The sequence below is a fragment of the Sphaerodactylus townsendi genome, linkage group LG12 (assembly GCF_021028975.2).
Source record: "Sphaerodactylus townsendi isolate TG3544 linkage group LG12, MPM_Stown_v2.3, whole genome shotgun sequence".
In the NCBI taxonomy this organism is placed as follows: domain Eukaryota; kingdom Metazoa; phylum Chordata; class Lepidosauria; order Squamata; family Sphaerodactylidae; genus Sphaerodactylus; species Sphaerodactylus townsendi.
In genome coordinates this window covers 49,071,644-49,214,749 of record NC_059436.1, presented here as the reverse complement: position 1 = coordinate 49,214,749, position 143,106 = coordinate 49,071,644, and the positions used below count along the sequence as shown (strand labels likewise).

General features: G+C 49.9%; 1 protein-coding gene and 1 non-coding gene across 2 annotated transcripts; both read left to right on the top strand.

The window, feature by feature from the left end:
- Positions 1 to 22,829: 22,829 nt before the first annotated feature.
- LOC125441552 (adenylate kinase 8-like) lies at positions 22,830 to 139,981 on the top strand. Its single transcript, XM_048512160.1, has 13 exons — positions 22,830 to 22,936; positions 28,999 to 29,083; positions 52,493 to 52,542; positions 56,421 to 56,534; positions 69,544 to 69,612; positions 100,011 to 100,092; positions 101,506 to 101,577; positions 106,227 to 106,427; positions 111,172 to 111,303; positions 115,263 to 115,352; positions 128,760 to 128,838; positions 129,005 to 129,119; positions 139,832 to 139,981. Exons 1-13 carry the CDS (start codon positions 22,853 to 22,855, stop codon positions 139,979 to 139,981), a joined length of 1,323 nt encoding a protein of 440 aa, XP_048368117.1. The 5' UTR covers positions 22,830 to 22,852.
- Positions 98,734 to 98,840, top strand: LOC125442319. The gene has a single exon (XR_007245974.1). It is a non-coding gene; the product is annotated as a U6 spliceosomal RNA (small nuclear RNA).
- Positions 139,982 to 143,106: the final 3,125 nt, after the last annotated feature.

Sequence of the window (143,106 nt, the reverse complement as noted above, 5' to 3'; positions counted from 1 at the left end):
GGGGGTGGGGGGGGGGGGGGGTGGGGGGGGGGGGGGGTGGGGGGGGGGGGGGGTGGGGGGGGGGGGGGGTGGGGGGGGGGGGGGGTGGGGGGGGGGGGGGGTGGGGGGGGGGGGGGGTGGGGGGGGGGGGGGGTGGGGGGGGGGGGGGGTGGGGGGGGGGGGGGGTGGGGGGGGGGGGGGGTGGGGGGGGGGGGGGGTGGGGGGGGGGGGGGGTGGGGGGGGGGGGGGGTGGGGGGGGGGGGGGGTGGGGGGGGGGGGGGGTGGGGGGGGGGGGGGGTGGGGGGGGGGGGGGGTGGGGGGGGGGGGGGGTGGGGGGGGGGGGGGGTGGGGGGGGGGGGGGGTGGGGGGGGGGGGGGGTGGGGGGGGGGGGGGGTGGGGGGGGGGGGGGGTGGGGGGGGGGGGGGGTGGGGGGGGGGGGGGGTGGGGGGGGGGGGGGGTGGGGGGGGGGGGGGGTGGGGGGGGGGGGGGGTGGGGGGGGGGGGGGGTGGGGGGGGGGGGGGGTGGGGGGGGGGGGGGGTGGGGGGGGGGGGGGGTGGGGGGGGGGGGGGGTGGGGGGGGGGGGGGGTGGGGGGGGGGGGGGGTGGGGGGGGGGGGGGGTGGGGGGGGGGGGGGGTGGGGGGGGGGGGGGGTGGGGGGGGGGGGGGGTGGGGGGGGGGGGGGGTGGGGGGGGGGGGGGGTGGGGGGGGGGGGGGGTGGGGGGGGGGGGGGGTGGGGGGGGGGGGGGGTGGGGGGGGGGGGGGGTGGGGGGGGGGGGGGGTGGGGGGGGGGGGGGGTGGGGGGGGGGGGGGGTGGGGGGGGGGGGGGGTGGGGGGGGGGGGGGGTGGGGGGGGGGGGGGGTGGGGGGGGGGGGGGGTGGGGGGGGGGGGGGGTGGGGGGGGGGGGGGGTGGGGGGGGGGGGGGGTGGGGGGGGGGGGGGGTGGGGGGGGGGGGGGGTGGGGGGGGGGGGGGGTGGGGGGGGGGGGGGGTGGGGGGGGGGGGGGGTGGGGGGGGGGGGGGGTGGGGGGGGGGGGGGGTGGGGGGGGGGGGGGGTGGGGGGGGGGGGGGGTGGGGGGGGGGGGGGGTGGGGGGGGGGGGGGGTGGGGGGGGGGGGGGGTGGGGGGGGGGGGGGGTGGGGGGGGGGGGGGGTGGGGGGGGGGGGGGGTGGGGGGGGGGGGGGGTGGGGGGGGGGGGGGGTGGGGGGGGGGGGGGGTGGGGGGGGGGGGGGGTGGGGGGGGGGGGGGGTGGGGGGGGGGGGGGGTGGGGGGGGGGGGGGGTGGGGGGGGGGGGGGGTGGGGGGGGGGGGGGGTGGGGGGGGGGGGGGGTGGGGGGGGGGGGGGGTGGGGGGGGGGGGGGGTGGGGGGGGGGGGGGGTGGGGGGGGGGGGGGGTGGGGGGGGGGGGGGGTGGGGGGGGGGGGGGGTGGGGGGGGGGGGGGGTGGGGGGGGGGGGGGGTGGGGGGGGGGGGGGGTGGGGGGGGGGGGGGGTGGGGGGGGGGGGGGGTGGGGGGGGGGGGGGGTGGGGGGGGGGGGGGGTGGGGGGGGGGGGGGGTGGGGGGGGGGGGGGGTGGGGGGGGGGGGGGGTGGGGGGGGGGGGGGGTGGGGGGGGGGGGGGGTGGGGGGGGGGGGGGGTGGGGGGGGGGGGGGGTGGGGGGGGGGGGGGGTGGGGGGGGGGGGGGGTGGGGGGGGGGGGGGGTGGGGGGGGGGGGGGGTGGGGGGGGGGGGGGGTGGGGGGGGGGGGGGGTGGGGGGGGGGGGGGGTGGGGGGGGGGGGGGGTGGGGGGGGGGGGGGGTGGGGGGGGGGGGGGGTGGGGGGGGGGGGGGGTGGGGGGGGGGGGGGGTGGGGGGGGGGGGGGGTGGGGGGGGGGGGGGGTGGGGGGGGGGGGGGGTGGGGGGGGGGGGGGGTGGGGGGGGGGGGGGGTGGGGGGGGGGGGGGGTGGGGGGGGGGGGGGGTGGGGGGGGGGGGGGGTGGGGGGGGGGGGGGGTGGGGGGGGGGGGGGGTGGGGGGGGGGGGGGGTGGGGGGGGGGGGGGGTGGGGGGGGGGGGGGGTGGGGGGGGGGGGGGGTGGGGGGGGGGGGGGGTGGGGGGGGGGGGGGGTGGGGGGGGGGGGGGGTGGGGGGGGGGGGGGGTGGGGGGGGGGGGGGGTGGGGGGGGGGGGGGGTGGGGGGGGGGGGGGGTGGGGGGGGGGGGGGGTGGGGGGGGGGGGGGGTGGGGGGGGGGGGGGGTGGGGGGGGGGGGGGGTGGGGGGGGGGGGGGGTGGGGGGGGGGGGGGGTGGGGGGGGGGGGGGGTGGGGGGGGGGGGGGGTGGGGGGGGGGGGGGGTGGGGGGGGGGGGGGGTGGGGGGGGGGGGGGGTGGGGGGGGGGGGGGGTGGGGGGGGGGGGGGGTGGGGGGGGGGGGGGGTGGGGGGGGGGGGGGGTGGGGGGGGGGGGGGGTGGGGGGGGGGGGGGGTGGGGGGGGGGGGGGGTGGGGGGGGGGGGGGGTGGGGGGGGGGGGGGGTGGGGGGGGGGGGGGGTGGGGGGGGGGGGGGGTGGGGGGGGGGGGGGGTGGGGGGGGGGGGGGGTGGGGGGGGGGGGGGGTGGGGGGGGGGGGGGGTGGGGGGGGGGGGGGGTGGGGGGGGGGGGGGGTGGGGGGGGGGGGGGGTGGGGGGGGGGGGGGGTGGGGGGGGGGGGGGGTGGGGGGGGGGGGGGGTGGGGGGGGGGGGGGGTGGGGGGGGGGGGGGGTGGGGGGGGGGGGGGGTGGGGGGGGGGGGGGGTGGGGGGGGGGGGGGGTGGGGGGGGGGGGGGGTGGGGGGGGGGGGGGGTGGGGGGGGGGGGGGGTGGGGGGGGGGGGGGGTGGGGGGGGGGGGGGGTGGGGGGGGGGGGGGGTGGGGGGGGGGGGGGGTGGGGGGGGGGGGGGGTGGGGGGGGGGGGGGGTGGGGGGGGGGGGGGGTGGGGGGGGGGGGGGGTGGGGGGGGGGGGGGGTGGGGGGGGGGGGGGGTGGGGGGGGGGGGGGGTGGGGGGGGGGGGGGGTGGGGGGGGGGGGGGGTGGGGGGGGGGGGGGGTGGGGGGGGGGGGGGGTGGGGGGGGGGGGGGGTGGGGGGGGGGGGGGGTGGGGGGGGGGGGGGGTGGGGGGGGGGGGGGGTGGGGGGGGGGGGGGGTGGGGGGGGGGGGGGGTGGGGGGGGGGGGGGGTGGGGGGGGGGGGGGGTGGGGGGGGGGGGGGGTGGGGGGGGGGGGGGGTGGGGGGGGGGGGGGGTGGGGGGGGGGGGGGGTGGGGGGGGGGGGGGGTGGGGGGGGGGGGGGGTGGGGGGGGGGGGGGGTGGGGGGGGGGGGGGGTGGGGGGGGGGGGGGGTGGGGGGGGGGGGGGGTGGGGGGGGGGGGGGGTGGGGGGGGGGGGGGGTGGGGGGGGGGGGGGGTGGGGGGGGGGGGGGGTGGGGGGGGGGGGGGGTGGGGGGGGGGGGGGGTGGGGGGGGGGGGGGGTGGGGGGGGGGGGGGGTGGGGGGGGGGGGGGGTGGGGGGGGGGGGGGGTGGGGGGGGGGGGGGGTGGGGGGGGGGGGGGGTGGGGGGGGGGGGGGGTGGGGGGGGGGGGGGGTGGGGGGGGGGGGGGGTGGGGGGGGGGGGGGGTGGGGGGGGGGGGGGGTGGGGGGGGGGGGGGGTGGGGGGGGGGGGGGGTGGGGGGGGGGGGGGGTGGGGGGGGGGGGGGGTGGGGGGGGGGGGGGGTGGGGGGGGGGGGGGGTGGGGGGGGGGGGGGGTGGGGGGGGGGGGGGGTGGGGGGGGGGGGGGGTGGGGGGGGGGGGGGGTGGGGGGGGGGGGGGGTGGGGGGGGGGGGGGGTGGGGGGGGGGGGGGGTGGGGGGGGGGGGGGGTGGGGGGGGGGGGGGGTGGGGGGGGGGGGGGGTGGGGGGGGGGGGGGGTGGGGGGGGGGGGGGGTGGGGGGGGGGGGGGGTGGGGGGGGGGGGGGGTGGGGGGGGGGGGGGGTGGGGGGGGGGGGGGGTGGGGGGGGGGGGGGGTGGGGGGGGGGGGGGGTGGGGGGGGGGGGGGGTGGGGGGGGGGGGGGGTGGGGGGGGGGGGGGGTGGGGGGGGGGGGGGGTGGGGGGGGGGGGGGGTGGGGGGGGGGGGGGGTGGGGGGGGGGGGGGGTGGGGGGGGGGGGGGGTGGGGGGGGGGGGGGGTGGGGGGGGGGGGGGGTGGGGGGGGGGGGGGGTGGGGGGGGGGGGGGGTGGGGGGGGGGGGGGGTGGGGGGGGGGGGGGGTGGGGGGGGGGGGGGGTGGGGGGGGGGGGGGGTGGGGGGGGGGGGGGGTGGGGGGGGGGGGGGGTGGGGGGGGGGGGGGGTGGGGGGGGGGGGGGGTGGGGGGGGGGGGGGGTGGGGGGGGGGGGGGGTGGGGGGGGGGGGGGGTGGGGGGGGGGGGGGGTGGGGGGGGGGGGGGGTGGGGGGGGGGGGGGGTGGGGGGGGGGGGGGGTGGGGGGGGGGGGGGGTGGGGGGGGGGGGGGGTGGGGGGGGGGGGGGGTGGGGGGGGGGGGGGGTGGGGGGGGGGGGGGGTGGGGGGGGGGGGGGGTGGGGGGGGGGGGGGGTGGGGGGGGGGGGGGGTGGGGGGGGGGGGGGGTGGGGGGGGGGGGGGGTGGGGGGGGGGGGGGGTGGGGGGGGGGGGGGGTGGGGGGGGGGGGGGGTGGGGGGGGGGGGGGGTGGGGGGGGGGGGGGGTGGGGGGGGGGGGGGGTGGGGGGGGGGGGGGGTGGGGGGGGGGGGGGGTGGGGGGGGGGGGGGGTGGGGGGGGGGGGGGGTGGGGGGGGGGGGGGGTGGGGGGGGGGGGGGGTGGGGGGGGGGGGGGGTGGGGGGGGGGGGGGGTGGGGGGGGGGGGGGGTGGGGGGGGGGGGGGGTGGGGGGGGGGGGGGGTGGGGGGGGGGGGGGGTGGGGGGGGGGGGGGGTGGGGGGGGGGGGGGGTGGGGGGGGGGGGGGGTGGGGGGGGGGGGGGGTGGGGGGGGGGGGGGGTGGGGGGGGGGGGGGGTGGGGGGGGGGGGGGGTGGGGGGGGGGGGGGGTGGGGGGGGGGGGGGGTGGGGGGGGGGGGGGGTGGGGGGGGGGGGGGGTGGGGGGGGGGGGGGGTGGGGGGGGGGGGGGGTGGGGGGGGGGGGGGGTGGGGGGGGGGGGGGGTGGGGGGGGGGGGGGGTGGGGGGGGGGGGGGGTGGGGGGGGGGGGGGGTGGGGGGGGGGGGGGGTGGGGGGGGGGGGGGGTGGGGGGGGGGGGGGGTGGGGGGGGGGGGGGGTGGGGGGGGGGGGGGGTGGGGGGGGGGGGGGGTGGGGGGGGGGGGGGGTGGGGGGGGGGGGGGGTGGGGGGGGGGGGGGGTGGGGGGGGGGGGGGGTGGGGGGGGGGGGGGGTGGGGGGGGGGGGGGGTGGGGGGGGGGGGGGGTGGGGGGGGGGGGGGGTGGGGGGGGGGGGGGGTGGGGGGGGGGGGGGGTGGGGGGGGGGGGGGGTGGGGGGGGGGGGGGGTGGGGGGGGGGGGGGGTGGGGGGGGGGGGGGGTGGGGGGGGGGGGGGGTGGGGGGGGGGGGGGGTGGGGGGGGGGGGGGGTGGGGGGGGGGGGGGGTGGGGGGGGGGGGGGGTGGGGGGGGGGGGGGGTGGGGGGGGGGGGGGGTGGGGGGGGGGGGGGGTGGGGGGGGGGGGGGGTGGGGGGGGGGGGGGGTGGGGGGGGGGGGGGGTGGGGGGGGGGGGGGGTGGGGGGGGGGGGGGGTGGGGGGGGGGGGGGGTGGGGGGGGGGGGGGGTGGGGGGGGGGGGGGGTGGGGGGGGGGGGGGGTGGGGGGGGGGGGGGGTGGGGGGGGGGGGGGGTGGGGGGGGGGGGGGGTGGGGGGGGGGGGGGGTGGGGGGGGGGGGGGGTGGGGGGGGGGGGGGGTGGGGGGGGGGGGGGGTGGGGGGGGGGGGGGGTGGGGGGGGGGGGGGGTGGGGGGGGGGGGGGGGGGGGGGGGGGGGGGGTGGGGGGGGGGGGGGGTGGGGGGGGGGGGGGGTGGGAAAGGTTTCAATGGTGTTGATTCTCAGCACAGCCGCTTGGCCTTGAGTAGATTCCAGGGCTCGGGCGATGGGCCAGAATCGGCAGCGATTACTCTGGTAGAGGCCTTATCTCACAGAGAGAGATGAGAATGCCGTTCCCATGAGAATGGGACTGGGGAAACCGGGAGGGGGATGGGACGGAGAAAGTTATAACCTGTGGTTCTGGCGGGAAGACTTCATTCCTGCCACGTCGTGTACGTGAGCTTTCTAAGATGTCTGAATAAACGGTCTTTCAACCAAAAAAGCCTTTTATTTCTGCTCTATGGAATTCCTTACAACCTACAACAGCCAATATCATGAAGCAAAAATGGGGAAATATATACCATTAACTGCTTTTACACATTTAAGCAGCAACAGAATTGAGGCACGAAGTAACAGCATTCACAAGGCTGTCCTGTGCCAGTACTACTGTCACCATATTGCCCATGTCCTTTGTGCTTGGCACAGAAGCACCATTCTTGTCTTCTGTCACCTCTGCAGCCCAGCAATTCCCCTTCCCATTAACAGTTGAACTATGGTTTACACCTGAGACTTTAAAAAAACTCTCATAAAGGGCTACAGCCGGGAGCTGGAAAAGAGCATCACCATTTCAAAGGTAGCACTAAGCTCTCTATCACCACCCCCACCTCACCCGGCCACAAGACAGACCTTTCATACAGACACTGCTTCCCTTTTAAGTTGGAGCAAAGCTTACTTTTCTCTGGCTTAAAAGACCCCACCAACTTGGGATGCCATTAGCTATGCTCCAAAAGATCTCCCAGATAAAATGAGGACATGCTATGTGCCACTTGGAGAGAAATTCCCTTGTGGAAACAGCAAATGTGACATTGAACATGGGCACATTTGCTAAGAATTATAAAAGTGGAGAAGAAAATCTCGGCATAGTAACCTTGGATATATAACAATGCTTCATTCTACTCTAAGTACCAGATATACCAGTGATGGCGAACCTATGGCACGGGTGCCAGAGGTGGCACTCAGAGCCCTCTCTGTGGGCACACGTGCACAGAGTTCGTCATGTGATAATAGTGTAATTATTTCAGGGACATTATTAGCATTAAACCTAAGACCTAGTTTTGGGGAAGCAGTGTAGGTAACCCTGTTAAGCGCTGTTAAACCCTACTGATTTTCATGGGAAGAACAAAAGTGTGATCCTTTACCTGAGAGAAAGCTCGGTTGCTGGCAGTGGGGTTCGCGTCTGAGTAAACCCTCCTAGGGTCGTGATTCACCCGTTTGAAGCGTGGCACAGTTGCTTCAAAGCAAAGCCACCGACTACCACCAAGCTTACTCTCGAGTAACGCGTGCCTTTGAGCCAACTGTTTTTTCTATACTAAAACCTCAGTATTCAGGTTAAATTGCCATGTTGGCACTTTGCGATAAATAAGTGGGTTTTGGGTTGCAGTTTGGGCACTTGGTCTCAAAAAGGTTCGCCATCACTGCTCTAAATTCTGGACAGCACATAACTTCCAGCTGTCCTGGAAGGCCGGTGCAGAAAGTCGCACTCGCGTTGGTGGGTCAGACCCCCAGTTTACCCTCAACCCTGCCAGCACCTGGAATTACTAGCAGAGGTGGGATCCAGCAGGTTCTCACCAGTTCCCGAGAGTGGGTTACTAATCATTTGTGTGTGCCGAGAGGGGGTTACTAATTGGGTCCGCTTTTCCACCTCCACGCCCTCGCCTCCCCGAGAGGCATCCTGCCTTTGAACGTGAAGGTTCCATATAGCAATTGCGACTAATAACGTAACTCCCTGAACTGGGTTAATCCCTTTCAGGTACTGCAATTCATTGATTCTCAGCCTTTCCTACCTTTTATCTCACCAGTCTCTATCAAAGAACCTGTGTGTTTCACCATTGCTGTGTTCAGATTTGTGAGTTGGGGCCTTTTCTATAATGTGATGATGATTTAGAAATGACCTGGTGCAAAAAAAATTTGGGGGGTCGTGGTGGGGTGGCTGCCCACGGGGGGGCATCCAACTCAGGTTTTGCCCAGGGCTCAGGTTTGCCTAGGTACGCCTCTGCCCCCTTTGCTGAGGGGGGGCTGGTGAGGGAACCTGTTACTAAAATTTTTGGATCCCACCACTGACTTTTGGTGGGTGGCTCTTTCAGAGCACATATCACCCCCGTGTTGCGCTGTCGACACTGGCTTCCAGTGGAATTCTGGATCGTTTTCAAGGTGTTGGGGTAAACCTTTAAGGCCCTTTGCGGCTTGGGGCCCTCATACCTTCGGGACCGTCTCACCCCATGTCTCTGGTAGGCCTCTGCGTTCTGCTGAGGCCAACTTACTGACGATCCCTGGCCCCTCCGTGATGCGGCTGGCTTCTACCCAGGCCAGGGCTTTTACGGCCCTGGCCATTGCCTGGTGGAGCACACTTCCATCAGCGGTGCGGGCCCTGTGGGATCTTTGTGACTTCCGCCTGTAAGACCGAATTATTCCACTGGACTTTCGGGGAGGCTAGCCGCGGAATGGATGTCCCCGTGTCGCGTGTTGTGCCATCATTGGCATTACCGATGTGATATCTTTTCGGTACTGTCTGTCCCCTCCCGGCCTTGGGATTGGGCGCCATCATCAGTATCACCTCTACTGGGTTTTAGAATGCTGCTTTATTATATTGAGGTAAGTTATGAATTTTAATTATTTCTTAATTATTTATTGAGCACGTTGTTTTTAGTTGTTGTTTTGTCATACTTCGCCCAGAGCCCTCCAGGGGTGGGTGGTCTATCAAATTTAATAAATAATAATGATGATGATGATGATAATAATAATAACAATAATTAACATCTGTCAAATTCAGAAGGCAGCCCTGCTGGGATCCACACGAATACTACCCCGATACATTACAACTTCCTAGGCTTCTGGGTGAGGCTCGAGTTGTAATGAAGGCCACCAACCAGCTAAAGATATGGCAGCTGTGAAATCAACAACAACAACAACAATAATAGGGCAGCACTTGAAACATCTTCAAATTGACAAAATTAACATCTGTCAGATTCAGAAGGCAGCCCTGCTGGGATCCGCACGAATACTACGCCGATACATTACAACTTCCTAGGCTTCTGGGTGAGGCTCGAATTGTAATGAAGGCCAACAACCAGCTAAAGATCTGGCAACTGTGAAATCTACCATAATAATAATTGTGCCCCACCCTATCCTCTGCAGGCTCCACCCCCAAATCTCCAGAACCTGCCCCGGCCACCATACCTGCAGACAGAGGGGGGACTTGATGGCACTGTCCATCACCATGGCAGGGGAAGGATGGGGGCTCAACCCGAATCCCCCAGCCTGGCCTGTTCTGACACCAAGAGAAGCGGGCTCCTGCCCGATCCGTACCTGCCCAATGCTGGACACGGGCTTGATCTTGTCATGGGCGTTCTCTCGGGTGTGTTCCAGAGCTGCTATGAAGGTGAATTGCTGCTGCTGGAAGATCTTGTACGTCTGTTCAATGTTGCGTAGACTCTCTTTGATTTCATTCATTTTCCCCCCCACCTGGAGATTTTGTGAAGGGAGAAAGCGGAATTGTGGGGGGAGGGGGGAGAGAGAGACAGGAAGTTGGTTTTAGTACATTTTGAAATAAGCAGGGTGCTCAAAATAGGCCACAGGGCTCTGGTGTACCTGGAGGGGCAAGTTTTATTATTTTGTTTTCCTTTATGGTCTAGCACACAGGTGTCAAACTCACGGCCCTCCAGATGTTATGGACTACAGTTCCCATCATCCCCTGCCAGTCCATAACATCCGGAGGACCGTGAATTTGACACCTATGCATCTGCAACTTTGTGGTCAATGTTCCTCCCCCCTTCCCCGGCTTGGGGACACCTGCTGAGATCTGAGCTTTGCATCACTGTCTACAATAGGGGCAGAGGTGGGATCCAGCAGGTTCTCACAGGTTCCCGAGAGTAGGTTACTAATGATTGGTGTGTGCCGAGAGGGGGCTACTAATTGGTGATTTTGCCATGTGATTTTTGCCTTAGTTACGCCCCTCCTCTCAGCAGTAGCGCACAGAACTGGAAGCAGTCTAGCAGGAGGTGCACCGGCGTGCATGGCAGCCTGCGCCTGCGTGCATTCGTTTCCCGCCCAAGGACCGGCGCAGCGGCTGCGTCCTTGCCACAGCCCCGCCCCCGGAATGCCCGGCCATGCCCCCGTTGTGCCCCGCCCAGCCCCATTGGCGCTACGCCACAGTTTGAATCCCACCACCATGGGAACCTGTTACTAAAATTTTTGGATCCCACCACTGAATAGGGGGCCTCGATCTTTCTCAGCTTCTACGGCCCTTTGGGATCCAGAAGGCACATGGTGGTGCCGCCACAAAATGGATACTGCAGGAGGTGGAGCCGGCTGTAAAGCAGCTGCTACAGCTTGCGTTCAGTCACGCGCTGATTCTTGGGGGCTGTGGTGGATATGTTTTGTTTTTTAATCTGTGTGGCCAATCAGAAGTCACGCTGGGCAAAAGCACCGCCTGGTCCTGCCTGCTTTCTAAAAACTCTTGGCAGGAGCCAGGAAAGATGATGATTGACAGTGTTAGAACTAATTAGGACTAATAAAAGGAAACTTTTCTTCACGCAACACATGATTGGTTCTTTGAATATGCTGGCACAGGAGGTGGTGAGGGCCACTAACCTGGATAGCTTGGACAGATTTATGGAGGAGAAGTTGATCTACGGCTACCAATCTTGATCCTCCTTGATCTGAGATTGGAAAGGCCTTAGCAGACCAGGTGCTCAGGAGCAACAGCCGTAGAAGGCCATTGCTTTCACATCTTACATGTGAGCTCCCCAAGGCATCTGGTGGGCCACTGCGAGTAGCAGAGTGCTGGACTAGATGGACTCTGCTCTGATCCAGCAGGCTAGTTCTTACGTTCTTATTATGTGCCCACAGACTTTGCAAGGCTGCGGAGCTCTGCATTGAACCCTCTTGCAATTTTTGGTATCCGACAGTTCTTCTAACAGTTCACCACAACTGCACGGAAGTTTCCTACCAGTGAGCAGTTCTGAGCTGCCTGCAAGAGCTTCCTTCTGCCACGCAACCATCACATCTGCGCAGCACCAGTGCAGCGAATGCACGGCCGCACAGCTTACAGGGAATGTTATTGGTCTCTGACTGTCAGTAGTTGTCTGTTGGAACTGTCTGCCTGTCCCCTGGGAGAAATGCAACAGATTGTCAGAGATACCACAAGATGGTTCCCTGTGATTGTTGAGGCCACCCTCTGGGAACGGAGTCTGTTCTAACATGCATAGCTCTGCCCTGGGATCTGTCTGTTCCTCACACAAAGGTGTGATGGACTTTCATGGATCAACTTTTCTATACAGGCGGAAACATTTTCCCGGGTCCTTTCTGCGTTTGAGAATGTAACAAATAAATACAATTTGCCTAAACCTATTTGCCTAAACCCAAGGAGCAGCAGTGGCGTAGGAGGTTAAGAGCTCATGTATCTAATCTGGAGGAACCAGGTTTGATTCCCAGCTCTGCCGCCTGAGCTGTGGAGGCTTCTCTGGGGAATTCAGATTAGGCGGGCACTCCCACACACGCCAGCTGGGTGACCTTGGGCTAGTCCCAGCTTCTCGGAGCTCTCTCAGCCCCACCTACCTCACAGGGTGTTTGTTGTGAGGGGGGAAGGGCAAGGAGATTGTAAGCCCCTTTGAGTCTCCTGCAGGAGAGAAAGGGGGGATATCAATCCAAACTCTTCTTCTTCTTCTTTCTCCCACCTACCTGGGAAGCTTATCTTTTAAATCATTTTTTTTCCAAATTTTCTCAGCATACAAAAGAAAAAAAAAATAAACACTTTTACAACATCACATCAATACAGAACAAAGATATAAAATACTGAAAAGAAAAATGAACACACACAAAGGAATTAAAGTATAACTCATACAAGAACTGAACGCAACCTGTTACAACCAGTTAAACTACACACCATAACACCAATAATGCCTTCCCTCTATCTCATTGTTGAATCCAAATCCATTCTATGTTCATGCATCTATTCAAAATGGAACGATTGATCAGTTGCACGATCATTTTCTAATATTCTATTTCAATCTGCTGTTTTTATTCAAATCTCACACCCTCCAATTATTTCTCTTGTACCATATTTTTTTCCATTAAAGGTTTCCAGTTTCCATAAAAGGTTTCCAGTTTTCCGCAAACTTCTCTGTATCACTGTCCCTTAAGCCCCTTCCGCACACGCAAAATAATGCGTTTTCAAATCACTTTCACAACTGTTTGCAAGTGGATTTTTCTATTCCGCACAGCTTCAAAAAGCACTGAAAGCAGTTTGAAAGTGCATTATTCTGCATGTGCGGAATGAGCCTTAGTGAAGTTAATTTTGCTACTTTTGAATATTATGTGACTCCTGGGAAGCCTAACTTAATTGGGTATATCCCTGATTCGTGGCTCCCGCTGTCCCATTATCAGCACTTCTGTTTTGGCTCCACTAGGAAGCGTGCCTTTCTTTCTCTAGCCAGCTGCCACCAAGGGCCAAAGTTGCAAAAGAAACATTTTTTTTAAGGCAGAGCAATGGAAAAAGGGTGGAAGATATATCACCTTCCAATCGTGCGATCCCGAAGCCCCAAACAGTAAGTCAATGCAGTTGTAATGATGCTGCAGAAACAGATAGACAGCTCTGAAGGGACCGCTGACAATCAGACACCATAAACCCTAGCGAGTCTATTGTAAACATAATGTAGCCATGCATCAACAGCGACGCCGTGAAAAGACCTGGGGGACGAACATCTTCTCTCCGCTGTCGTAAAGGCAGTGGCCCGACCGGCTTAAAATGCCCTCCCTCCCCTTAAACGAAGACTCGCTTGGCGGGCGGTGGACTGAAGAGGCCCTGGGGTGGCTGTTAACCTTTGCTTGCCGGTGGCCGACTGGGAGACTTACCAGGGATAGTGGTGGCAGCGTTGGCTTTGAGCACAGCTCTGGTACAGAGGGAGCAGAGCGCTGCGATGGGTAGAGCTCTACGGGTTTGGCAGTTTTTAAAGAAGTTTGGCCACAGCACAGGTTGCCAGCTTCTTAGCAGCTTCTGCTCCTGTGCTTTGAGCAAACAAGTTTAATCAGCGATGCCTCACGGCGCTCTCAGTGCATGTTAGTCATGGCTGGCAAGTGCGTTTTGCTTTTTTCCCCCCACGCGGCAAGAGACAGTTGCATAGTGCACTGCAGGAGGACTGGAAGTATACTATTCGCAGAGGTGGGATCCAGCAGGTTCTCACAGGTTCCCGAGAGTAGGTTACTAATTATTTGTGTGTGCCGAGAGGGGGTTACCAATTGGTGATTTTGCTACGTGATTTTTGCCTTAGTTACGCCCCTCCTCTCAGCAGTAGCGCACAGAACTGGAAGCAGTCTAGCAGGAGGTGCACCGGCGTGCGTGGCAGCCTGTGCCTGCGTGCATTCGTTTCCCGCCCAAGGACCGGCGCAGCGGCTGCGTCCTTGCCACAGCCCTGCCCAGGAATGCCCCGCCCCCAGAATGCCTGGCCACGCCCCCGTCGTGCCCTGCCCAGCCCCATTGGCAGTTTGAATCCCACCACCATGGGAACCTGTTACTAAAATTTTTGGATCCCACCACTGACTATTCGCCATGTGTGAAAGTGCTTTAAGGTAAAGAAGCAGGCCAGGCTATCTATTTTCTGGAAAGTTGGCAATCCTAGCTGTCTTATGCTACTGCCTGGGTGCCAATGCTAGGGAAGAAATCTGTTTCTCCAGTGGAGGGAGTGGCGCTCAGGGGGGCACAAGCAAGGAGTCACTCGTCAACATGGCTGCTGACCACATGTCACTTGTCAAAGGCCGTAATTTAATTCCAGGCAAAATACCCCGGTGATGCAAAGATCTGGCAGTTCTAGCCTTTTTGTGAGTAGTATATGCACTACTGGAGGCTTTCACTTCTGAGTGATAACTACCTGTAGTAAAGGGACCTCAGCTGTTAGGTTTTTGGATTAATCACTATATTGCGCATGCTTCCTGACTGAATAGAGGCAAGAAGTATTGTCGAAGTAGGTTTTTGGATTAATCACTATATTGAGCATGCTTCCTGACTGAATAGAGGCAAGAAGTATTGTCGAAGGCTTTCACAGCTGGATTCAACTGATTGTTGTGGGTTTTCCGGGCTATGTGGCCGTGGTCTGGTAGATCTGGTTCTTAACGTCTGCATCTGTGGCTGGCATCTTCAGAAGTGTGTCACAGAGAGAAGTCACAGCCACAGATCTGTGACTGGCATCTTCAGGGGTGTATCACAGAGAGAAGTCACAGACTTCTCTCTGTGATACACCTCTGAAGATGCCAGCCACTAGATGCAGGCAAAACGTTAGGAACCAGATCTACCAGACCATGGTCACACAGCCCGGAAAACCCACCACAACCAGAGGCAAGAAGATTCGTGCATAAACACAACAGGCGCCCTCCTCTAAGGATTCTGCTTCATCTCTGCACCAAGGGTTAACAGCCCCATCCAAAGCCCGAGCTGGCCACGGGTGGCATCACTGCTGCCCTCCCCACTCCCTGCGGAGGGCTTTCAGGTGGCGTGAAAGAGCAGCAGTGGCATAATGGCTAAGAGCAGGTGCACTCTGATCTGGAGGAACCGGGTTTGATTCCCAGCTCTGCCGCCTGAGCTGTGGAGGCTTATCTGGGGAATTCAGATTAGCCTGTGCACTCCCACACACGCCAGCTGGGTGACCTTGGGCTAGTCACAGTTTTTCGGAGCTCTCTCAGCCTCACCCACCTGACAGGGTGTTTGTTGTGAGAGGGGGAAGGGAAAGGAGTTTGTAAGCCCCTTTGAGTCTCCTGCAGGAGAGAAAGGGGGGATATAAATCCAAACTCTTCTTCTTCTTCATGGGGAAGCAAAAAACAAAACATAAACGTCTTCTGCTGCCCAAAAGTCCTCCTTGGGGCTAAATGGACTAATGCCACCCCTTTGGGTGGTGTAAGTCCAGGGTGCTGGCGTCAGCACAAAAACCCAGCTACGGTCAGTCCCACCCTTGGGAACACCCTGACCCACCTCACCATGCTGGCATATGGTGGCCCAGACTTCCAACTTCTGCCACCGCAGAGCTAAGAGGTGGCTGGATGTCAGGACCATAACTGAATACACCCCCGACGGGATCATAACTGAATTCAAGATGCTCAAAGTGCATATGTATCAGAAGTGTCCACTGTTCGTAAAAATGGATTGAGAGGAGGGGAGGCCAGAGCAAAGACACAGAGGGTCTGCTCTTTTGTGGACAAGTACTTTGAGAAATTAAAAAGATGGCGTAGCGGTTGAGAGCAGGTGTACTCTAATCTGGAGGAACCAGGTTTGAATCCCCGCTCTGCCGCTTGAGCTGTGGAGGCTTCTCTGGGGAATTCAGATTAGCCTGCGCACTCCCACACACGCCAGCTGGGTGACCTTGGGCTAGTCACAGTTCTTCGGAGCTCTCTCAGCCCCACCTACCTCACAGGGTGTTTGTTGTGTGGGGGAGGGGAAGGGAAAGGAGTTTGTCAGTCCCATACAGGAGAGAAAAGGGAGATATAAATCCAACTCTTCTTCTTCTTCTAAAACCAATCTACTTGTTTCTCATGGCAGAATGTATACTTTTCTTACGGCTCACAGCTTGGCAAGTATTAATCTACCAAACACACTAAATTATGCAAGAAGACAAAGTGGTCTTCTAAGTCTAACTTTCTTTACATGATTTTTTGTGGCTAGGGTATTGCTTAATAAACCCGGCTCAAAGGAGAGCCATAATGCTCACCAGGTTTAATGTTATGCCTTCTGCCTTGTTACATGGCAGATTTAATAAGCAAGAAAAGGCTAAAAGATCGTGCCCATGTAACAATGGCTCAGTTGAATCTCTGGCCCACCAATTACTACACTGTCTCAGATTCAAGGAAATCAGATCCAAGTACGTGAATCTTACTCCTTTACATTTACCCCATCTCCCCGATTTAATTAGATTACACTACTTGTTGGACAATCCTGATCCTTCTCTCTGTATGATAGTGGCAGTCTTTCTCCTGGAAATTACTAAACGCCGGTAGATTTCCTTCGACCTAACGTTTATTTTCTGTATCTTACATGCTTTTTAATCCGTTTTTTATTATTGTTGTACTGTTGTCTATGCCAATAAAGGCTTGCTTAAAAAAAAGTGGTCTTCTAAGTCTAACTTTCTTTACATGATTTTTTGTGGCTAGAGTGCATGAATTTCATACAAGCACATGGAACTGTCTTATATTGAATCAGACATTCTGGTTCATCGAGATCAGTCACTTCTACTAGAACTGGCAGCAGCTGTCCAGGGTCCTGGCTGGGCAGACATTCACATCCCCTACTACAGTGGTGGCGAACCTATGGCACGGGTGCCAGAGGTGGCACTCAGAGCCCTCTCTGTGGGCATGCGTGCCCAGAGTTCATCATGTGGGCGGGGCAGAAAAACCACCCCCCCACACACACACACATCTAGGCTGGCCTGGGCACAATCCTTTACCTGGGAGTAAGCTCGGTTGCTGGCAATGGGGCTTGCTTCTGAGTAAACTCTCCTAGGGTCGTGATTCACCCATTCGAAGCTTACTCCTGAGTAACACGCACCTCGGAGCCAACCGGTTTTTCCAAACGAAAACCTCAGCATTCAGGTTAAATTGCCGTGTTGGCACTTTGCGATAAATAAGTGGGTTTGGGGTTGCAATTTGGGCACTCGGACTCGAAAAGGTTCGCCATCACTGCCCTACTACCAGGTATCTTTCACTGCGGGCATTGGGTATTGAAGCTCGGATCTTCTGCACACTGAACAGATGTTGTACCGCTGAGCCGCACAGCCCCTCTTCAAATTTTATCCTCAAATACATCCTTGATATCCTTGTTGCGCCAAGGTTTGCCTGCAAGGTACTAACAAAATGGGCTTGTGGAAAGGGGAATGATATATTCTTCCTCCGGTCAGTTATTTTCCCCATACAAACACCACACACTACTATAATAATCACACGCACGCATTGCTGCATATGCTCAAAGGAACCCTGACTGAGGAAAATTCTGAAAAAGTTCCGGAAAGTTCCTGCTCAGGTGGGGGCCACTAACAGCAAGAAGCAAGTGGGGTTATGTCCCCCCCTCCCCCCGCCGCTGCAATTGCTGGTTTTGCCATGGAACTGCTAGGCTCAGACTCCAGCTGGAGTAAAAATAGCCATGGGTGTAGCCAGTCTTGTTGGGGTCTAATTCCTAGTCAAGAAGCCTGTGGGCCACGGCCAGGGCCTACCCTGTAGGGGCTACTGGCCGCCATCTGCTTGGGGCTGGTTTTCTCTCCTGCAGGAGACTGAAAGGGGTTTACAATCTCCTTGCCCTTCCCCCCCTCACAACAAACACCCTGTGAGGTAGGTGGGGCTGAGAGAGCTCCGAGAAGCTGTGACTAGCCCAAGGTCACCCAGCTGGCGTGTGTGGGAGTGTACAGGCTAATCTGAATTCCCCAGAGAAGCCTCCACAGCTCAGGTGGCAGAGCTGGGAATCAAACCTGGTTCCTCCAGATTAGATACACGAGCTCTTAACCTCCTACGCCACTGCTGCTCCTGTTTTAACATGCTAGGCTGCCTCAGCCTGGCTGGCTGAGGAGGGAAATCACCCCAGCCTAGCATTGCCAACCTCCAGGCAGGGCCTGGAGATCCTCTGGAATTACAACAAAGATGAGTTCCCTTGTAGAAAATGACTGATTGGAGGGCTCTACAACACTGAGGTCCTGACCTACCCCAAACCCCACACTCCCCAGGTTCCACCAGCAAATTACCAGGAGTAAGCTGTATATACATAAGCTAAATAAATTACAATGGAGGGAAAGGGTCTCCCCACTTTATTGAACCTGTGGGCACTTTGGAAACTTTGAGAGGGGGTAGCGAGCCCCTCCCCAAATGGCAGCTGCAAGAGGTGGAGCCAGACGGCTACCGCAGGAGGTAAAAACACGCTCCCAGAGTGTGGGTGTGAACCCACCGTGCCCAAGTAGATGCTCTAACCATTATACCACCCTACCCACCACGTTCTTCTCTGCTAATGGTCAGCTGGTACTCGGCTGCCTGCAGTGATGAGTACAGTTTGCGTTTCTGCAGCTCATGAAAAATGCGATAGGGGTTTTGTCGATGTTGGTTTGCACGGGAAGGAGCGGGTGCTCCACGCACTTGCGCGACATTCTCGCGCCCGCCTCGACAACAGCCCTATAAGGTAGGCCCGCCCGCTCGATCCCCGCCTTTCCTCCGCCCTCGCCCTCACCTGAGTTCTCCCTGTCCCGATCCCGCATGTCCTTGGCGCCGCTAACTGCTACCGCAGCCTCCGGGCTCGCAGCTGGCCCAAGTGCGCTTTGGCCGGGCGGGCCAATTGTTACCCGGGGTCTCCCCGGGCAACGGGGGCTTGGCAGCCCGGGCGCCGCTCCTCCCCCCCTCTCCTCCCCGGGCACGTGCAGAGGAAGGGTCCGAGCCCAGCTGGCTTACTCAGGAGATGAAGCCGGCCCTGGGAGGCTCACCACCAGAGGCGATCGGGGAAGGGACGGCGGTTGCTGGAAGAGCTCGGTAGCAGGAAGGGCGATCATGTGCGGGGGCACATTCCTAGCTCAGCAGGCTAGGCGTTGCCTGGGAAACCCAACAGGGCAGGTGGAGGCTTCGCCAGCTGGCTAGAGAGAGCCCTTTGCCACCAGACTGTGCAGCCCTGGTCAGACAAAGTCATCCTAGTAATCAGTGGTGGGATCCAAAAATTTTAGTGCGGGTTCCCTCTGGCCCCCCCCTCAGCAAAAGGGGGGGCCAGGAGGCACTCCTAGGCAAACCTGAAGCCTGGGCCTAGGCCAAGAGCCTGAGTTGGATGCCCATCCCATAGACATGCCTTATGAACCCCCCCCAAAATGTTTTGCACCAGGTCATTTCTAAATCATCATCCCATTATAGAAAATGCCCCAACTCACAAATCTGAACACAGCAATGTTGAAACACACAGGTTCTTTAGTAGAAGACTGAAGGTGAGACCAAAAGGCTTGCAAGGCTGAGAATCCATGGTGCAGTACCTGGAAGGGATTAACCCAGTTCAGGGAGTGACATTATTAGTCGCAATTGCTATATGGAGCCTTCACGTTCAAAGGCAGGATGCCTCTCGGGGAGGCGAGGGTGTGGAGATGGAAAAGCGGACCCATTTAGTAACCCCCTCTCGACACACACAAATAATTAGTAACCCACTCTTGGGAACTGGTGAGAACCTGCTGGATCCCACCTCTGCTAGTAATTCCAGTTGCTGGCAGGGTTGAGGGTAAACTGGGGGTCTGACCCACCAACGTGAGTGCGACTTTCTGCATCGGTCTTCCAGGACAGCTGGAAGTTATGTGCTGTCCAGAAGTTAGAGTATGGGCTGGATGAGCTCTGTTTGGCATGGGAGCAAGGGGGAAAGCAAGGACTCCACACTTCTAGGAAATCTTCACGAGTTGGACTTCTGCCTGCCACACAGTTGTGGAAAGGCCAAAACCTCAGCCAAAAAAACAAACAAACAAACACCCTTAACATTGATATAGCTGCTTTAGAGCAGTTGGCTGATTTGTTTATTTATTTAGAATATTTATCGCCACAAGCTCCAGGAAGTTAACTAGAGAGCAGAAACTGCAGGATGCAGGCATAAGTGTGTAACAAGTTAACTGTGGATAGATGGAGCTGTCTTGCTCCAATATTGGCTAGTTGGGTTGGCTACGGGCATGGGCAAAGAAAGGTCTTTCCCTCCACCTGTTCCCCATGAAATCCTCTTAACTATAGGCATGACTGACATGGAATCAACCAGAGATCTTTCACTGGAGATCTTTCCAAATCTTGCTTGATCCTGGACTTGCCTTGGTGGATTCCACACAAATCAATTATAACGTCTTTAGGACGTTGTATACAGTGCTTTGGGGAAGAACTTCGCACAGCTCTCTTCCCCAATATGAGTTCAGCCCATCATATTTCTCTCAACCCGGGTTTTTAATAGATCACAAAAGTAGTGGTGAGGACAATTCCTGCCTCCTGAGTGAACACCAGCAAGCAGGAAATGCGTTATTTCTCCCGCCCAAACCTTACTTTAGTTTCTGCTATTGTTACCGCCAGGAAAATAAAAAAAATATTTTCCTGAAGTCAGGTTGCCTGGCTACACTGGCTCCATGCCCGGACACGGAGACTTGTGTGGTTCAGAAGCCTCCATAAGGTTCACAAAGAATGTATATGTATGTTTGTGCCAATGCTATATGGTTTCCCTTGTGTTTGTGTCATTCTAGGATGTAATAAAAACCCCTCTTATTTGAGTTTATGCCTGCAGTTTAGGATTTTAGTTTAACAAGGTTCTTCAGTTAGGTTAAGGTTCTATTAGTTTTAAGCAAGCCCTGCCAATAGGTTTAGGAAAGTCTTGCCTATAAGTATATGTGTTTATCCTTTAAGGTTTCCCTAATGTTTAAGTTAGAAATGTTATTTTTGAAATTTGTGTCTGATAGTAAAAGCAATAGCCTGTAAAGGTCTGATATTAAGGGACAAGGAAGTTGGCTCTGGAATGCTGCTTAGACCAACGCCCAGCTGACTCTTTGACAAGGACAAAGACCCTCTTTGGACTTGCAAATCGAATCTGTTGCCAGCACCCAAAGGTCCCCCAGCCATTGGAAGACGTGCAGGGACCACCATTGGACAGTTTGAACTTTCCTTTGTTGCAGCAATGCGAGGCAGGAGCCTCGGGGGGATAACAACCATCTGATAGAGAGGATTAGCGAGGTGCGGTAGCGAGCCCACCTGGATTTTGTGAATGGACTGTTATCTGCTCTCCTTCAGCACCATTGCAAGATCTCGTGGAAAGACGGCTGACAGCGGGATTTGGTAAGCCCATTCAGAAAAGTGTAACTGTATCTTGCTTTTGAACTGTCTTGTATTGCTATTGGTGTTTTGGGTGAGGGACTTGCCCCCTCACCTCACCTCACCTCCCCTTCCCTGCCCCTTTGCCCCCTTTGAAGTTTGGGAATAAAAGTTCTTGCACTGCGTTGCAAGGGGCGATTCTCTCCTGACTGAGCTGTGACCACCACTTGCAACAACATCCTTTTGCTTTGAAGAATGTCTGCTTCCTGTGCCTCATTACGTTGCTGAGCCAAAATCACTTATTGTTACCTGGTGAACAGCGGTAACCGCACCTATCATTTTGAGGACTGCAAGAGATTCTCTATGTATATTCCCTGTGGAGGTTCCCTCTGCTTGCAGGCAGCTCATCCATTTGCTATTTTCCTGTCAAAAGTAGGTGAATAAAATTTGTTTAGCCTAGCAATCTCATAAATGTGTCGTTTTTCCTTTTTGTTTTTGTTTTGAGGGGTCTGGCTGCAAAGCTTTGGTGACACAACTAGAGAAGTTGCAATATGCAAAACAAGAAAGAGAAAACGACATGCATGGGATTGCTAGGCTAAACAAACTTTTTTCATCTCTTGACAGCAAAATAGCAAACAGATGCAAGAAAAGGAAACCTCCAATGGGGAACCTCCACGGAGAATTTCCTGCACACACTAAATGGTGGGCACCAAACAAGAGCTTTGTGCAGCAGGCAAAGGAAAATATCAATTTTGGCTGACAATGCTTGTGTTCTCCCATGCTGTGGGCACACAAAATCCCAACACGGATCTTTTTATAACATCCATTATATATATGCTGTGCAGAGTCCACCCTTTAGTTGAAATTGGCACAAGAGGAATGGAAGCCAAGTATGTTTAGGGCTGCTCTTCCAAACTGAGTCAGTCCTAAAAGGTTTGTTTTAAAAATTGGAGTTCTGAAGCTTCCGTGATTCTGAGTATGCATTTCCTTGGGAGGAATGCTACTTGCTGAGCTTCCATCTTTTCTTTCCTGGTAGGTGCTTGTATGCCAGGCAGAAATTCAAGATGAAAGCCTTTCCCCATTATCACAGTTCATTTACCTTGGACCCCTGTTAACTTTTCTGTTTCGCTAAAAGGCACGAGCGCCAGTGCAAAATCACATCAGGAAGACCAAGGACATAAGTGGAGGAAGCAGCGCTGTTTTTAATTTTTGTTCTAGGCTTGTGATTATTTTTTCAAAAAGTCCAAAAGGGAGAGAGAGCTAGATAAGGAACTGTGAATCAGAGGGAGCTGAAATGTCATTTGTAAAGTTCGTGAATTAAAATCAACAATGCAGAATGTCATGAAGTTTGTAGAAAACTGGAAATCTTTTACGAAAAACCTTTTATGAAAAAATATGGTAAAGAAATAATGTAAGGATTTGCGATCTAAAGGAAAACAGAATGAATTAGAATACTAGTAATGATATAGTTGTGATTGACAAATTGTTCCATTTTAAATAGGTGCATCAATGGATTCGAATTCAACAATGAGGTAGGGGGAAGTCATTTTGTTTTGGTGCTTAATTTGGTTAGTTATATAATGTTGTGTTAAGTTATTGTAAAATGTATGTCTTAATTTGTGTGTGTGCTCTTTTTTGTATCGTTTGCTTTTATTTTGTACTGATTTGGGGGTGGATATGAAAGTGTATAGTGGGACATTTTTTTTAATGTTGAGAACATTTTCAAAAATACAAAAAAAACCCCAATGCAGAATGTCACCACTCTTTTGACCTGCAGGTAGCTGTATTGGCCCTGAGCAAAATGCAAAAGCCAAGCAACGCCGTCCCCCTAGGCCCAACCAACACTGGGCCTATTAAACTGTGTGCAAGATTTTATGCTCTCCTAAAAACGGTTCGGCCTTAATAAAAGGCATTTAATAATTTTAGTGTTATACAGGCAACCCCACAAGCGCCACAGAACTGTCGCCACTTGATGACGTACACAAGGCCTCTCGGCCTGCCAGTAGCGACAGGCTATGGGCCAGGCACGCAGGGAGCATTTTGTCTCCTACTGATGACGTTACCCTTACCGACCAGCGGTTGCTAAGGGCGCCATGGACGCCACTAAGAGGCCTCTCTCTATCCCGCCCCAGATGGGGCTGTACGCGGAAAAAAACCGCCTCTTCCAAATAATGCAGGTGAGGAGAAGCCGAGCGCGGGAGGGCCCGTCAGGCCCAGGAAAATAATGTGGGTCCGCAGGGTGGAATTGATGGTAGAACTCGTTGGGACAGGGAAAGGGGGCCGGGTGGCTCTGTTGGACGAACTCCCAGAATGCAGCGCGGTGCCCGAAAGACTGCGAGAAGACTACAGTCCCCAGCATGCTCTTGGGGAAGACAGTGAGTGATGGATGGGTCCGTTCTGGAGTTTATAGAATAGAAAATGCTGGAGAGACGGGGAGGCGTGTCGAAGTAAAGTTTGTCCTGGGCTGCATGGCCCAGACTAGCCGTATCTCGGAAGCTCGGCAGGGTTAGTCCTGGTTAGCACTTGAAAGACCAACAAGGAAGCCCAGGGTTGCAATGCAGAGGCAGGCAAATGGCAAACAATGTTTCTTGCCTTGAAAACTCCATAAGATGGCACTTTAAAGTAAACCATCAATCTGTCTGTCTGGTGTTATGCGACACTGCATAAAGCACCCTGGAATTATCTGTCTGTCTAATCTGGTGTTATGTGACATTACATACAGTAGCTTGGAATCACCACTACACACTATAGCAACATCATCCTAATTGCAACCAGCTTGGCCTTCCCCCAGCAATTTTTGAAGACAGTACTGCTCTAAAAGGAGGGTTTTTTGCTTTGCATGTGCTGGTGTACACAAATCCCCCCCCCCCCCCCCCCAGGTCTGCCATTAAAAAAAAAAGGGGGGGGTGGTTGTATAACATTTACATAAAAGCTAGTTCAAATAAACTCAAAAATACACAGGTTGCACTCGGGCTGTGTCCAATCTTATATATTGATCTTACATATAATTAAACAACTTAACACTTCTATTTGTATTTACATTTCCTTATTTCTCTGACAAAATTCTTCAAGATACAGCATAAGTCTTCCAACTCTTATAACTAAACATAAATAATCACTTAGTCCATTCAATTCTTTGTTCAGAAACAAAGCTTCAGTTCCATATAGTCCATAGTCCAATTCTGTAGGTTCTACATAAAAACGTCTCGTGCGTCTTCCTCAATATGCCAGTATGTTCAATCAACTTGTAACAGTTCTTTGAGGCTTCTAATGGGTATATCTGAAATTAAAGTTACACAGATACATATATACTGAAATCAAAATTATGCCTATTCATCTATCTTTCTTGCACCATAAAAGCTAGTTGTCATAAATTCAGGGTTTCCTTCCCTTTGCATGTGACTTTCAGACTACTTGTTGGGTGGACTGAAGAAATGATGGATATATTCTACATTTAGTTAATTGTCCATCTTGGTTAAAAGCGGTGGACTCAGATCTGGAGAATTAGGTTTGACTCCCTGTTCCTACACATGAAACCTATTGGATGACCTTGGGCCGGTCACAGAGCACTCTCACCCCCACCTGCTTTACAGGGTCTCTGTTATGGGACGGGTAGAGAATGCGACTTTGAGACTTCTTAAAAGAAGAGAAAAGTGAGATGTAAAAACCAACTCTTCTTTTTCTTGTGGTCTTCAGTGCGACACTTAAGCAGCAAGCCTAGTCTGGAAAGTCATTTGAGAACAATAAGCTAGAGTTTTAAAATATAGATATATGTGCCTTAATATTTAATCTGCTGGCATTCTGAAAGCATGCAGAAGTTCAAACAAACAGTAATCAGTCAAAAACTCTGCATGCACTCAGACATGAAATTTGTCCATTCCAAGTAATTTGTCGGCACATCATGAAGGCACATTGGAAGCCAGCTGTTTCCGTGAGCCTGAGAAGAAGACCAGAGTCCCTTTCCTGGCAGTCACTAATAGGATGTAAACAGACGTGGGATCCAGAAGGTTCTCACAGGTTCCCAAGAGTAGGTTACTAATTATTTGTGTGTGCCGAGAGGGGGTTACTAATTGGTGATTTTGCCACGTGATTTTTGCCTTAGTTATGCCCCTCCTCTCAGCAGTAGCGGGCAGAACTTGAAGCAGTCGAGCAGGAGGTGCACCGGCATGCGTGGCAGCCTGTGCCTGTGTGCATTCGTTTCCCGCCCAAGGACAGGCACAGCGGCTGCGTCCTTGCCACAGTCCCGCCCAGGAATGCCCCGCCCAGCCCCATTGGCGCTATGCCACAGTTTGAATCCCACCACCATGGGAACCTGTTAGTAAAATTTTTGGATCCCACCACTGGGTGTAAACCAGGAGAAATGCCTTGTCAAAAGACTGAAGAAATTTGCAGCTGGTTATTCTCTCAGCCTCCCCAGTAGTCGTCAAGTTACCTGGTTTGCTGTAAAGAGCAGAATTTTATATACAAGAAACTGTATCTATCAAGTGCCTTTGGTGCTTTTAGCCCAGTATCGGACTGACTGTTCTATGCAGCCTGACTGTTGTAACCTGCTGGGCTGCCTGAATGAATAGGAGATTTTTTTAAAGCAAAACATGTGTTTCACTACAGTTGAGTCCCCTGCTTCCCTCCTTTGGCCTGTTTCAAACCTCTTAGAGGTGCAATTGAGCTCTGTGGCCAACAATCCTTGGGCCCCTTCCGCACATGCAGAATAATGCACTTTCAATCCACTTTCAATACACTTTGCAGCTGGATTTGACTGTGCAGATTTTACCATGCAAAATCCACTTGAAAACCATTCTGAAAGTGGATTGAAAGTGCATTATTCTACATGTACGGAAGGGGCCTTAGTCTTCATTTCATTGTAAATCTGGCGGTTGGTTTTCTTATGCTAAAGACTCAAGCTTTTGATTTAAAATCTTCATCTTGATTGGAAAGGATACGCAACTGAGCATCCTTCAGCTGAGGGGGTAATGGGAAATCAGAAAACAAGCAGTCTGAAACCTGAGGAAATAAATTGGCTAGTTGTTTAACCAGAGGTGGGATCCAGCAGGTTCTCACAGGTTCCTGAGAGGACGTTACTAATGATTTGTGTGTGCCGAGAGGGGGTTACTAAGTGGTGATTTTGCCACGAGATTTTTGCCTTAGTTACGCCCCTCCTCTCAGCAGTAGCGTGCAGAACGTGAAGCAGTCTAGCAGGAGGTGCACCGGCGTGCGTGGCAGCCTGCGCCTGCGTGCATTCGTTTCCTGCCCAAGGAGCGGCGCAGCGGCTGCATCCTTGCCACAGCCCCGCCCAGGAATGCCCCGCCCCCAGAATGCCCAGCCACTCCCCTGTCGTGCCCCGCCCAGCCCCATTGGCGCTACGCCATAGTTTGAATCCCACCACCATGTGAACCTGTTACTAAATTTTTTGGATCCCACCACTGTTTTTAACCCTTCCTGCTCCTTCTTCTCTGAGTTAGTTTTGAATGAAGGAGACTGCCAAGTCCTTAAATGCAAATTTAGCAAAGGCCACAGTGGCCTCTAGTGGCGGATAGGCACAGCTGCAGGACAAACTCTGCAACTCCTGGAAGGACTGAGCGGGCGCTTTTCACAGGCGCTGAATAATTCACTTTCAATCCACTTTAACAATCGCTTCCAAGTAGATTTTGCTGTTTCACTTCGGCACATTCTGGAAAGTATGTTTATAACGAGTTGCAATCATTATAAATGAATTCCTTTTGCATTCATAAAAAGGGAGTTCATTTATAACGATTGCAACTCGTTATAAACATACTGCGCAGAATGAGTCCCAGTAAAATCCAGTTGTAAAGTGCATTGAAAGTGCATCATTCTGCAAATGTGACAGCAGCCAATGAGAAGCAGTTCTGGTGAATGATGAGTTCTAAGAGTTGTCTAGTATTATGCTGGGCTGCTGGTAACGTTGTAAGGGGAGGGTTGTGATAGTACAGACCTGCCATCTAGTACAGCGCTGTCTCCTAACAATGAACAGAAAATCTAGCCTGACATCTCCCATCCAAATACTGGCCAGAGAACTAATATGTGTATAAAGATCACATCTACAGTTCTTCTCATCTACAAAATATGCTGAAATGCGTACCTTATTTATGCACAGAAACATGGGGCTGAAGAGTCATTGTTCTCATTTTTCTGATGGAAAGTTGTTCCCTTCTCTAGCCAATGTAAAGGCAGGGTCTGTTTTGTTTGGAAAAGAAGCTGCTGTGGATTTATAATGTTTCTGTAATCCACGGATTCGCCTGTTGCAGGAAAAACAAGCAGGAGTCTAGTGGCACCTTCTTTATTTTATTTATCCATTTACATTATTTATAGTCTGCCTTTCTCAGTGACACTCAAGGTGGATTACACAGAGCGAGTCAGTACAATAAACAGGATGGAACATTCAATAAAGAATTGAAATGGGATTGGGATTGCAGAAGTCTGGAACCAACCAGAAAGCTTAGAAAAAGAAAAGAAACTGTTTTTATTCCAGCATAGGGTTCCTTGAGCTAGAATAAGCCTGTGAGTCGTTAGTGTTTCACAAGACCATTGCTTTCTACAATCAATCCATATCTCTTCCAATATACACATGATGGAGAGAACACTGGGGCTGTGCAGCAGGCATGCCATGCTAGTTCCCCCACAAACTGGTCTCTTAAAATGCAAGGACAGCTTCTGTCCTTGTGCTCATTGCATGATGTGCCCCCTGCCTTCATGTTTGGTACACCAGTTTCTTTTTTCTCTGCACCTTGGAAGTGGACATGTATTCTAGAAGGCCTGTCCACACACATAGTTCCCCATAAGTTCTTCATCCTACATGTGAGCTCCCAAAGGCACCTGGTGGACCACTGCGAGTAGCAGAGAGCTGGACTAGATGGACTCTGGTCTGATCCAGCTGGCTTGTTCTTATGTTCTTATGTTCTTATGTTCATATCTGAGTGGGAATACGATTGAAGTCTATAAAATTACGCATGGGGCAGAAAATGTCGACAGACAGAAATGTTTCTCTCTTTCTCACAATACTAGAACCAGGGGGCATACATTGAAAATGCTGGGGGGGAAGAATTAGGGCTAACAAAAGGAAACATTTCTTCATGCAACGTGTGATTCGTGTTTGGAATCTGCTGCCATAGGAGATGGTGATGGCCACTAACCTGGATAGCTTGAAAAGGGGCTTGGACAGATTTATGGAGAAGTTGATCTCTGGCTCTCAATCTTGATCTTCCTTGATCTGAGATTGCAAATGCCTTAGCAGACCAGGTACTTGGGAGCAGCAGCAGCAGAAGGCCATTGCTTTCACCTCCTGCATGTGAGCTCCCAAAGGCACCTGGTGGGCCACTGCGAGTAGCAGAATGCTGGACTAGATGGACTCTGGTCTGATCCAGCAGCCTCTTTCTGATGTTCTTAAGTTTCACACAGTATAAGGTATCTCTAGACATTTTTCTTTACAAGATGCAAGGTGGGGGTAGTGGAGCGATGAATGGGACACTGTGAGCAAATTCTCTCTCCCTTTGCCGTTTTTTCAGGACAGAATCTCTCCTCCCTCAACTTGAATGGCTATATTTGGGTTGAGAGGAATTAAAAACCCCTGTTCTCCAGCACCCTGGTTGCAATCCAGATCTCCCCGGCAGCTGCACTCAAAGAATGTTCACGATGTTGGGATGCTGGATCATGGATTTGTCCAATTGCCCCTTGAATCCAGCCATCTCTGTGCTTTGAAGGACTGAACAGAATAACTGAAGGGTCAGTGCTGCAGCACAGATTCGTTCCATGAGACACAACAGAATCCAATCTGGAGAAATCGGTGCCTCTATCCCCTCTCCAGAATAACTTTTCCAAGAATAACTTTACCTCTGTATTATCTAAAGCTTCCACAGCTAGCAAATACCTTAGTGCTTGGTTTCCGGTTGGGAGAGCCGAGTTAGAAGCGTAGAGATTTCTCTTCTCCCTGGATTTCGGCCTCTGCATCTGTATTGGCACCTTCTAGAGTGAAACCTGAAGCTAAGGCTTAAACGTCAGGAGAGAATGCTACTAGAACATGGCCACATAGCCCGGAAACCACACAACGCCCCAACTTTACCTCTCTTTAAAATAAGGCCCAATAAATGCTCCTGGACTTTCTCTTCCCCCAGGGAGGCTTTGTGGGTCTCTTGATATTATCGGCTGCCCTTCCTCTCACTGTTGATGGTGCAAAAAGGTGGCTGTGCTTTTTTCCTATCAGTTTCATTTTTCTGTTTATTTCTAGGCCATGCTGGAAGGTTTGCTGCTCCATAGGCCGGAACAGCCCATAGACTTCTTGATAAAGCTGTTACAGTTAGACAATGATGATGGTAAGTAAAGGGATGAGGATTGGTGGTTGGGGGAAGTTTTAAGCCTGTGCCTTGTTTGTTTATTTATTAGATTTTAAACCGCCCATCCCCGAAGGGCTCTGGGCGGCGTACAGCTGGCCTGCAACAACAATACATAATAACCTTAAACACAGCAGGCTAAAAACAACATTGTACACATAAAAACTCAGGTAATTTAAAACAATTTACAAATCTATAACCATAAAACACAGCAGCAGCAATAATAGATGGCACCCGATCCCAAGGCCAGGAGGGGACAATACTGATTAGATAGTATATCAGGCGGGCCAATGATGGCACGCAACACAAGGGCATCCTAGAGGGGGAATCCGTGGCTGGCCTCACCAAAGGCCCGGTGGAACAGAACTGTTTTACAGGCCCTGTGGAATTCACCAAGATCCCGCAGGCCCACACCTCTGATGGAAGAGTGTTCCAATAGGCAGGGGCCAGGGCCGTAAAAGCCCCGGCCCGGGCAGAGGTCAGTTGCATCATGGAGGGGCCAGGGACCACCAGTAAATTTGCCTCTACTGAGCGCAGAGGCCTACCCGGGACATATGGGGTGAGACGCCCTTGCCCTTGCTCTGGCCATCATCTGAATGACAGGGAGAGAGTGTGAAAGATATGCTTGCCAACCTCCAGGTAGTGACTGGAAATCTTCTGGGATTACAATCAATCTCCAAGCATCAAAGATCAGTTCATCTGAAAAAAAAAAGCCCACTTTGGAGGGTGGGCTCACCGTGGTGGGATTCAGCTGGTTCGCACCACTTCGGCAGAACCGGTTGTTAAAATGGTGCTTGTGAACAACCAGTTGTTAAACTATTTGAATCCCACCATTAGAACCGGTTGTTAAACTATTTGAATCCCACCACGGGTGGGATGTATGACATGATGCCCAATTTAAGCCCCTCCCCTCCTCCAACACTGCCCTTCTCAAATGTTGACAGAGATAAATCTTTCTCTCTTTCTCACAATACTAAAACTAGGGGGCATACATTGAAAATGCTGGGGGGAAGAATTAGGACTAATAAAAGGAAACACTTCTTCACGCAACATGTGATTGGTGTTTGGAATATGCTGCCATGGGAGGTGGTGACGGCCACTAACCTGGATAGCTTTCAAAGGGGCTTGGACAGATTTATGGAGAAGTCGATCTATGGCTACCAATCTTGATCCTCCTTGATCTGAGGTTGCAAATGCCTTAGCAGACCAGGTGCTCAGGAGCAGCAGCAGCAGCAGAAGGCCCTTGCTTTCACATCCTGTCTTTGAGCTCCCAAAGGCACCTGGTGGGCCACTGCGAGCAGCAGAGTGCTGGACTAGATGGACTCTGGTCTGATCCAGCAGGCTCTTTCTTATGCTCTTATGGGCCCTGCAAAACTGTAGCAAGTCATGCAGGGCTTGAGTCTCATGTGAAAGAGTGTTCAACCAGGGTGGTTCAGAGCCGAAAAGGTTCAACTATCCTACTTGGTCCAACTTTAGCAATTGATAAAAACCGAGGCATTTCCCTATCTTACAGGGTTGTTGTAAGGCTTCCCGAGATAAAGCATGGGGATCGCTTTGAAGTTCCCCTTGAATGTTAAGTGTATAAGGTTTGTATATCCTGATGCCTAACTGCTTGGGATTCAGGAAGAATTTTTTTTCTTCCCTTCTCCCCCCTGCCCCCTGCATCTGAAACTAATTTTAGGCATTCTCTGAGCAACTGTGTGCAGGTATTTTAAGAAGCCGCTAAGATAACATTAATTTTTCTTAGTGTTTGTTGTCTTTATTTTTGTGGCCTGAAAATCTCTGCATGGATCTTTTATACCACATGTGTCAAACTCATGCCCCTCCAGATGTTATACCACAGGTGTCAAACTCGTGCCCCTCCAGCATCATGCTGGCAGGGGATGATGGGAACTGTAGCCCATAACATCTGGAGGGGTGCGAGTTTGACACCTATGTTTTATACCATGAGTTCCATCTTCTTACTACACGTATCAGCACAAGAATCCTCCCAGATCTTTTTTTAAAAAAGAATTTTGAGATGGTTTAAATTTATTTTTGTCACGGAAATCTAATAGAAATGTGTGCAGTTATAGAAAACCAGACCGTTCAAGGGAACACTAAGGGCTTTGGGACACTGATTTTTGATGCTGTCTGTGCCTTTACCAGACTCTTCTGGTATACTTGCTAATCTTACTTTCCCAGACTCTTCTGGTATACTTGCTAATCATACTTGCTAATCATACTGGTATACTTGCTAATCATCTTCTGGTATACATGCTAATCATCTTTCTCACAATACTAGAACCAGGGGCATTCATTGAAAATGCTGGGGAAGCGAATTAGATCTACTGCGCAAACACTTCTTCACGCGAACGTCGTGATTGGTGTTTGGGAAGTATAAGGCCACAGGAGGTGGTGTGATGCGCTTTTCACTAACCTGGATAGCTTTAAAAAGGGCTTGGACAGATTTATGGAGGAGAAGTCGATCTATGGCTACCAATCTTGATCCTCTTTGATCTCAGATTGCAAATGCCTTAGCAGACCAGGTGATCGGGAGCAGCAGCCGCAGAAGGCCGTTGCTTTCACATCCTGCATGTGAGCTCCCAAAGGCACCTGGTGGGCCACTGCGAGTAGCAGAGAGCTGGACTAGATGGACTCTGGTCTGATCCAGCTGGCTTGTTCTTATGTTCTTATGTTCATACGTTTCATCAGGTGTAAATTTGTCTTCCTCATTCTATCTGTGGTAGTAGCTTTTGCCTGTCTTGAAAAACAAACCAACTTGGGAGCAATTCTAAGTCAGCCTACTCAGGAATAGCTTCTGTTATATTCAGTGTGGCTTACTCCCAAGAAAGGGCTCTGAGGATTGCCGCTTTAGCGACTTAGTCACTCGCTGCTGCTAGTGAACTCCGCAGTTTGACATCCTCCCCGCCAAAGACACGGCAACGCGAGCAGACTTTATCTGTGTGCGGGGGGCAGAGTCTGATGAATCGAGCAGGCAGGCTGCGTTTCTGCCACAATGAAAAGCTGTGTACTCTCAATCAACATTATTTGATTTACAAACCGTTCACCCTTAGGCGGATTAGATTTGGCTATGCACAAGTGGCACTCTGATTTTTTTGTTCTGCGTGAGCTGTCAAGAGGAGGCTGGTGTCTTGTTGCTTTGATGTTTCTTTAAAAAACCCAGAGTAAACCATTATGGAAGTTCTGTTGCAACATCAATAGAATACCTGTAACTAGAGAGAAGGGGAGCTTTTTACACATCAGGTTTGGGAGATCAGGTGATATTGATTTGAAGCTGAAGGGAGGGAGGGGGGAGGAAGAGAGCGGGGCATGTTTGCTATTTGTGTCCGGGAGTCAGTTCTGGTTTTAATTCTGATCTGTTCCTTAGAGGTTTTTTTTTTTAAATGTACAAATCAGAGATGCTTTCCTGTGGTTTTTTATTTGTGAAATTGGGGCATGACTCAGCCAAAGTTGAGCAAAATTGTGGCCATCAAAAAAGGGGGTGACCGTTTCTCTGATTTCATGGGGAGAGCTAAGAATGTAGGGTGTTGTGGGTTTTCTGGGTTTTATGGCCCTGTTCCAGCAGTATTTTCTCCTGACAGCTTGCCTACATCTGATGCCAGCCACAGATGCAGGCAAAACATCAGGAGAAAACGCTACTGGAAAACGGCCATACAACCTGGAAAACCCACAACATTCTGGCTGTGAAAGCCTTCGACAATACGGCTAAGAATGTGTTTCAGTGCAATTAAAATCTGCCATACTTTAACGTGCTTACCTTTGTGTTAGTTCTTGCGTCCCTTATGTAGCAGATTAGACACGTTTGGGAGCAGGGGACCTGGATTCTAATTCCAGCTCAACTGTCCAGTTCACTGGGTGACTACCTGGCAGGTGGTTCATGTGGGAAGCATGCATTATTCTGCATGTGCGATTGGGGCCTCTGCTTCCTCACAGCAGTCTCCAAAATAATGCACTTTCAATCCACTTCCAGTGCACTTTGCAGCTGTGCGGACTAGCAAAATCCACTTGCGAAACATTGTGAAAATGGATTGAAAGTGCATTATTCTCCGTGTGCGATTGGGGCCTCTGCTTCCTCACAGCAGTTTCCAAAATAATGCACTTTCAATCCACTTCCAGTGCACTTTGCAGCTGTGCGGACTAGCAAAATCACTTGCAAACAATTGTGAAAGTGGATTGAAAGTGCATTCTTCTGCTTGTGCAATTGGGGCCTCTGCTTCCTCATAGCAGTCTCCAAAATAACGCACTTTCAGTCCACTTACAATGCACTTTGCAGCTGTGCTGACTAGCAAAATCCACTTGCAAACAGTTGTGAAAGTGGATTGAAAGTGCATTATTCTCTGTGTGCGATTGGGGCCTCTGCTTCCTCACAGCAGTTTCCAAAATAATGCACTTTCAATCCACTTCCAGTGCACTTTGCAGCTGTGAAATGGGATCTAGCAAAATCACTCTTGCCTGAAACAATTGGGTGGTGAAAGTGGATTGAAAGTGCATTCTTCTGCTTGTGCACCAAATTGGGGCCCTCTCTGCTTCCTCATATGAGTTTCCAAAAATAATGCATCTTCAATCCACTTCCAGTGCACTTGCAGCCAAAGCTTCGGACTAGCAAAATCACTTGCAAACAATTGTGAAAGTGGATTGAAAGTGCATTCTTCTGCTTGTGCAATTGGGGCCTCTGCTTCCTCATAGCAGTCTCCAAAATAATGCACTTTCAATCCACTTCCAGTGCACTTTGCAGCTGTGCGGACTAGCAAAATCCACTTGCAAACAGTTGTGAAAGTGGATTGAAAGTGCATTATTCTCCGTGTGCGATTGGGGCCTCTGCTTCCTCACAGCAGTTTCCAAAATAATGCACTTTCAATCCACTTCCAGTGCACTTTGCAGCTGTGCGGACTAGCAAAATCACTTGCAAACAATTGTGAAAGTGGATTGAAAGTGCATTCTTCTGCTTGTGCAATTGGGGCCTCTGCTTCCTCATAGCAGTCTCCAAAATAACGCACTTTCAGTCCACTTACAATGCACTTTGCAGCTGTGCTGACTAGCAAAATCCACTTGCAAACAGTTGTGAAAGTGGATTGAAAGTGCATTATTCTCTGTGTGCGATTGGGGCCTCTGCTTCCTCACAGCAGTTTCCAAAATAATGCACTTTCAATCCACTTCCAGTGCACTTTGCAGCTGTGCGGACTAGCAAAATCACTTGCAAACAATTGTGAAAGTGGATTGAAAGTGCATTCTTCTGCTTGTGCAATTGGGGCCTCTGCTTCCTCATAGCAGTTTCCAAAATAATGCACTTTCAATCCACTTCCAGTGCACTTTGCAGCTGTGCGGACTAGCAAAATCACTTGCAAACAGTTGTGAAAGTGGATTGAAAGTGCATTATTCTCCTGTGGTAAGCCACCGTTGGGGGCCTCTGCTTCCTCACAGCAGTTTCCAAAATAATGCACTTTCAATCCACTTCCAATGCACTTTGCAGCTGAATAGCAAAATCCACTTGCAAACAATTGTGAAAGTGGATTGAAAGTGCATTATTCTGCATGTGCAGAAGGGGCCAGAGTGTGAGTTGCTTGTACCCAGCTGCCAAAGTCTTAGGTTCATGGCTGGTGGCTTATACGGATGATAGATGTTGCTCTAACAGTTTTGAGTGAAGTAGCTCCAAAAGAGCATTCGAAAAGAAGGAAGTGACTTTCGGTTCCCAGGCTCAGTTCCCAGTTGGCGTAGCACTGCTATCTGTTGTCTTCTGTTCGGAGATGGAAACAACCACAATAAAAATTAAGAGTCATTAAAAAAAGAAATCTTTCAAGAGCTGATTAAAAAACCCCCCAAACTTTTTGATCACCGGAGAAGGTGCTGACTGGAAGGAGGGGAAAAAAGCTCTACCTTATTAAAGTCATCAGTAAAGCTATGAATTTTCATGATCTCTCCTTGTAAGACAGGTTTCGCCCCAGAGAAAATTTCAAACAGAGATGTGGATGGAGAAAAAAAACGATTGTCTCTATCCCAGGTGCGAAGTCAGAAAACCTTTTAATTAATCATCAGTTCTAAAGCACTCCTTTAGAAATAAAATACACAGAAGCAGTAAAAATTTACAGCTGAACACAACCGTGGGCTTGGCAAAGCTTTCGAAAGACAATTACTGGAGTTAAAATATTAGGAACTGTACATTATTACCTGCATTGTACACTAATCAGTGGTCACAAAGTGTGGTGCAATCTTTCAAGCTATACAGAATTCTTTCTTAGGATGTAGAAGAAGAAGAGTTGGATTTATATCCCCCTTTTCTCTTCTGCAAGGAGACTCAAAGGGGCTTACAAACTCCTTTCCCTTCCCCCCTCACAACAAACACTCTGTGAGGTGGGATTCAGGAGGTTCTAGAGCAGTTGCAGAGGTGGGATTCAGGAGGTTCTAGAGCAGTTGTGGCGAACCTATGGCACTCCAGATGTTCATGAACTACAATTCCCAATTGGCCATGCTGGCAGGGGGCTGATGGGAATTGTAGTCCATGAACATCTGGAGTGCCATAGGTTCGCCACCACGGTTCTATAGGGTTCCATAGAACCCTTAATTACTCTGTCCTTAGTTTGGGGAACCCTTTGTTAATCCCACCTCTTGCACTCAACTGAAGCAAGAGCCTCACATTTTCTTCTTCTTTGAGTCGTTGGCTGTTTGTGGCTTTAGGCTACTTTGCAACAGAGAGTCTTTGGAAATGGGAGAGGGGCAGACAGCGGAACAGGAGCAGGGCGAGTGGGTCTGTGTGTGCACAAATGGGGGAAGGGAGGTGTGTTTTGCGGTGAAGTGGTCGTGCGCATGCAGGGGCTTAGGAAGAATACGTGAGTTTCAAATCGAGCGGGGGCTTATGAAGAACACACGACTTTCCCTCACCCACCGGCTGCTACGTAGGGAGATGGCAGTGGCCCCTCTCTGCTACCTGGCAGCCAAATGAAATGTCTTGATTCTAGAGTTTTTCAACACTGGCAGCCAAATGAAAAACTCTAGAATCAAGACAGTGACTAATCAGCTCCACACAAACACAGGACAACTATGGACAATAGCAACCAAGGAAACAAAGACCAGAATACTTCTATTCAGATGCATTGTCCGGGAGCGGGGCCCTCCCCCCACCCGGACTTACCGCCGGCGCTCCCCCCCCGCCCGGACTTGCCACCGCCGTCGTCTTCGGCCCGGCCGGCCGCCCCGCAAGGCTCGGGCTGGCCGGGGATGGCGCGGCCCGCGCGGCCGCGGCACCGCGGCACGAGGGACTCGCCGTGCCGCCGGACAGGGGAGGCGGGAAGCTCCTCCGCCGAGGCTGGGGAGGCTCTGCCGCCGCCGCCGCCGGGACTCCGCGGCCCCGCCCCAGGACTGGAGCCGGGGAGCGGAGAGGCGAGCCGGCCGGAGCAACGGGGGCCGCGACTCCGCCCCACGGACGCCGCGGCCGGGAGATCCGAGGCCGCCGCCGAGGGAGCCATCGGGCCCACGCGCCCCAGCTGGGAGCCGACGCGGCCGGCAGCTGCGCGGGCCGGCGTCTCTGGCGGGGGCGGAGACTTGGCCCCGCAGCTGGTGACGGGCCGGGCATGCCGGTCGGGCGGGAGACGGGCCTGGAGAGGGGAGGGGTTTTCAGGCTTGGAGCTGGGTGGGGAAGGGATAAAAGGGGAAGAAGGGAGACACCTGGGGGAGTGGTGGGAATGGAGAACGGAGAAGGAGCCAGTAGACGGGAGGCTGGAAGGGAAACAAAGAGGGGTTGAGAAGGGGAGGCAAGAGATAGTAAATGAGGAGGGCAGAAGCCAGGAGGGAGAGGCAGCTGGAGGACAGGAGAAAGGAGAAGAGGGAAGGAGAGAGAAGTGTGTGGCTGGAGGCTGGGAGAAGGGAGCCCTGTGGCGAGAACAGGCTCCCTCTTGTCCTGATTAGGCAGGGCTGGTCAGCCCGAGGGTGTACAGGGACACCCCATTAATCCACCCCACGAGACCAGGGGTGAGGCCGGGAGTTACCAACACCCGGGTAGGGATAGGTGGGACGGCAACCGGGTACCCCTTTGGGTGCCCTGGAGGGGGGCCCTGACATGCATTCACCTATTGACTTGGCTATCTTCATTGTTACTTCCAGGCTACAGACTTCTTTGTGACTCACATACCAGGCTACTCTATTCAGAGGGCCTCACCTTTTGACCACACAGTATATATACTCCACTTGCTTTCCATTCCTACTATCAGATCCTCTGAAGATGCCAGCCACAGATGCAGGCGAAACGTCAGGAGAGAATGCTGCTAGAACACGGCCATACAGCCCGGAAACCACACAGCATCCCAGAAAACATGATGTTTTCTTGACAGTCTCTTTCATTGGGTTCTAGAACTGTTTATCACAGAAACTGTCAGTGGTGTTTTACTGCTAGTCTGCCCCCCTGGCCCAGTCCAATGGAAACTCAGTGAAGCTTAAGATAACTGAAATCAGTGGTATTCCCAGAATTCTGTGATTGTTCGTGGCTGTTGGCTTCTTAATGGGACATTCAATTGAACTGGAAAGGGTCACAAATGATAAGGACGGAGGTAGCCCTGGGAATTCCCCCCATGTCATATGTTAAAAGACTGAGCGGCAGAAGATTTTTACCGGTGTGCAAATGAGTAAATTGGTGCGTTCCACTTTGCCCCATATGCTGCCAGCTCCTAAGCAGAAGGAAAACCAGATTTAGTACAAAGTGAGCGTTTACAGTAGCCCTGGGCAATATTAAAGCGTTATATGGTGTGTATAATGGTACGTTTCGTTTTTTATCAAACGTTTGTCCAAGAAAGCTGTGTATTAAAGCTTCAGTACCTCGGGGTTTCCTTGTGAATTTTAAATCGTGCTCCTACTTAAACCTCAAAAGGATCTCTGGATAGAAAAGTTCTTTTTTTTTTATTTTCGTGCTTTGAAGCGGGTTGAAGAAGTTGATTAGTGTTGGCACCAGAGCACATTTCAATGGCTCTGTTTATAAATAATTCCTCACTACCAGGCTGGAGTTTCAAGGTGTTAAGATTTATTAAAAAAAAAAAAAACAGAAGGAAAAAGGAAAAAAAAATCTTAGGTTTTAATCACGTTACATTTTGAAAGAAATTAGGCGATGAAAATAGCTTGATGTGTTCCTTTCAAAATATTATTTTTCCCAACATTGTGTACTCTTTCTGTCACCCCGGCAGAAGCCAGCAAGCGGTGGAGTTGCTTCTGTAAACCTCCCAAGGCGGATAACTTTGTAAAGATGAATTTGTAATTTCGGGTTTCATGCATGATTTAGAAATTTCAGCTGCCCAGCTCCTCGCTAAAGTGGTCAGAAAGCTTTAGAAGAGGTACCGTTCCCTCCCCTGTCAGTCTGGTGAGATCAGAGAGCTCAGCTCTCTTTTGAATAGCAACGTCCGGCGAGGGTTTGGGGTGGGGTGGGGGAGCTATGGCTGGCCAGAATCTTTTGATTCAGATTATCTCCACAGATATGTTCAGAAAGGCTGCGCAAGGTAGAAGCAGGCGCAGGTTCCAAAGAAGGGCTCCGGGAGCTATGCCCTGGCAGCGAGCTTATGACACAGCGAGAAGAAAAGCGTGCGGCCCTTTTTCTGTCTCTTTGATTCGGATGTTGTAATGGTGAGCCTCTCGGTTCCATCCGTTTGTCATTGCGCTTTGCCTCCTTGATGCAATTTGTACATTATTTTTACATTATACGCTGCTTACAAGCAGCTGACACAAAGAGAACATTGAAAAATGCATTACTTTTAATAGGGAACAAATTCAGCATAAGGTTACGGAAAGAGGGGTAAAACAGAATTGATTTGCAACGGAAAGAGCAAAATCAAGACTGGGGCTTTCTAGTTAAAATGGCAGGGATGAGAAATTTGCTACCTTTCCTATACCAAGCGGCAACATATGATATGCAGTAGTCAGTGGTGGGATCCAAAAATTTTAGTAACAGGTTCCCATGGTGGGGGGATTCAAACAGTGGCGTAGCGCCAATGGGGCTGGGCGGGGCACGACGGGGGCGTGGCCAGGCATTCCGGGGCGGAACATTAATAATTTCTCTGATACTGTAAAAAACTCTTACTGTAAAAAAAAAAAAGTTCCTAATTTCCAACTGGTATCTTTCTGTCCGTAATTTAAACTCATTATAGCAAGTCCTATCGTCTACTGCCAACAGAAACAACGACTTCTCCTCTAATTGACTGTCTGTCAAATACTTAATACTTTCAAATACTTAATTTTGTTTCTAGAAATCAAAAGAAGGAGACTTTCCTTAAACAAGGAACTTTACCATATTTCTAAAACATGTTTTTAAAACAGCCCAACAGGTAGAATTATCCCGTTTTCTACCTTCGCTAACCAGCCACATAGGAAACAACAGGACATTATGATTTTTGGACCTAATGGAATTTCTAACGGAAAAGCAGACCCAATTAGTAACCCCCTCTCGGCACACACAAATAATTAGTAACCCACTCTCGGGAACTGGTGAGAACCTGCTGGATCCCACCTCTGGCAGTAGTACAATTTCTGATTTTGGAAGGGGCTTGCTTTTATACCATGTTCTAACCCAGGGGTCTGCAACCCCCATCAGTTGGCCAACTGCTATCAAGCATGATTTTTGCATATGAAAAATCCTTCAGAAGAGTTTCTTGTCAAAGCGCCACTGGGAACAAGCATGAGATCTGGCGTGGCCAGGAAAGGGCCCGGCAGACTGGCTCCCATGCGTCATCTCTGCCTCCTGCCCCCTCTCTGGTCTCTTCATGGCGGCTGCCTGAGTTAGGGAAACATCTCACCTTATTCCCTGGTAAGGCCAGCTGTATGCTGTATCTTGAGTGATCACCACAAATCTTCTTGTAGTATCTGTTCATTTGGGATCTTGAGAACTGCTCCCAAACTACGGGTTATAAGAAGCACTGGGGTGCTGCAAGAAAGTAACAAGGTGCGTCTGTCCGGGCATGAGTCTGAGCCAGAGGTGGGATCCAGCAGGTTCTCGCAGGTTCCCGAGAGTAGGTTACTAATTATTTGTGTGTGCCAAGAGGGGGTTACTAATCGGTGATTTTGCCACGTGATTTTTGCCTTAGTTACACCCCTCCTCTCAGCAGTAGCGCACAGAACTTGAAGCAGTCTAGCAGGAGGTGCACCGGCATGCGTGGCAGCCTGCGCCTGCGTGCATTCGTTTCCCACCCAAGGACCGGCGCAGTGGCTGCGTCCTTGCCACAGCCCTGCCCTTGGAATGCCCCGCCCCCAGAATGCCCGCCCACGCCCCCGACGTGTCCTACCCATCCCCATTGGCACTACGCCACAGTTTGAATCCCACCACCATGGGAACCTGTAACTAAAATTTTTGGATCCCATCACTGGTCTGAGCCCAAGGTTGGCCACCTTCCAGTCAGTTTCCACATCTCTACACCCGGTGCGGTCGGACCATTCAGTTTTGTCCAAAGTATGGAGGCATCAGATTTGTCCCCTCTTGGAGAAGGCTACCTGTTGCGTTTTTGCAAAAGCATTTTCGTGTCCCTTTCCACATGGGAGACGTGGTCAGAACAGGGACTCGACATGGGAGGTGCTCCTCTGAAGATATTTGCTGGGCGTCAAACTCTTCCATGACTATCAGATCCAACAAATTTCTCACTTGCCTTGCAGACAATTTCATGGTCCAGAAGGTGGAAGAAGCAACAAGGAGGACGGCTATTTTTGATCTGCTCCTGACCAATAATGATGTCCTGATTAGTGGAGTGGAAGGGGTAGGATCCTTAGGTGCAGAGGTGGGATCCAGCAGGTTCTCACCAGCAGGTTCTCACCAGCTTTTCCATCTCCACGCCCTCGCCTCCCCGAGAGGCATCCTGCCTTTGAACGTGAAGGCTCCATATAGCAATTGCGACTAATAATGTCACTCCCTGAACTGGGTTAATCCCTTCCAGGTACTGCAATTCATGGATTCTCAGCCTTTCGTACCTTTTATCTCACCAGTCTCTATCAAAGAACCTGTGTGTTTCACCATTGCTGTGTTCAGATTTGTGAGTTGGGGCATTTCTATAATGTGATGATTTATAAATGACCTGGTGCAAAAAATTTTTTGGGGATCATGGTGGGGTGGCTGCCCATCCGGGGGGGGGGGGGGCATCCAACTCAGGTTTTGCCCAGGGCTCAGGTTTCCCTAGGTACGCTTCTGCCCCCTTTGCTGGGGGGGGGGGGCTGGTGAGGGAACCTGTTACTAAAATTTTTGGATCCCACCACTGCTTAGGTGGGAGTGATCATGCTCTCCTGGAGTTTGTTATACAGCGGGAAGGGGATGTTAAGCATAGTCATATGCACATTCTAGATTTTAAGAAAGCAGGTTTCAGTAAGCTTAGGAATCTACTGGGTGCGATCCCATGGTCAAAAATACAAAAAGGGGAAGGAGTGCATGGTGGCTGGGAGTTTCTTAAAAGTGAGATCTTGAGGGCACAATCTCAAACAGTTCCAGCGAGGAGGAAAAATGGGAGGTGTCTAAGGAAACCAGGATGGCTGCCTAAAGAACTTTCAATTGAGCGAAGGGATTTTAAAAGGACATATACAAGAAATAGAAAAGGAAGGAAATCACCAAAGAGGAATTCAAACAAATAACCAGGATGTGTTGGGAGAAAGTCAGAAAAGCTAAAGCCCACAATGAGCCGAGGCTTGGCAGAGAGGGTAAATCAACAAAAAAGGCTTTTTTGGTTATGTCTGTAGCAAAAGGAAGAAAAATGATAGGATAGAGTCACTGCATGGAGGAGATGGCAAAATACTAACAGGGGACGGAGAAAAGAAAGAACTACTCAACACCTTCTTTGCCTCAAGTCTTTTCCGAAAAAAGGAAAATGGTGCTCATCCAGGAGAAAATGAAACAGAAGATACAGTAGGATAAATTCAGCACAAAATAAATAAAGGGGTAATGCTGGAATACCTGGCTACTTTAAATGATTCCAAATCTCCAGGGCCTGATGAACTACATCCCAGAATATTAAAAGAGCTGGTGGAAGTAATCTCAGAACCACTTGCTATAATCTTTAAGAACTCCTGGAGAACAGGAGAAGTCCCAGCGGACTGGAGGAGGGCTAACGTTATCCTCATCTTCAAAAAAGGGAAAAAGGAGGACCCGAATAATGACCGTCCAGTCAGCCTGACATCGATACCGGGGAAGATTCTGGAGCAGATCATTAGACAGACGGTCTGCCCACACTTAGAAGGGAATACTGTGATCACAAAAAGTCAGCGTGGGTTTCTCAAAAACAAGTCATGCCAGACCAGTCTTATCTCTTTTTTTGATAAAGTGACGAGCTCGGTAGACCAAGGGAATGCTGTGGACGTAGCATATGTTGCTTTTAGTAAAGCTTTTGACAAGGTGCCCCATAATATTCTTGCAAGTAAGTTAGTGAAATGTGGACTAGACAGTGCTACTACCGTGTTTCCCCGAAAATAAGACAGTGTCTTATATTAATTTTTGCTCCCAAAGATGCGCCATGTCTTATTTTCAGGGGATGTCTTATTTTTCCTGTGTTCTGTTCGACGGGCAGGCTTCCAAACAAAAACTTTGCTACGTCTTACTTTCGGGGGATGCCTTATATTTCGCACTTCAGCAAAACCTCTACTACGTCCTATTACGTTTTACACCATCTTCAAACCAAGAGATGCCCTTTGAGTATTTCCTGCGACTTCAGCAAAACCTCTACTAATAGCCCTATTTTCAGGGGATGTCTTATTTTTTCTATGTTCTATTCGCCGGGCATGCTTCCAAACAAAAACTTTGCTACGTCTTACTTTCGGGGATGCCTTATATTTCGCACTTCAGCAAAACCTCGACTACGTCCTATTTTCAGGGGATGTCTTATTTTTCTGTGTTCTATTCGTCGGGCATGCTTCCAAACAAAAACTTTGCTACGTCTTACTTTCGGGGGATGCCTTCTATTTCGCACTTCAGCAAAACCTCGACTACGTCCTATTTTCAGGGGATGTCTTATTTTTCTATGTTCTATTCGTCGGGCAGGCTTCCAAACAAAAACTTTGCTACGTCTTACTTTCGGGGGATGCCTTATATTTCGCACTTCAGCAAAACCTCTACTACGTCCTATTTTCAGGGGATGTCTTATTTTTCTGTGTTCTATTCGTTGGGCATGCTTCCAAACAAAAACTTTGCTACGTCTGACTTTCGGGGGATGCCTTATATTTCGCACTTCGGCAAAACCTCTACTACGTCCTATTTTCAGGGGATGTCTTATTTTTCTGTGTTCTATTCGTCGGGCAGGCTTCCAAACAAAAACTTTGCTACGTCTTACTTTCGGGGGATGCCTTCTATTTCGCACTTCAGCAAAACCTCGGCTACGTCTTATTTTCTGGGGATGTCTTATATTCGGGGAAACGGTATCAGATTGATTTGTAATCGGTTGACTGATCAAACTCAAAGGGTGCTCATCTTCCTCTTGGAAAGAAGTGACTAGTGGGGTGCCACAGGGTTCTGTCCTGGGCCCAGTGCTATTCAATATTTTTATCGACGACTTGGATGATGGAATAGAGGGCATGCTAATCAAATTTGCAGGTGACACCAAATTAGGAGAGGCAGCTAATATTTTGATAAAGTGACGAGCTCGGTAGACCAAGGGAATGCTGTGGACGTAGCATACGTTGCTTTTAGTAAAGCTTTTGACAAGGTGCCCCATAATATTCTTTGCCTCAAGTCTTTTCCGAAAAAAGGAAAACGGTGCTCATCCAGGAGAAAATGAAACAGAAGATACAGTAGGATAAATTCAGCACAAAATAAATAAAGGGGTAATGCTGGAATACCTGGCTACTTTAAATGATTCCAAATCTCCAGGGCCTGATGAACTACATCCCAGAATATTAAAAGAGCTGGTGGAAGTAATCTCAGAACCACTTGCTATAAGAGGCAGCTAGACTGGGGCCATGGAAGAAGCAGTAGCAGAAGCGCCACAAATTTTGTAGCATGGTTCGGCAAGGAATCATAGAATCATAGAGTTGGAAGAGACCCCAAGGGCCAGCAAGTCCAACTCCCTGCCATGCAGGAACAGACAATTGTAACGAACTTGGAAAGTCCAGGTAAAAGTAACCTTTTAACAGTTCTTTATTGTACTGGCAGTCATAGTCGAAAACAAGCAATGCGAGTTCTGAAGCTTCAGAACTTTGATAGCAGTTTAATACAGTAGCAAATACCCTAAATCAGCTTGAACAGGTCAAACATTTTAAATACCTGGGTCTCCATTTTAATTATAACTCCTCTTGGGTTACCCAAAGGAAATTGGCCATTGAATCAAGCAAACTTAGTTGCAAGGCCATTAGCCGCTATTTTCGCACCAAAGGTCATGAATTTGTACCTGCAGCCATTAAGGCATTTAATGCTAAAATCACCATGCAATTACTATACGGAATCCCACTGTGGATACAAGCATGGAGCTGCGATATGGAAAGAGTTCAGTCATGCTTTCTCTATAGTATACTCGGCTTACCTCACTCAGTCCCATATGCTGCGGTCTGTTTGGAGGTGGGCCAACATCTACTCCATACAAGAGCATGGTGCATGACCTTCCAATTCTGGATACGATTGTGCTTTAACAACTGTCACAAAAGCTTTACCTACCAGGCTCTTTCTTTCATAGCCAAAACCGAGTGGTGGTCCTTTGTTGAGGCGAAAATCCATGAAATGGGTCTATCCTTGGATGCATTGGTTTTAATGAATGCCAATGAGCTAAAGCTGACTATCAAAAAGAGATTGTATGATCTCGGTATAGTCACCTGATGCAGCAGGCTAATAAACGCTGCTCTCCCTTGCACTTGGGTATACCATTAAAACCCTATACCATGGCCAAGTATTTCCATTTGGTCTTAGAACCCAAATTGCGACGAGCCCTGACCCTTGCCAGGTGCAATATTCTCCCTTCAGCTACCACTCAGGGCAGAATACAGAAAGTGCCTTTTAATGAAAGATTTTGTCCCTGCAGTTCAGCTTACGAAGAATCAATCCAACACGTGATATTACACTGCCCGTTACACAGTTTAGCCAGGAATAAATATCTAAACCCGTGGTTAAAACCCCCCATTGATAATATTAATCTATCAATTGTGGTAACGATGTTGGATTGTGGTTCTGCAAGTGTATTGGAAGCGCTGGCTAACTTTTTGTGCTCTGTCATCAGCAAACGGTTATAACTGTACTGGAGATTGTATCATTACACTGAGGTCGCCATTTTTCTGGTATATTGCTGCTGTTTTAATTATGCCATTAAAGGTTTATATATATTTTTTAATACCCTAAATGACCTGGACAGATTAGAGAGCTGGGCCCAAACAAACAAAATTAATTTCGACAGAGATAAATGTAAGATACTACACTTAGGCAGCAAAAATGAAATGCACAGATATAGGATGGGTGACACCTGGCTTGACAACACTACGTGCGAAAGGGATCTGAGTGTCTTAGTAGACCATAAACTAAACATGAGTCAGCAGTGTGATGCGGTGACCGAGAAAACCAATGTGATTTTGGGGCTGTATCAATAAGAGCATAGTGTCAAGATCAAGGGATGTAATTGTACCTCTCTATTCTGCATTGGTTAGACCTCACCTGGAATATTGGGTGCAGTTCTGGGCACTGCAATTCAAGAAGGATATTTACCGGCTGGAGCGGGTTCAGAGGAGGGCAACCAGAATGGTAAAAGGTCTGGAGTCCATGGCCTACGAAGAGAGGCTTAGGGAGCTGGGGATGTTTAGTCTGGAGAAGCGAAGGTTAAGGGGGGACATGATAGCCATGTTTAAATGTTTGAAGGGATACCATGTCGTAGAGGGAGCAAGCTTGTTTTCTGCTGCCTCAGAGACTAGGACAGTGGTGCAGAACTGGCCATGCTGGCCAATTGGCCATGCTGGCAGGGGCTGATGGGAATTGTAGTCCATAACATCTGGAATGCCAAAGGTTTACCACCATGGGACTAGGATATGGAGTAATGGACTCAAGGTGCAGGAAAAGAGATTCTACCTAAACATAAGGAAGAACTACCTGACTGTCAGGGCTGTTAGACCGTGGAGTTCACTACCTCAGAGAGTTGTGGAGTCTCCTCCTTTGGAGGTTTTTAAACAGAGGCTGGATGAACATATGTCGGGAGTGCTTTGGTTGTGCGTTCCTGTATTCCAGGGGGTTGGACTTGATGGCCCTTGGGGTCTCTTCCAACTCTATGATTCTATGATAATTGCTAGTAGTTTATCCTTTTGCATATGGCTGTAAGCCATCACGATAGGACGAAAAAGATAAAATACAAATTATAACAAAAAAAAGTTAAATATATAAAACACAATTCATATGCATAGTATAAAATAGTCATTGAGATTATACAATAAAACACACTAACACCTGGTGAACAACATTCAGTTCATAAAAGTTTTATTCTTCCACAGGAGGGCTGGTTCTAGGTTTCAAGGGCCTCCTCCTTTATTCTGCTCACCTCTAAGCCCCCATAGGCCCTCATTTCCCCCCTCCCACCCTGCTGCCTGCCTGGGCAATTTGTCCCCCCTAAAGGTATGCTGGCCACTGTCCCTGCCCCACAGTCCAAAAATAAACCTTTGTGGTGTCAGTCGGGTTGCCAGCTTCCCTGAATGGCCTGGAGATCTCCTGGAATTACATCTCCAGGCTACAAACACCATGCTCCCGGAGGAAATTGCTGCTTTGGAGGTGGAGTGTATGGCATTATATCCTGCTGATGATGCCCCTCCTGAAACTGTTGTTACCGATGGGAAAATAAACAAAATATTTTCCTGAAGTCAGGTTGCCTGGCTACACTGGCTCCCTGCCTGGACACGGAGACTTGTGTGGTTCAGAAGCCTCCATAAGGTTCACAGAGAACGCATATGTATGTTTGTGCCAATGCTATATGATTTCCCTTGTGTTTGTGTCATTCTAGGATGTTGTAAACGCTCCTCTTAGTTAAGTTTATGCCTGTAGTTTAGGATTTTAGTTTAATAAGGTTCTATTAGTTTTAAGCGAGTCCTGCCAGTAGGTAGATGTACAGTCCTGCCTATAAGTATAAGTATGTGTGTTTATCCTTTAAGGTTTTCCTAATGTTTAAGTTAGAAATGTTATTTTTGAAATTTGTGTCTGAGAATAGAAGCAATAGCCAGTTAAGGTCTGATATTAAGTAACAAGGAAGTTGACTCTGGAATGCTGCTTAGACCAACGCCCAGCCGACCCTTTGACAAGAACAACGACCCTCTTTGGATTTGCTAATCGAATCTGTTGCCAGCATCCAAGGGTCACCCAGCCTTGGAAGATGTCACCCTGTTTTGCTATTGGACTGTTTGAAGTTTTACTCTCAGGATCCAGAAGCTCATTGGACTGTTCACATCCTTACTTTCAGGATCCAAGAATTCATTGGTTCATTTAAACTTGTCTTTGTCTAACACTCCCAAGGAACCACCTCAAAGGCAAGGGAGGTGCAGGCTTTTGCTTCTGGGATTTGATCTCATCAGCATGTGCAAAGAGATTGTTTTCTCCCTTTGGTGTTATATTTTCTCTGTATTAGATGGAAGGAGACTGCCCCCTTCCTGGGTTTTGCACTGTGGGGGTGGGACTGCCCTACACCCCTTTTCTGGGAAATGTATAAAGGGGCTGAGGCACAGCCATGTGGGGTTCCTTTCTGCTGAGCTGTGCCAAGAGATCACTTGCAATAAAATCCTTCCTGCTTTGAAGAAACGCCGGCTTCCTGCACCTCATTAAGTTGCTGAGCTGAAATCACTTATTGTTACCTGGCAATTCGCGGTAACACTGTCTTGTCATCTCCACCTCCAACTCTCCAGGAATTTCCCAAGCCAGGTGTGTGCCAGCGCTCAGACCTCTGGAAAGTACCTGGTTGTACCCGTAGTTCTAGCGCAGTGTTTCCCAACATTTTCGACATCACGGTACCCTTGACCTCACTCTTCATATCTCACAGTACCCCTGCCATCCCCCCCCACTTTCCCTTCCCAGTGCCCCTGCCTGCCACCACGCCCCATCTTCCCCTCCCAGTGCCCCTGCTTGCAACCCCTACCCCCCCCACCACCTTCTCTTCCCAGGGTGAAGGGAAGCACTGTGGGGCGGGAAGTGGCTGCGGACCTTGCGGTAGGTTCTGTCCCCTGGGCCAGCTCCATGTCCTTGCTGGCACCAGCGGAAGACACCGCAAAAGTTTGGGGGGCTGGTAGAGTTGCTGCGGTGCCCCGGGGACATGCTCACGGCACCCCAGGGTACCACGGAACCCTGGTCGGGAATCACTGTTCTAGTGTATAAATCCTGGGTCCGGGATATCCCCGCTGTTGAGAAGCAATCAATTTCCCGTGGCCCGAAACATCAAACATCAGAGCGTGGCTTGCCCTTCTGCCTACGTGGCAACTCTCCCGCAAGCATTTGGCTGCCATTCCCGTCCTTTTTGTTGTTGTTGTTGTAGTTCTGTTCCCCCTTAAATTAAACCTCCCTTAATGAAACCATTCTCTGGTAACCTGTGCTGGATAGGCTGCGGATCGAGGGTGGCAAGAGCCTTATCCCATATTTTAAACATTAAAACATCAGTCGCGCTCAAGACGGAAGACCGAATTGAAAACCAGCCCACGTCCCTGTAACGGAGAAGATGTGGGGACACACACACGCGCGCGCGCCAAGGGGAACGGAGTCTGGAATGCAGTCCTCCCTCTCCCCCTCTCTTTACGATTCCCCGTTCCTTTAATCTTGCTCCTGAACCAAAAGGAGGTCAGTAGCAGACAACCAGACACGCACAAGAAAGAACAAGAGCAGGGAGAATTGGATATTAATGCTGACCAGGGGGAGAGGAGGGCAGCAGACAAAAGGGCGGTGGAAAACACGGAGTAACTTGTTTTTCTCTAGTGGCCGAGAAAAAGTTTTACCATCTGCTCCAAAAGCAACCTCGAAAATGTACAGGATGTCTCATCTTTCCAGCTCTGCCCAGGAGGTAGCGAGTCTCAAGTCAAGAAGACGTGAGAGGAAAGAGAAGTTGATGCCTTGCCTTTCCTAACAAGCGAGATATCTGTCCGGGCAATGGGTGGGCTTCTAAGTAGAATACCAGGGCCCTATATGTTGCACAGACCCGCCCCCCCTCCTCGGGTGCAGTACAGCCTGGCCCAGAAATACATGGCATTCCCATGTCCTGCAGGGTGAGGCCGGGGCAGTTATTGCTTTCTCTCTTGCCGGGAGTTGGCTGCTAGACCTGCCCTTGGTGCTTCCACAGTTGGAAGATCTAGATTCCCTTCCTCTCAACGGTGCCCTGAATTATAACCGTCTTCCCTAGAACTCAGTGGCTGACAAAAGAAATCCAGTTTGCTCCAATCTGGCTAGGAGCCGGGGATCTGAGAGAATTACAACCAGCGGTGGGATCCAAAAATTTTAATAACAGGTTCCGATGGTGGTGGGATTCAAACAGTGGCGCCGCCGCACACACGCACGCCCCTCCAGTCCCTATTGGGCAGGGAGGTTGCTTTAGTAACCCCTTCTCGGCACACAGAAAAAATTAGTAACCACTTCTAGAGAAGTGGTGAGAACTGGTTGGATCCCACCTCTGATTACAACTGATCTCCAGACTGTATAGACCACTTATTTGTTTGTTATTTCTTTAAAACATTGGACGTATCAGCACCAAAATTTCAGGGTATCATCTGGAGACTGTCCTGATGACACCCCCAAGGTTTGGTGCATTTTGGTTCAGGGGGTCCAAAGTTATGGACCCTCAAAAGGGTAGCCCCCATCGCCTTAGCAAAGAATGTGGGATGGGGACATTTTGGTGCTGATACATCCAAAAATGCGCCCCCTTCAGGAGCATTCCAGAAATTTGCCCAAGAATCTTTGTTCTGCATTGAGTTTTCTGTATTGCTGTCAATGGGGGTTGCAGGTGGGGGGGGGGGACATTTCTGAAGTCACAGTATCAAAACTTTCAGGGTCTCATCAGGAGACTGCCCTGATGATACCCCCCAGGTTTGGTGCAGTTTGGTTCAGGGGGGTCAAAGTTATGGACCCTCAAAACTGTAGCCCCCATCTCCTATTAGCTCCCATTGCAAGCCTTTATTGGCATAGACAACAGTACAACAATAATAAAAATGGATTAAAAAGCATATACAATACAGGAAATAAATGTTAGGTCTAAGGAAATCTACTGGTGTTTAGTAAATTCCAGGAGAAAGTCTGCCACTATCATACAGAGAGAAGGATCAGGATTGTCCAACAAGTAGTGTAATCTAATTAAATCGGGGAGATTGGGTAAATGTAAAGGAGTAAGATTCCCATACTTGGATCTGATTTCCTTGAATCTGAGACAGTGTAGTAATTGGTGGGCCAGAGATTCAACTGAGTCACCATTACACGAGCACAATCTTTTCTTTTCTTGCCTTTTCTTGCTTATTAAATCTGCCATGTAACAAGGCAGAAGGCATAACATTAAACCTGGCAAGCATTATGGCTCTCCTTTGAGCAGGGTTTATTAAACAATACAGGTAGTGTGCCAAGTGGCCCCATTCAAATGGGAGAGAAAAATACAGGGGGGAGCATGTTTTCTTGGCTGCAGTGATTAGGGTAAAGAACTCTCTATCCAATAGTTGACCTTTTAATTTTCTATAAGCTCCTGAATAGGACAAAGGGCAAAGTGAATCCACTGACAGTCCAAAAGAGGCCATTTTTTCTTCAATTATGGGAAACCAGGGGTTGGAATGGGTGTCAGAGAGCAGACGGTGGACCAGGGAATTGCAGTCCGAGAGAAAATGAATTTGCAGCCAGAATCTAAAAGCCCTCAGCCAAGCGGTTGATTCCAAGGAGTTTTGACCTAACTCCAGACAAAGGGCTGCATAGGGCACGCAATTTGGGGATTAGCTCCCATTGGAAACAATGGGGGATGGGGCACCCCCTTTGGAAGTCCATAACTTTAGACTCCTTGAACCAAACCTCACCAAACGTGGGGGGTAGCATCAGGACAGTCTCCTGATGATATGCTGAAATTTCAGTGCTGATATGTCTAAAAATGCACCCCCTGCATGCACCAATGTCCTGGTGCAAAAAAAAAAATTGGTCATGGTGGAGTGGCCGACCATGGGGGGGGGGGGGGCATCCAACTCAGGTTTTGCCCAGGGCTACAGTTTGCCTCGTTACACCCCTGGGTGACTACTTTTACCTTTACCATGAAGCAAACTGTCCTGAGATACAGGGTTTCTGTTCACTTATTTATTTTGGGTTTGGCTGCTAGGGGTGAATTCTGCCTAATGGACATTCAGCATCAGGAATAAACGTAGGTCACCATATTGTAGAAACTTTGACTGTTGAGGGTGTTCTGGGCTGTGTGGCCGTGGCCTGGTAGTTTTTGCTGGTAACGTTTTGCCTGCATCTGTGGCTGGCATCTTTAGAGGCAGGTCACGGTAAGATGTGTTTCTGTCTGTCATGTCTTCTCTGCCAGGTCATGTCTGTCTGCCAGGGTGAAGACTGAGCCCCCACGTATCATCTAACCAGCATATTGCTGGTCCCCTCCCGCAGAGGGATTTCTCAGATGCTGCTAAATTGTTTTTATGGAACTGTTGTTGGATTTTAATGTATTTATTGGATTGAAGAAGAAGAAGAGGAGTTTGGATTTATATCCCCCCTTTCTCTCCTGCAGGAGACTCAAAGGGGCTTACAGTCTCCTTTCCCTTCCCCCCTCACAACAAACACCCTGTGAGGTAGGTGGGGCTGAGAGAGCTCCAAGAAGCTGTGACTAGCCCAAGGTCACCAGCTGGTGTGTGTGGGAGTGCACAGGCTAATCTAAATTCCCCAGAGAAGCCTCCACAGCTCAGGCGGCAGAGCGGGGAATCAAACCCGGTTCCTCCAGATTAGATACACGAGCTCTTAACCTGCTACGCCACTTATGTTTGTTTTGTGTTGATTGGTTTTACTGTACACTGCCCAGAGCCCTTTGGGGGTAGGCGGTTTATTAAATTTAATTGACAACAACAACAACAACCATAATAATAATAATAATAATAATAATAATAATAATAATAATAATAATAATAATAATAATAATAATAATAATAATGTGCCTGTCTGCACCAGACTTAATTCTACCCAGGAGCACATGTTTCTTTGCCATCTGCTTCCCCTGTACACAAACAAATAGTGCGTATTGCAAACAAAACAAAACCCTAAGGTTTCAGTCTCGCATGAAAATCAGCTTATATGTACATGTGCTTGCCTTCTCCTTCTGTTTGTCTATTTGTCTGTTTGTTTTTCAATTGCTCTTAGGCCAAACTGAAGGTTTTCATGCTGAGATATGACCAAGATCAAAGAACTGTATTAGGAAGGAAATAGCCTCCAAACTCACCATAATGTTCAATTTGAAATCTCAAGCCTTCTTTACAACTGTGGCATCTTGATATTCTTGTGTTTTCTTATTTAATCTACAGTTCCAAAGATTGCCATACTGGGTCCCCCTGCCTCTGGGAAAACAACAATTGTAAGTGCATTTTTGTTTACCGTTTGTGGAATGATTTCTGTTACCTAATATGGATATGAAAGGGCCCTTATTAAAAGGTAGAGAAATACTCAGCAGTCTGTCAGATATGTGGGGGGCAGGGGATCAAAACATTTCAGCCTGAAATGTCTTGGCTCATCCCATCAGCAGAAGTGGCCACGGGCATCTTCCACCAACTTTCACCAGTGAGTCGTCTGTGGCCTTTCCTGAGAAGGAAAGATCTTGCCACTGCAGTCAGAGCTACCAGGGGGTGGGGGGTACACATTGCATTGGGCATGCACCTGGGGGGCATAAAATCGTCTCTCCCCCCCCCCCCACTTACCTCAGTTCAGCCTGAAAGTGGAGGCTGAAAAAGCGACCTGTTCACTTGAGGCTGAAAACAGCCTGGTGGGAACTACACTTCCCAGGAGACCTTGCAAGCCCCAAGGTCTCCTGGGAAGTGTAGTTCCCACCAGGCCGTTTTCAGCCTCAAGTGAACAGGCCGCTTTTTCCAGCCTGCACTTTCAGGCTGAGCTAAGGTAAGTGTGTGGGGTGGGTGGGGGCGGAAAACGCAGAGTGCACACCGGGCGTAGTATGGCCCAGCTACACCTTTGATTGCAGTACATACTCTTGTAATGTTTAGATACTTAACTGTGGCGCACTGTGTGTGAGGCTGCTCTTGAAGACTATCAGGAAACTGCAAGTGGACCAACTGTCTAGGCAAGAATGTTGTCTGAAGTGGGTTGTCAGGACCATGTAACCCCAGTCCAGGCCTGTCTACAGCTCTCAACCAGTTTCCAGAGCCATTTTAAGATGCTGGCATTGACCTTTAAAGTCCTGCATGGTTTGGGACCAACATACCTTAAGGCCCACCCATTCCCAAATGTGCCTACTTGACCATTAGGGACCTCTTATATTACTACCAGCAGAGGTAGGATCCAGCAGGTTCTCGCAGGTTCCCGAGAGTAGGTTACTAATTATTTGTGTGTGCCAAGAGGGGGTTACTAATCGGTGATTTTGCCACGTGATTTTTGCCTTAGTTACACCCCTCCTCTCAGCAGTAGCGCACAGAACTTGAAGCAGTCTAGCAGGAGGTGCACCGGCGTGCGTGGCAGCCTGCGCCTGCGTGGATTCGTTTCCCGCCCAAGGACCGGCGCAGCAGCTGCGTCCTTGCCACAGCCCTGCCCAGGAATGCCCCGTCCCCAGAATGCCTGGCCACACCCCTGTCGTGCCCCACCCAGCCCCATTGGCGCTACGCCACAGTTTGAATCCCACCACCATGGGAACCTGTTACTAAAATTTTTGGATCCCATCACTGACTACCAGCCAACATGACTGGAGTGGGTTGTTGGGACCATGTCACTCCAGTATTGAGACCATTTACAGATCAGGAGCTTGATAGAACATGTGCTTCTCCAGTGTCAGTACTAAAAAAATATACGTTCCAGCCTTATTTTCCCGCTGCTATGTAGAAAACCAGGGCACACAGGGCAGTTTTATACTTTTATGCTGCTCACAGATACCAATTCTGATACAACATACAATGTTGCTAGGTTCTGTGCAGCAGCACTTGAAATATGTCGGAGGATGGTCTGTGCCATAAAATAGGCTTAGATTTGAAAGGTGGTTATAGAACTTTATCTGCTAATTTCATTGTATCCTGGTGCCTATTCTTTTTTTTAGCTTTTAGCCTTTTGCTTTCTCTTAATTGTGTATGCTATAATTGTGTATGCAGTGGCGTTGGAGGTTAAGAGCTCGTGTATCTAATCTGGAGGAACCGGGTTTGATTCCCCACTCTGTCGCCTGAGCTGTGGAGGCTTATCTGGGGAATTCAGATTAGCCTGTACACTCCCACACACGCCAGCTGGGTGACCTTGGGCTAGTCACAGCTTCTCGGAGCTCTCTCAGCCCCACCTACCTGACAGGGTGTTTGTTGTAAGGGGGGAAGGGAAAGAAGATTGTAAGCCCCTTTGAGTCTCCTGCAGGAGAGAAAGGGGGATATAAATCCAAACTCCTCCTCCACCACCACCACCACCACCACCACCACCACCACCACCACCACCTCCTCCTCCTCCTCCTCCTCCTCCTCCTCCTCCTCCTCCTCCTCTTCTTCTTCTTCTTCTTCTTCTTCTTCTTCTTCTTCTTCTTCTTCTTCTGGTTTATACTGGTCTGTGACTGTAATAAAGATTATGATTCTCCAGTCTTGAAGAAGAAGAGTTGGTTTTTATTTTCCACTTTTTCTCTGCCATGAGGAGTCTTAAAGCGACTTTCAATCTCCTTTCCATACCCCCTCACAACAGACACCTTGTGGGGTAGGTGAGGCTCAGAGAGTTCAGAGACAACTGTGACTAGCCTAGGGTCACCCAGCAGGCTTCATATGGAGCAATGGGGAATCAAACCTGGTTCTCCATATTAGAGTTCACCGCTCAGATAATCAAGATCAAGTTCCCTGGAGAAAATGGCTGCTTTGAAGGGTCGACCATATGGCATTATACCATGCTGAGGCAAACTAGGATGTGAATGACCATCTGAGAACTGAATCCTGGTTATACAAACAGTGGTTTTGTGCTTTGTCTGAACCACCACAGGCCCAGAGAAAGGGCCAAACAGGATCCATAGGGATTTTGACTCGTGAATATTATGCAGGAGGAAAGCCAGAAGCCCCTGCTTGTGCTCTGCAGCTCAACATATCAATTTTAAGGCAAGCTGCACAGTTCTTCAGCACGACAATGAGCTAGGACAGTGATGGCGAACCTTTTTGAGACTGAGTGCCCAAATTGCAACCCAAAACCCACTTATTTATCGCAAGGTGCCAACACGGCAATTTAACCTGAATACTGAGGTTTTTGTTTAGAAAAAACAGTTGGCTGCAAGGCGCGCGTTACTTGGGAGTAAGCTTGGTGGTAGTTGTTGGCTTTGCTTTGAAGCAACCGTGCAACTCTTCGAACGGGTGAATCATGACCCTAGGAGGGTTTACTCAGAAGCAAGCAACCGAGCTTACTCCCAGGTAAAGGATTGCGCTTTAGTTATTTATGTGAAAATCAGTGGGGTTTAACAGCACTTGACAGGGTTACCTACACTGCTTCCCCAAAACTAGGTCTCAGGTTTAATCTAATAATTGAGCCCAGCGGCCCAGCGATTTCCCCCCCACATGATGAACTCTGTGCGTGCCCACAGAGAGGGCTCTGAGTGCCACCTCTGGCACCCGTGCCATAGGTTCACCATCACTGAGCAAGGAAATCACATATAGCGTCTAGTTTGGATTTTAGCATAGATTAAAACAGATCTGGGCATTATACGGCCCGCGGGCCACATGCGGCCCACCGGATGACCCTGACTGGCCCATATGAGTCACAAATAGTAAAAAATGTTAACATTTTGTCTACCATTGTTTTGAGAAATTTGTGTGAATAAATTACATTTTTTGGAAGGCAACCTAACTTTTTCATTGCATAACTTTAACATATACTAGTCTTGCCCGCTTGTCAAAACAATGCTATTTACTGCTTTTTTATATAAAGAAATACAATAAATATTATGCAGAATTGAGTTCAGCCTTTTGGCCCGGCCCTCCACAATATTTTCTGTTTCTTATGCGGCCCCATGGAAAAAATAATTGCCCAGATCCGGAGTGCCTGGACCCAGATCCACACTGTTTTGAGTTTCAGCACTGTTTTAATTCACTGATAACGTGTCTGCTGTTTCCACTCCCTATTAAAAATGGTGCTTTCACTTTATGCTAACTGCTGCAGTTGGCAGGTTCAGACAGAGAAGTCTGAAAATGCCGGTGTCCTTTTATTTTCTTGAAACGCATTTTATTTCTTTTGCCGAGAAGCAGCCCTTTCTCACTCCTTTCTTCCCCCCTCTCTTTTCCCCTCCAGGCAATGTGGCTCTGTAAGCAACTGATGACCCCACGGATCTCTCAGGAGACTTTGTCGACCAATCTAAAGTCGCTTCTGTCTTTCAAAATTCAGGAGTATCGGAAGAGCCAACAGGTGTGTGAGCAGCTGGAAAGGGGCCATCTCCGCATGGAAGGGGAAGATAAATGGCCGCATTGCCCGTGTTTTTCTGCAGAGGCAGGACGGGCAACCCAATTACCAGAATCCACTTGGATCGGTGGCAGATTGAACGCCGGCTCGCGAATGAGCCGTGATGGGCTGTCTGACAGTGCAGTCCTATGGAGAGTTACTCCAGTCGAAACCCATTCATTCCTGTAGGCTTAGACAGCAGTAACTCTGCATAGGATTGCACCGTGAGTGGGAAAGAAATTGCACTGTATCCAGAGTCTGTGTCAATGGTAAACTCTGAGTATTTTCATTCATGGTTCTCAATTTACTCTAAAGGGAGGGAGTTATTAAAAATAATCAGGTGAGTCGTAGGAGGGTGTACATTGGCTCAGGTAAGTAGTACCACCTCCCCCCCCCCCCCAATCACACATTAAGGTGGTGGAAGGAAATGAGAGTCGAACAAGAAAAACAAATGCGTTCAGGCTTTAGGACGGGGGTCCCCAACCTTTTTGAGCCAGCAGGCAGATTTGGAATCCTGACCTAGCATGATGGGCGCAGCAGCAAAGAATGGCTGCCGCAAGAGGCACGACCAGTCACAAAACGATTGCCCCAGCTTAACTTCAGTAACATGCAGAATCATCTCATTTCATTTCATTGTTCGGTTTATAACTTTCAATCCGCTTTGAATGCACTTTGCAGCTGGATTTTGCTGTGCGAAATAGCAAAATCCACTTGCAAACAGTTGTGGCAGTGGATTGAAAGTGCATCATTCCGCAGGCACAGAAGGGGCCGGAGAAGACCATTGTGTTGGGGTGGCAGTTGCTACCAAAGCAAGATTTTTTTTAAAAAAAGCTTCATAGCCATTCAGATTTCTGATAGTCAACTAGAAGGTTTGCTGGGCAGAGGCCCAACTCGCCCTGGCCACTTCAATACAACAACCTTTATTAGGCATATTAAAATAGGCTCCAGAGCGTTACAGGCATTTCTGAAGTACAAATCCAAAGTACATTCAAAACACAGACGGATAAACTGTATCTAGCATTGGACGTTACTTAGAAAGTTCTGTCACTTGTAAAAGAAATTTTGCTACTTTTCCCAAGAGCATGGCCTCTGTGTTATTTAACAAAAGCTCCACAACAGAGTTGTCAGAGTCTCCTTCAGGTTTGTCTAAGACCCGCCCAGGAGAGAAATTCCTAATACCCACATATCTCGGACAGTCAAGTATAATGTGAGCAAGAGTCTCCACTTGGTTTTTACAGAGTGGACAGACCCGATCCTGGAGAGGGATAGATAGGTAGCCCTGGCCACTTCCTAAAAAGACTTTGTGGGTGCCAGAAAAGGTGTCACGGGATCCGCAGCGCCCACACAACTGGCTCTTCCCAATGTATGTTAAAGTTTTGTCTGTGACTTGAGTGGATCAAGCATTCTTGGAGCCAAGGAGCTGAGATCTAATAGCAGCTCTGGTCTCTGGAGGATCTCGGCAGTCAGACGCACCAAAAAGGTGGTGAAGGGAAAAGGCTGCTGCCCACCTTCACAGTTTCTTTCCTGGGCCTCATGCAAAGGGGAACGAGGTAAGTCATAGGAAGCTGCCTTATGTCAGTGATGGCGAACCTTTTAGTGACTGAGTGCCGGGGGCGGAAACTGCACCTGGGGCACGCATGCGCCCTGTTCCCCTTCCACGCCACCGGCCTGCCCTGGAATGCCCCCAGAATGTCCCAAAACACCCCCACCCCTGGAACATCCTTGCTACACCCCCGCAGGCAGTGGTGGGATCCAAAAATTTTAATAACAGGTTCCAATGGTGGTGGGATTCAAACAGTGGCACCGTCACACACACGCACTTCCAGTCCCTATTGGGCAGGGAGGTTGCTTTAGTAACCCCTTCTCGGCACTCAGAAAAAATTAGTAACCACTTCTAGAGAAGTGGTGAGAACTGGTTGGATCCCACCTCTGCCCGCAGGGGCGCGCACCCAGTACGTCGCACACCCCTCTCCCCCTTGGCACTATGCCACTGCCGAGTGCCCAAAGTGGGGCGACAGCTTGCGTGCCCACAAAGAGGGCTCTGAGTGCCACCTCTGGCACCCGTGCTATAGGTTCGCCACCACTGCCAAAGGCCCAGAGTCATGACCAGAGGTGGAGCTACCAGGGGATGGGGGGTGCGCATTGCACCGGACACACACCTTGGGGGGATATCACTCCGCACGGTCCCCCCCCCACGACACTTACCTTAATGAAACAGGGCAGGCTGGAGAAGCGGCCTATTCCCTTCAGGCTGAAAACAGCCTGGTGGGAACTACACTTCCCAGGAGACCTTGCGAGCCCCAAGGTCTCCTGGGAAATGTAGTTCCCCCAGGTCGTTTTCAGCCTGAAGGGAACAGGCTGCTTCTCCAACCTACCCTGTTTCATTAAGGTAAGTGTGTGGGGGGCGGGGCGGGGCAGAGGGGTCAGCGTGCTGCAGAGGGGGGGGGGCAGACAACACAGAGTGTGCACCAGGCGCAGCATGGCCCAGCTACGCTTCTGGTCATGACCAAGACCACCAACAAGTCCTGGGCAAGCAAGAACCCACGAGGGGCTGTCGCTCAGTGGAAGAGCCTCTGCTTTACATGCAGAAGGCCCCCGGTTCAGTCCCCGGCGCCTCCTGTTTAAAAGGACAGGTAGGAGGTGACATGAAAGACCTCTCCCTGGGACCGCGGAGTGCTGTTGCCAGCACGTGTCGATAATGCTGAGTTTCAGAGACTGGCGGTCTGGCTCAGTATAAAGCAGCCTCGTGTGTGTGTGTGTGTGTGTGTGTGTGCGTGTTCAAGAATTCAGTCCCAAAGTTAAAGCGCTTTCTACCCACCAGGAAAGGGATCAATAAACTTGTGAGGAGGGCCACCCACTGGCCGCGCTGGCAGCAGTTCAGGCTTTGACAGCTTCAAGGTTCCTAAGATTCAGGCTGCCGACAATAAACTCAAACCCCCAAGAACAGAAACATGTGAAAGTCTCTCTCTCTCTCTCTCCCCCTCTCTCCCTCCCTCTTTTGTTGAAAAAGAAGAGAAATATCCCTAAATTTTGCTGTCAACGATGGTTTTTTATTTTAATTGCATGGGAGAAACACAATTAATCTGGAGGGGGGGAAATAATAAGGGGAGAGCCACGAAAATCCCCTTTGGTTTAATTACTCTCATTATTAGCATATTTCAGGCTAATCAGCGGCGCTTTCAAGGGGGCCCTGTAGGGTTTTCCTGGATTATTATGGGGCGAGACGTGAAAGTCAAGGAGGTAGGGCGAGAATCCGGCGGAGTGTCTGGGTGCGACGGGAGCCTTGCTGGGCTGTGCTCGCCTTTGGCTTCGGGAGGGGTTTGTTGGAGAAGCGGCTGCTTTTAGTTAAAAAGTGAGAGGTGAAGGGGTCCTTTGGTCTCCTGCTAGGGAGGTTGGCACCCGTACAGGAGTCTTTGGGGTGAACCCAGAGGCGTACCAAGGGGGAAAAGCGCCCAGTGCACTGATGCGTCCTCTGCCCCTGTCCTGCCCCAGAACCGCCCCACCCCGGAATGCCCTCGCCATGCACCTGATGCGTTGCGCCTTCTCCGCCCCCTTGGAGCTATGCCTCTGGGTGAACCAAAGGTTCAGCCAGGCTTAGTATTTGGAAAGAACCGAGTGGGGATTGGTAGGGTTTGGAAATTCCTGAAGGTTTGGGGGTGGAGCCTGGGGGAGTGGGGGGGGGGTGAGGTATAATGTAAAATGCCACTGAGTCCCCCCTCCTCCTCCCCCCACCCAGTAGCCATTTTCTCAGTTATCTGGAGTTCAGTCAGATCAGCAACCTTTATTAGGCATCAAAATAGAAAATCAACAGAGTGGAAACAAACAAAATGAAGTAGCTGAAATAAATAAATAAATAAATAAATAAATAAATAAATATATATATCTATATATCTATATCTATATCTATCTATCTATCTATCTATCTATCTATCTATCTATCTATCTATCTATCTATCTATCTATCTATCTATCTATATCTATATCTATATCTATATCTATATCTATATCTATATCTATATCTATATCTGAGCCCCTCAGGGGAGGGCAGTATATAAGTAGAACAAACAAACAAACAAACAAACAAACATATATATATATATATATATATATATATATATATATATATATATATATATATATATATATATATATATATATATATATCTGTCTGTCTGTCTGTCTGTCTGTCTGTCTGTCTGTCTGTCTGTCTGTCTGTCTGTCTGTCTGTCTGTCTGTCTATCTATCTATCTATCTATCTATCTATCTACACACACACACACACACACACACACATATCCAGCATCCATGGATGTAATATAAACAGGAAAACAAAGGGGGAAAAAACCCCAAGGGATTAATTCATAGCGTTAGTCAGAAACTTGGCCACCATTTCCAGTATCACAGAATCCTGGTTATTCAAGAGGTACCGGTAGTTCAGTTTAGAATTAAGAGAACAGGGGCCTGCCAAAGTGGGGGCCAGAAGGAAAAAGTTGGGTCTAAATCTGATACATTTCGGGCAAACAAACAGGGCGTGCTCAAGCGACTCCTCGAGAGTTCGGCAGTAAGTGCAGGCACGCTTCTGATGTGCAGATTTCACAAACCTCTCTAGAGGTCAGGTGAGGGGGAACGTGTTGGTTCTTGCCCTGGGGAATCACCCATCTCACTTTACGGTCAGAAAGCATATGAAAATAATCGGCGATCTGACATTTCCCAAGTATAACGTCAAAATGAAGGGGTAAACACAGACTTCTCGCTTTACCCATTAATGATTGATATTCCTGATCAAATAATCGCTCAACTTTAAAAAGGGCCTGGACAGATTTATGGAGGAGAAGTCGATCTCTGGCTACCAATCTTGATCCTCCTTGATCTGAGATTGCAAATGCCTTAGCAGGCCAGGTGCTCAGGAGCAGCAGCAGCAGCAGAAGGCCCTTGCTTTCACATCCTGCACGTGAGCTCCCAAAGGCACCTGGTGGGCCACTGCGAGTAGCAGAGAGCTGGACTAGATGGACTCTGGTCTGATCCAGCAGGCTAGTTCTTATGTTCTTATGTTCTTATGGTGAAGGATCTCATTGGGGGAGAGCATATGAAGCTGGTCCAAAGTAAAACCCAAGGAAAATACCTTGGTTTCGATGTGAGCCCACCAGGTGGAAATCTGAAGTTCAGGAAGAGGAGTTCAGGCATAATTCCAGGAAATCTCCAAGACTCACCTGAGACAGCAGCTCCAGGGATGGGGTTGTGACAGGGAAAGCATGGTGCTTTGATGGTCTTTAGTCCAGTTGGGGACTGCAAATGCCTTTTGGGACTTGCAATATCTGTGGTGCTCCAGTAGGGCTTGATGCAGTACCTTGGGAAAACCAATCCCCACGACCCTTGCAGCCCAACTGTCATTCAGAATGTTGCCTTAGTTGGCCTCCCAAAGACAACAGTTTGAAATGCCTCACGTGCCACCCTTGGTGTGGTCAGCCCTTGTCTGAGCGTGGAACAGAAGAAGAAGAAGAAGAAGAAGAGTTGGATTTATATCCTCACTTTCTCTCCTGTAGGAGACTCACAGGGGCTTACAAACTCCCTTCCCTTCCCCCCTCACAACAAACACCCTGTGAGGTAGGTGGGGCTGAGAGAGTTCAGAAGAACCGTGACCAGCCCAAGGTCACCCAACTGGCGTGTCTTGGAGTGCACAGCCTAATCTGAATTCCCCAGATAAGCCTCCACAGCTCAGGCGGCAGAGCTGGGAATCAAACCCAGTTCCTCCAGATTAGAGTACACCCAGAGGTGGGATCCAGCAGGTTCTCACAGGTTCCCGAGAGTGGGTTACTAATTATTTGTGTGTGCCGGGAGGGGGTTACTCATTGAGTGATTTTGCCCGCGTGATTTTGGCCTTCGTTCACGCCCCTCCTCTCAGCAGTAGTCATGAGAGCTTGAAGCAGTCTAGCAGGAGAGTGCACCGGCGCGCGTGGCAGCCATGGCCCAAGTGCATTCGTTCTCAGCAAGGGCCAGCGCAGTGTCGTCCCTGCGGCCCGTCCCGGAATGCCCGCCCGAATGCCGCCCCAGAATGCCCGGACCCGCGCCTGTCGTGCCCAGCCCGCCCATTGGCTTCACATGCAGTTTGAATCCCACCACCATGGGAACCTGTTACTAAAATTTTTGGATCCCACCACTGTAAAAGCTGTGGAGTTTTCCATGGCTTCTACTTGATGTTTGCGTTTCTGGAGCTATGTTAATCGGGCATGTTAATCTGAATGTAGTTTTCCTGTTTTATTGGATTTTGGATTTTATCTCATTGTCATTTGTTAGAGTGTCTCTGGTCCTGTCATATCTCACCCTGATGCCTTTTTTAAAAAAAGTCAGGGTATAAATGCATAGAACAGTGATGGTGAACCTTTTCGAGGCCGAGTGCCCAAACTGCAGCCCAAAACCCACTTATTTATTGCAAACTGCCAACATGGCAATTTAAGCTGAACACTGAGGTTTTAATTTAGAAAAAACGGTTGGCTCCGAGGCACACATTACTTGGGAGTAAGCTTGGTGGTAGTCGGTGGCTTTGTTTTGAAGCAACCATGCAACGCTTTGAAAGGGTGAATCACGACCAGAGGTGGGATCCAGCAGGTTCTCACAGGTTCCCGAGAGTAGGTTACTCATTATTTGTGTGTGCCGAGAGGGGGTTACTAATTGGTGATTTTGCCACGTGTGCCTCGGATTCGCCTCCTCTCTCAACGGTAAGCCTTGAGAACTTGAAGCAGTCTAGCAGGAGGTGCACCGACGGTGCGGCAGCCTGTGCCTGCGGTACATTTGTTTCCCGCCAGGACTGAGCGGCTGGCTGCGTCCTTGCCACAGCCCCACCCAGGAATGCCCGCCCCGGAATACCCACTCTATGTCGTTACCCCGCTTGACTGGCGCTTATGCCACAGTTTGAATCCCACAGCCATGGGAACCTGTTACTAAAATTTTTGGATCCCACCACTGATCACGACCCTAGGAGGGTTTAGAAGCAAGCCCCATTGCCAGCAACCGAGCTTACTCCCAGGTAAAGGATTGTGCTTTAGTTCTTCCCATGAAAATCAGTGGGGTTTAACAGCACCTGGGGTTACCTACCCATTGCCCAGTGGCCCAGGTCAACCTAGATGTGTGTGTGGAGGGATTCCCCACATGACAAACTCTGTGCATGCGTGCCCACAGAGAGGGCTCTGAGTGCCCCCTCTGGCACCCGTGCCATAGGTTCGCCACCACTAGCATAGAAGAACATCAGCTGGGGTCAGCAGCTCTATTAATGCTCAAAGGCTGCCTCACTTGGGATGTCTGGAAGGGAAAGGACAGACTAAACCAGTGATGGCGAACCTTTTCGAGACCGAGTGCCCAAACTGCAACCCAAAACCCACTTATTTATCGCGAAGTGCCAACACAGCAATTTAACCTGAATACTGTCATGTTTTAGTATAGAAAAAGCGGTTGGCTCCAAGATGCACATCACTTGGGGGGTAAGCTTGGTGGCTTGCTGGAGCAACCGTTGCAATGCTTGACGGGTGAATCACGACCTTGGAGGGTTTTACTCGAAGCAAACCCATTGCCAGCGACCGAGCTTACTCCCAGGTAAAGGACCACGCTTTCGTTCTTCCCACAAAAATCAATAGGGTTTAACAGCACTTAACAGGGTTACCTACACTGCTTCCCCAAAACTAGGTCTTAGGTTTAATGCTAACAATCTCCCTGAAATAATGACACTATTATCACATGATGAACTCTGTGCACGCGTGCCCACAGAGAGGGCTCTGAGCACCCATGCCATAGGTTCACCACCACTGGACTAAACGTTGCTTGACGTTTCCCAAAGTACCCGTTCCGCTCTTGCTGGGGGTGTGTGAGGCCTGACAGAAACTTTGTGAGAACACGACGAGCTAAAAACGTACACTGGGGTCCAACTCTTGTCTTGTGAGAGAGCTGGTTTTCCTGGCACCCGTGCCACCTCTGGCACCTGTGCCTTAGGTTCGCCACCACTGGACTAAACCTTGCTTGACGTTTCCCAGAGTACATCTGCCCGCTTCTTTGCTGGGGTGTGAGGCCTGACAGAAACTTTGTGAGAACACGACGAGCTAAAAACGTACACTGGGGTCCAACTCTTGTCTTGTGAGAGAGCTGGTTTTCCTGGCACCCGTGCCACCTCTGGCACCCGTGCCTTAGGTTCGCCACCACTGGACTAAACCTTGCTTGACGTTTCCCAGAGTACCCGTTCCGCTCTTGCTGGGGGTGTGTGAGGCCTGACAGAAACTTTGTGAGAACACGACGAGCTAAAAACGTACACTGGGGTCCAACTCTTGTCTTGCGAGAGAGCTGGTTTTCCTGGCACCCGTGCCACCTCTGGCACCCGTGCCTTAGGTTCGCCACCACTGGACTAAACCTTGCTTGACGTTTCCCAGAGTACCCGTTCCGCTCTTGCTGGGGGTGTGTGAGGCCTGACAGAAACTTTGTGAGAACACGACGAGCTAAAAACGTACACTGGGGTCCAACTCTTGTCTTGCGAGAGAGCTGGTTTTCCTGACAGTCCACTGCAGTGCCTCTAAATGCCCCCCCCTTGACTGCTTTTCTGTCAGCAACTCTGGTCAAAAGGGAGGACTTGAACGTACTGTGATGCTGCTAAAGAAGTTGGGGGGGGGGGCGCTGGTTTAAATTGGATTGGCAGGTGGCCTTTAAAGTGGGCATGGACTCTCTTTATTAGTCAGCTAGAAGCCCCTCTTGAAATGACACATCAAAGAGGGGAGCGGGAGACGGGCTGCTTCAGAGAGCAGCGTGAGGCACCTTTGTAAAGTGACAGCCTCAAAGCCGAGGATCCGGGCTCCAGCCGCGAGAAGCTGCAGGAAGCGTTGACGCGCCGCCCTGCGGGACCGGCAGACTTTCAAGAAACACGAGCGCTTTCTTTTCCCCTTCTTCTCTTTCTACCTGTGTGGAACCGGCTGTCTTTGGAAGGGCTGCTTGTGAGAGAATTGCAAACGGAAGGCATTTGGGACCCTGGGAAAAAAACCTAACTGGGTCATTTTGTCCGTTCTGGACCTCCTTGCCCTAAGTTTGCACCTGGCAGTGTTGTGGCCGCTCTCCCAAAAGAAGAAGGTTCATTCTCAAAGGTTCTCTCCCAAACGAAGCATCTGCTAGCCCAGTGTTTCCCAACCTTTTCGAGGTCATGGTACCCTTGACCTCACTCTTCATATCTCACGGTGCCCCTGCCGCCACCCTCCACCTTCCCCTCCCATTGCCCCTGCTTGCCACATACCCCACCTTCCCCTCCCAGGGTGAAGGGAAACACTGGGGGTGGTGGTGGCTGCTGACCTTGTGGCAGGCCCTGTCCCATGGGCCAGCTCCTTGTCCTTGCTGGCGCCGGTGGGAGACGCCACAAAAATGAGGGGGGGCGGTAGTGTTGCCGCAGTACCCCTGGGACATGCTCACGGCACCCCAGGGTACCAGGGAACCCTGGTTGAGAATGGCTGTACTAGCCACTAGGCAGCTGCAGTGACGTCAGGTAAAGCAGTGGTTCTCAACCTTCCTAGTCCCGCGACCCTTCAGTACAGTTCCTCATGTTGTGGTGACCCCCAACCCTAACATTTATCCATTTTACAGATGGAGAACACTGATGCAGAGAGTCTTAGGCGACCCCTGTGAAAGGGTCATTCGACCCCCAAAGGGGTCGCGACCCACAGGTTGAGAACCACTGAGGTAAAGGGAATTTTTCTTAATCCCGCTTGCGTCCATGGGGCTTGACCGGGAACCTCACGGCACCAGCCATAGGGCCTCGGAGCCATCCCTGAGCACAGAACAGGAGCAGTCGTGTGAAGAATCGTCCCCTGGAATTGGTAGGCAGCGTAGAGGCTCTGTTCTGGCCCAGCTTGATACCAAAGGCCTTCTGTTCTGGACTAGTCACCAGAGCAATATTTTCAGTCTTCCGAACACCATTCTCAGGTTCCATAACCAGCCCTAACTCCACCAGCCTCAGGGTCCTAAATCCTCTGAAGATGCCAGCCACAGATGCAGGCGAAACGTCGGGAGAAAATGCTACCAGAACACAGGTGTCAAACTCGTGGCCCTCCAGATGTCATGGACTGCAGTTCCCATCATCCCCTGCCAGCATCATGCTGGCAGGGGATGATGGGAACTGTAGTCCATGACATCTGGAGGGCCGCGAGTTTGACACCTATGTACTAGAACATGGCCATACATCCCAGAAACCACACCACACCCCAGCGATTCCGGCCGCGAAAGCCTTCGACAACACTTGGGCTGTTCAGTGGTTTGGTTTCAGTTGACCGATATATTATTCTTGAATCACCAGGAGCTTTCTCGACCAAAAACACATGCCGGACCACAGCACAGCCGTCGCTCCGTTCAGACTGATGGATGGCTCCGTCAGCTCCAGTGTGGTCCTAATTATTTATACCCGCGGGTCTCCCTGCAGGGCTGTGTTATGCCCTGCTATAAACAGCAGTCCCTGCCCCGCCCTTTAGAAAGCCTGTGCAGAATTTGTTGTGATGTCTGGTTGGTAACAGGCAGATCTATAGTCTGAGGCAAGAAAGACGTGAAAAGTATATGTGAGAGTCACAGCTGGGAGTGAAGAAGAAGAAGAAGAAGAAGAAGAAGAAGAGGAGGAGGAGGAGGAGGAGGAGTTTGGATTTATATCCCCCCTTTCCTGCAGGAGACTCAAAGGGGCTGACAATCTCCTTGCCCTTCCTCCCTCACAACAAACACCCTGTGAGGTAGGTGGGGCTGAGAGAGCTCCGAGAAGCTGTGACTAGCCCAAGGTCACCCAGCTGGCGGGTGTGGGAGTGCCCAGGCTAATCTGAATTCCCCAGATAAGCCTCCACAGCTCAGGCGGCAGAGCTGGGAATCAAACCCGGTTCCTCCAGATTAGATACACGAGTTCTTAACCTACGCCACTGCTGCTCCACAAGAGTGCCCACAAAATGGTCTGGAAACCCAGGCAGAAGCAGTGCAGAGGGCAGAAAGAGCAGTTGAATCGGGTCAGCCTCGAAGCTTGGGAGCGGTGAGGTGCTCCTCTCCACTCTTGGATGGAAAGAGTCTTCCTTTTGTCTTCCTCTGTGGCTTCCTTATTGAGAGTTGGCAAGGAGAACTTTTTCTCCCGCAGCTTGAATGCTGGAAGTCAAAGGCAGTAGGTTTAGGACACAGGTTTCAAATTCACGCCCCTCCAGATGTTGTGGACTACAGTTCCCATCATCCCCTGCCAGCATCATGCTGGCAGGGGATGATGGGAACTGTAGTCCATAGTATCTGGAGGGCCACGAGTTTGACACCTATGGTTTAGGACAATCAAAAGGGAATACTTCTTTAGGCGGTGAGGGATTAAAACATGGGATTTGCAGCCAGAGGATGTGTGTGTTCATCAAGTGCTGCCAAGTCTGAGGGGGGGGGATATGATTGAAGTCTATAACATTATGCACGGGGTAGAAAATGTCGACAGGAAATGTCACAATACTAGAACCAGGGGGCATACATTGAAATGCTGGGGGGAAGAATTAGGACTAATAAAAGGAAACGTTTCTTCACGCAACGCGTGATTGGTGTTTGGAATATGCTGCCACAGGAGGTGGTGATGGCCACTAACCTGGATAGCTTTAAAAGGGGCTTGGACAGATTTGTGGAGGAGAAGTCGATCTCTGGCTGCCAATCTTGATCCTTCTTGATCTGAGATTGCAAATGCCTTAGCAGACCAGGTGATCGGGAGCAGCAGCAGCAGAAGGCCCTTGCTTTCACATCCTGCCTGTGAGCTCCCAAAGGCATCTGGTGGGCCACTGCGAGGAGCAGAGTGCTGGACTAGATGGACTCTGGTCTGGTCCAGCTGGCTCTTTCTTATGTTCTTAAGTCACAGCTGATTGACACAGCCCCGGTTTCAAGGCAAGTGAGAAGCAGAGGTGGTTTGCTATTGTCCAGGACAGAGCGACGGGAAACTGCGCCCAGTGCATGTTTGCGCCCCACGCCCCTCCAAGCCCCCATCTGCCCCTGTCCCGCTCCCGCAACGCCCCTGCAGGGGTGCGCCCCTGGTGCATCGCGCATCCCCTGCCCTGTTGGCGCTACGCAGTGGCGTAGGAGGTTAAGAGCTCGTGTATCAAATCTGGAGGAACCGGGTTTGATTCCCAGCTCTGCCGCCTGAGCTGTGGAGGCTTATCTGGGGAATTCAGGTTAGCTTGTGCACTCCCACACACACCAGCTGGGTGACCTTGGGCTAGTCACAGCTTCTCGGAGCTCTCTCAGCCCCACCTACCTCACAGGGTGTTTGTTGTGAGGGGGGAAGGGCAAGGAGATTGTAAACCCCTTTGAGTCTCCTGCAGGAGAGAAAGGGGGGATATAAATCCAAACTCCTCCTCCTCTTCTTCTCCTTCTTCTTCTTCTTCTTCTTCTCCTTCTTCTTCTTCTTCTTCTTCTTCTTCTCCTCCTCCTCCTCCTCCTCCTCCTCCTCCTCCTCCTTCTATTTCTCCTCCTCCTCCTCCTCCTCCTCCTCCTCCTCCTCCTCTCCTCCTCCTCCTCCTCCTCCTCCTCCTCCTCCTCCTTTTGTCTTCCTCTGTGGCTTCCTTATTGAGAGGTGTGACTGAAGGCAAGCTGTGTGTATGCAAGACATTCCTTTTACATGTGCTTCAAAGGCATCCTACTAATCAGAACTTCTGGCTGAAAGGTTGAGGAACTAATATTAGAGTTTTGCACGCCCTGACATTCTGTGGTTGGCTCCACCTTGAGGTGCAGCCATTTTGCGGCAGCGCCTCCCACCTTGTGTCAGAACTCCAAAGGTCCTTGCAGGCTTAAAAAGATTGGGGATCCCTTCTGCAGCGTTTGGGCAAAAGCTCCGGTCTCTCTAGTCATTCTGGAGGTGGCTTGTTCAACTTTTGGAAGGGCTTAATTGACCTTTGCCCCCAGAGTTCGTGGGGTACGAGTTCCTTTTTGGGCTGCATTGTGAACGTTTTGTCCTATCAAATGTTTTGTTCTTTAGGAAATTCCCTCTCAGTTGTGGGCTGATGCCATTGAGGAACAGCTGCAGTCGGGAGAATGCATTGGACGGGTAAGTATGTTGGGACAGCAAATCACAATAGAAGAAGAAGAAGAGTTTAGATTTATATCCCCCCTTCCTCTACTTCAGGAGACTCAAAGGGGCTTACAATCTCCTTCCCCCCCACAAACCCTGTGAGGTGGGTGGGGCTGAGAGAGCTCCGAAAAGCTGTGACTAGCCCAAGGTCACGCAGCTGGCGTGTGTGGGAGTGCACAGGCTAATCTGGATTCCCAGATAAGCCTCCACAGCTCAAGTGGCAGAGCAGGGAATCAAACCTGGTTCCTCCAGATTAGATACACGAGCTCTTAACCTCCTACGCCACTGCTGCTCTCAATACAGCAGATGCAGGTTTAAAATCCAAATTCTCAGCTTAAAGAAAGGAATCGGGACAGGCGGTGGACGTGCTTGCTTCCTTGGGTGTCCGCAGAGAGGTGCCGAAAAGAATGAAGGAGTTGTTGGTTCTTCCCGAATGGCTGCAGGAATGCCGGGACCATCGCAATTCATTTTAGCATCTCCCTCCATGCTGGGATTTTGGCGCATTATTAACAGAAGGGGAAGGTGGGCATATGCTGATGGTATAGTGCTGAGAGGATCAAACGGGAAATGCGGGTAGCTCTGTTCACTGCCTGGGGCAACTGGCGGAGTTCTGCGTAGGCAAACCTGATAAACAGGCAACATTTTAAGAAAATCAATGCATGACGTTGGTGGCTAATGGGTCTTGAATGAGCAGTCGGGCGGGGTGGGCAAGGGAGTGATTTTAATTACCAGCAGCAGCATCTCAGCGGTTATTACATCATATTTTATTCAGGAACTGTCCAAAAAGTCCATTGGTTGTTGGACTTTTTACCATTACAGGTAATCTCTCTGGGCAAGACTAAAACGGGAAAAAGTTTAGCACCTACGTTAAGACATATGAAGCACTTCTCGTGTAAATAAAAGTGAGTGTAAGTGGACCCTTTAAAGAAAACAAGTGCTAGATCAAAATATTTGATCCAACTCCTGAATTTTTTTTAATAATGAAAACTCAGGCTTAGCACAAATTTTCAGATCTGCTGGAATGTATTTAATAGCTTTTGTGGCCCTTCAATCGTCATAAGAATATTTAAATGATGGTAATCTGCCAAACAAATTGGAGAGGCAATTAGGACAGGTTTGGTGTAGAGAAACAAAAAACAGATTGTTATTTTTGCTAGTTGTTATAAAAATGTTGCATTTTTTCATTCCAGAAAAGCAGTCACGATAGTCCTGATATTTATTTAAAATGCTTATTAACCTCCTTTCTACCTTGCAGAACCCACAGCAGCTTATGGTATAGCCTAAACAATTATTATTAAAACACGCACGCACGCACGCACGCACGCACGCACGCACGCACGCACGCACACACACACACACATATAAAAGACCACAGTTTAAAATCTCCAAATTAGGAGTGTGAGTGAATAAAAACTAAATGAGTCAAATGCAGTCCTAAATAAAACTGTCTTCAACTGCCTTCTGCAGATAGAAAGGGAGGGGTCCAGGTACACCTTCTTGGGAGGTACCTCTGTAGTTGTGGGGCTGCCACTGAAAAGGCTCTGAAGAATCTCATGTACCCACTGGATCAGCTGCTTTGATTGGTGGTACAATCAGAGGTGGGCCTTTCCTTGTGATCTTAATTCTCAGGCAGAAACATCTGGGGGAAGACTTTCCTTTAGATACCCTGGTCCCAGAGAAGAACCCTTAACAAGATTATGCGGGCAACTACAGCCCAGTGTCTAAGAGGTGTGAAGTGTTACCTGCAGTTGTCCATATATATATACAGGCATCACAGAGTTGGAAGGGGCCCTACAGGCCATCTAGTCCAACCCCCTGCTCAACGCAGGCTCAACCTGAAGCATCCCTGACAAGTATTCGTGCAGCCGCTGATTGAAGACTGCCAACGAGGGGGAGCTCAGCATGTCCCTAGGCAGCCCATTCCACTGCTGAATTACTCTTAGGCTCATTCCGCACATGCAGAATAATGCACTTTCAAACTGCTTTCAGTGCTCTTTGAAGCTGTGCGGAATAGCAAAATCCACTTGCAAACAGTTGTTCCACTGCCTGCCCCTGTGGTTTGCCATTGCCTGCCCCATTTTCTTTGGTAGTCTCCCGTCCAAGTGCTAATGTAACCTCAGCTTGTGGGTTCTGTGGGGCAGAACTTGGAATGAGTTTGCAACAACAATTTTTTAAAAACAAAATGGTTTACTTTCTTAACATATAACATCAACATTTAACATCACACTTCAAGGTCCTGTTCAGGTTGCATTTTCAAGTCCTTATATTTACAGTCTACTGATACTGCCAAGTCCAATTCTTCTTTGCAAGTGGGTTGGCTCCTGAAGACTCCAAGGGCTTGATGAACAGGATTCAACATGATGAAGGTTTCCAGGAGAACTCTCACCCATTACAACCACAAAAAGAAGCCCTGAAACAATAAACTCCAACATTTACAATGTAGCAAAAATAAACTACCACCTTCCCAGTAGTTCCCAACAACATCGCAGTTACCTTAACAAGGTGTTAAGGGCTTATACAAACCAAGGTCCGAGTCTGGTAGCCTTGTCTCCTCCAAACTACATGAGCTCTGCAGCCTCTTGCTGCTTTGAGTCTCCACCCCTTTCTGGGTCAACCCATTCTGAGCATGGGGGTTACACTAACTTGATCTCATTCAATCTCAGTAGCTAAGCAGGGCCAACCCCAGTTAGTATTTGAATGGGAGGCCGCCAAGGAAGCCCAGGGCCACTATGTGGAGGCAAGCAATGGTAAACCACCTCTCAACACCCTATGGGGTTGCCTTGAAAACCCTATGGGGTCACGGTAATTCGGCTGTGACTTGACAGCCATTCCCATTTCTCAAATAGTCCTATTTAAATCACTGCAGGAGCCTTTGAAGGAATATTTATGTAACATTGTATCAATAAATAAAGAAGTTTAAAAATACCATGATGCATATTTAACTAAAGGTATGTTAATCGAGGAGGAGGGATTTGTGTCAAATAAATAAATCAACCCAATCAAAGGAGGTGCTGTTAACTCATCTATGACTGTTTTCCCCAAACTGTGATTGTTACAAAATGAATCCCAGACAAGAGGAAGCAGTAATTTTATTGACAAACTTACCCAGGACTTCAAAATCCAAAATAAGAGTTTGGCTACATTTTTTTGTCCTAACCAGTATGTTCCAACTATCTCTATTTTCAGTCCAGGTTTCCCGATCTGTTCTGTTAAAACTCTCATTATTTTATACTTCGCTTTGCATTTTGAATGTGCCCTGCTCAATGTATGAGCGTTACTTGCTACAGCTGTCATTCTCAGATGCCTTTCCGTTGGGATGCGAATATGTCTTCAGTTCTTGCACCCTTCCTCCTTCCTTTCCTCGTGGATGGAGCTGAGATTCAGAGGTAGTCTTAGTGCGTCTGAAATCCTGGGCAAAAGTCCAGGATTGGGCCCCGGAATCAATATCTTCTCCATCAGGGCGGCCACAGGCTCAAGCAAGGTTAGCCCAGAGGTGGGATCCATCAGGTTCTCACAGGTTCCCGAGAGTAGGTTACTCATTATTTGTGTGTACCGAGAGGGGGTTACTAATGGGTGATTTTGCCACGTGATTTTTGCCCTAGTGTCGCCCCTCCTCTCAGCAGTAGCGCGCAGAACTTAAAGCAGTCTGGCAGGAGGTGCACCGGCGTGCGTGGCAGCCTGCGCCTGCGTGCCTTCGTTTCCCGCCCAAGGACCGGCGCAGCGGTTGCGTCCTTGCCACAGCCCCGCCCAGGAATGCCCTGCCCCCGGAATGCCCGTCCACGCCCCCGCCGTGCCCTTCCCCGCCCCGCCCCATTGGCGCTAACGCCACAGTTTGAATCCCACCACCATGGGAACCTGTGACTAACATTTTTGGATCCCACCACTGGGTTAGCCCCATGCAAGATTTCTGCTCAGCCCCCACCAAGCTGGCTATGATCTGAGTCCTGGAGGCAGGGGCAGAGTGCGGGGGAACTGTGCCTGGAGCATGCGCGTGCCCTGTGCCCCTGCTGCGGCAGCGCCTACCCCGCCCCCAGAACGCCCCCTCCTTGTCCCCGCTCCAGCATACGCCGGGGCGTCACCTCCCTGCCCAATTGGAGATACGCCACTGCCTGGAGGGGTGAATGTGCTTGGCAGCAGGTTAGCTAGCGGTTGCCCAAGGCCCAGAGGGGTTGGCAGCACACAGCAACTGCCAAGCTGGCTACCCAAGAGCCCAAGGAGTGGGCATGAGCAGTAGTGGGAGCCTTCATGCTCTTCCTCTCCCCTCCAGCTGAGGGTGGACTATAGGTAGCCACACCAGGACTCCTGGCAGCTGCTCTGCATGGCCCCTAGCTAAGACTGCCTGCCAAGATTGAACACTTCTTGCAGAGACCAAACTGTGCCCAGTGTGCATGCTACATTTTCTGCCCCCTATGCTCCCCGCGCAGCGCCCCCCTCCCCCCTTGTGAGCCCCAAGGTCTCCTGGGAACTGTAGTTCTTCAGGCCGTTTTTACTGAGAACAGGCCTTTTGCAGCCTGAAAAAGTTTTGAAAGAAAGGAACTAATGTTAGTATGGGAAGGGGGGTGGGGGGGCATTGCGGGGGGAGCACCATGGGGGGAAGGGGGAGGGGCCTGGGGCGATTTTTGCACCCCCCAGGCATGCGCCCGGTGCACGGCGCACCCCCCCCCCCCGCCACCTTGTAGCTCCGCAAATGACTTCCTGGTTTATGGATTCTTCAAACTAACCACCATTGTTTAAAACTGATGGGGACGAAAGGAATCCCAGTTTGTTACAACCGTCACATTTGGATGTGGCAACAAACCCTGTGTCCAGATCGAATACAGTCTGAATCAGAAAATATTCATGCTTTCTTTGTGGAAACTCTGGTCCTAATCTCTGATAATTTTTAAAGATCAGGTGAGGTTCTGGAAAGCTGGAGATGGGCAAATGTAATCTAAGTTTTCACAAAAGGGAAGGAAAGTGGATTGGGGAAGCAACATGCTAGTCAGTTTGATATCAGCACCTGGTAAAACGCTGGGGCAGATTGCTAAGTAGCCAGTCTGTGACCATCTAGGAAAGAATAAACTGCTTGCTAGGCTCTGACTTGGGTTGATCTCGACTACAATGTGCCTAACAAGACTTCTCTCCTTTTTTAAATAAAGTAGCTAGTTTATTTAGCCTGCTGGATCAGACCAGAGTCCATCAAGTCCAGCACTCTGCTACTCGCAGTGGCCCACCAGGTGTCTTTGGGAGCTCACATGCAGGATGTGAAAGCAAGGGCCTTCTGCTGCTGCTGCTGCTCCCGAGCACCTGCTCTGCTAAGGCATTTGCAATCTCAGATCGAGGAGGATCAAGATGGGTAGCCAGAGATCGACTTCTCCTCCATAAATCTGTCCAAGCCCTTTTTAAAGCTATCCAGGTTAGTGGCCATCACCACCTCCTCTGGCCGCATATTCCAAACACCAATCACACGTTGCGTGAAAAAAAGTTTCCTTTTATTAGTCCTTATTCTTCCCCCCAGCATTTTCCATGAATGCCCCCTGGTTCTAGTATTGTGAGAAAGAGAGAGAAATTTCTCTCTGTCAACATTTTCTACCCAATGCGTAATTTTATAGACTTCAATCATATCCCCCCTCAGCCGTCTCCTCTCCAAACTAAACAGTCCCAAACGCGGCAGCCTCTCCTCATAAGGAAGGTGCTCCAATCCTTCAATCATCCTCGTTGCCCTTCTCTGCACTTTTTCTATCTCTTCAATATCCTTTTTGAGATGTGGCGATTTAGGCAAACATTTAGGCAAAGCATTCAGTTGCCATAATAAACTCACTTCTGTTTACCTCTGAAGTCTCTCTGCTTACTTCAGGAGTTCATACTCCCATTTCTGGATTTCAGTCACTGAGCAGTTAAGATGCCAGAAGCCCTGATAATGAAGCAGATGTGTTGTGTTCTCAAAGTAGATCAGAGGCCATAAAGGGGACTCAGGGTGTATTCTAGGGATCTTTCCTGACTCCTGTACCAGTTAAAACAGAGAGTGGAAGAGTTACTCAACATTAATCCCCCCCCCAATTTATCTGCTTTCCCTGTTATTGGCCTTGAAAGGGGGTTGGTCTGGTATAGAGAAATCCATGCAGGGTTTGGATTGCTGGGATAGTGGGGTTCCAGGCAGAGGTGGGACCCAGCAGGTTCTCACCAGTTCCCGAGAGTGGGTTACTAATTATTTGTGTGTGCCGAGAGGGGGTTACTAATTGGGTCCGCTTTTCCATCTCCATGCCCTCGCCTCCCCGAGAGGCATACTGCCTTTGAACGTGAAGGTTCCATATAGCAATTGCGACTAATAATGTAACACCCTGAACTGGGTTAATCCCTTTCAGGTACTGCAATTCATTGATTCTCAGCCTTTCGTACCTTTTATCTCACCAGTCTCTATCAAAGAACCTGTGGGTTTCACCATTGCTGTGTTCAGATTTGTGAGTTGGGGCATTTTCTATAATGCGATGATGATTTAGAAATGACCTGGTGCAAAAAAAAATTTTTGGGTCGTGGTGGGGTGGCTGCCCATGGGGGGCCATCCAACTCAGGGTTTGCCCAGGGCTGAGCCTAGGTACGCTTCTGCCCCCTTTGCTGAGGGAGGGCTGGCGAGGGAACCTGCTACTAAAATTTTTGGATCCCACCACTGGTTCCAGGTCTAATCTCTTCCATAGAATTAATTCTTCATTTTACAAATGCTGGTTTCACAATAGTCACCATTCAACATCCAGGGGCAGGGGAAGGAAACATAAAATGACTCCAAACGCATTAAGTATTTGTTAAACCCTCTCTCTTGTTTGCCCTTCATTGTCTTAAATGGGCAGATCTCACCTTTGTAGGGTGTCTTGGTTCTCACTGTGTCTTCCCCCCACACCCCAGTTTGCCTTCTGCCACAGAGAAATTGCAATTCCTTTTGAATAGTTCCAGGGAAATGGAAGCGAGAGATTTGATGGGAAATCTAAGTGACTGGAAAGTGGTTGTCAGTTTGCCCATACAAAATACTGTGAGCCTTAATCCATAATTTATCCACTCATTTTGAATCTGCAAAGTAGAATTAAATTTTTGCATTGCAAATCACTCGTGCTTGAATTATTTGGGTCTGCCTGATTTCTCTTAGAGCTCTTTAAAACTGAGCTGCTTCAGTTATTTGTCTGTTTGTTTACTCATCTCTCCCTCCCTACTGATGCTACACATTTATCCCAGCGGGCCCGAAATCTTGTGCTGTTTTTCTGCATTTGCATAAATGCATCTAAATACATACAGGCATTAGAGCTCTAAGGTTCAGTTCCGACATCGTGCTAAACCATAGGTGAGGAAGCTTAACCGTGGTTCGGTACAGTGTCCAAATGGCTAAGGTGCGGTTTGCAATCATTTGGCAAGTGAGAACCAGAAACCGCAATTAAATGGGTTTACAAACTGTGGTTTGTGCAAGCTGTAATTTGGTGCTGCATTTGAATGGACACAACAGGCTTTGGGAACCTTATCGTATGCTGTATTGTTGATGGTCGTTTCCCCACTTACCATCTGCTGCGCGCTACTCTCACCAAGTAGCGCGGGGTCCTGCGGCACTCCCCACTACAGGGGCGGCGACAATGCAGCCGCCCCGACGTTGCCGCTCTCGCGCCCCCTCAGCACACGTCATTCCTGGCACTCCTCAAAACGGCGCCTTTTGATGACCCCGCACAGAGCGCGGGGTTGTGGGAAAGCCCGGGAGCGCGCCAGAAATGATGCGCGCTGAGAGTAGCGCACAGCAAAGGGTGGTCGATGGTAAGTGTGGAAACTACCTCAGTTAAGGAAGGTGGAAAGGAAGCGGGAAAATTGGCTTGCTCACACGATGCCTTTTGATGACCCCTCGCAGGGTCGTGGGAAAGCCCAGGAGCGCTCCTGAAATGAAGCACGCTGAGAGTAGTGCACAGCAAAGGGTGGTCGATGGTAAGTGGGGAAACGACCAATGATAGATGAGAAGCAAAAGCAAAAGGTGACATAAACAGAATCAAAGGTCTAAATGCAGTGTTCCAGTGACTGCTAAGGAAAAGTTCTTGCATTGTTGCTAAGTATGGCAGAAGGCTCTGTGAAACAGAGGCATCTGCACCCAGAGGCATAGCTACCAGGGGTTGGGGGCAGTGGTGGGATTCAGCAGGTTTGCACCACTTCGGAAATGGTGCTTGTAAACAACCAGATGTTAAATTATTTGAATCCCACCACTGGGCAGGGGTGCATGTTGCACCGGGTGCATGCCGGGGAGGGGATCGTCCCCCTGCAGTGCCCCCTCCCACCACCACCCTGCGGCACCCTCCCACACTTACCTTAGTGAAATAGTGCAAACTGGAGAAGCAGCCTGTTCCCTTCAGGCTGAAAATGGCCTGGTGGGAACTACACTTCCCAGAATGTTGCAAGCCCCCAGAGTCTCATGGGAAGTGTAGTTCCCACCAGGCCATTTTCAGCCTGAAGGAAACAGGCCCCCTTTCCAGGCTGAACTAAGGTAAGGGGGGGCAGGGCGCCGTGAGGGGGGGCGGGGCAGAAAACACTACGTCCCCACTACGCCTCTGTCTGCACCTGAGGAAGACTGAGTCCTTGCAGGATTCTAGCCTCATTAGCCAGGGTCTCCTATATTAACCCTGTCTTGGGCTTGGCTCTGCCTGGGTGCAACAAGTGTGTTTCTCCGGAAAACTCCACACACCCAGTTCCCTGTTCCACGCCTTGTACCTTAGTGTCTAGCCCTCCTGCCTGCTTGAACTGCTAGATTTGCTTGATTCTGGACTGTCTGATTGTGCATTTGCTTGCCACCTGCCTTTCCCTTTGACTGTCTGCCCACGCCTTTGCATGTTACCAGCCTTGACCTGGGTCTGTCTGACACGCCATAGCTCAGTGATGGCGAACCTTTTTGAGACCGAGTGCCCAAACTGCAACCCAAAACCCACTTATTAATTGCAAAGTGCCAACATGGCAATTTAACCTGAGTACTGAGGTTTTAGTATAGAAAAAATGGTTGGCTCAAAGGCACGCGTTACTCAGGAGTAAGCTTAGTGGTAGTCGGTGGCTTTGCTTTGAAGCAACTGTGCAATGCTTCAAACGGGTGAATCACGACCCTAGGAGGGTTTACTCAGACGCGAACGCCATTGCCAGCAACCGAGCTTACTCTCAGGTAAAGGATCACACTTTCGTTCTTCCCATGAACATCAGTAGGGTTTAACAGCGCTTAACAGGGTTTCCTACACTGCTTCCCCAAAACTAGGTCTTAGGTTTAATGCTAATAATCTCCCTGAAATAATTACACTATTATCACATGACAAACTCTGTGCATGCGTGCCCACAGAGAGGGCTCTGAGTGCCACCTCTGGCACCCGTGCCATAGGTTCGCCATCACTGCCATAGCTGATGCCCGCCTGTAACATAGAAGGAGCAACAATAACAATTTGAGGTATACCAATGATACTACATTACTGGCAGAAAATAGCGAAGACTTGGAACCACTGCTGCTGAAAGTTAAAGGAGAAAGTGTTGAAGCAGGACGACAGCTGAACATCCAGAAGGCAACAGTGACGATTACTCAACTTCAGAGTGGCCAACAAGGAAATTGAAATTGTTCAAGACTTTATTTTTTCTTGTTACCATCATCAACCAAAGATAAGACTGCAACCAAGAAATCAGAGGGAGATTGAGATTGGGAAGGATGGGTCACCAGCAAGCAAGATCAGGTTAAGTCAAGTCGTATTATTCCCTGTTACTATCGTATGGGGGTGAAAGCTGGACAGTGAAGACAGCTGAAATGTGGTGTTGAAAGGGAGTGTGATGGATACTGTGGACCACCCAAAAAACCCCCAATAAGTGGGTTCTAGAGCAAATCGAGCCTGAACTGTTTTTAAAAGCAAAAAATGACTAAAGTGAGGCTGTCATACTTTGGTCAAATAACGAGAAGATAGGAATCGCCGGAAAAGACAATAATGCTAGGAAAAGTTGAAGGCAGCAGAAAAAGGGGAAGAAGAAGAAGAAGAAGAAGAAGAAGAAGAAGAAGAAGAAGAAGAAGAAGAAGAAGAAGAAGAAGAAGAAGAAGAGTAGTAGTAGTAGTAGTAGTAGTAGTAGTAGTAGTAGTTTGGATTTATATCCCCCCCTTCTCTCCTGAAGGAGACTCAAAGGGGCTTACAATCTCCTTGCCCTTCCCCCCTCACAACAAACACCCTGTGAGGTAGGTAGAGCTGAGAGAGCTCTGAGAAGCTGTGACTAGCTAGCCCAAGGTCACCCAGCTGGCATGTGTGGGAGTGTACAGGCTAATCTGAATTCCCCAGATAAGCCTCCACAGCTCAGGCGGCAGAGCTGGGAATCAAACCTGGTTCATCCAGATTAGATACACGAGCTCTTAACCTCCTACGCCACTGCTGCTCGACATGAGATGGATTGACTCTATCAAGGAACCCACGGCTCTGTGCTTGGATGATCTGAGCAAGGCTGTTGTCGATAGGCCTTGATCCATAGGGTTGCCATGAGGCAGAAGTGACTTGACGGCATTTAACTCTGTCAGCTCCCTGGATCATTTCGTTTCATTTCATGACCCTTATTGGCATAAGAAACAACAAAACAACAATCTCGATAAGAAAGAATAGTTAGGAACGTATTGAGAGAACCGTACATAAAAATTTGGCCAGCTCCCTGGATCAGACAACAAACTGCTCGATAGTTTCAAGGATTTTATTGACAGACTTCAAGGAACAAAGGAAAGATGATTCTGGCAAAAAGGCGGCAAACAGTCGATAACAGTCGATAGCATTCGCCTTCGGGGGAGGGCGGTTTATAAATATAATAAATTAATAATAATAATAATAATAATAACAACAATAACAACAACAACAACAACAATAATACATCCCAACCCCCTCAAGGGAACAGAGAAACACAGAAAGGTTCGGACAAGAGGACCATCCCAGCAGTGGACTCCCAAGGCCAAACCATTGATAGCCAAACACCCTGTCCACACAATGCCCCCTTCCAGACAGACCGACCGACCGACCGACCGACCGACCGACCGACGACGGACGGACGGACGGATGGACAGACACACACAGACTTGGCTTGCCTCGATTGCTGCTGTTCTCAGAGGGTGTATCCATGCAACATCGCATTAGAACGGGCTTGGCGATTAACAGCCATTACAGGCGAGTCTTCTCTTTTATTGGGCTAGCTGAAAATTTCCATTTGAAGGGAAACCGTTCTCCATCTCGAGCACCTCTTTAGAGAGGGGGAAAAAACCCCCCTCAAAATTAATCTTTTTGAGGCTGTAGGTTTTGAGGCTGCTGGAGCTGGATTTATGTTCTCGGGCTCGGGACGCGAGTCAGTATTTTATACTTGAAAAATGTTAATAGATGGCAGGGAAGCAGTCCGCTGGACCACAGAACCACCAGCTGTTTGTTTTATTTCTCCTGGCGGTGTCGTTCGGCTGGTATTAATTGCCCAGTTTTCCTCCTGCCGGCGGTAGGAGTACCGGATTTTCTGTGCCATTGTTTTGACACTCTCGAGTTTATAGATGTGGCGTGCACCCTCGAAGGAGCGTGGTTTTATTGATCGATGGCTCTGCCGGGACCCTGTATTGTGTGTTCTCTTAATACAAATGCAGTTAGGGTAGTGAGAAATCGCACAGGGAGGTCTTACGGCATGCCGAGAAATAGGATGGCAGGTATTATGTTCCAGTGCTGGGGACTTACAGGAACTAGTGCCGGAGTTTTCCTGCCTTCTGGGGAGGGCCCAGGGAGATCACCGTCCCGCTGGTTATTGCTGTCATCATTGGTTGTGTTGAATTCATTTGGAGACAGAGCCGAATATTCGCAACATGAAAAACGCTACCTAGGAGTTTCTCCAAGACGTTTATTCCAGTTTCCTGCCCAGGAGCTGGTAGGGTAAAGCTGGCAAATCCCAGACCTAATCAGCCTCGCAATAAATACCTTCTATTGTGTTGTTTCCACCTAAGTGGATGAGCAAAGTTACAGCACTTGCTGTCAGAGGATGGTGTCTGTTTTGTCTCTGCGCGAGCCGTGCTCAGGACCATGAATGTATTTATTTAGGGCATTTCTATGCTGCCTTTAGAAAGGTCCACAGAGCATCATATATATTTTTTGGCATAAGCCTTTGATTTTAACTCGGGGTATTAGGGTGATTCAGCAGTCAGAAGTCTTGTGGCTGGCACAGTAACAAGGTGAAGAAGGAGTGTAGCACAGAGATCTCAGGGAGTTGAAATCCATGCTCAGCCATGAAGTTCCCTGGCCTGCTGTGAGAGGTCAGGGTGCATCCACACTACAGACTAGTTGGAATCCATGCTCGGTCATGAAGCTTCCTGGCTAACTTGTGAGAGATCTGAGTGCATCAACAATACAGAAAAGTTTTGATTTATACCCCTACCTTTCTCCCCTGTAAGGAGTCTCAAAGCAGCTTACATACAAATTCCTTCCTTTCCTCTCCCCACAACAGAGACCTTGTGAGGTAGGCAGTGGCGTAGCGCCCACGTGGCGTGGTGGGGCTCGCCCCAGGTGTGTGGCGTGACAGGACTTCCGGAGCGTTCCGGGGCATTCCGGGGGAGGGTGGCACTGCAGCAGGGGCACAGGCCTTGCACGTGCCTCAGGCACAGTTCCTTCTCGCTCCACCCCTTGAGGTAGGTGAGCCTGAGATCTCTCTGAGGCTGATTCCACATGGGCCAAAAACAGCCGTGTGAAAACAGTGTGAAAATGGTGTAAAAGGGTTTATATTGTATTGTCGAAGGCTTTCACGGCCGGAATCACTTGGGTGCTGTGTGGTTTCCGGGCTGTATGGCCGTGTTCTAGCAGCATTCTCTCCTGACGTTTCGCCTGCATCTGTGGCTGGCTGATGATCCTCTGAAGATGCCAGCCACAGATGCAGGCGAAACGTCAGGAGAGAATGCTGCTAGAACACGGCCATACAGCCCGGAAACCACACAGCACCCAAAGGGTTTATATTGTTTTCACACCGTTTTCACACCGCTGTTTTTGGCCCGTGCGGAATCAGCCTGAGAGAACTGTTACTAGCCCAGGGTCACCCAGCAGGCTTCATGTGTCGGGGCTGGGAAACAAATCCAGTTCACCAAATAAGAGTCCGCTACTCCTCTGGAGGAGTGGGGAATCAAACCCATGTAATTTATCCTCAGCTGCAGTGGGGAAGGGACAGAATGTGAAATGGGGCTCAAGGGAGGGTTTTTAAAAAACACTTTCCCCTCTTCTACCCACACAGTTTCCCCAATCAAAACTGCCCCTTCTCTGGGAATGTTTTTCCCACGTCTAGTCACCAGGGGTGGAGCGAGGGGGAACTGCGCCCGGAACATGCCTACATCCTCTTCCCCTGCCCCAGAACACCCCCACCACGCCCCGCACAAGTGCACGGGTTGGAATGGCATTGTGCCCCACCCTATCCCCTTGGCGCTACGCCACTGCTAGTCACAGCTGACTAGATCCCATGGGATTGTCAAGGCAAGAGACGTTCAGAGGTGGTTTACCGTTGCCTGGCTTCATGTCACAACTCTGGTATTTCTTGGAGGTCTCCCATCCAACAACGAGCCAATGCTTCTGACTGGCCCAAGACGACCCTGCAAGCCACTATGGTGCAAATGGGGATTTGAACCTGGGTTTTCCATATCCTGGCCCAACACTTTCACTACAATATCATGCTGGATCTCGGGGCTGTTTTCAGTAGGAGAAAAAGTAAGGCACAATAAGGGCTCAATTGTTTTTCTTCTGATCAAACTAAATGCGGCTGAGATGGGGGGAATCTCTGAGGAAAGAAATGGCAAAATAATTAGCTCTTCCCCATTTTAGTACATTTTAGTCCCCAACTCCTCCTTCTCCTCCTCCTCCTCCTCCTCCTCCCTCTTGTTCTTCTTCATCTTCTCCTCCCTCTTCTTCTTCTTCTCCTCCTCTTCTCCTGCTCCTCCTGCTCCTCTCCTCCTCTTCCTCCTGCTCCTCCTCTTCTCCTCCTCCTCTTCTCCTCCTCTCCTCCTCCTCCTCTCCTCCTCCTCCTCTTCTCCTCCTCCTGCTCCTCCTCCTCTCCTCCTCCTCCTCCTCCCTCTTCTTCTTCTTCTCCTCCTTTCCTCCTCCTCTTCCTCCTCCTCCTCCTCCTCCTCCTGCTCCTGCTCCTCCTCCTCCTCCTCCTCCTGCTCCTGCTCCTCCTCTCCTCCTCCTCCTGCTCCTCCTCCTCCATTTTATCCTGCCAAAATTCCCGTGAGATAAGTTGAGCTGAGAATGTGTGACTGACCTGGGACACCCAGAGAGGTTCCTGGCAGGTGAAGAAGTGAACCTGCGTTTCCCCGGACCTAGTCCAATAGGTTAACCGTTACACCACAATAGCTCCCATGACTACATTTCAGTGGTGGAATGTGCAAAGTCAGCGTGGTTAAGAGCAGTGCGCTCTAATTTGGAAAACCAGGTTTGATTCCCCGCTCCCCCAGATGAGCAGCAGACTCTAATCTGGTGAAGTTGATTTTGTTTCCCCCCTCCTACACGTGAAACCTTCTGGGTGGCCATAGGCTAGTCACAGTTCTCTCAGAACTCTCTGTCCCACCTACTGCATGAGATGTTTATTGTGGGAAGGGAAGGAGCTGTAACCAGCTTTGAGACTCCTTGCTGTAGAGCAGGGGTGGCCAACCTATGGTGCTCCAGATGTTCATGGACTACAGTTCCCATCAGCCCCTGCCAGCATGGCCAATTGGCCATGGAATATCAATTGGCCATGGAATATCAATTGGCCATGGAATATCAGCGGACTGTCAATTGGCCATGCTGGCAGGGGCTGATGGGAACTGTAGTCCATGAACATCTGGAGCACCATAGGTTGGCCACCCCTACTGTAGAGAAAAGTGGGCCATAAATCCAAGTCGTCTTCTTCCTATGCCTAGTGAGGTGTGGGGATCAGGCCTCCCGGAAGTGCCCGCTTCATTGCGGTGTACCCCAGGGGGCATTACTATCCCCGCTATTATTTAATATCTATATGCGACCCCTTGCTCAGCTGGTACGGAGTTTTGGGCTAGCTTGTCATCAGTATGAGGAAGACACGCATCTCATTCTGTTGATGGAGAGGGGAGCAGCTCACCAGCCTCTGCAAGTGCTCTACAGCATTGTCTGGGAGGGCGGTTGCTGGTTGGTTATGCATAGAGCAAGTTAAAAACTGAATCTTATCGAAGACGGAGATCCTTTGGCTTTGCTGCCAAGAGGGAGGGGGCGGGATTTTCTCAGCCGCCGGTGTGGGAGGGGGTCACATTGGCGCCGACCTCCGCTCCGTTTCAGAATTTCCTAAATGGAGTCCACCTGGATTCGCCTCTTTCAATGGAGACCCAGGGTAAGGGCCCAGTATAACCTGGTTGCTTTTTTCCACCTTCTGCCAGGCCCTGTGGTTGGGTCTTTCCCTTCCTCTCTCCTTCAAGCCGGACCTAGCCACAGTGGTCCATGCAACGGTCACCTCCAGACCTGGACTCATTGTAATCCTCGCTCTACGCTGGCCTCTCTTCCTGCCATGCGCCTGATTCGGAGACTAAAACTGGTCCAACCATGCGGCGGCACGGCTTAGCTTTACATAGGCAGCCATTTGGGGAACACATTCAGCCTTGTGCTGGCGCCAGCTGCATTGGCTCCCAGTAGAATCATTTCCTTTTCAAGGTGTTGGTGCTGACCTTTTAAGGCCTTACGTGGCTTTGGGGACCCCGTACCTGCAAGACCGCATCACCCCATATGTCCCATTACACGGCCTCTCCGGGCCAAGGCTGAGGCCTAATCTTTTGTGGTCCCTGCACCTGCTCCCTCAATGATGCGGTGTTGGCCTTCCACACGGCTGGCCAGGGCTCTTTACTGCTCATGGCCTCCGCCTGGTGGCTCAACACTCTTCCGACCAGCTTTGATCCCGGCCCTGCGGGACCTTGGGGAGTTCCAGAGGGCTCGTGCAACGGAACTGTTCCTGGCTGGGCCTTTGGAGGGACCAGCCGGCTGAAGGTGCCCCCCCCCCCCTTTTGAAGCGCTCTCTCCAACACCTGAGTCCCTTCTATCTAATAGGGACTCGCCACTCCCTCCCTCTTAGGGGAGGATTTAAAATTAGGGTATTTGGACGCCTCTTATTATTCTACTGCTGTTTTTAAAGGTTTTAACCATATTTATTTGTACTGAGATTCATGTTGTACACCGCCCAGAGCCCCTTGGGATGGGGCGGTATAAAAGTTTAAATAATAAATAAATAAAATAAATAATATGTGTACACTTACATGTGCAGAACCCCTCCTGTCTAGCAGCTGTTTACCCCAGCTGAGCCACAAGGATCATGGCATCTCCCAGCCTTTATGGGTGGGGTGGGGGGCTTTGCTCTCCCTTTTCCCTGGCAGCAAAGTCGCTTCCTGGCTTCTGACCGGCAGTCAGAACTCTGTTGATGGATCCAAAAAACCCCCCACAGAATTCCGCTACAATGGGAAACCATTTCTTAGAGCCGTAGGGTTTGATCTGTCCCATTTTTGTGAAGCTGGGACCAAAATTGGGGCGTAGGGATCAGGACACGCATAAGCATTCAGGACCCCTGCGGCGCCGGGTTTATATACTCTTGGCTATTATGCAAGGGTGACCCAGATAACCCCTGCTTAAATGTTTGGGGATGATTTGCCATGGGTGGGGGGTGGGGAACCAACGACGGTTTCATAAGGAAACAAATCCTTAGCAGGCGAAGATATTAATTAGACTTTAATGGCAGTCAGAAGGGCAGGAATCGTGACCGACCTCTGCAGTAGGTTGTTTCTTGGCTCCCCAGCCGGAATGCGCCCCCCCTTTATTCCTTTTTTGTCATCTTTTTTCCCTTTGACATCTGTTTCGAGCTTGTCCCTTCTGTGATACCATCCTACTTGCAGCTGTTCCAGACCTCCAGTTCCGAGCCACGAGTGGGGAGGGGCGGGGGGGTAGGGGGGGTGCCCTGAGCATACAGCCCTTTTGATGTGTGATAAAACAGAACCGAGCCACTGGGGGCATGGTGAAGGGAACACAGTGGAATATCAATAAAGCCGCGCGGAGCAAAGCTGTACCTCGGCAGCGGACGAGACATTTCACTGAAGTGTCAAGACGGCGCATAATGTATTCTAATTAGCGATTGGCTGGGGCCTTGAAACGGGGAGACCTTTGAGGGGGGAGGGCGGAGAATGACCCATATATCTAACTGTTTTAGAGGGGGCTTATTTATAATGCATTAGCCCGGCGCCTTGAAATGTGATTAATTACAAGCAACCTGTTTGCTGAACTATCCCTCTCTCTCGCTCGCTTTTTTGCTCAAAATTGTTATCTGCAAAATCTAGCAATTTAAGCAGGCACCTCGGAGCCTGCTTCATGCAGAATCTCAGGGTGTTTGTTTCCACCTGTGGGTGAAAAAGGTGTTTGGGTGGGCAATTCAGGCAGCAACAACACATTTTATGATCATTGTGGGTTTTCCGGGCTGTGTAGCGGCGGTCTGGTATATCTTGTTCCTAACGTTCCACCTGCATCTGTGGCTGGTGTCTTCAGAGGTGTATCACAGAGAGAAGTCTGTTACACACTGTGTCTAGAGAAGTCTGTTACACACTGTGTCACTAGACACAGCGTGTAACAGACCTCTCTCTGTGATACACCTCTGAAGATGCCAGCCACAGATGCAGGCGAAACGTTAGGAACGAGATCTACCAGACCACGGCCACACAGCCCGGAAAACCCACCACAACCAGATGAGTCCGGCCATGAAAGCCTTCGACAATACAAATGTTATGATGTCAGAAACTGCTTGGCTGGATCATGGTTCGCCTACCCTCGCATTTAGTTTCCCACAATCAACCAACTATACAGTCCCTGGAAAACCCACAGTCAGGGCATTAAGGTGGTGACCATCCTTGTTTTTTCCTGGTTCCCGGTGTTCAGTGGTACACTGCTTACGATTATGGAGGTTCCATTTTGCTTTCATAGCTGACACCTGCTGATAGCCTTATCCGCCACCTTGAATGGATTCAATCCTTTTTTAAAAGTTAGAGAAATTAGTAAGTTGTTGTGTGTCGTATGACAGCGTACATACGTGCCGCGTGCACCTTGTCAGTAGTCTGAACTGTTGCCTTGTAAGATAGTTTGCTGTTGTGTATTTTAGATTGGGAAGGATGAAGTTTGTCTGAAGTCTGATATTGTGTTTGCGTTTTGGGCAGAATTTGAACCAAGCGCTTTTATTCTCGGAGCGAAAATATAAAGAGCTGATTCACAGTCAGTCTTTGGAGTCTCGGGCCGTCTTTCCCAGCCACCTGGAGCGGCAGAGGTTTAGTTCTACCAGCGAGGCAGGGCCCTTCCCATCTCACTGACCCATAGCCACTGTACCAACTCTTGTAAATGCCAATACCTACTTGGCACTGTGAGCTACCTGGGTTCAGGTAGGAGCAGCAGTGGCGTAGGAGGCTAAGAGCTCATGTATCTAATCTGGAGGAACCGGGTTTGGTTCCCAGCTCTGCCGCCTGAGCTGTGGAGGCTTATCTGGGGAATTCAGATTAGCCTGTACACTCCTGCACACGCCAGCTGGGTGACCTTGGGCTAGTCACAGCTTCTCGGAGCTCTCTCAGCCCCACCTACCTCACAGGGTGTTTGTTGTGAGGGGGGAAGGGCAAGGAGACTGTAAGCCCCTTTGAGTCTCCTGCAGGAGAGAAAGGGGGGATATAAATCTAAACTACTACTCCTCCTCCTCCTCTTCCTCCTCCTCCTCCTCCTCCTCCTCTTCTTCTTCTTCTTCTTCTTCTTCTTCTTCTTCTTCTTCTGCTGCTGCTGCTGCTGCTGCTGCTGCTGCTGCTGCTGCTGCTGCTGCCTGGGTTCAGAAATTAACCCAAGGTGAGGAGGAGGTGAGGAGGAGGACGACTCCTGCCATCATCCAGGAGTCGTTTGAGTCTGCTTTGATTTCTTCTAGAAATCCCTGACCCTGGTCCATTGGTACAAACCGGCCTCATTAGAGAGTTGCAAAGAGATTGCGTTATCCAGTGTAATTAGAATGCCCTGGATTCCTCCTTACTGCAGTGTTTCCTCTGAACCGTTCTGCAGTTCGTTGGATTCCCCCACTGATAAGGCTTCAAGTCGATGCAGGAACCAGTAATTCCCGATGGCTTCGGTGCAACATGCAAATGTATTTGGACAAACGTGCACCCCCCATGCGTAATGTCCCTTTCTTGCTCTGGACATAGGTGGCAGTCAAGTGACGGTGACTTACTCGGGCAAGCGACCAGTGGAGAAAATGGGGACCGCATTATTATTATTATTATTATTATTATTATTATTATTATTATTATTAGTAGTAGTAGTAGTAGTAGTAGTAGTAGTAGTAGCAGCATTAGCATTAGTATTAGTATTAGTATTAGTATTAGTATTATCAGTATTATTATCATCATTATCATCATCATCATCATCATCATCATCATCATTATTATTATTATTATTAGTAGTAGTAGTAGTATTAGCATTAGCATTAGTATTAGTATTAGAATTATCAGTATTATTATCATCATCATCTTCATCTTCATCATCATCATCATCATCATTATTATTATTAGTAGTAGTATTAGCATTAGTATTAGTATTAGTATCATCATCATCATCATCATCATCATCATCATCATCATCATCATCATCATCATCATCATCATCATCATCATCATCATCATTATTTAATATACCGCCCTATCCCCTAGGGGCTCAGGGCGGTGTACAGCATAAAAACATCATACATAAAATCATCACAAAATTATTACCATAAATACAATTAAAACAACAGTTAATTCCTAACACAGCGTCCCACGAAATCCTTGCTGAAACCCTCCCCAGAAAATATTTAGCAAACTTCAGCTGAGGTGTTCCACATTCGGCTGTTGTGTATAAACTGCGCTGTGTTTCCAGACTGTTCTGGTAGCGGGGTCTCAAACCGTGAAATGCTGTGATTCAGTTCCAGTTCGGAGGTCGTGTGTACTGCAAGGGTCTGTCACAACTCAGTCATACCTTCATACCTGCGAGACCGTCTTACCCCATGTGTCCCGAATAGGCTTCTGCGCTCAGCGGAGGCCAATCTGCTGGTAGTCCCCCGCCCCTCATCGATGCGGCTGGCCTCTACCCGGGCCAAGGCCTTTACAGCCCTGGCCCCGTCCTGGTGGAATGCTCTACCATCTGCTGTCCGGGCCCTGCGGGACCTTGGTGAGTTCCGCAGGGCCTGCAAGACCGAGTTATTCCACCGGGCCTTTGGGAATGCCAGCCGCAGTTTGCCTGCCCCCCTGTAAAGCCCCCGCAATCGCCTGCCAGCTCCAGCATTGCCTGGTTACTGATTCCATCTATTTTTGGGCAATGCTGACCCTCCTGGCCTTTGGTCAGAGCGCCATCCGTATTTGGATTGATATATAAACTGCTGCTATAATGTATTTTAGTGTTTTTATTGGCATATTATTTTAATACAAATACAAATACAAAACCTTTAATGGCATATAAAGAGTGGTAAAATACAAATTATGTTAAAACCAATTGACTAAAATTTACACAAAGGTTTCGCCCTTGATCCAAGTGCCTTTGTTAAAAACCTGGCAACTGATTCAGTGGTGTGGGGATGATGGTCACTAAGCAAGTATGAAACTATTTCCTTGTCTGATCTCACTGAAAATTTCTTCAAGATGGCCTCGAGAAAAAGCAACCGATAGACTTCCAAATCTTTACAATGAAGGAGCACGTGTTCAGTTGTTTCGGGTAGGCCCGCTGCGCAGGAACAAGTCCTGTTCTCCTGTGGGATGCCATGATATCTGCCTCTTGTTTGGGCAGTCGGTAGCACATTAAGCCGAGCAAGCATAAAATATCTACGGAGATGTGGATTGATTAAATTACTCATATATTTAGCCATGAAACCCGGCAATGGTGGTGAAATGCCATAAAATGTGGGAGAACAAGTTCTGCAGGCTCCAGCTGTGAGAAGCTGCCCTTCAATGTCAAGAGTACGTTGTTTCAACACTCCGAAAGCCTGTCTTTCGTCCATCAGTAGGAGTTGGTCAAAAGATACACCTATGTTGTTTATTTGATTGATAATTTTGGTGTGCCAGGTGGAGTGGAAGTGGTCGCTTAACAGAAGATATGTCAGACTGCCCGGGAGGGCTCTAAAATGAAGGCGAAGCCAGTATTTAAACAAAGAAAGCCAAACCCGGGAAAAAATCGTCTTGGTCTGGGTTTCTAAACAAAGAACTTGATACGTGACTGAGTTTGAAAGACCCAATAAACGACGAAAAAACAAAGATTGAACACTCTCTAATTTCTCAGCGGTTTTTGCTCACCAGATTGGAGCTCCGTAAAGTAATTGTGGCAGTAGTTTTAACTGAAAAACTTCCATTGCGGCAGGAAAAAATTGACCGCCTCTGGTGTGAAAAAATCTGGATATTGCCAACACTTTGGTTTTACTTGTATTGAGAGTCTGGTGGACATGAGAGGTCCAGGTTAAGGAATGGTGGAAGGTGATTCCTAAATAGGAGCAGCAGTGGCGTAGGAGGTTAAGAGCTCATGTATCTAATCTGGAGGAACCGGGTTTGATTCCCAGCTCTGCCGCCTGAGCTGTGGAGGCTTATCTGGGGAATTCAGATTAGCCTGTACACTCCCACACACGCCAGCTGGGTGACCTTGGGCTAGTCACAGCTCTTCTGAGCTCTCTCAGCCCCACCTACCTCACAGGGTGCTTGTTGTGAGGGGGGAAGGGCAAGGAGATTGTCAGCCCCGTTGAGTCTCCTGCAGGAGAGAAAGGGGGGATATAAATCCAAACTCTTCTTCTTCTTCTAAATATCTGTATGAATGGACCTGTTCAATCAATGTACCGTTTATTTTCCACGTGCTGAGTTTTTTTGAATTCGAAAAGATTATTATTTTATTATTTTACATTGTAAATGCTTTCTACGTTTATTGTCCACCGCCCAGAGCCCTCCGGGGGTTGGGCGGTCTATCAAGTTTAATAAATGAATGAATGAATGAACATAAACTGTTTCAACATAATGAACATAAACTGTTTCAACATGAACATAAACTGTTTCAAACATAAACTGTTTCAACTCTTACCCTCTAAACGTCGCTACAGAGCACTGCACACCAAGACAACTAGACATAAGAACAGTTTTTTCCCGAATGCCATCACTCTGTTAAACAAATAATTCCCTTGATAATGTTAAACTATTTATTATACACTTATTATATAATTACTGCACTACTTTTTTCATCATTCCTATTACCCATCTCCTCCCACTTCTGACTGTATGACTATAGCCTGTGCTGGCATTTCATTTTATTTTACATTTTATTTTATTTTATGATTTTACATTTTATGTTTTCATTACTACTGATCGTTTCCTGATTGCTTACTAGACCTATATGACAATCATTAAGTGCTGTACCTTATGATTCTTGACAAATGTATTTTTCTTTTATGTACACTGAGAGCATATGCACCGGAGACAAATTCCTTGTGTGTCCAATCACACTTGGCCAATAAAGATTCTATTCTATTCTATTCTATTCTATTCTATTCTATTCTATTCTATTCTATTCTATGAATGAATGAATGCATGAATGCATGAATGCATGGATGCATGGATGGATGGATGGATGGATGGATGGATGGATGGATGGATGGATGGATGGATAAACAAACAAACAAACAAACAAACAAACAAACAAACAAAAGGGTTAACTGTATGTAAACAAGTTGCTGAGGTCTTTGTTTGTGCCCTAATCTATTGACTAGCTATTGATCATGTTATTGCTTACATGTTAGTGAGCATGTACATCAGAAGTTATAAAGTTAACTTTATAAGAAAGAGAAAGACTTGTAAGAGGAGAAAGAGGAAGACTTGTAAGAGATGCCAAGCCATGTGCTGAGATAGTAAGAACATAAGAAGGAGCCTGCTGGATCAGATCAGAGCCCATCTGGGCCCGCACTCTGCTACTCGCAGTGGCCTACCAGGTGCCTTTGGGAGCTCACATGCAGGATGGGAAAGCAATGGCCTTCTGCTGCTGCTGCTGCTCCCGAGCACCTGGTCTGCTAAGGTATTTGCAATCTCAGATCAAGGAGGATCAAGATTGGTAGATTGGTAGGTCATCCCACAGTTAGCAGGAGCAGCAGTGGCGTAGGAGGTTAAGAGCTCGTGTATCTAATCTGGAGGAACCGGGTTTGATTCCCAGCTCTGCTGCCTGAGCTGTGGAGGCTTATCTGGGGAATTCAGATTAGCCTGTACACTCCCACACTTGCCAGCTGGGTGACCTTGGACTAGTCACAGTTCCTCTGAGCTCTCCTAGCCTCACCTACCTCACAGGGTGTTCGTTGGGGGGGGGGGAAGGGCAAGGAGATTGTAAGCCCCTTTGAGTCTCCTGCAGGAGAGAAAGGGGGGATATAAATCCAAACTCTTCTTCTTCTTCTTCTTAACCAAATGCATAGTAATGTAGACAAGAGGAAAACATTTCTTATTTTAGCTCCATGTAATTAGAGTTAGTAAACTTGTATACAAAAAGCAACTGAGAATCTGTCTCTTCTATACTGCTCTGCTATGATTGGGGTGTCTTGCTAGAATCAGCTCCCCCAATTTATATATCCGACAAAATGGTTCCAGTTCAAACCGATCCAAGCCCAGGAACCAGGTCAGTTCACCTCCAGGAGCAGTTCCCGTTCTAGTTCTGTTCTGTGTTGCCGCATTCCACTTGATGTAAATGAGCATGCATGCATTTAGTCAAAACTCCTAATTTGGAAAGATATCCAGAATTATTATTTTTTTCCCCCGATGCTGCCCCAGTTCAGGTTCAACTGAAATAGTGTCTCATTTGGTTCTGACGGTGGGGGTGAAGGGGAGTTGGTTGCTTAGTTTTTAATATATAGGCTCGGTTTGATTCCCTGTGTAGTATTGCATAGATGTTTAAGTGTTTGCGTTTTCTCTTTTTTGTGGTCTTTAAGAAAAAAACAGAAAAGATGTTCAATCCAACACTTAGCTGGCTATAACAAGGACTTCAGGGAACCAGCCGGCCTCTCTGCATAGATCTCTTTTGGTCTGTTGCTTCATTAGCTCTGGGAGTTGAGAGGATTCCATTACAGTGAATTTTCCTGTATAATTTAGGAAAAGAATGAAGTGTGCATATTTTTCCTCTGCACTTTGCTCTTTAAGCTTTGTTTAGCTTTTTTTATCTGCTGCGTGGGTTGGTATCCTTTTGAATATTTCAGCATTTTCAGATTCCCTCCCCCGCCCTTTCTCAAAGTAGAGATGCCGAGTTTTGTTTGCCGCCAAACTTTCTCCTAGAAAAAAAAAGAAATCCTTCGGCACAATAGGTACATAAAAGAGAATTCGTTCTTATCCCAAATGGAGAAATTTGTGCAGCTTGGAGAAATTTGTGCAGCTCCTATTCATTTCCATGGAGTCTGGATAAGAGATAACCCCAGTGGCCCTTAGATTTTCATTCCTGGGTGATCCTGAGGGCTTGGATGAAGTTGTACATTACAACCAATCACGTGTTAATTCTGTGTTCGTATTTACACTGCAGACTTCAGTCGTTTCCAGAGTTGTACCATTACACCAATAAGTACTGGGAATGGTGGTTTTGTATGGGAAGGCAGTGGCAAACCACCTCGGAAACTTGGGTGAACAATAGCTGAACGTAGCATCTGTTGAATTTTTGTTGATGCTATGTTCAACAGTTGCTACGTTCAGCAAAGGATAAGAGGGATCCTCTAGCTACTGCAGGAGTCTACCGCATACCATGCAGCTGTGGACAAGTCTACATAGGAACCACCAAACGCAGCGCTCAGACACGTATCAAAGAACACGAAAAGCACTGCAGACTATTTCAGCCAGAAAAATCAGCAATAGCAGAACACATGATAAACCAACCTGAACATAGAATATTATTTGAAAACACAGAAATTCTGGACCACTCTGACAACCACTACACCAGACTACACAGAGAAGCCATTGAAATCCACGAGCACATGGACAATTTCAACAGAAAGGAAGAAACCATGAAAATGAACAGAACTTGGCTGCCAGTGTTGAAAAATACTAGAGTCAAGACAGTGACTAATCAGCTCCACACAAACATAGGATGGCTATAGACAAAGGAAACAAAGGCCAGGATACTTCTATTCAGATGCTCCCACCTATTGACCTTGCTATCTTCATTGTTACTGCCATGCTATAGACTTCATTGTTACTCATACTTCTATTCAGATGCCCTCACCTATTGACCTGGCTGTCTTCTTTGTTACTCACAGACCAGGTTTCTTCACCCACCCTGTACACTCCAACAGGTATATATACTCCACTTGCTTTCCCAACATCAGATCCTCTGAAGATGCCAGCCACAGATGCAGGCGAAACGTCAGGAGAGAATGCTGCTAGAACACGGCCATACAGCCCGAAAACCGCACAGCACCCAAGTGATTCCGGGCGTGAAAGCCTTCGACAATACACCTCTGAAAGTCTATTGCCTTGAACATCCCTTGAGGGTTACCAGAAGTCGACTTCAACTTTCCAGCATTTCTACCACTACCACTATCACCACATGGGAAACTAGGGAGGGCTAATAGAATTCTCTGCATCCTCACTCAACGCAGCTCCCAGCTTTTGTGAAGTCAAACTGATATGAAAAGGCTGTAGTGTACTTTTCTCTACACCACACTTCTGTAAGCAGTGGTGGGATCCAAAAATTTTAGTCACAGGTTCCCATGGTGGTGGGATTCAAACTGTGGCGTAGCGCCAATGGGGCTGGGCGGGGCATGACGGGGGCGTGGACGGGCATTCAGGGGACGGGGCATTCCTGGGCGGGGCTGTGGCAAGGACGCAGCCACTGCGCCGGTCCTTGGGCAGGAAACGAATGCACGCAGGCGCAGGCTGCCACGCACGCCGGTGCACCTCCTGCCAGACTGCTTCAAGTTCTGCGCGCTACTGCTGAGGGGAGGGGCGTAACTAAGGCAAAAATCACGTGGCAAAATCACCAATTGGTCACCCCCTCTCGGCACATGCAAATAATTAGTAACCTACTCTTGGGAACCTGTGGGAACCTGCTGGATCCCACCTCTGTCTGTAAGTACAGCCCTGCAGTTGGAAGATGAAGCTGGCTATTCCACACGAGTTCGTGATTCCTCCTGGACACGTCGCAGCCCTCTTCTCTGCCTGGTCCGCCTTCCAGGTTTCTTTGCCCTCTGCCTTTCTTTTCCAAGTCCCCAGCCCTCAATTTCCAAGCCTCCCCAAGTGGTTTGCTTGGCTTCCTCATCATTTTGTGGTCTCTGTGCATTGCACTGATGGGCTTTGCACCTGTGCTGAGTAACATTTTGGAAACTTCTCGAGCTCAGGTGGCTTTCTGGCACGAAGAACTCCTTCTCAGGAATGCAGGCTCTGAGGACTGAGCATGTTCCAAGGAGAAGGAGCTGTGCTCTCCTGCTCAGTTTCTTTTCATCTACTGCTCCGGCAGCTTTATTTGGAGACTTCTCGGAGATCTATGACTATTAGGTTTTTCCTTTATTCCTATCTTCTCCAACCGAGCATTTGTCAATCGACAGAGCTTATTTTGTCATCTCTGCACAGCAGACCACTCGCCATCATGCATCTTAGCCGTTGGTACAAACGCGATCCTCACCCGTTGTTCCACCAGCATGCTTGATCCTGACAGCTACTGTATTGATTCCATCACGGAGGCTGCAAAATCACGAATGAACTCTGCCTCTTTCCCTAAATCCTATGGCAATCCATCCTCCTGTCAACAGGCACCTGACCTAGATACTCATAGTCATTCTGGTGGTCTCCCTTGTCCTCTGACATTCAGGGGTGGAGCGAGGGGGAACTGTGCCCAGGGTCCCCTCCACGTCCCGGCAATGCCTCCGCACCAGGGGGGCAGGGCGTCCGGGGCGTCACGTACCCCCCTGTCCCATGGGCGCTACGCCACTGCTGACATTCAAGGCAGAAGTGAGAGTTCAACTGTCATCAATTTTGTGGTTGGAGCTTGTTCCGTTTCCAAAGCCTCAGACTCCAAAACTGGAATAAGCTTTTGGTCTTGTCTCCCACCAAAATCACGTTGGATGCACATTTGTCACCCTCTGAAGGCCTTCTCATGTTTTCCCAAACAGATGGGTCGAATGACTGTAGCGCCGGTCATCCAAGTTACCCAACATCCCCCGTCTCGTGAAGGCCCTTTATTTGTGATTATCCAAATCTGCTTTAAATGCACTCGTAGCCCTTCCAGTCTTATCCGCTCGGTTGGATGCCATTGAAGAGTTTCAACATATTGAGGGAGATTTAGTCTTTATTAATTTCTGTTTGTTCGGTTATGAAAGCTTTTACGCCCTGCCTTTCCTCTTGGTTCGTGGCCGGCTCCCAAAAACTCTTGCGGGAGAAACTGTCCCTGGCATAGGATCATCTTTCAGAGGAAATGAGTCTCTTGGCAGCGACGTTCAAGGAGGAGGCTCTTCGGCCGACAAAGCAGCAGATGTTCGCCACTCAGCATGTCACCCAGGGTGGATGGAGACAAACGTCTACTCCTGTAGCCCGCCGCCATCATGCTGGCTTGTGATCATCCTCCATAACGCCAGATGCAAAAATGAAGATTGAAGACCTCCGTTTCTACGGGGAAGATTTGTTGAGCACGAGGATGGATGATACACGAGAGCATCGTCAAAAGCCCTGGTCCACAGTACGCTCCATTGGCCTTTCTGGGATTCCTACACAATAAATACATTGACAGTGATTTCCAGCTGTCAGGGCAGAGGCGTGGCTGGGCCAAGCTGCGCCCAGGGTGGACTTTGCATTTTCTGGGGGGCCCCCATGGGCCCTGCTCCTGCCCTGCCCCCCCACGGCCCCCCACTTACCTTAGCAGCAGTGGCGTAGGAGGTTAAGAGCTCGTGTATCTAATCTGGAGGAACCGGGTTTGATTCCCAGCTCTGCCACCTGAGCTGTGGATGCTTATCTGGGGAATTCAGATTAGCCTGTACACTCCCACACATGCCAGCTGGGTGACCCCAAGGTAGTCACAGCTAGTCACAGCTTCTCGGAGCTCTCTGAGCCCCACCTACCTCACAGGGTGTTTGTTGTGAGGGGGGAAGGGCAAGGAGATTGTAAGCCCCTTTGAGTCTCCTGCAGGAGAGAAAGGGGGGATATAAATCCAAACTCCTCCTCCTCCTCCTCCTCCTCCTCCTCCTCCTCCTCCTCCTTCTTCTTCTTCTTCTTCTTCTTCTTCTTCTTCTTCTTCTTCTTCTTCTTCTTCTTCGTTCTTAGTTTCAGGCTTAGTTTCAGGCTAAAAAGCGGCCTGTTCAATTCAGGCTGAAAAAAGCCTGGGTGGGGACTACACTACCCTAGAGACCTTGGGGCTCTCAAGGTCTCCTGGGTAGTATAGTTCCCACAAGGGCCCATTTCAGCCTGAATGGAACAGACAACTTTTCAGCCTGAAACTAAGAACTAAGGTAAGTGGGGGGGACTGCGAGGGGGGTGGGGGAGTCACGGGGGGAGGGGGCAATTTTCCACATACACACCTTAGGCGTGCGCCCGGTGCGCAGCACACTCCCCCCGCCCCCTTGTAGCTTCGCCTATGTGTCAGGGTCTTCCAAATAGTCACACATTTCTTCCAAATGGATCGCATTTCTTCTGACCGCCTGTTGTATAAGAAATCTTTTCCTCTTTCACACAAGTCTTCTTATTCCACCGACTGCCCAGCGGTCCTCCTTGTCAAAACCCTCTTTGGGTTTGAAGATATCATCCCTCAGCCTGAGAGGAGATTACCACAGATCGTTGGGTCTCAATATGCAGTTGAGTTCACTTCTCATTCACCCTTTTCTGAATTCCTATCAACCTCATTCTTTGCTAGGAGACGGGCTCCGTCCTGCAGAAAGAAGTGATAGAACCCATACCGTGCTTACGGGACGGCCTGGCTTTTGGCTTTTATACATCATTGTCCGAAAAGAAAGATGGTGAAGGAAATCAGTTTCCACCCTGTCCTTAACCCCTAAGGGGAATCAATGAGTTAATCAAGACCACGAAGTCTTGGATGGTCACCTTACCTTCCGTCTCACCCGCTTTACATCTGGGAGACTTGAAGGTGCCTCCTTTCACATCACCTGGTGCTTGCTTCGGCAGCACATATACGAACATTTGGAACGATACGGAGAAGATTAGCGTAGCCCCTGTGCAAGGATGACGCTCAAAGAATGACTCATCTCCACCTGACCTCCCTGTTGTCATTTTCTCCTATTCGCTGTGGGAGACAGCCATTTCAAGTACTCATGACTGCCCTTTGGCTTCTCTGCAGAGGTGTATGGATGCGCTCCAGATGCGCTCCCCCCTCAGGCCGGGGCTCCATCACCCTCACTGCTGCCAGGTGCCCTCGACCCCGCCCATGAGGGCTTCACATGAGGGCACTTGAAGACAACGAGGCAGCAGGACTTCCTGCTGCCTCGTTGTCGCTGAGCGCCCTCGACCCCGCCCATGTCATCATCGACATGGGCGGGGTCTAGTGTGCCTGACTCCCCCCCTCTGCCCCCCTGCCGGCTGGGCTCCCAGCTGGCAGCTGGCAGCCTGCAGTCCCTTCTGCCCTCCCCTCTGGGCAGGCCAGAAGAGGCTGCAGTCCCCAGCCTTGTAGAGCTGCTTTTATAAGCACTGAGGCCGGGGGTAGGGGTTGGGTCGCACAAAAGAGTGCATCAGAGCTGTTCAGGAGGTTGGGTATCTTGTAACACTCTTGCCACTGAGAACATTGCAAGAAAATGGAATTCATGTATTTTATTTATTTATTTATTTATTTATTTATTCATTTTTTAATCTTATATACCGCCCAACCCCCGGAGGGCTCTGGGCGGTGAACAACAGAAAATTATAATTACATAATAAATTTTAAATAAGTTGAGTTAAAATGCAGCAAATAATAACAACAACAATGCCCGCAACAATTCCTATTAGACTCTCCCAGAAGGGGAGAAAAGAATGGGGCCCATAGATGGTATGGGCCAAAGTACAGGAGGGTAAAGGGGCACTCATATCAGCGGCTGGACACTCCAAAAGCCCGGCGGAACAACTCCGTCTTGCAGGCCCTGCGGAACTCACCAAGATCCTGCAGGGCCTGGACAGCTGGAGGAAGAGTGTTCCACCAGGCAGGGGCCAGGGCTGTAAAAGTCCTGGCCCACGTGGAGGCCAGCCGCATCATGCGTATCTTATCATATTGAGGGCATGCAAACAGAGAATGGTCCAGTGTTTCAGCCGTAAGGAGATCACAAGAACAGACCCTTTTGGAACATTCTATATTCTTAAATCTTTCCTCCGGAAGAGCTGGTCACTGTGTGTTTATGGACTGCTGTTGAATGCCCTTAATTTAAACGGGTAACTGTGATGTGTCTTGATCCACCAGGGCTGGGTTATGGAAGGGATCCCTGAAACCCGAGAACTTGCACGAGCCCTGCAGGACAAGGGGATCATTCCCAGACATGTTGGTAAGATCAGAACTTTCTCATAGATTGTATGATCTGTTACGTTATTTAACAGCTTCATAAAAAAAACTGGATGGAAAGGAAGGTTTTTTTTAAAAAAGTGGTACATTTTCATGAGGGGTAAAATGAATACTTTTGCAGCAAGTTTTCATTTGTGGGAGGCACCCAGAAAGTCATCTTAATTTCTTGCTATGACTTGTTTTTTTTCCCCAGAAAAATGCAGGCAGCCATATTATTGTCAGTAATTCTACTCATGATTTGTAAAGGGAACCGCCACAATTGAGGCAGTAGCCAGTATCAGGAGCAGAGGTGGGATCCCGCAGGTTCTCACCGGTTCCCGAGAGTGGGTTACTAATTCTTTGTGTGTGCCGAGAGGGGGTGACTAATTGGGTCCGCTTTTCCGTTAGAAATTCCATTAGGTCCAAAAATCATCAAGTCCTGTTGTTTCCTATGTGGCTGGTTAGCGAAGGTAGAAAACGGGATCATTCTCCCTGTTGGGCTGTTTTCAAAACAGGTTTTAGAAATAGGGTAAAGTTCCTTGTTTAAGGAAAGTCTCCTTCTTTTGATTTCTAGAAACAAAATTAAGAATTTGAAAGTATTAAGTATTTGACAGGCAGTCAATTAGAGGAGAAGTCGTTGTTTCTGTTGGCAGTAGATGATAGGACTTGCTATAATGAGTTTAAATGATGGACGGAAAGATACCAGCTGGAAATTAGGAACTTTTTTTTTTACAGTAAGAGTTTTTTTACAGTAACAGAGAAATTATTAATGCCCCGCCCCCGGAATGCCCAGCCACACCCCTGTCGTGCCCCGCCCAGCCCCATTGGCGCTACACCACTGTTTGAATCCCACCACCATGGGAACCTGTTACTAAAATTTTTGGATCCCACCACTGATCAGGAGGCAACACCGGGGGAAGTGTTCACCTTCTATGCCCTGCTGTGGGACCTCCAGAGGAACTGGTTGGCCAATGTGTGATATTTTCCGAAAAAAGAAGGTTTCACGGCCGCTTGTGTGAGACAGGATGCTGGACTGGAAGGACCACTGGTCAGATCCAGCAGGGCTCTTGTCACGTTCTTGTTCCACAGAAAATCACACAGAGTTCAAGTACATCAGATGGAACGTTTAGTAGGAGAAACAAGATGTTGTGGGTGGTGTGGTGTGGGGAAGTGACAGGGATTTTTTAGAGCATGGTGGGGAAGCCCAATCTCTGTAGTTGATCTTCAGTGGGCTACAGCAGTTGGAGTTAAAGACTTATTGACACCAGCTGACGGCTTGGGCTAGATAACAGATCTGAAGTTGGACCGGAAGCATCCCGCGACAGCGAAAACCAGACGTGACTGCTCTCCCTTTGAAAATATCAAAGCCGGCAGCAATCTCACGCGCTGCATTTTTAATTGTTCCTTCCTTTTCCAGTGTTGCTCCACGCTGCTGATACTGTGCTGATTGAGAGGAATCTTGGGAAAAGAGTGGATGTCTACACTGGAGGTAAAGTGCACTTTTACTGCAGTGTTAGATTACTGTCTTGCTACTGTTTGTGGGTGGGAAACAGAGGTTGGAAGTGGCAGGAATTGCGGGACAAGTCAGACAGCAGAAGACTTTAGTAATTTAGTGGGTTCAGAACCCTCTGTGCTCCAGAGCTACTCGGCTGGGGGGGGGGGCTCGTGGGGCCCCCCACACACACTGTTTTTGCGCCACAAGTCCCCACACACTCCAGCAACATTTTCACAGCATACCACTGCACAAGCAATTCTGAGGTACCATTAAAGGGAAGTAAATGGTAAATTATTTAGGTTATGTTTTTTGCCTCAGGCATCAAAACCTCTCAGGCTATCTTCAACACCCAGCTCCTCCGCTTTCTCAGTATCACGGCTGTGTGGTGGTGAAATTCGCCAGTTGCCGCGTGGAGCTTCTCGCAACAAACTGAATACCGCACCGAACTCTGCGGTGGTCTTTTTGAGTAACCGCCATGCCAGTCACTGTACCTGTGAAAGAGGTCTCACCTTTTGAGGCTCTCAATTGAAGCTAAATTTGTTTAGGTGGAGATGAGGAAAACTGAAACTCTTCAGACAGCACCTCAGAACTCTTTTGGGCTCACAGATACATTATAGCAAACAAGGTGGTAGAGTCCTGAGGCAGAAGAAGAAGAAGAAGAAGAAGAAGAAGAAGAAGAAGAAGAAGAAGAAGAAGAAGAAGAAGAAGAAGAAGAAGGAGGAGGAGGAGGAGGAGGAGGAGGAGGAGGAGGAGGAGGAGTTTGGATTTATATCCCCCCTTTCTCTCCTGCAGGAGACTCAAAGGGGCTGACAATCTCCTTGCCCTTCCCCCCTCACAACAAACACCCTGTGAGGTAGGTGGGGCTGAGAGAGCTCCGAGAAGCTGTGACTAGCCCAAGGTCACCCAGCTGGCGTGTGTGGGAGTGTGCAGGCTAAACTGAATTCCCCAGATAAGCCTCCACAGCTCAGGCCGCAGAGCTGGGAATCAAACCCGGTTCCTCCAGATTAGATACATGAGCTCTTAACCTCCTACGCCACTGCTGCTACACCACTGCTGTAGAGGGGACTGTACTTCATTTTCGATACACTCACACTCACAAAATAGGTATTCCTGAAGTGATATAGCCCATTCTACCATCTCATTCTCATGTAAAGTGTTTTAGATTGCAGATGATGGAGCATATTTTTGAATGCTGTTCTTCGTTAAAGGCTCCCTGTAAGTGGTTCACAAACACACCAGGGAGAGAACCGATGCTATACCATTCTCCCTGATATCCTGGGTGTTCCCAGAGGTGGAGCTGACATTAACTGGCTCCACCCCGAATTTCGGGCCGTTGCACGGTACACTAGCCCTCGGATGTATGCCACACTTTCTGTGGCATGACTATTTAGAAGAGGAAGAAGAAGGAGAAGAGTTGGATTTATATCCCCCCTTTCTCTCCTGTAGGGAGACTCAAAGGGGCTTACAAATTCCTTTCCCTTCCCCCCCTCACAACAACCACCTTGTGAGGTAGGTGGGGCTGAGAGAGCTCCGAAGAACTGTGACTAGCCCAAGGGCACCCAGCTGGCGTGTGTTGGAGTGCACAGGCTAATCTGAATTCCCCAGATAAGCCTCCACAGCTCAAATGGCCGAGTGGGGAATCAAACCCGGTTCCTCCAGATTAGAGTGCACCTGCTCTTAACCACTACGCCACTGCTGCGCCACTGCATTTATCCCCATGGGGCTTTTTGGGGTGATGGGGAGGTCCAGGGATCTTCCCTGCTCCCTACACCACTGATATACGGCGGTATGGCTGGCCTCCACGCGGGCCAGAGCATTTACGGCTCTGGCCCCGGCCTGGTGGAACGCTCTCCCTCCAACTGTCAGACCCCTCGCGGGACCCTCGGCTGAGTTTTTTTCAGGGCTCCTGTAAAGGCCGGAGTTGTTCCGCTGCCGGGCCTTTGGAGGAACCAGCCGTTGAAGGTGCCCCCTTTGGCCCTGACATCTGGGCCAACTGTCATTCTACACTCGCCATTCCTCCCTTTTGGAGGGGGAGGGAATTTCTAGTATTGGAACGTCGGACGCCACTGCTCCCCCCTTTTGGGGGAGGGGTGGGAGTTATAGTAATGGATTGGTGAACGCTATTTATTTTATTATAACTTATTATATTTATTAGACATGTTTTACGGTTTTCGCTGCTTTTAAATGTTTTAATTGATTATGTTGTTTTTTCGTGTTGTACACCGCCCAGAGCCCTTGGGGATGGGGTGGTATAAAAATCCAAAGAATAAATAAATAAATAAATAAATAAGCCCTTTTGGAGGTGGTGGAGTGGCTTTGTATCAGTTCTGCAGCCCATTGCCTCCATGTTTGGATGGGGCAGTTGGCATCCTAAATAGGTTGCACTCTAGCATGCAGATTGTACTGTGAGCAGTTACATTAAAGGCCCTTTTTGCAGCCTGATCCTTCCTCTAGTGCAGTGTTTCCCAACCTTTTCGAGGTCAGGGTACCCTTGACCTCACTCTTCATATCTCACGGTACCCCTGCCGCCACCCTCCACCTTCCCCTCCCATTGCCTCTGCTTGCCACACCCCCCACCTTCTCCTCCCAGGGTAAAGGGTAGCACTGGGGGGCAGGCCCTGCCCCATGGGCCAGCTCCATGTCCTTGCTGGCGCCGGTGGGAGACACCACAAAAATGAGGGGGGAGGGGCGGTAGTGTTGCCGCGGTACCCCTGGGACATGCTCATGGCACTCCAGGGTACCACGGAACCCTGGTTGAGAATGACTGCTCTAGTGGGACAGAGGCCTTGTAAATCGACAAAGCTTTTTTCCTAGCAAGAACGGGCTGGCAATGTTATCTTCTCATTAGGTGTTAAAACCGATGCAGAGCAGTTTTAAAAGCAAGGCTGGCATCCGTATATTGCAGCGGTACAAACATTAGGGCAAAGACAGAGACTTAAAGAGAAGTCACAGCGGGTTCTTCTGTCGTGGCGGGAGCTCAGCTTCTTTTCGACTTTGTAGTCTGCGTGACAGATGCGTGTTCTCTCCTCGAATGCTGGGCCGGCCATCAGTCCTGCCCCCCCCCCATTTTTCCAGTAGTCTGCCTGCCTTGAAAAAAAATAAAATTCAGTGCCGTGTATTATTTATTTATTTATTTGATTAATCGATGGTTATTCTGCCCTTCTTCCCAGGAGCTTGGGACAGTATACATGTTTATTTATCATTCATCCTTCCCTTTATTTTTTAAAATAAACGCTCCAGGTGTATTTAAAAGCAGTTGAAAAAATTGTCTGGCGAGAGGTGTCCGTGACGTACCAGTGCTAGCCAACAGGTGCTATCCACAAGCAGCTTTCGTTTGCAGTCTTGCAGGATCAGTTTTTTCCAGGCAGAGGTGGAGCTACCAGGGGTCAGTGGGGTGCGCGTTGCACCGGGTGTGTGCCTGGGGGGGCAGAAAATCACCCCTGCCCCCCCATGGCATCCCTCCACACACTTACCTTAGTGAAACAGTGCAGGCTGGAGAAGCGGCCTGTCCACTTCAGGCTAAAAATGGCCTGCTACTTTTGTCTGATACTCAGGCTAATCCATGGTTTCTCTCTGATCGAAAGAAAGATTGAATCACTTGGTATATCTCTCGACTCGCTTTTCCCGCTATCTCGTTCAGAATCCTACAACTTGTTAAAACAAAAATTGTCGGAAAGCGAATGGATTAATTTATTTAGGGCTGCTATGAAAACTTGTTCACCCTTACACCTTTCAATACCCCTATATCAAAACAGGATGGCTCCCTATTTGTATTTTTTTTTACTAATCCTATGCAGAGAAGAGCCCTCACACTTGCTCGCTTCAATGTTTTCCCCTCCGCTTTATTGCGTGGTAGATTTAACAACTTGGAAATGAGCGAAAGGGTATGCTCTTGTGGTGAACAACAGATTGAAACATTGGCACATTGCTTTGCTGCCCTAAATTTGCTAATATCAGATCAAAATATTCCAGTATTCTTTCTAGGATACCTAGTGAAATTGGAGAATCAGGTAGACTTCCTTTCCTTCTGGACAATTCTGACAATGAAACTTGTGAATTGGTAGCATGATTTTTTACTGGAGGTGATGCACAATCAATAATTTATATTCTATTTTAAACCTTTGTATTTGTGTACCTTTTATCTCAGGTTTTTTATTGTGTTATGATTATTGTTATGCCAAATAAAGGCTTATTATTATTATTATTATTATAAAATGGCCTGCTGGGAACTACACAAGGTCTCATGGGAAGTGTAGTCCCCACCAGGCCGTTTTCAGCCTGGAGGGGACAGGCCAATTCTCCATCCTGCACTGTTTCACTAAGGTAAGTGTGTGTGTGGGGGCGCCGTGGAAGGGGGGGGTGCGCGGAAAACACAGCGTGCACACCGGGCGCTGTATAGCCCAGCTATGCCTCTGATTCCAGGGCCATTCTAGGGAGATGAAGAAGATCATGTATAGTTGATGCAGTAAAGACACTTCCTAACCGACCCCACCATCATCCGATCGATCTGTCAGCATATCCCATCCATATCATCTGCTGTTTCCAAGAGTCATTACGATATTCGATGGCTGTGGTTAAGAATCGTGTTGTCATTTCAACAAAGTCTCCTTCTGAACGGATCTTTTAAACTGTCCTCTTTCCAGAGGTGTATCACACAACCTTTGATTGGCCAAGTGATGTGGGAGTGCAGAGACACCTGAAGGCACCTGACGGAATATCTGAAGTGGAGACCACACGGCGCCTCCTGGAATACCATCGGAACTTCCCAGGAATTCTCCAGTCCTTTGAGAAACGATTGAAACAGATCAACGCTGACCAGCCATGTGCAGATGTTTTCTCCCAGGGTAGGAGAGGATCATTTATTTGGTGGAGTGTCCTGCCATCCTCCATTTTATCCACACAATAACCTTGTGAGCTGGGTTGGGCTGAGAGAGAACATCTGGCGACTCAATTTCATCCAGCAGGCTTCATGATAGGGAGCTGATTAGAACTTGGACCTCTCGCACATCCACTGACCTTAACCACTGTGCCTCACTAGCAACTCTATGGTTTCTTTTATGTTCTATAATTTAAATACATACTCCTTTTTCATTTGGGTTATTTATTTGTCCTGGGTTCAATGCATGGGCGGTTCAGTTCCCCCACAGCAACATGGTGTATCCATTCCCTTCCTGTCTTTTGTTTATTATTATTATTAATTATTATTTATTAAATTTAATAGACCGCCCTACCCCCGAAGGGCTCAGGGCGGTTTACAAAACAATCATCATTTGAATACAGCAAATAGTTTCAATTAAAACAATAAATAAATTTAACATTAAAACCCTAGCAGCAGTGATCTTCCACAATTAAAATAAGTAGATGATGTCCGGCATTAACCCCCTGGGAGGGGACTGGCCGATATTCAGTCAGCAGATGACAAAGCTGTAAGGAGCAACAAAGAAGGGCGGACTCAGCGGCCAGCCTCACCAAAGGCCCGGTGGAACAGCTCGGTTTTACAGGCCCTGCGGAACTCCCCGAGGGCCCGCAGGGCCCTAACAGATGGAGGAAGAGCGTTCCACACCAGGCAGGGGCCAGGGCCGTAAAAGCCCTGGCCCGGGTAGAGGCCAGCCGCATCATGGAGGGACAAGGGACCACCAGTAAATTCGCCTCTGCCGAACGGAGAGGTCGACTCGGGACATATGGGGTAAGGCGGTCCCGCAGGTATGAGGGCCCCATCCCCCACCCCCAAATCAGCTTTGCTTCAAATTTGTGGGAAAAGGTTGCAGTAAAGTTTGGATGGTCATTGTGTGGGTGGGAAAGTTCAGATTTTTTGTTCCCACCCATGCCGTAGCCATTTCCCCTGCACTTGTCCGCATAGTCACCGTCCCGCCCCCCCACAACCGGGGGGCTTTTTTATAAAACACACAGTTGAATATTATTATGCCATGGACATGTTTTAGCAATCTGTATGTTGAATTCTCTGAATCCCTACCTTTCATTTTTGTAAAGGTAAGTCTCTCTCCCCTTTTGTTGAGGAGATACAGAGGGAAAGGCATATCTTAACACGTGGGGATAGAGCCTGACTTCTTTGAACAATGAAAGTTGGGAATTCATTGTATCAGGTACACATGTGGGAGGAAAGGTTTGGATATTTCTGATTCCATCCACGTGTCAACCCTTTCCCCGGTGGAAGTCATTTCCTCTCCCTACTGTGTGGGGTTTTTTCTTTTCTTCTTTAAAAAAAAAAATCAGCAATTTCATACCATAATATTGATATACCATTATTCCAAAATATGTGTCGGAATTCCTTCTCTGAATTCCTCCTTTTTATTTTAAAAGTTTCTGTTTCCTTTCCTTGACGGCGTATGAGTGGGGGGGGGGAACATATATTATTTCAAAGAAATGGGCTAGAGACTTAGGCCCTTTCCGCACAGGCCTAATACGGCGCCCTGGGGACGGCAAAAACGCCGTCCCCAGGGAGCCGTTCGCACAGGGGGCGAGGTTTACGGAAAACGGCGGCTTCGAGCTGCTGCCGTGCGAACGGCAGCGGCTCGAAGGCGCCTTCCCTCCCCCCATGCCCGGTCAACCTACCTGCTCTGCAGCCCTCCGGCACGTCGCCGAGGCCTGGGGACACGCCCCCTCTGCCTTGCAACTCCGGAGCGGTCGCGCAGGGCAGGGGGCGTGTCCCCTGGCCTCGGCGGTATGCCAGTGGGCCGCAGAGCAGGTAGGTCGACCGTACTGCGCCGTCGTCCCGGTAGGTTCTGGGACCGTTTATGCGACCGTTCATGGGACCGTTCATGCCAACCCCTACCGTGACCGTGCGGAAACGGCCTTACTTTCTTAAAACTGAAAGCTAGGAATTCAGAGAATCGGGTGCATATTTTGCTACATTGGTATAATGCTATAATGCTGTTAGATTGTAATTTTTTTTTAAAAAAAAAAACCTACCTGGGAAACCCGCTGTATAGAATTCTTGTCATCACTGCACTGTATTAACAGCAATGAGTAAACTTCATAAATAGGGGGGGGAAGCCCTGCCAGCTTAAAGCCCAAGCAACCCTACAAAATGGCCATGCTAGCAGAGGAGCGTTTGGAGGGGAATGCACCTTCCTTTCCAAAGTGTATCTTAGGATACTGAGACGTGATGGTCCTAGATTTGCTTTTCTCTGTCATCTTTATATATAAATAATCCCTTTTGGGCTGTTCACGGAGGAAAGAGGGAAATAAACAGTTACAAAGCATCCCCCCTCCCCAGTTGCCTAAAATCTGCCGATGTTCTGTTTGTTGCTCGGCCCCGTCTCTAATTAGGGCTCCACTTTTAAGGTAAACAAGTTGGAAGTTTATTTTTAGAAACTTACAAATTAATTAGCTCTAAACTCCTTAATTAAATTTAAAAGTTCATATCATCGTTCATAAACAATTCATGCCTCCTCGAATTGTAAATATATGTGTACAGGCTGAATATTAATTATTATTAATTAATAATGCAGTGAGATAAATTGAAAATTGGAATGGAAAAAAAAAATTCTCTCTAGATCTCCCCCTCTCCTGCTTTTTTTCTCTCTCCCACTGATGCATCAAGCAGACAGATTTTTTAAAAAGAATAATTAGATGTGGAGACCGTCTGGGGGATCATTACTCCTAATTAACTTGGTTATTTACTGCAAATTAAGCATCATTTGTAAGCAGGCCGGCCGGCCTGTTCTGTTTGTGCTGTGGAAATTCTGGGCTGGGAGGAACTACTGAAGCGTTCTCTCTGGTTAGCTGATATTTATTTGGGGATAAAAGCAAATGCGCCATTTTCCGGGGTGGTCAGGACTTGGCTGCAGGGTTTGGGCAGGGGGGTATACCGGAGACCCTCCGTGGGCTTCCTCAGCCAGCAAAGGGGGAGCTTGTAAATGATGCATCACACCACTCCTTGAATTCTCTTCAATCCAATTTTTTTTCATAAGATAACTGGACTCCCAGATTGCGTGCCCTATGCAGCCCTTTGTCTGGAGTTAGGTCAAAACTCCTTGGAATCAGCCGCTTGGCTGAGGGCTTTTAGATTCTGGCTGCGAATCCATTTTCTGTCGGACTGTAATTCCCTGGTCCACCGTCTGCTCTCTGACACCCATTCCAACCCCTGGTTTCCCATAATTGAAGAAAAAATGGCCTCTATTGGACTATTAGTGGATTCACTTTGCTCTTTGTCCTATTCAGAAATTTATAGAAAATTAAAAGGTCAACTATTGGATAGAGAGTTCTCTACCCTAATCACCGCAGCCAAGAAAACGTGCTCCCCCCTATATTTTTCTCTCCCATTTGAACGGGGCCACTTGGCACACTACCTGTATTGCTTAAGAAACCCTGCTCAAAGGAGAGCCATAATGCTCGCCAGGTTTAATGTTATGCCTTCTGCCTTGTTACATGGCAGATTTAATAAGCAAGAAAAGGCTAAACGATTGTGTCCATGTAACGATGGCTCAGTTGAATCTCTGGCCCACCAATTACTACACTGTCTCAGATTCAAGGAAATCAGATCCAAGTATGGGAATCTTACTCCTTTACATTTACCCCATCTCCCTGATTTAATTAGATTTACACTACTTGTTGGACAATCCTGATCCTTCTCTCTGTATGATAGTGGCAGACTTTCTCCTGGAAATTACCAAACGCCAGTAGATTTCCTTCGACCTAACATTTATTTCCTCTATTGTATATGCTTTTTAATCCGTTTTTTATTATTGTTGTACTGTTGTCTATGCCAATAAAGGCTTGCTAATTAGATCACAGAGTCTTCCACCCAGATGATTCACACAAGCGAGCCAAGCCAAATTCCTTTTTTAAGAAAGCATTGCTACCTGACTCTCTCTCTCTCTCTGGCACAGGTGGAGGGCAGTGTCCCCCTTCCCCCTTCCACAGCTGTTTAGGAACAGTTCCCCCGGTCTCAAACCAGCTTCTCAGGCTCCCTGCCCCAAATTACTACTTCTGTATGAATCCAGAACTGCCTGATCAGTGCATGATCATTTTGGAAATTCTCATTTGTGGCTCCTCTGATCATCAGTCAATGGCCCAGAGCAGCCATTCTCAACCAGGGTTCCGTGGTACCCTGGGGTGCCATGAGCATGTCCCAGGGGTACCGCAGCAACACTACTGCCCCCCTCTCATTTTTGTGGTGTCTCCCACCGGTGCCAGCAAGGACATGGAGCTGGCCCATGGGGCAGGGCCTGCCACAAGGTCAGCAGCCACCCCCAGTGCTTCCCTTCACCCTGGGAGGGGAAGGTGGGGGATGTGGCAAGCAGGGGCAATGGGAGGGGAAGGTGGAGGGTGGCGGCAGGGGTACCGTGAGATATGAAGAGTGAGGTCAAGGGTACCCTGACTTCGAAAAGGTTGGGAAACACTGGCCCAGAGGGTTTGAATGCTTGCTGGCAGCAGAGCTACCCCCTTGTTATCTCCCTGGCATCAGTGGGTTTAGAAGGGTATAAATCTGCTTCGGATCACTCCGTAAGGTTTCGAAGGCCAGTTCCTCTGTGAAATATGTACATGCGTGAGGGTTTCAGCTTCCCTCTCCTGCCGTTTGAGAGTCTCAGCTTCAACCGTCACACATGCCCTTCTCTCTTTCAGTTCTGACCCATGTCCGAGCTCCACCTCGAACACCTGCCCCATTTTCTCCTCGGATTCTCCTCTGTGGGCCTCCAGGCTGTGGGAAAAGTCTACAGGCAGCGTTACTCTCTCAGAAATATGGTATCATCAATGGTAAGTTCTCCGATCAGTTCTTAGGCCTGACTTGGATGGCCCAGGCTGGCCTGATCTCATCAGATCTTATAAGCTAAGCAGTGTTTGGCCCTTTATGCACAAGGTGCCTGCTGCACTGTAGGGGCGAATATTCGTTGCAGCAAGATTTCTTGTACCGATGTATTTCTCCAAGCCCCACTTTCAGCTTCCATTCTCTCCGCACTGAGTGACACCACTTTATAAGCACGACTTTAATTTTCTTTGCTGCCAGAGGGGGGGAGATTTGCCAGTGAGCGCAGCTTTGCCCCGGACATCTTCACCCACCACCAGACTCTCCTACCCGCCCCCCCTCATGCCCCTGCACACCTCTCCCTTCCCCCTTTTCAGGTTTGTTATTACTTTAGGTTTTTTATTTTTTTATTTTGATATATTGATATGTTCATACAGACAGAAAATCACTGCAAAATCACTGTCTTTTATTGCATTTGAAAACCTCCAAATGGCGAATTAGCCGTTTCCCTCACGCTCTCATTTCCAGTGGTGGGATTCAGCCTATTCGCACTTATTCGGTAGAGCCGGTAGCTAATTTTTTGTCTAGTTCAGAGAATGGTTGTAATCCCACCACTGAGTCCTTTCAGAACCGGTTGTTAAACTATTTGAATCCTACCACTGGGGCAGAGGTGGGATCCAGCAGGTTCTCACAGGTTCCCGAGAGTAGGTTACTAATTATTTGTGTGTGCCGAGAGGGGGTTACTAATGGGTGATTTTGCCACGTGAGTTTTGCCTTAGTTATGCCCCTCCTCTCAGCAGTACCGAACAGAACTTGAAGCAGTCTAGCAGGAGGTGCACCGGCGTGCGTGGCAGCCTGCGCCTGCATGCATTCGTTTCCTTGCCACTGCCCCGCCCAGGAATGCCCTGCCCCAGAATGCCCGGCCACACACCAGTCTTGCCCTCCCAGCCCCATTGGCGCTACGCCACTGTTTGAATCCCACCACCATGGGAACCTGTTACTAAATTTTTTGGATCCCACCACTGCACTGGGGATGTCTGTAGGATGAATTTTGAATGGTGGGCTAACCATTTAATAACAGCAACATTTAATGCAGCCGCAGGAGGAGCAGCAGGAAGTGTATGGATGTGTGGAGGGAGGGTAGAGATATCAGTTCTAGGACATGGTCCCCTTCTTCCGCAGAGTGTGGTCCGGGGAATTGCTTTTGCTTCTTTCCATTTTGGCTGGGGAAGGGTATTTTTGGAAAGCAGCTACAATATCAATATAGCTGCAGTCGCAGGTATATCAGTATAACCGCAGTTGAAAGGACTGGAGCAAATCCCTTTATCTTACAACTGCCGGGTATGAATAGACCTGTGATACTGTTACGCCTACGCTTCAGAGCATAGGTGTCAAACTCAAGGCCCTCCAGTTGTTATGGACTACAGTTCCCATCATCCCCTGCTGGCAGGGAATGATGGGAACTATAGTCCATAACATCTGGAGGGCCGTGAGTTTGACACCTGTGCTTCAGAGCATCGCTGGGAAGTCTGATATACTCTTTGCTAAACGACCATTTCAATTCTACCTGGCGAATCACAATTTTAAATCAGATTAAATGTATCGGAATCTCTTTCGACCAACTTCTTCCGCTTGATGAAGCTCAAGCATTTAGGGTTCTTAAACAGGGAACCCTGGATATTGAAGGTCAGAAGCTGATGGCAAGTGCTAGAACAGTGATGGCGAACCTATGGCATGGGTGCCAGAGGTGGCACTCAGAGCCCTCTCTGTGGGTACACGCACACAGAGTTCATCATGTGGGGAGTGGAAAATCACTCCCCCACACACACACGCACCGCTAGGCTGGCCTGGGCCACTGAACACAATGTGTGTGCACCACAGTGAGCAGGGAGGACTCGGCTGGTGGGCCTGGTGCCTGTGCTCCAGGTGGCTGTTGCCCGAGGGTGGGGGGTGGGGGTGCAGAAGAGGCAGAGATGCTAGAGAGGCACAGAGCAGTGCGCGCAGGACTTGCTGGAGGTTAGAGCAGGTTGGCCCCTGCTTGAGCAGTTGGGGCGGAGGATAAATAAGTGGGGTTTGGGTTGCAATTTGGGCACTCGGTCTCAAAAAGGTTTGCCATCACTGTGCTAGAAGAATCTGCGGCATTCGTCCACCCAAGCCAGGTTCTATGCTGAAATGCACGAGCAATCTGACAATGCCTTCTCTCCGCTGATACTTTATGCTGGCCCGATTAAATGTCTTACCAACTGCTGATACTAAAGGTAGATATCTACATATCTAAAAGGCTTTGTTCCTGCTCAGCAGGACTTCCCGAAACGACGGAACACGTACTCCTGTTCTGTAACAACTCGGCACCCGTACGGTCACTTTTTATTGAAGCTATTCTAAAGAAGAGGCCAGAAAGAAGAGATCACGAAATCGTAGTCCATTTGCTTAGCGACCAACAGCCACATATCACAGAACTGGTCGCCAGGTTTTTATTCAAGGCTTTTAGCTCTCGCGAGTAATTTTACTATCTTCAGAATTTGCTTTGATTTTTCTGAATATGTTTTATTTTGTGTATTGATGCCATTCAAGGTCCTGTTATTTGTTGTTTAGACCTGTGCCTTTAAGAGGGCATTGATGGTCAGTGTTAAGAGAACCGGGAAAAGCAGGGGCCTGGAGAGGCTTCAGCAAGCAGCTGCGGGGCAGGCATTGGGCCTTTCCCCACTCTCCCCTATCCCCCCTATGCCACGCGCCTCTGCACGGGGTCATCAAAAGGCGCCCTTTGCAAGAGCGCCAGGGATGCCGCACGCTGAGGGGCGTGACAGCGGCAGCGTCGGGGCGGCTGCGCTGTCGCCGCCCCTCTCGTGGGGAGTGCAGGGGGACCCCGCACTACTCTCTTCAAGTAGCGCGGGGCTTAAGGTAAGTGGGGAAAGGCCCACTGATTGCCTCCTCATGTGCAAATGGAGAAACATGAGGAGACCACACTGCAGCTCCATTGTGCAGCTGAGAACCCCATTGCATTATGGGCCTTTGAGTCCTCCCAGCTATCAGAATTCAGGTGCATCTCCTAAGCCAGTGATGGTGAACCTTTTTAAGACCGAGTGCCCAAATTGCAACCCAAACCCCAGTTATTTATCGCAGAGTGCCAACCCGGCAATTTAACCTGAATGCTGAGGTTTTAGTTTAGAAAAAACCAGTTGGCTCCCTCTTCCTCCGTCCCACCTGCTCGAGCAGGGGCCAGCCTGCTCTAGCCTCCAGCAAGTCCTGCATGCACCACTCTGTGCCTCTCTAGCATAATTGCCTCCTCTGCACCCCCCACCTCGGGCAGCAGCCACCTGGAGCACAGGCACCAGGCCCGCAAGCCAAGTCATCACTGCTCACCACATTGCGCCCATCGTGCTCAGTGGCCTAGGCCAGCCTAGATTTGTGTGTGTGTGTGTGGGGGGGTGATTTTCTGCCCCCCATATGACGAACTGTGTGTGTGTGTGCCCACAGAGAAGGCTCCGAGTGCCACCTCTGGCACCCGTGCCATAGGTTCGCCATCACTGTCCTAAGCAATACTTGGGACAACTGTCCGCAAACACAGTTTTGAAGCTGTAACTTTTATGCAGTAATTATAAGTTTATGAAAAGTGAGAAATCTGACGCCTTTCCCTTTCCCTTGACTTCTTATTTCTATCCCATATTTTGATTAGTATGTTTCTTTCTGCCGCTTATTAGAAGTGTGTTCCCGGTCAAATGCATTCCTTTTTATTCTGTATTCTTTTCTGGTTTTGTTTGGCTTGACCTAAAAGCAGAAGAGGAAGAGGAGGAGGAGGAGATGTGTGAGCAGGAGAAGCCAGCCCAAACCCCGGGCCTTTTCTTTTATTCAGTGACCTTTTTTCCGTTGTGCAGCTTCGTTGCTCTTTCCAGCCTCCCTTAGCTTTTTTCCTTTCTTGCTTCCCTTTTAAAAATTAACCTTGCCTCTTTCTTCCCCTCCTTCCTTGCAGTTTGCTGTGGGCAATTGCTACGGGAAGCTGTCGCCAACGAGACAAAACTGGGAGAACTCATTAAGCCCTACCTGAACAGCGGATGGCCGGGTAGGTTGTGCTCCTGACTTTCTTCGGGTGTAGATTACAACTCGGCGGGGGGGGGGGGGATAAGCTCTGAGTGAAGTAGGGAAAGGAGAAGAAAAATGTGTGTTCCATTCAAATCCAGGAGTGCAGGGTAGAGATCTGATCTCCTTCCCATCTGTCATTGTGATTAGGAAAGCCAATTCAATATGGAGGGGAAGGAGTGAGCTGTGGGTGTTGATCCTCCTTGATCTCAGATTGCAAAGGCCTGAGCAGACCAGGTGCTCAGGAGCAGCAGCAGCAGCAGCAGCAGAAGGCCCTTGCTTTCCCATCCTGCATGTGAGCTCCCAAAGGCATCTGGTGGGCCACTGCGAATAGCAGAGTGCTGGACTAGATGGACTCTGGTCTGATCCAGCAGGCTCGTTCTTATGTTCTTAAGGCCATTGCTTTCGCATCCTGTTGTGAGCTCCCAAAGGCACCTGGTGGGCCACTGCGAGTAGCAGAGAGCTGGACTAGATGGACTCTGGTCTGATCCAGCAGGCTCGTTCTTATGTTCTTAAGGCCATTGCTTTCCCATCCTGCATGTGAGCTCCCAAAGGCATCTGGTGGGCCACTGCGAGTAGCAGAGTGCTGGACTAGATGGACTCTGGTCTGATCCAGCAGGCTCTTTCTTATGTTCTTAAGGCCATTGCTTTCCCATCCTGCATGTCAGCTCCCAAAGGCATCTGGTGGGCCACTGCGAGTAGCAGAGAGCTGGACTAGATGGACTCTGGTCTGATCCAGCAGGCTCGTTCTTATGTTCTTAAGGCCCTTGCTTTCACATCCTGCATGTGAGCTCCCAAAGGCATCTGGTGGGCCACTGCGAGTAGCAGAGAGCTGGACTAGATGGACTCTGGTCTGATCCAGCAGGCTCTTTCTTATGTTCTTAAGGCCCTTGCTTTCCCATCCTGCATGTGAGCTCCCAAAGGCATCTGGTGGGCCACGGCGAGTAGCTGGACTAGATGGACTAGATCCGTGGTGGCGAACCTACGACACGCGTGCCAGAGGTGGCACTCAGAACACTCTTTGTGGGCACGCGTGCCGTTGCCCCAGTTTGGGCAATCGACAGTGGCATAGCATCAAGAGGGTGAGGGGTGCGCAATGCACTGGGCATGGGCTCCTGTGGGGGTGTGGCAAGGGCATTTTGGGGGCGTGGCACTGGAGTTTGGGGGCATTCCAGGGCAGGACAGGGGCATGGCAGGGGCGCGGGGCGCACACATGCCCCAGGTGAAGTTTCCCCTTGCTCCGCCCCGGCACTCAGTCTCTAAAAGGTTCGCCATCACTGGACTAGATGGACTCTGGTCTGATCTAGCAGGCTCTTCCTCATGTTCTTATGTGTTTACATACTTCAGGGTCCCGCAGAGAGTATGTCTGAGTGTGTCCCGTGCATCTCTTTGTGTTCTGTGCAGAGAGACACAGCACATTGCACTCCGGTAGGCTTGCCAACTCTGGGGAAGGAAATACTTGGAGATTTTGTGGCGGAGCTTCGGGAGAGCGGGTTTAGGAAGGGGAGCAATTTCAGCCATATATTTTTTTTTAAAAAAGGGGGAACTGATCTCTATTGCCTGGAGATCAGCTGTAATAGCGGGAGATTTCCCAGCCTCCCTTGGAGGTTGCCTGCCCTAGATCCCAGCCTGGAACAGTTGGATCGTGTCATCTACAAGTGCAGCACCATTTCCCCATTGGTGTGAATGGCAGCTACTCATGTGTTTAAAAACAAAAGGGTCATTCGGGGGCTCTGCTGCAGTAGCGGCAGACCCAGTGGTGGGATCCAAAAATTTTAGTAACAGGTTCCCACGGTGGTGGGATTCAAACAGTGGCGTAGCGCCAATGGGACTGGGCAGGGCACGACGGGGGCGTGACCAGGCATTCCGGGGGCGGGGCATTAATAATTTCTCTTACTGTAAAAAACTCTTACTGTAAAAAAAACAGCTCCTAATTTCCAGCTGGTCTCTTTCTGTCCATAATTTAAACTCATTATAGCAAGTCCTATCGTCTGCTGCCAACAGAAACAACGACTTCTCCTCTATTTGACTGCCTGTCAAATACTTAATACTTTCAAATACTTAATTTTGTTCCTAGAAATCAAAAGGAGGAGACTTTCCTTAAACAAGGAACTTTACCATATTACTAAAACATGTTTTTAAAACAGCCCAACAGGGAGAATGATCCCGTTTTCTACCTTCGCTAACCAGCCACATAGGAAACAACAGGACTTTATGATTTTTGGACCTAATGGAATTTCTAACGGAAAAGCAGACCCAATTAGTAACCCCCTCTTGGCACACACAAAGAATTAGTAACCCCCTCTTGGGAACTGGTGAGAACCTGCTGGATCCCACCTCTGGCTTTGCAGCTAAATAAATGCAGTGTTTGTTCGCTTGCTTGCTTTGCAAGAACTGAAAAGGGTGGTCTCTGTTACCTAGCCCTTTTACATCATTGCCACAGAAAGGCCTGAGCCCAAGAGCCCCCAAAGAAAATTGGTTACCATGTGTTGGTTCCTTCCTGTGAGCAAAAAAAAGTACCCACGTTACAGATTTATGCCACAGACAGTTTGGAGAATAGTGTTGCTTGCTGCCAGTGTAGAACCCGCCTGGTGTGGTGATTGAAGTTTCAGATTAGGATCTATGAGGCCTAGTTCAGACCCTTACTCTGCTGAGGGTGACCACACAGTTTCAGCCTAGCCTAACTCCGCAGGGTTGTTGTGAGGATACATTGCCAGGGAAAAGAACGGTGTGAGCTGCTTTGAGATTTCAAATCTGCAATGGCTTTGTTTGCCATAAGCAGCACCACGCCTCTTTGCCGTGACTGAGATGGAATGAAAAGGCCTGCAATGTTTCCAGCGCTTCGGTGTCTTTATTGAAGAGGTCAGCGAATGATTGTGTGGTTATTTCGGAGGGCAAGGAGAGATCTGATGGACTTGGTATGGAAAGGCAGCTGTCAGGTCAACACTGGGAGAAACTTCCTTCCAATTACTGGGGTAATGGGCCTGGTTGGACAGCAGTCTATGGGGAATGCTCTAGTATTAGATTTTCTGCATTGATCAGCAGGTTGAACTACATGACTTATAAGGCCCTTTCCAACTGCAGCAATTATATGTTCACAAATGCTCAGCAATAGCGAGAGGCCTCCGGAAATCATTTAAAATTCAGCCCAGGTTGTTTGTTTTCAGTGGAAATGTTGATTTTACAGAAGAAGCGCAGTTGTCATTGATAACTGAACGTTCATGCGTAGTAAAATCTAACCTTAGGGTGTAATGATTTGTGTTTGTAGGATATCTGGCATTGTACAACTCATGTTATCGAGAATAGGGTTGCCAGCAGGGGGCTGGGGTGGGACATGGGCGGATTCGTTGCTGGATAGCATGACATCATTTCTGGGAAGAAATTGTATTGTATTATTTGATTTGTATACCGCCCTGCCCCCAGGGCTCAGGGCGGTGAACAACAGCATAATAGCAAGCATCAATAATCATAACATCAATAAACATAGGATCAATAAACACATTATAAACATAGCATTATAAACAAGAACGTCAATAATAACATAAGCTATAATGCAACAGTAATCGTAAGAACATAAGAACATAAGAACAAGCCAGCTGGATCAGACCAGAGTCCATCTAGTCCAGCTCTCTGCTACTCGCAGTGGCCCACCAGGTGCCTTTGGGAGTTCACATGTAGGATGTGAAAGCAATGGCCTTCTGCGGCTGTTGCTCCCGAGCACCTGGACTGTTAAGGCATTTGCAATCTCAGATCAAAGAGGATCAAGATTGGTAGCCATAAATTGACTTCTCCTCCATAAATCTGTCCAAGCCCCTTTTAAAGCTATCCAGGTTAGTGGCCATCACCACCTCCTGTGGCAGCATATTCCAAACACCAATCACTGCGTTAGTTGAAGAAGTGTTTCCTTTTATTAGATTCTAATTCTTCCCCCCAGCATTTTCAATGAATGCCCCCTGGTTCTAGTATTGTGAGAAAGAGAGAAAAATGTCTCTCTGTCAACATTTTCTACCCCATGCATAATTTTATAGACTTCAATCATATCCCCCCTCAGACGTCTCCTCTCCAAACTAAAGAGTCCCAAACGCTGCAGCCTTTCCTCATAAGGAAGGTGCTCCAGTCCCTCAATCATCCTCGTTGCCCTTCTCTGCACTTTTTCTATCTCTTCAATATCCTTTTTGAGATGTGGTGACCAATCGTAGCAGCATATGTAGTCAACAGAGATAAACATAACAAGAATAGTTGGTGACTTTCCCATTCTGTAGCCTAATGTATACCCCATCTTTCTGCCCTCATAGGGTAGGGTATTTGTGGACCCCATATTCTTCTAACAAAAAATGGTTTCACCCAATTTTGCCCCAACCGTGGCACCCCTGGTTGTCTTACATTCAATTTATTTGAGCTAAATATTGTGCATTATTACTAAGGTGACCAGATTTTTACTATTGAAAAGCGGGGGCGCGCGCGCACCCACATGAGCACACTGCCTTTTGTGGCGGCACTCCCCGTCAGGAAACAGGGAAGTGCCCCAGAAGGCACTGTGGCAATGGCTTAGCCGGGAGGCTGACTCGCACTCCCTGCGCATGCCGCGGGTGCCTTCTGGGAGTGCTCCTGATTTCCTGAAGCCGAGGCACCGCATATGATAATCTCACTGACAACGTCTTGTGATTACGCCAGGAGCACATTGCCTAGTCGGGACAATGTCAAAGCCCGGCGGGACACGGGACACATCGCGCAAAAGCGTGAGTGTCCTGCGAAAATCGGGACAGCTGGTCACCTTAATTATTACACCTCCATTGACTATTGTAGTCACAATTGAGAAAGCGTCATCAGCCATGGCTGGACCAAACAGTTATGGAAAGGGGAAGGTGTGACATTAAAAGGTGAGGAAGAAGGCAGAGAAAAGGAAGGCGCCATGCTGAATTCTGTGGTCACAATATGCATAAGGAAAGAGGCCTGTTATCCGAGCTGACTCCATTCACTGATCATTGGATCTAGTTTTCTGTTGCTCTCCTCAGACTCCATCCCCCAAATCTCCAGGTGTTTCCAAACCCAGAGTTGGCAAGCCGAGTCTTTAGTGAGCTACGGAATAATTTCATCTCAAATTTCAGAGATAATTTCAGAGAATAATATTTCAGAGAATAGTCATACTGCTCTAAAACGAAAGAATTTCCTCTGGAACCCAGAGCAGTGTGCTGTCACTGAGTTTGCCCCAGCATGCTGACCTGCCATGACGTGATGGAGATTTTGAAGGGGGGGGGGTCATTTGTCTGCCACTGGCTTATTGATTGGCAGTGGGGGGTTGGGGGGGTTGCCTGCAGGAGTTCTCCCACTGTAGCAGTGATGGCGAACCTTTTCGAGACCGAGTGCCCAAACTGCAGCCCAAAACCCACTTATTTATGGCAAAGTGCCAACATGGCAATTTAACCTGAATACTGACGTTTTAGTCCTGCGTGCACCTGCCACTCCGCCCTGCACTGCTCCAGTGCCTCTGCGTTCAGCCTGCTCTAGCCTCAAGCAAGTCCTGCACGCACCGCTCTGCGCCTCTGTAGCATGTCCGCCACCTCTGCCGCCCCCTCGGGCATCAACCACCCAGAGCACAGGCACCAGACCTGCCAGCCGAGTCCTCCCTGCTCGCCATGGGGCGTTGTGCCCAGCAGCCCAGGCCAGCCTAGATTTGTGTGTGTGTGTGTGATTTTCCACCCCCTACATTATGAACTCTGTGTGTGCGTGCCCACAGAGAGGGCTCTGAGTGCCACCTCTGGCACGCGTGCCATAGGTTCGCCACCACTGCACTATAGCAAAGCTGATTATGGTATGTACTGATATATACTGATTTCTATCCTACGAGGTGATTACGTTTCATTCTTTTGTAACAATCACAAAATATTCTAATAAAAACCAATTTGGGCCAGGGGTTCATTAGGTAGTTTAAGCTCTGGATTTAATGGTCTTCAATGGCCATGTGTAGTTCAAACATAAACTGCAGGCTGCCCCAAAGTTTGGGACCCCTCTACCTCAAAGTCTGGAGTAGTCAGTGTACTTCCCCCCGGCAAAAAATATTATGTCAAAAAATATTATGTTATCATTTTTGCTGTTCTTAAATTAAATGGAATTAAATATTTTCAGGTTCCAACCACTCTAGGGGAACATAAGCCTCTTAAAATTTAAAACTTGATATGAAAAGCTATATAATTGAAAAAATACATTAGAAAAAAAATGGGTATGATAAAGTAATTGAAAGTGGTTTTTAAAAGTAGCATTGAGAAAAAAAAATATCTCCAAGGCCATGGAACTTATAAATAATCACAAAGTAAATGGGTGAATCCTATTTGAATATAATGAGACTGGTCATGTATTTTTTACATTACTTTAAATTCAGTCTTGCAATACTGATGATGATGATATCACATGCATTTTATATTGGCACCTATTGTTGGAGCCCAAACAGAATATCCATTTTTCAGTAACAACCGCCCACCAAAACAGTAAATCATCACCCTTATCCTAACCATGATTATTCAAAGTTGAATGGGATTTACACCTAGGGTCTGTAAGAATTGTGCGTGTTGTTTTGTATTCTCACAGGTGCACTGGAGTGCCTTTTCTCAAACAGCAATCTCAGACCCTCCCTGGCACGACAGTTTGGTCTTTTTCCTTTTTTTAAAAAACTCAAAACCGAGGCTGTTTTTGATTTGGAATGGGAATCTGCTTGCTGTTTAGGGAGACATCTTCAGATTTCTTCAGCATCAGATCCACAATCTCAGTGTTCAGGGATTCCAGGAAGCAAATGATTTCAATGCTACAAGTTGCTAGGCACCAAATAGCAGGGATGCTCACGGCTATGGCTCTACTTACGTACGCGTGACTAATAACTTTGGTACAGTTTTGTTTGTACCAGTGCGAACGTGTACTTATTTTCAGCGAGGCGTATCCCGTGGAATACTGGGATGCGTAATAACCCAAACGACATGGCAAGACCAGAAATAATAAGTCCTATCATTTCACTAATCCTCCTCTCCTAGGGATAACAAGCAATGCATTTACATTATGAAATACTAACAAGGGTTCATTTGTGGCCTCGCAAAAGGCTGGTGGTGGAAGGGGGGAGGGAACGAAAGGAAACAGTCTGTTTGACAAGGGGCGGGCCCCCAAAATCCTGTATTTGTTTCAAAAGCTATAGTCTTATGCAGTGGTGGGATCCAAACATTTTAGTAACAGGTTCCCATGGTGGTGGGATTCAAAATGTGGTGTAGCGCCAATGGGGCTGGGCGGGGCACGACGGGGGCGTGGCCGGGCATTCCGGGGGCGGGGCTGTGGCAAGGACGCAGCTGCTGCGCCGGTCCTTGGGCAGGGAAGCTTGAATGCGCGCGAGCGCCATGAGCTGCCACGCACGCCGGTGCACCTCCTGCTAGACTGCTTCAAGTTCTGCGCGCTACTGCTGAGAGGAGGGGCGTCACTAAGGCAAAAATCACGTGGCAAAATCACCAATTGGTAACCCCCTCTCAGCACACACAAATAATTAGTAACCTACTCGGGAACCTGTGAGAACCTGCTGGATCCCACCTCTGGTCTTATGCTATTGAAATGAATGAGCTTTTCCTATCTCGATCCCTAACCCTAACCCGATCCCAAACTCCTTTGGGAGCCAACTAAAGTCAGCCCCTCCCCTGGGAATGCTCCCCAAATGCCCCCGCCACACAGTTGCGGCCTCCTGTGGTGCAGCAACAACTGTCCACGCCACTTTGCATTGGGCTGATGGCACAAAGCTTCAGCCATCTCCAGTGTGGCTTCAGCCCCCCCCCCCCCTTTGGATTGCACAGTAAGCGTCATGTTCATTTTATCCTTGATATGGCTTTATTGTGTTTGGGGGAGGGGTTTAAGGACTTTAATAATCCTGTCTTTAGGAAGTTGGGTCAGAAATGCTGAAAATAGATATTATTATTATTATTATTATTGTAGATTTCACAGCTGCCAGATCTTTAGCTGGTTGTTGGCCTTCATTACAATTCGAGCCTCACCCAGAGGCCTAGGAAGTTGTAATGTATCGGTGTAGTATTCATACGGATCCCAGAAGAGCTGCCTTCTGAATTTGACAGATGTTAATTTATTATTTATTGTTATTATTGCTGTTGTTGTTGCTGCTGTTGTTATTGTAGATTTCACAGCTGCCAGATCTTTAGCTGGTTGTTGGCCTTCATTACAATTCGAGCCTCACCCAGAGGCCTAGGAAGTTGTAATGTATTGGCGTAGTATGCGTGTAGATCCCAGCAGGGCTGCCTTCTGAATTTGACAGATGTTAATTTTGTCAATTCGAAGATGTTTCAAGTGCTGCCCTAGTGTTTTTGGGATGGTTACTCTGAGCCCTTCGGGGGAGGGCGGTTCGTAATTACAATAAATAATAATAATAATGATAATAATAATAATGGTGCCCAGCATGCTGATTACCACTGGGATGACCTCAGCTGGTTTGTGCCATAGACGCTGAAGCTCGATTTTCAAGTCGCGGTATCTAGTTTTATATACCGCCCTCCCCCGAAGGGCTCTGGGCGGTGCACAACATTTTAAATATATAAGTAGAGCACAATCTAAAAACATAAACAATTTACAAAAATAAATACACATATGTATGGCTCTATTAAGGTTAAAACAGCTAGAAGCACTATTAAAATATACAGCGTCCCAATAAACAATATATGATATAATAAATAAAGATAAATAAATACTTGGACCTCTGGACATAGAGCATCTGTCTTCTGCTCCACGCTGTCTTCTGGCAACACCTTTGTGGGAAACTGTACAGATGTCTCTGTTTCCTGGAAAAATCATGTTATAGGTGACTGGTATGTATCTGGAGACTGTTTGGCTGGAGCGGACCTGGGACCAACAAAGGAAAAGTGCTTTTTCTTCACACAAACATTTTGCAAAAAGTAAGAAATGTGTGAGTCCTGCAAGATGTGTCTAGAGTCAAGTCCAGTAGCGCATTAGAGGCGAACCAGGTTTTCAAGGTATGAGCTTTTGAGGATCAAAATTCCTTGTGTCAGATGTACCGAAGGGAACGTTAACTCTTGAAAGCTCATACCCCAGAAATCCTGTTGCTCTCCAAGAGGCTATTCAACTTGAATCTTTGGCTGCAGATTAACACGGCTACCCTCTGAAACTATCCCCAGAATGAAGTGGGGGCCCTTCCTTTAGATCAGTGGTTCTCAACCTGGGGGTCGGGACCCCTTTGGGGGGATTGAACGACCCTTTCACAAGGGTCACCTAAGACTCTCTGCATCAGTGTTCTCCATCTGTAAAACGGATAACTGTTAGGATTGGGGGTCACCACAACATGAGGAACAGTATTAAAGGGTCATGGCATTAGGAAGGTTGAGAACCACTGCTTTAGATGGCTTTCAGAGATGGGTTAGAGCCGTGGTGGCGAACCTTTGGCACTCCAGATGTTATGGACTACAATTCCCATCAGCCCCTGCCAGCATGGCCAATTGGCCATGCTGGTGAAAACTGACCTCAATCCTGCTTTATCTAGTCTGCACCGAGTTAAGCCACCACTGATTAGAAAACTTGGTGACGTGGCCATCCCCTGGAGAGTGATGAGTCCTCAGCGGATGAGCAGAGCCCAGGAAACCCAGACTTCTGATGCTGAAGTCGCTTGATGACTTCTTGGATTAGACCAGTGGTGGCGAACCTATGACGCTCCAGATGTTCATAAACTACAATTCCCATCAGCCTTTGCCATCATGGCCAATTGGCCATGCTGGTAGGGGCTGATGGGAATTGTAGTCCATAACATCTGGAGTGCCAAAGGTTTGCCACCACTGGGTTAGAGAAACTTGGTGACGTGGCCATCCCCTGGAGAGTGATGAGTCCTCAGCGGATGAGCAGAGCCCAGGAAACCCAGACTTCTGATGCTGAAGTCGCTTGATGACTTCTTGGATTAGACCAGTGGTGGCGAACCTATGACGCTCCAGATGTTCATAAACTACAATTCCCATCAGCCTTTGCCATCATGGCCAATTGGCCATGCTGGTAGGGGCTGATGGGAATTGTAGTCCACGAACATCTGGAGCGCCATCGGTTCGCCACCACGGGACTAGACTCAGCTCCCTGCCGTAACTCAACACCTCTGCTTGACAGTCCAGCCCAGGACCCTCGGGAACGGTGAGCCCAGAAATGGCACGAGTCTCCATCTCCTGAAGCAGTGTTCTTCCAAGAGGGCCTTTCCCTTCTTTCTGCCCCTGTGGGCTTCCCAGAGGCATCTTGGAACCAGGATGCTTGCCAGAGGGGATGCTGGGTCTGACACAGCAGGGTTGTCCTTCTGGGGAAATGTGATGTCCCTGCATGAAAACGCCAGCCTCGTGGAAAGGCTTTTTGTTGTGAGCAAGGAAGGGGGGGGGGGGATGGAAATAAGCCGAGCATGATCCTTTATTGATTGATTGATTGATTGATTGATTGATTGATTGATTGATTGATTGATTGATTGATTGTATTTGTATACCGCCCTCCCTGAAGGCTCAGGGCGGTTTCCAACAAAATAAAAATTTAAAACATCATATATAAGTTAATTAAAATATATAAAATATTAGACTAGAGATGGCTTCAGCTATTCTATTCCCCCTTTTATGAACCCACGGGAGGCCAGATGTTTACTTTTTATTGCAGTTGATATCATCCCGGCTGGCCAAACGCCTGGCGGAACAGGTCCGCTTTACAGGCCCTGCGGAAACTTTGTAAATCCCGCAGGGCCCTGATCTCACCTGGAAGCCTGTTCCACCAGGTAGGGGCCAGAGCCGTAAAAGCCCTGGCCCTTGTAGAGGCCAGCCGGATCGCCTTGGGGCCAGGGATCACCAGTAGGTCCGCCTCCGATGAACGGAGGGGCCTAGAAGGGCGATATAGGGAGAGGCGGTCCCTTAGATATGCAGGGCCAAGGCCGCGAATGGCTTTAAAGGTCAAAACCAAAACTTTAAACATGACCCGGTACTCGATCGGCAGCCAGTGCAGTTGGTATAGGACCGGAGTAATCCGGTCCCTTGCTGTTGCTCCGGAAAGGAGTCTGGCTGCCGCATTCTGTACGAGTTTCAGTTTAGACCAGTGTTTCCCAACCTTTTCAATGTTGCAGTACCCTTGACCTCGCTCTTCATATCTCAGGGTGCCCTTGAGGTATGTTTGATTTTTTTGGTATTTTTAGGGTTGGGGTTTTTTTGGCCTGTAGGTGGGGGGAGTGGCAAGCAAGGGTTGGGGAGGGGAGGGAAAGCAGTGTTGACAGCCACGTTGTTTGTTTGCCTAAATTCGGCAAGTAAAACAATGCTGTTTTTCAGTGTTGTTTAAAGGGATCCCTTGAGGCTTCCAACCTCCCCCTTCAAAATCCATTTGATTCGGGGGGGGGGGGGGCAGGCAGTAGTATTGTCACGGTACCCCTGGAACGTACTCATGGCACCCCAGGGTACCACGGAACCCTGGTTGGGAATCACTGCTTTGGACAGTTCTCTCGCATGAGGGCCAACTTTAAATATTATTGTTTTTGAGGCGTTCAGTCTGGGTTTCCGAGACCCAGCTCACAACCCCAGCAGCTTCCAACTGCTGCAACGAAAGGCTTCGAGAGAGAGAGAGAGAGAGAGAGAGAGAGAGAGAGAGAGAGAGAGAGCCCAAACAGACTCAGGATTATCCTGCAGAGAGCCAGCGTGGCGTAGTGGTTAAGAGCAGCGGACTTTCATCTGGAGCGCCAGGTTGGATTCCCCGCTCCTCCACTTGAGTGGTGAACTTTTATCTGGTGAACTGGAGTTGTTTCCCCGCTCCTCCACATAAAGCCTGCTGGGCGACCTCGGGCCAATCACAGTTCTCTCAGAACTCCCTCAGCCCTACGTACCTCACAAGGCGTCTGTTGCGGGAGAGGAAGAGAAGGAAGAAGAAGAAGAAGAGTTTGGATTTATATTCCCCCTTTCTCTCCTGCAGGAGGCTCAAAGGGGCTTACAATCTCCTTGCCCTTCCCCCCTCACAACAAACACCCTGTGAGGTAGGTGGGGCTGAGAGAGCTCCGAGAAGCTGTGACTAGCCCAAGGTCACCCAGCTGGCATGTGTGGGAGTGCCCAGGCTAATCTGAATTCCCCAGATAAGCCTCCACAGCTCAGGCGGCAGAGCTGGGAATCAAACCCGGTTCCTCCAGATTAGATACACGAGCTCTTAACCTCCTACGCCACAGGAGATGATAAACCGTCTCGAGTCTCCTTATGGGAGAGAAAAGCAGGGTATAAATCAAAACTCCTCTTCTGAAGGGGGAACAAGTGTTCCTCCTTCCCCACCAGATCTTTTCCCCATGTGAAACATCACACTGGGGATGGGAGTTATTTCCCTGATTTTGATGCTCCCTGTGGAATATCAGTTCACAAGGATCAGCAACATTGGGGAAACAGCCCTCCGTCGGGGAGATTTTCACGTGGGGAAATGGGTCAGGGGAGCAGGCGCCCCTTTCTCCTCCAATCCCGTTTGGGCTCTCCATTTTGTTTTGAAGAAGCCGTTCCTCACAGCTGCCAGGTGTCTTCAGGGAACACAGGTGGGGTCAGAGCCACCTCTTCAAAACCAGTAACATTCTGTTTGGCCCAGAGCCTCCCTTTAACTGAGCAGCAGAGAGGTGGGGGTGTACCTGCCCAAAAGGGTTTTGTGTCGGAGAACTTCCCCGTGGATCGTGCCCTTCCATGGTGAGGGGGAGACGAACCGACGAAATTGATGCCATCGTTATTTCGTTGAGTGGCTTTGTCGCAACCCCCCCACCCAAAATTACAAAAGGATGATTATGTGGCTCTTGTTTTCAGCTGAGTAAAGCTAGAAACAGACTACATGCACACACATACACACACGCACGCACGCACGCACCTGCATTTATGAAATAGTAATATTTGAATCCCGACGGCATTCTCTTCTGTCTCTGACTAGGGGAGGGGGAGAGAGAGGGGGGAATTTGGGATCTGATAATTTCTGCGATTACTAACAAGAAAAGTCTTTACTAAAGCAATATAACTTTTCTTTCAAAAAAATTTAAACTAGGATGATTTTAAAGGGTTGTGGGGGTTTTTTTAGTATTCTTTTCCCATTTGTTTTGGGGGGGGGGGAGGCGTTGGCTGTGGCCTCACAAGTTAGGATCCCACGGCAGCCAGGATCACAGCTCATTTTTTGACAGCAAAAATTAACATTCTCCTCGCTAAAGTGCGAACTAAAGATTTGACAATAGAGTCGATTTCTCTCCCTCTCTCCTTTTTGGCGAAGAGGGGAAAAAATCCATAACTTGCAAAGAATGTCTGAGTTGAAAGGCAAGGTAAATCTTTCTTTCTGAGGAGGTAAGCTTAGTTTTATTTCTTATTTCTTTTCTTTTCCCTTTTTTTTCTTCCCCTAACAGCCAGCCGCAAGCTGTCTGAACATCGGCGAGATATCCTTTGGGGGCATCGGCTGGTTTTTCCAGCCCGTCTTCTCATGCCGTGTGTTTGTACTAGCTGAAGACGGCGCATGGATCTCTAAATAATTTACAAGTTGATTAATAAACTCACAGGGGTATAATTAGGAGAGAGAGAGACAGCGGCTACCGTAACGGGTACAGTGCTTGTGGGAACTAGAGACTTTCTCTTTTTCCTTTTTTTTTCCAAGAAACTTTCTAGGGTGCTGGGCGTTTGAAGATAAGTTGGGAAGAGCACAGCGCCTTTTCTCTTTTGATGTGGAAATAGGACAGTTTGAATCCGTCGAGTTTAATTTTTCACAAGCTGTAGGGGCCCTGCAGTGCGGTTCTCTTTTTATTATTGGGGGGGGGGGGGGCGGGGAAGAGCCCTGAACATTTTTCTTTCTTTCTTTCTTTACACACACACACATCAGTATACATACCAAACAGGAACTAATAAACAGAGTAATTTCCTCTCTTTTCATTTTCTGTTTCTCTGCACCTTCTGTGGTGTCCTGTGTTCACACACACACACACACACACACACACACACACACACACACACACACACACACACACACACACACACACACACACGCGTCTGCTGAGCCTCCATTGCAAAATTGGGTGGTTATTTATTTAATGGCATCACCCTTTAGCACGGTGCATTTTCAAGAAGGTCCCTTCAGTTTAACAACGCTTTTGAAGTTGCTGTGAGGGAGGGGGTTTCCCCACAGTCCAAACTTTTGACATTTCCCACCTGGGAATGGGTAGGAAGTTTTCTTCATTGGATGAGAGGCGTGGAGTCTTTTTTCCCCCCGCCAGTGGTAAAATTAATGGTCAGGAGAACAAAGTAAACATTTATATGCTCTCTCTCTCTCTCCCTCCCTCCCTCTCTCTCTCTCTCCCACCACCCACCACAAATACACACACTTTCACATTTTACCAGTGCTAATCTTCCAGTAAAAGCTGAGAAAATTGTTGACTTCCTGGAATATTATCGATTTTATTTTGAACGAGCGATTACATTTTTATGAGGGTGTTCCCCTGTGGTGGGTTTAATCACTGCCCCCCCCCCCCTTTCCATCTCAAGGGCTTTTCTTCCATCTTTCTTCCTTGTGGTGTCTCTCCGTGTAGGAACCAAACTTGATGGGGGGCCTGCACGTATAATTTATTCACATGTCCTCCTGTTCACCTGTAAAGCAGGAATCTGTTTCTTTCTGAAAACAGAATACGCAGGGAAGGGCAGCTCAGTGTCCTCACCGCGCTGCTTGGGTTCCAGCATTTTTCAACTAGCCAAGTTAAGAACATAAGAACTAGCCTGCTGGATCAAACCAGAGTCCATCCAGTCCAGCACTATGCTACTCGCAGTGGCCCACCAGGTGCCTTGGGGAGCTCACATGCAAGATGCGAAAGCAATGGCCTTCTGCAGCTGTTGCTCCCGAGCACCTGGTCTGCTAAGGCATTTGCAATCTGAGATCAAGGAGGACCAAGATTGGTAGCCATAGATCGACTTCTCCTCCATAAATCTGTCCAAGCCCTTTTTAAAGCTATCCAGGTTAGTGGCCATCACCACCTCCTGTGGCAGCATATTCCAAACACCAATCACACGTGAAGAAGTGTTTCCTTTTATTAGTCCTAATTCTTCCCCCCAGCATTTTCAATGAATGCCCCCTGGTTCTAAAAGTTCACTTTTGATAACTGAGCAGGACTGGGAGAAAAAATTGCTTTGTACAAAGAAGGACAGGGAGGAAAGGACACCCCCCCCCCCCGGGTTTTCCACTCATTCCTGCGGCCCATTTCTCCTTAAAAAACACCCCTCCCTCCCTTCCGCTTCCCACTTCGTTGGAATGCACCGTGACATCTAGTCTGATCCTAAAATCTTCCCTGCTGTCAGTATCCCGGCATTCAGAGGGAGACAGGTGGCAGCAAGAGACAAGCATTTTTAAGTGGTGGCACCTTACCTGTGGAATGCCCTTGCAGCTTGAGGATGACTGAGGGACTGAAGCACCTTCCTTATGAGGAGAGGTTGCAGCGTTTGGGACTCTTTAGTTTGGAGAGGAGACGTCTGAGGGGGGATATGATTGAAGTCTATAAAAGTATGCGTGGAATAGAAAATGTTAACAGAGAGACATTTTTCTCTCTTTCTCACAATACTAGAACCAGGGGGCATTCATTGAAAATGCTGGGGGGAAGAATTCGGACTAATAAAAGGAAACATTCCTTCACACAATGCGTGATCAGTGTTTGGAATCTGCTGCCACAGGAGGTGGTGATGGCCACTCGCCAGGATAGTTTTAAAAGGGGCTTGGACAGATTTATGGAGGAGAAGTTGATCTATGGCTACCAATCTTGATCCTCCTTGATCTCAGATTGCAAATGCCTTAGCAGACCAGGTGATCGGGAGCAGCAGCAGCAGAAGGCCCTTGCTTTCACATCCTGCATGTGAGCTCCCAAAGGCACCTGGTGGGCCACTGCGAGTAGCAGAGTGCTGGACTAGATGGACTCTGGTCTGATCCAGCAGGCTCTTTCTCGCGTTCTTAGGGTTGCCCTGTTGGTCTCCAATAGAACAGCCAGATTTGAGTCCAGAAACACTTCAGAGACCAACAAGATTTTCAAGATAGGAGTGTTCAGAAGTCAAAGCTCCCTTCGTGAGACATTTGCAATCTGGCAACAACAGCGTGGGACTTCCCTGCAGGGGTGTGGTAAGGATGATGAGAGTGAAGTGCATGAAGCGCTCTGAACACTCGAAAGTGGGACAGCCACACTGAGATGGGTGTCACCTGGTGGGTGTGGCTGGAGGGGCCAGATGCCTTGGGCAGGCTGCAGTGGATCTGTGGGAACTCTGCCCCCAAACCCACACTGAACTTGTCTGCACAACCCCATTTGTGTGGCCTGACTTTCACTATGCCGGGGACAGGAGGCCAGGGTTGCCCTGATTGCAACACTGCCCCCAGTGGCCGTGTCTGAATGGCAGGCAATCACAAGGGCTGGGCGAAAGGAATGAAGCCAAAGGATGCCACTAGGGGAGGGGCCAAAATGCTCCTTCTCATTTTAGCCCCTCCCCTAGTGGCATCCTTTGACTTCATTCCTTTAGCTCCACCCCTTTTGTTGCACCAGCCTGTGATTGGACTGTTGCTGACTGCCTTCTTGCCAGTCAACCCTTCGAAGCCCAGGAGATCCATCTTCATCTGTGCTGGCATCTTTCAGGAGTTCGCTTGGCCCATTCCTCTCCACCTCCCCCACCCCTGCAATAGAAGAAGAAGAGTAGAAGAGTTTGGATTTATATCCCCCCTTTCTCTCCTGCAGGAGACTCAAAGGGGCTGACAATCTCCTTGCCCTTCCCCCCTCACAACAAACACCCTGTGAGGTAGGTGGGGCTGAGAGAGCTCCGAGAAGCTGTGACTAGCCCAAGGTCACCCAGCTGGCATGTGTGGGAGTGCACAGAGAAGCCTCCACAGAGAAGCCTCCACAGCTCAGGCGGCAGAGCTGGGAATCAAACCCGGTTCCTCCAGATTAGATACACGAGCTCTTAACCTCCTATGCCACTGCTGCTCCATGACTTCCGTTTCATCCGGTCCCTTGCGCAGTCGGAGTTCACTTCAAACCTACAAATCTATTATGTTGCTAGACAGGGTTGTGAGGGTCTGGGCACTGAAGGGGAAGCTTCGGGGGTCCTCTGTGGTGCTTGGCTGTTAACCAAAGAGCAGACGGACCACAGGAAGCCAAGCTGTAGTAAAATGGGATTGCTCAGGGGGGTGCTCTTGTGAAAGGGTTTGGGGGGGGGGTTGCAGTCAAGTCCCAACTGACTTTTGGCACCCCTGTAAGTTTTTAAGGCAAGAGGTATTTTCCCATGGCCTGCCTCTGTGTAGAGTCCTGAATTTCCTTGGTGGTCTGCCATCTAAGTATTAACTAGGGCCAACCCTCCCTAGCTTGTGAAACCAGACGAATCAGGGCCAGCCAAGGCAGGGCCTGAAGGGAATGTAGATCGTTGATCTTTCTTCCATGTGTTATCTTGTTTGACCGTTGCCGTTCTTGCCTTTTGCGATTGTCTTGAGTCTCAGAAATGTGGATGATAAAGAAAGTAAGTACTAATTAATGAAAGGAATGGAGGAAGGGTCTCTAAGGAGCAGCAGTGGTGTAATGGTTAAGAGCAGGGGTATTCTAATCTGGAGGAACCGGGTTTGATTCCCTGCTCTGCCGCTTGAGCTGTGGAGGCTTATCTGGGGAATTCAGATTAGCCTGTACCCTCCCACACATGCCAGCTGGGTGACCTTGGGCTAGTCACAGCTCTACGGAGCTCTCTCAGCCCCACCTACCTCACAGGGTGTTTGTTGGTGAGGGGGGAAGGGCAAGGAGATTGTAAGCCCCTTTGAGTCTCCTTGTGGGAGAGAAAGGGGGATATAAATCCTCCTCCTTCTCCTGCTCCTCCTCCGTTGTCGTTGCCTTCTTCTTCTTCTTCTTCTTCTTCTTCTTCTTCTTCTTCTTCTTCTTCTTCTTCTTCTTCTTCTTCTTCTTCTTCTTCTTCTTCTTCTTCTTCTTCTTCTTCTTCTTCTTCTTCTTCTTCTTCTTCTTCTTCTTCTTCTTCTTCTTCTTCTTCTTCCTCTGCTGCTTCTGCTGCTGCTGCTGCTGCTGTTTAACCAGGTCGAGGCAATCAGTGTTCATCCACTCAGAATATTTAGGGAGTTTGAATTGCGAGTAGGGGAGGGGCGATCTGTAAAGAAGTCCCTCCCAGAATGCAGCAGTGTGGAAGTGCTGATCTGCTGTGCAGATCCCGCCCCTTTCGACGGGACCCCTGCAGCGGAGCCTGTTGGGTTACCTTGTGCCCCAACAAGCAGTAGTTTTGTCGGAGGGCCACAGATAATAAACGGAGCCACTATTGCCTGCAATATACGTTTCCTTTGTCCTGTTGCTGGTCAGACCATTTTTGCAGCATTATGGAAACCTCCCGTCCTGTTTAATCAGGGTGACTAGATGGACAGAACAAAAACAAAGGTCCTGCATTATAGGAGCACTGATTGTGCTTTGGCACGTTTATAGCAGTTTTATTTCTGACACACACACACACACACACACACACACACACACACACACACACACACACACACACACCCCCTGTCTCCCATTTGCCGGGAAAGCTCCATGTCGCGGGGAGCATATGTTGCCAGCAGGTGGCAGTACATAATAAACCAAATCCACCCGTTAGGCCTGTGACCACCGCTGTTCTGTTTATTACAGGACATCAGAGGCAGAATGTTAGCAAGCCCCATACCAGAGCTGCAGTTGGCAGGCCTCAAAAGTCATGAAAACAGCAGCGGTGTTAAGGAAATAATTATTGTCTCAGATGTCTCCTGTACTTATTATGTCAGCCGCCCTCTTTGAAGGGTCCGCGCCTCCGGTTTCTCGGGGAAACTCTTAATTTGCATGGATCCTTGTAATGCGGACTTTAGACCAGATGCGGCTTCAGAAGTCGTCTTCAAAGAGCAAGTCTGGTGGAATCTTCAGAGGAAGCCGCGTGAAAAGAGGGAAAGTGCAGAATGGAAAGGTAGCCTGGCAACGGGAAATAGGACAGACAGAAGGACAGTAACCACCTTGTCTTCGTTAAAGCTAAATAAACCTCTGCATTTGGGATGGGTGGGGGGTGGGAAGAATAGCAGGTGCCACTGAGATGAATGCAAGAGAAAAGGAGAGCGGGGACTCAATTGTAAGCCTCTCCGCTGAGAATGCAGACGGTACTTTCCTTCCAGATTCAAAAGTTCAGCCCATTTGCTGGATCTGACTCCCAAAACAACTGAATCAGTGCTTGCTTTCAGATTTTTCTTTCTTTCTGTTTTTCATATTTGATCCAGTTGGATTTTTTGGCCCTACACCTGGGCCTTAACATCTACTAAGATCTGCCGCCCCTCTCTAGGGGGAAGAATTTAATATTAGGTATCGGGCGCCACCTATATCTATACCTGTGCTTTTACTCATTTTACATTTTAAATGTTAATGTGTAGTTAGTTTCGCTGCTTTTATAAGTTTTAGTTTGTTTATGATATTTTATGACTGTATCTAATGTATGTTGTACGCCGCCCAGAGCCCTTCGGGGACGGGGCGGGATAGAAATTTGAAGCATAAATAAATAAATAAATAAATAAATAAATAAAGTAAGGTTTAATCTAAAATTTGAATTAAGGTTTAATTAAAATCTTTTTTTCCCAGTTGTACTTGAAGAAGAGTTGGATTTATATCCCCCCTTCTCTGCTTTAGGAGACTCAAAGGGGCTTACAAACTCCTTTCCCTTCCCCCCCCCCCCCAACAAACACCCTGTGAGGTAGGTGAAACTGAGAGAGCTCTGAAGAACTGTGACTAGCCTAAGGTCACCCAGCTGGTGTGTGTTGGAGTGTACAGGCTAATCTGAATTCCCCAGATAAGCCTCCACAGCTCAAGTGGCAGAGCAGGGAATCAAACCTGGTTCCAGATTAGAGAGTACACCTGCTCTTAACCTCTACGCCACTCCTAAGAAAAAGAAGTGATAAGAAGAAATAAGATAATAAGATAAAAATAAGTGATAAGATAAAAGAAGAAATAAAATCATTTTTTTTCAGTTGTACTTGTAAGAAAAATAAGTAATAAGACCCTCTCTCTCTTTCCTGGGGGGGGGGGGGTGGTGGCAAAATTGTACTGCATGATTTGTTTGTTTAAATTAATTTACTTACTTCATGTATATCCCATCTTTCTCCCCAGTAGGAACCCAAAGAGTCTCATATCATTCTCCCCTCCTCCGTTTTATCCTCACAACAACCCTGGGAGGTTAGGCTGAGAGTGTGTGAGTGGCCCAGCAAACCTCCAATAGCAGAGTGGAGGTTTGAACCTGCATCTACTGGATCCTTGTCTGACATTCTGATCTTTCACTTGCTTTCTTTTGAATACTTGGAAGAAGAAGAAGAAGAAGAAGAAGAAGAAGAAGAAGAAGAAGAAGAAGAAGAAGAAGAAGAAGAAGAAGAAGAAGAAGAAGAAGAAGAAGAAGAAGAAGAAGAAGAAGAAGAAGAAGAGAGGAGGAGGAGGAGGAGGAGGAGGAGTTTGGATTTCTATCCCCCCTTTCTCTCCTGCAGGAGACTCAAAGGGGCTTACAATCTCCTTGCCCTCCCCCCTCACAACAAACACCCTGTGAGGTAGGTGGGGCTGAGAGACCTCCATAGAGCTGTGACTAGCCCAAGGTCACCCAGCTGGCGTGTGTGGGAGTGCACAGGCTAATCTGAATTCCCCAGATAAGCCTCCACAGCTCTGGGGAATCAAACCTGGTTCCTCCGGATTAGATACACGAGCTCTTAACCTCCTACGCCACTGCTGCTCCACTTAAACCTTATCTTTCGGTTCCACAACCCTCAAAATGGCTTCCCGTGGTAAAAGTCAACAAAAATCAAGCAAATCAGTACAATAATACAACAAAACTGAGCATCTGTGTAATCAATTGACTCTCTCAAATGAGTGGCAATTGGAAGCATCTATTCAGTTCAACCACATACTGCTACCATGATGTAAAGGCTGACTGGTGAGAGGCTGTAGCTCAGTGGTAGTATGCTTGTGGTGTGTGTGGCAGCTCCCAGGTGTTTTCCTGGAATCTCCTTTACTTTAAGAATGTCAGAAAGAGCCTGCTGGATCAGATCAGAGTCCATCTAGTCCACCACTCTGCTACTTGCAGTGGCCCACCAGGTGCCTTTGGGAGCTCACATGCAGGAGGTGAAAGCAAGGGCCTTCTGCTGCTGCTGCTCCCGAGCATCTGGCCTGCGAAGGCATTTGCAAGCTCGGATCAAGGAGGATCAAGATTGGTAGCCATAGATCAAGGAGGATCCGAATCGGTCTCTGCGTTCGGCAGAGGCCAACCTACTGGTGATTCCTGGCCCCTCAATGATACGGCTGGCTTCCACTCGGGCCAGAGCCTTTACAGCTCTGGCCCCCGCCTGGTGGAACGCTCTCTCACCAGCTGTTCGGGCTCTGCGGGATCTGGTTGAGTTCCGCAGGGCCTGTAAGACAGAGCTGTTCCACCGGGCCTTTGGGGAGCCTAACCGTTGATAGGGGCCCCCTCCCTCTCCTCCTCTCCTCCCTCTCCTTTATTATAACATCAAGTGGATTCACCGCCTCATCCCGCCTCTGGGGCTCTGGGTGAACTGAAGCTGGCGCCATCTTGTTTTAATGTTAGTTTAATGCTAAGTTTAATAATGTTGTATTTTTAATAAGATAGGGTTTATTATTAGAGCCATATTAACTTATATTTATTGGATTTTAATTTATTATTGTGCTCTGTTATATGTTGTTCACCGCCCTGAGCCCTTCGGGGGAGGGCGGTCTATAAACCCAATAAGTAAGTAAGTAAGTAAGTAAGTAAGTAAGTAAGTAAGTAAGTAAGTAAGTAAGTAAGTAAGTAAGTAAGTAAGTAAGTAAGTAAGTAAGTAAGTAAGTAAGTAAGAAAGATCAGTCACTTTCCCTGTGAAGGGAGACAAAAAACACCACACTTTAACAGGATTTGGAAACTATGCGGAGTCTGACCTGACAGCGCGGTGACTTCTGAGGAAGGGGAACTGTGTGCATAACTGAGAGTCCAACCCGAAGGAATGTATGCTCAATGCGAAAGAGACCTCGGGTGTGTAAATGACCAGAGGAACAGAGAAAGAAAGGAAATGAGTAGGAGAAAGGTGCGGAAAGAAAGATTGCGATTAGGTATTTATGGTGAACAGAAGGAGGCTTCCTTCAGGTTAAAACCACACCGAATCTGAAAAGCTCATTGACTCTTCTCTATTAATTTTATTTATTTAAAACACTTTTAGGCCACCTGTCCACCTGAGCTGGGTCCCCAAGGAATCCAGCCTCTGCCTGCCCCAGGAGAATCCAGGGTTGATTCCGCACTTGCGTTATCGATCTAAGTTCGAGCTACGTTTGACCTAAGTGCTCTGCACAACCACTGGGATCGACGTGGTTTTGTACCAGCTTCGCCCCGTGTAACGGTCAAATTTCTGACTCCAGTTGGGAACTACTACTTTTTCAGGGAACCGAACTCAGCTCGATTCCAGTAAAGTCGCGGAATCTCTGGTGCCAGGAGTCCCCCATTCAGCCAATCACAGCTGAGTGTTTTGGGCATGCGTACAGCTGGCCAATCAAAAAACGCCACCTTCATCCCTCCATTCCTGTGGCAGTTTTTTTTATAACGTGTGTGGGGATAGACAGAACATGGCCGTAGAACAGTAGCCAATCGGAACGGAGCGGCGAAGAGGCACAGGATGATTCCACCCTCTGAGCTGGGATCAAGCTGGTTGCAGTAACTTAATCATTTTTATTTTGTTTGGAAGAAATGGAAACCCTGTAGGAAAAAAGTTGCCAGGGTTGGCGCTAGATCAGTGGTTCTCAACCTGGGGGTCGGGGCCCCTTTGGGGGTCGAATGACCCTTTCCCAGGGGTCGCCTAAGACTCTCTGCATCAGTGTTCTCCATCTGTAAAATGTATAAATGTTACGGTTGGGGGTCACCACAACATGAGGAACTGTATTACATACATACATAAGCCTTTATTGGCATGGTCAGAAAGAGTTACATAAATCGGGAACAATTGCATGAATACATGATAGATAAAAGGCCCCACGGGGAGCACAACAAATATGTTCTACTGGAACTCTCTCAACTATCTCCGCAATGAAATTGGCGATCTCTTCACAAAGACCCGGGGTCCGAGTTGTTTAACAATAGAGATAACCTAGTCAGATTAGGCAGCCCAGATTGGAAGAAAAATGTAAGTTGGTATATTTAGATCTGATGTTATCAAATCTGGTGCAGTGCAAAAAGTTGGTGAGTCAGGGTTTCAACCACATTAAGTTTGCAACTGCGCGCCTTAGTTTATCTAAATTGCTGAACCTACCCTTTAATAGGGCAGAGGGCATAGCGTTAAAATGCGCCAATGGTAAGAGGGCTCTCGCTATGCGTGGGTTCGTTAAGGTATGGAGGAGGTAATAGGCCACACGTCTCTGCTCATATGGAATTAGGAGTTGTGTTGGAGAGCAGGTTCGTTTGGCTGCTAGATGTAAATTTGCAAATTCTAGATCTAAAAGCCGATCTCTGAGCCTATTGTACACTTCTGAATAGGACATTAGGTAGAGTGATTCAATAGGCAGGCCGATGGAAATAATCTTTCTCTCGATTGGAGAAAACCAGGGGTTAGCCTGCGTGTCCTGTAGTGTCAATGAGACAAGGGAGCGTTCGGATGGCAGATAGTGAAGGCGGAGCCAAAATCTGAAGGCTCTAAGCCAAGCTTTATGTTCCAGGGTGTTTTGCCCCAGTTCTAAACACAGGGCTGTGTAAGGGACACAGTTTGGAACTCCCATTATTTGGTGGAAAAACTTGGATTGGGGGACAAGAACTGTATTAAAGGGTCGCGGCATTAGGAAGATTGGAACCATGGCCATAGATGGTACTTGAATGGGAGACCACCAAAGAAGTCCAAGGTTGCTACCCGGAGGCAGATGATGGCAAACCACCTCTAAATGTCTTTTGCTTTGAAAAGCCGAAAGGGTCACCCCGTCAGCTGCGACTTGGCATTCTTCCCCCATCTCTTTGCCCCCCTTTCTGGTTTCCCGATCTTTCTGCAGCAGTGGCGTAGGAGGTTAAGAGCTCATGTATCTAATCTGGAAGAACTGGGTTTGATTCCCAGCTCTGCCGCCTGAGCTGTGGAGGCTTATCTGGGGAATTCAGATTAGCCTGGGCACTCCCACACATGCCAGCTGGGTGATCTTGGGCTAGTCACAGCTTCTTGGAGCTCTCTCAGCCCCACCTACCTCACAGGGTGTTTGTTGTGAGGGGGGAAGGGCAAGGAGATTGTCAGCCCCTTTGAGTCTCCTGCAGGAGAGAAAGGGGGGATATCAATCCAAACTCCTTTCTTCTTCTTCTTCCTGCTGGAATGCTGAAGTGTGCTTTGGATTCTGGGTTCTTTTCTACTGCTCTCCTTTCTCGATTGAAACCGAGACCAAGTGAAGCCAGGCTGAAGGCTTCTGTCTTTATGAAATTTGCACAGGCTCAAACACACATCGTCTCGTTTCTTGGAGAGTCGCTTGGCCAGAGACGAGTCCTTCGGAACGGCAGGCACCCGAGCGACCACCTTGGAGGAGGTGCCCACGTGACGCTGCGGGATGAGAGATCCATGGCAAAATTGAGTGCTTGCTGATCCCCAGCCCATGACAACCCAGGAACATTTATTTGCTGCCAGAGGGGGGAACTCAGCTATAGCAATGCCATCACAGCCATTTTTTTTTTGAGAATTTGAGATAAAATACTAAAAGTTGTGCCCAACCGTGGATTCGTACAGCTGACTGCCGATGGGTTCTGATCTGTTTCAGCCACGTTAAGATCATGTGGAGAAATGGGCAGAGTCAATGAGAATATGATCTGGAAGGGAGCCAACAGGTAGCAAGGCACAGATTACAAGCTCCTTGGAGCAAAGTGCAAATTTCTAGACAGGTCACGGGCAGCCTCTTCAGGACCTAGGACAGCTCCCTAGACTGCATCATTCATTCTATCAACAGTCAGAACTCAGTTCTTAGCTCGCCTTCTTCCACTGGATTGGCTAAGGACCAGCATGGTGTAGTGTATAGGTGTCAAACTCGTGGCCCTCCAGATGTTATGGACTACAGTTCCCATCATCCCCTGCCAGCATGATGCTGGCAGGGGATGATGGGAACTGTAGTCCATAACATCTGGAGAAACGGAACTGACACCTATTGCTGAAATGGTTAAGAGTGGTGGAATCTAAACTGGAGAACCGGGTTTGATTCCCCACTCCTCCACATCAGCAGCGGATTCTAATCTGATCACCCAGATTTGTTTCCCCACTCCTCCACATGCAGCCGGCTGGGTGATTTGGGGCCAGTCACAGTTCTCTCAGAACACTCTCAGCACCACCTATCTCATGAAGTGTCTGTTGTGGGAAGGGATGGAGTTTGTAAGCATCTTTGAGACTCCTTCAAAGGAGCAGCAGTGGCGTAGTGGTTAAGAGCAGGTGTACTCTAATCTGGACAAACCGGGTTTGATTCCCCGCTCTGGCACCTGAGCTGTGGAGGCTTACCTAGGGAATTCAGATTAGCCTGTGCACTCCTGCACACGCCAGCTGGGTGACCTTGGGCTAGTCACAGCTCTTCTGAGCTCTCTCCTAGCCCCACCCACCTCACAGGGTGTTTGTTGTGAGGGGGGAAGGGCAAGGAGATTGTAAGCCCCTTTGAGTCTCCTGCAGGAGAGAAAGGGGGGATATAAATCCAATCTCCTCCTCCTCCTCCTCCTCCTCCTCCTCCTCCTCCTCCTCCTCCTCCTCCTCTTCTTCTTCTTCTTCTACTACTACTACTACTACTAGTAGTAGTAGTAGTAGTAGTAGTAGTAGTTGTTGTTGTTGTTGTTGTTGTTGTTGTTGTTGTTGTTGTTAAGAAACCCAGCCTCCTCCTCTTCAACAAATTTAAAAAAATCACTGCCAAATACATTTACTGGCATTTTTTTTTTAAAAAAGGAAATAACAAAAGAACCTGAACTCCCACAGACTTCATGGTCAGCGGGAAAACCAACCGTTTCCCTGGAGGACTCAAATAATACTAAACCAATTTGACCTTTGTGGAGCAATACGGTATTCTGCTCTCACACTTTGCTGAATTTAGGGATGACAGATTGAGCCGGGGAAAGTAGCCCTTGGCGGTAGCTGATACTCAGGGCAAGATGTTAACTGTCAAACCCCGAGATCAACCCTCAGGCATCTGAATTAATGGTGGAAGACTTTGGACCTAACGGAGGCAGGAGGAAGAAATCTCTAAGAGGTGGGAAGAGGCTAAATGGACAGCACTATCAAAAGGGCTTCAACCTTTCAGGAGCAGAGATCTGTGAGTTCTCCTGGCCTCTGGCTCGAGAATGATGTCCGCGGATATCAATATGTGTCAGAAGCTCCTTTGGAGTGGAGACGTGGGTATGATTTTTGAACAGGGAAGAGATGAGGTGGAAAAAGGTTCAAACAGGAGAAATAGACTCGGAGCGTGTGAGTTTGGGGGGTTTTTCGCATCAGCATTCACGGCGGATCCATCCTTTTGGATTCAGAACATGGCGAGGGGGTTTGTGTTTGGTTTTTCTTTTTGAAATGAAGGCGGGGGGGGGGGGGGGAATGCATTGAATTTGTGGGAGAGTTTTCAGTGCAGCTCGCAGCACCAAACAAATGTTCCAGCGTTCTGTGTATCATCAGCATGTTTCTGGCAGGGCTGGGAATTTTCTGCAGTCGCGCCAAAATGGGGAGGAATTGATGAAGGATGCAGAATTCAGCTTCTCTGTGCTTTGTGTGTGTGTGTGTGTGTGTGTGTGTGTGTGTGTGTGTGTGTGTGTGTGTAAATACACATGTATCTAAAGGCTAAGGCCATGGTGGCGAACCTTTGGCACTCCAGATGTTTTGGACTACAATTCCCATCAGCCCCGGGGCTGATGGGAATTGTAGTCCATAACATCTGGAGTGCCAAAGGTTCGCCACCACTGGGCTAAGGGTTCGAATTAAAGGACAATGAATGCTTAGCCAATTACTGTGCAGGACGCAGCGGAACCAAAGCCCTGTGCGTTCTGCACCCCCATTGGCCAGCCGGGCACCCAAGCCTTTCCCTCGTCCGCCCCCCCCCCCCAACCCTATTAAGGCCAGCCAGCAGCCTGAGTGCCTGGTTGAGTTGTTCCCTCGCCCCCCCCCCCCAATCCTTTCAAGACCAGCTGGCCGCCCGAGCACCCAGAGGAGCCTTTCCCTCGCCCGCCTCATTGCCTAAAAGGCCAGCCTGACAGAATCTCCCTACCTCCCCCTCCCACCCCAACCATCTCGATTTCATCCTCCCCCCAGCTCTAGCCACCCCTTTTAACCCTCCCCCACATCAGTGCTCAACTGCCCACCCTCTCCTACCCCAAAACTAATTTTGCCAACTCTCAACCCTACCCTCACCTTTCAAAATTCTCCTACCTGAAGCCTCACCTTCCTACCTCCCCTACCCCCTACCCTCTTCCACCTTTCAACCCCACCTCAAACCCTCACATTCAATGATGTGGCTGGCCTCCACCCGGGCCAGAGCATTTACAGCTCTGGCCCCAGCCTGGTGGAACGCTCTTCCTCCAGCTGTCCGGGCTGTGTGGGATCTTAATGAGTTCCGCAGGGCCTGTAAGACTGAGCTGTTCCGCTGGGCCTTTGGGGAGACTAGCCACTGATGGGCCCTCCCTCCTTATAATATCAAGTGGATCCTGCCGCCCCTTCCCTCTGGTTTTTAAGGGAATTGATAGTAGGTGCCATCTTTTATG

Excerpts from the sequence above, each read along its gene's own strand:
- LOC125441552 (XM_048512160.1), top strand. The coding sequence starts at position 22,853 with ATGGACGCCACTAAGAGGCCTCTCTCTATCCCGCCCCAGATGGGGCTG. Across the intron at positions 106,428-111,171 it reads TGCAGATGTTTTCTCCCAGG|TTCTGACCCATGTCCGAGCT; the intron begins GTAGGAGAGGAT and ends TCTCTCTTTCAG. Across the intron at positions 111,304-115,262 it reads GAAATATGGTATCATCAATG|TTTGCTGTGGGCAATTGCTA; the intron begins GTAAGTTCTCCG and ends CCTTCCTTGCAG.